The 144,179-nt window shown below is 41.6% G+C and overlaps 5 protein-coding genes, 2 long non-coding RNA genes, 6 other non-coding genes and 1 pseudogene across 17 annotated transcripts; 1 reads left to right on the top strand and 13 right to left on the bottom strand.

The window, feature by feature from the left end:
- Positions 1-632: 632 nt before the first annotated feature.
- LOC120111058 (uncharacterized) lies at positions 633-10,733 on the bottom strand. Its single transcript, XR_005512187.3, has 2 exons — positions 6,908-10,733; positions 633-6,855 (listed from the first exon to the last, which is right to left on the bottom strand). It is a non-coding gene; the product is annotated as an uncharacterized LOC120111058 (long non-coding RNA).
- On the bottom strand, positions 9,671-9,752 carry LOC120111251 (small nucleolar RNA R16). The gene has a single exon (XR_005512327.3). It is a non-coding gene; the product is annotated as a small nucleolar RNA R16 (small nucleolar RNA).
- LOC120111249 (small nucleolar RNA R16) lies at positions 9,857-9,942 on the bottom strand. The gene has a single exon (XR_005512326.2). It is a non-coding gene; the product is annotated as a small nucleolar RNA R16 (small nucleolar RNA).
- Positions 10,734-15,897: 5,164 nt separating the features above from the next.
- LOC148714152 (thioredoxin domain-containing protein PLP3A-like) lies at positions 15,898-17,199 on the bottom strand. Its single transcript, XM_089924117.1, has 6 exons — positions 17,182-17,199; positions 16,967-17,062; positions 16,652-16,693; positions 16,514-16,575; positions 16,258-16,355; positions 15,898-16,170 (listed from the first exon to the last, which is right to left on the bottom strand). The coding sequence occupies exons 1-6, from the start codon at positions 17,197-17,199 to the stop codon at positions 16,055-16,057; spliced, it is 432 nt and encodes a 143-aa protein (XP_089780243.1). The 3' UTR covers positions 15,898-16,054.
- Positions 17,200-17,381: 182 nt separating this feature from the next.
- On the bottom strand, positions 17,382-20,976 carry LOC148714151 (zinc finger BED domain-containing protein RICESLEEPER 2-like). Of its 4 annotated transcripts, none has more exons than XM_089924249.1 (6): positions 20,650-20,976; positions 19,641-20,541; positions 18,078-19,430; positions 17,737-17,986; positions 17,556-17,638; positions 17,382-17,467 (listed from the first exon to the last, which is right to left on the bottom strand). In XM_089924249.1, exons 2-5 carry the CDS (start codon positions 19,800-19,802, stop codon positions 17,565-17,567), a joined length of 1,839 nt encoding a protein of 612 aa, XP_089780375.1. In that variant the 5' UTR covers positions 19,803-20,541; positions 20,650-20,976; the 3' UTR covers positions 17,382-17,467; positions 17,556-17,564. The 4 variants fall into 4 exon arrangements, with proteins under 4 accessions (XP_089780375.1, XP_089780374.1, XP_089780373.1 ...); XM_089924248.1 differs by having other exon boundaries at positions 18,078-19,791; positions 20,416-20,541; XM_089924247.1 differs by having other exon boundaries at positions 18,078-20,541.
- A 3,872-nt stretch (positions 20,977-24,848) lies between these two features.
- Positions 24,849-26,881, bottom strand: LOC103714788 (polyol transporter 5-like). Its single transcript, XM_008802196.6, has 2 exons — positions 26,630-26,881; positions 24,849-26,525 (listed from the first exon to the last, which is right to left on the bottom strand). Exons 1-2 carry the CDS (start codon positions 26,778-26,780, stop codon positions 25,090-25,092), a joined length of 1,587 nt encoding a protein of 528 aa, XP_008800418.4. The 5' UTR covers positions 26,781-26,881; the 3' UTR covers positions 24,849-25,089.
- Positions 26,882-54,798: 27,917 nt separating this feature from the next.
- On the bottom strand, positions 54,799-54,878 carry LOC113463230 (small nucleolar RNA R16). Its single transcript, XR_003387104.1, has one exon. It is a non-coding gene; the product is annotated as a small nucleolar RNA R16 (small nucleolar RNA).
- Positions 54,879-54,982: 104 nt separating this feature from the next.
- On the bottom strand, positions 54,983-55,068 carry LOC113463229 (small nucleolar RNA R16). The gene has a single exon (XR_003387103.1). It is a non-coding gene; the product is annotated as a small nucleolar RNA R16 (small nucleolar RNA).
- A 4,110-nt stretch (positions 55,069-59,178) lies between these two features.
- On the top strand, positions 59,179-60,353 carry LOC148702882 (uncharacterized). Its single transcript, XM_089924116.1, has 2 exons — positions 59,179-59,975; positions 60,180-60,353. The coding sequence occupies exons 1-2, from the start codon at positions 59,523-59,525 to the stop codon at positions 60,351-60,353; spliced, it is 627 nt and encodes a 208-aa protein (XP_089780242.1). The 5' UTR covers positions 59,179-59,522.
- A 17,651-nt stretch (positions 60,354-78,004) lies between these two features.
- LOC103714789 (putative polyol transporter 1) lies at positions 78,005-80,089 on the bottom strand. The gene is made up of 2 exons (XM_008802198.6): positions 79,669-80,089; positions 78,005-79,564 (listed from the first exon to the last, which is right to left on the bottom strand). The coding sequence occupies exons 1-2, from the start codon at positions 79,817-79,819 to the stop codon at positions 78,111-78,113; spliced, it is 1,605 nt and encodes a 534-aa protein (XP_008800420.3). The 5' UTR covers positions 79,820-80,089; the 3' UTR covers positions 78,005-78,110.
- Positions 80,090-94,829: 14,740 nt separating this feature from the next.
- LOC148702881 (uncharacterized) lies at positions 94,830-112,320 on the bottom strand. Its single transcript, XR_015967265.2, has 2 exons — positions 97,078-112,320; positions 94,830-96,976 (listed from the first exon to the last, which is right to left on the bottom strand). It is a non-coding gene; the product is annotated as an uncharacterized LOC148702881 (long non-coding RNA).
- LOC113461037 (small nucleolar RNA R16) lies at positions 111,262-111,343 on the bottom strand. The gene has a single exon (XR_003382984.1). It is a non-coding gene; the product is annotated as a small nucleolar RNA R16 (small nucleolar RNA).
- Positions 111,448-111,534, bottom strand: LOC113461038 (small nucleolar RNA R16). The gene has a single exon (XR_003382985.1). It is a non-coding gene; the product is annotated as a small nucleolar RNA R16 (small nucleolar RNA).
- A 12,423-nt stretch (positions 112,321-124,743) lies between the features above and the next one.
- LOC103723637 (polyol transporter 5-like) lies at positions 124,744-126,538 on the bottom strand (annotated as a pseudogene). Its single transcript, XR_016395892.1, has 2 exons — positions 126,354-126,538; positions 124,744-126,249 (listed from the first exon to the last, which is right to left on the bottom strand). The product of XR_016395892.1 is annotated as a polyol transporter 5-like (transcript).
- Positions 126,539-144,179: the final 17,641 nt, after the last annotated feature.

Below are 144,179 nucleotides of genomic sequence, written 5' to 3'. Positions count from 1 at the left end.
AGAAATTTGAAAGGTACACTCCCTCACTGCCCTAGAGGCTCAGATCATTATGGAGATCGATGGCTGAGGCTATCTGCACCCTCCGCATCAGATAAAGACCCCGATGTTCAAGAGGGACTAGAAGTACTATTGCTTCTATCGGGACCATGACTATGACACTAAGGAGTGTCTCCAGCTTAAGGATGAGATTGAGACGCTCATCCGACATGGATGGTTGGACCAATACGTCCATGCCTGGCATGACCAAGAAGCGCCTGCCTCGGCCTCTAATCTACAACCCCCGATAACCGCCCGATTGCTGGAGTCATCAACACTATCGTTGGTAGTCTTGCCGAGGTCCCAAGCACCTCGGGCAACCTAGCTCTTCATGCTGGGCCCGCTCCTCAACAGCCTCACACCTCACCTTGATCTTCGAGCTACGCTTCGAGAGCATCGTGATAAACTCATACACATAGCTGATCTTATGGGCATGTTGAAAAGAATAATAAGGATTAGTAGCTGAAGTGAACAACTTAATGAAGGTTTGCAGGTCAGAAGCTTAACCGGATGACAGTGGTGAGGCCTCGTTGAAGACACTGGTGCCACCGAAGCGCACTATCTCTTTGTCAGTCGAGAATAGCATAGCTCAAACCATCTCCTTCACCACCCAAGGGGTCACCAAAGCTGAATTGGACTCTTGATTGCCCACCTCAGGAAGTAGGTTTTAGAGGAGTGGGCCGGAGATGAAGGGTCTTCCTTGGGAGCTGAAGAGCTCGAACCTGACCATGCAAAGCCACGAGCCTCGGGGGCGATCGGCGTGGAGATGTAACAATAGCAGATAGTTGGGTGAGGACGACCCCCTCCGGAGGAGCCGACCTGATCAGCGATACAATCTCGACCTCGAGGTCGAGCTCCACAGTTCCCTCATAGTATAGGGATGTCGAGGGAGACATCAGGAACCGAGGCATCGCCAGTGACCTTGATGGTCGCTTTGGTAGTGGGGGCTAAGGAGGACTCCCCCTTCAACCCTTTCCCTCGGGGGGGCTTACTCTCGACAGGCATAGCTAATCTCTTATTCATCTTCCTCTTTTGACAGATTAACACGAGGTCGATCTTGATGGCAGCAAGAGCTGAAAAAATGAAGATAAGATTAGAAAGGAATGAAATGCTAGGCTTGAGGGAGGTCCATTTCCTCTTATGCGAGGATAGACACCTTGCAGTTTGGGTTCGATCGGACCTCGAGCTCAGTCTTCATGCAATGTGCTAACCATCTTGGTTTGAGTCGGAGGATTGAGAAGCGCATCCTCACCTAGGGCTAACCTTCTTGCCAATTCGCGGAAAGGGAGGGCGCCTTACTAAATAGGGGCACTTTGCTTTCCCACAGAGGTCGGTGGAGAATGCCAGATCTTCAAATTATTCAGCCGAAAGATTTAATTAGAGATATCCCAATACCCATGATATAATAATAGTTAGAACTCTCTTCAACCGGCTCTTTTTAAGCTAGATAAACAGGCTGAACTTAATTGTTACATTGAGCTAGATAAACAGGCTGAACCTCCTGTTCTTCCTACCCTGTTGAAAAAGAGACAACTCCCTGCTCCTCTTCTTCGTATGAAATAGTAGTGCCTACCTTTCATTTCGTCGAATTGGAATTACCAAGCCTGCGAAGAATGACCTAACAACAAGTCCCCTTTGAGGCGATAACCTCATCTCTGTTCATGGTGGTAGAGAAAATAAAGAGAGAGACAAGGAAGTGAAGAAGAAGACAAAAGAAGAAGGTCAAGCAGCCAGAAAATAGATAACTACTAGAAATCAGAGAATGAGAAGGATGCTCAAGCCGAAGATAAGAAACTTCGCCAGAGTACCACACGGGAAGCTTTGACACTTCAGGGTTTGAGCGGAGAAACAAATGAAGCAGAAAGTATAAATTAAAGGAAGATGCCACCCACATATAGAGGTGTGAACGGTGCTAATCAAAGCATCAGTTTAGCTACCTAAGCAAATTGAGGCATGTGTCAGCTTGGGATACGGTGCGACCGATTCACCAAATCACCAGAGTAATGGCGTCTCAAAATAGCCCTGCATTAATTGCACTCCAAAATAGTCTATATCCTGTGACGCTTTAAGAAGGCCAATCGATACATTTATTGCCTCATGATAACAGCCCTATCCTCGATCATGATAACAACTTGACCTCCATCGCCCGAACTAGAATGTAACTCGACCTCAAAAGTGAGTGGGAGGGAGTGATGGAAGAAATATTAGACACTTCACCCTCGGACTAGACAATCTCAACAACCTTGATACTAACCGAGATAGGTGACTTCTATCCCAACCAAAGAGCCAACCAATCGTGGTGAGCAATTTCGCTTCTGACCAAGGAGCTAATCGATATGTGCCAACAAAGATTATCAGTCCTGACAGCAACAGGATGTTGCAACAGTTTTACATTCGATGCACGATCAATGCCGTAGGCCATCAACGCAAGGCCATACTACTTACCACCACTTGACCACTAGTGAAGGGTCCTATGCTGGACACTCTCCGACAAACGAACTTTTTGCAAGCCAATCTAAAGGAGTCCAACTCCAACACATCTCTTTGTCCAGCTCGGTTTCAACCAACCCTATCATTTCAAGCTACGCTCCAACCCCGATTCGAATTCTACGGCAACAGAAAAACATATTGCTAAAAATGCCATCTTCGAGTAAAAACTTGTCATTACCTATCCGATTAAATTTTCCATACATCAATTTATTAAGCAACATTGAAGCATCTTAAAATAATGGAAAGCATATTGCTAAAAAGGCTTGCGATTCTCGCCTATAATCTTGAAATATTTTATCTTGTGATATGAGTTTTTTTTTAATTTTGTTTTGTGGGTAAGTGAGGGCTGGGATTAGCGCCAAAACCCATAGCACTGGCAACAAAATACTTGGAACTCGCTGATAGGAAAAGAAACGAGATCCACACACCTTCATCGTTCTTCAAATCCACCATGGGGTTGCAACAGGGATGTCCTTTATCCCCATATTTGTTTATTATCTGTGCTGATATTTTGTCACGTGCTTTGCAGAGAGTCTGCGCCAGCCGAAAGCTGGAGGCCTATATTCCAGCACCAGGGGCTCGACCTCTCTCCCACTTATTTTTTGCTGATGATTGCTTTCTCCTGACCAGGGCACGAGTTGCTGAGGCACGGGTTCTTCGCAGGGTGGTGGCGGACTACTGCGCGACGTCTGGCCAGAGAGTGAACTTTCTGAAGTCAGCTATCACTTTCAGCCCCAGCATGAAGACCAGAGTTCGACAGGAAATTCGAGGGATACTGCAGATACCGGAGCAGGAGGGGACGCTGACCTACCTGAGATTTCCCATCATTGGCCAGCGGCTACGAGTGGCAGAGTATTCGGGCCTGGTGTAGCAGGTCCAGAGTAGGTTGGAGGGATGAAGGGCGTCTTCCTTATCCATGATGGGGAGATTGACTTTGATCAGATCAGTGTTGGGATCCATACCAATATATCTCATGGCCAATACTGTGGTGCCGAAGATGATCTTGTTGAAAATCGAGTGTCTTCTTCGGAGCTTCTTATGGAGGACACACAGTGGAGGCCACGGAGTGCATCTGGTGGCTTGGGAGTAGGTTTGCTTTCCTACCAGCGAGAGTGGTCTGGGGGTGCAGTCTATTCTGGAGAGGCACGAGGCTTTCATCGCTCGGCATGCGGTTTAGTTTATGCTTGAGCCACATAGTCTTTGGAGTCAGATGATGGCAGCTAGATATGGTCGAGGGATCCTAGAGGTGGCACGAAGGGGTCGCCTAGTTTCTTTCATATGGTGCGAGATTGAAAGGTACCTGCTGACCGCATCGGCAACACCAGGTAGTTGATAGGTGACGGTCGAAGCATTGATGTAACCAGCGAGCCATGGATGGACACCCTTTCTCTGAGGTGTTGACCGATCATGGTTGATACAGAGGCAGTAGAGGAGCTATGAGTTTGCGACCTCCTAGTAGCAAATGGAGCAGAGTGGGATGAGGCTAGACTTCGGTAGCTTTTGGGGTACACCTAGCTGCGAGGATCCGGTCACTTCTGTTACCAGGATGTGCAGGGCTGGATGTTAGGGTATGGGGTACCTCGAGCTGGGCCAGTGTCAGGCTAGAAGACCTCTCTCGTGTTATCCAGCCAGAGCATGAGCGGGGGCCGGATTGTACTTGGATCTGGAAGTCTGGACTCCACCCGCGGGTAGCCCTCTTCTTATGGAAGATGTTTTGGGACCACCTTCCGACGAGAGCAGTGCCGAGCAGGCGTGGTTGGAGGATCCCCACAGAGTGTGGGACGTGTGCAGCTGAGAAGTCGGTGGACCATGTGCTTTTCTAGTGTACATGGGTGAGGTCAACATGGCAGTGGACCGGAATCCTGCAGGAGGCTTGGACGCGAGGCTACAGTTCTTTTAGGTGATACGACAGTGGCTGGCCAGTTCGAGGACTTGTCAGGAGGCTATTAGAGCGACTTGCATAACTAATTAGATTTGGCTGGCAAGGAACACTCGTACTCTTGGTGAGCGCAGGGTGTCACCGAAGTTTCTTGCGGAGCTTACTCGAGCACAGGCCACGAAGCTCAGGCCCATCCTTTCTACAGATAGACCTTTGACAGCTCGGAACACCTCCTCAGATGGTGTTTTTCACCTGAGAGTGCCCACCCCCAAGTTTCCTCAAGGTTAATTTCGACAGATCGATGTTGGATAGCAATACGCAGGACGATGTAGGTTTTGTCATATGAGGCCCGCACTCCAGGATGGTGGTAACTAGGGGTGTCAAAATATGACCCGACCCACCAACCCGACCCGCGTTCGACCCGCCATAAACAGGTTCGGATTTGGCCAAAACAGGTTCGGGTCGTAAATAGGTTGACCCGTTTAACCTGTTTATTAATTGGGTCGGATACGGGTTTTAAATGTCTTGACCCGTTTAACCCGTTTAGATTGTAATTGAGCTGCTGCCGTCCATATAAGATCAGGTGGTTTATAATCACTAGGAATCCTCACAAATCCTAGGTCCCTAACCCTTTTCTATTCCCCGTGCGCTGTGCAGCCATGCGGCCGTGTCGTGCGAGGGCTTGGAGTTGGAAGCACCGAGCACGCGAGTCCGAGAGGAGGGGAAGATCGCCGCGGTTAGGAGGAGGGGAAGATCGTCGTGGTTAGTATTTTAATGTTCTCATAATTTCGCTACTGCCCTAATTTTTTATTTTCCTTTTCTTTTGTTTTTGGTTTCAATCGATCTAGGTTAAGTAAGTTTCGCAAGGATTTCTCACTTGATTTAGATTTTTATTCACAAGGTTTTAAAGATTTTCTTTTGGATCAGCAGTTCTTCCGATGAAGTGAGAGCTTCGTTACCTTTTTTCCTTCTTTGTGAAGTTGTTGCTCTTCTGGTCCTCGGTGTTCTCCGATTCCGACTTCTTTCTTCGGTAGAGTGAGAGCTTGGAACCCTAGGATCGTCAGATCGGATGGGGGATCGGCCCAGAAAATAGAGTTGAGAACCGTTTCTTGGATAGGAGAGGTGATTTCATCCATCCATTTTCCGGAGTTAAATCTTCGATTTTCTTTCTCTCTCTTTTTATATGCAATATTGCAATGTTACTTATTTTTTTACCCAGGTTTAAAATCCATATAGTAGCATTCAGAAAAGATTTAAGAAGATCGACTATTTGCTTTTTTTTTTTTTGACAACTTGATAAAATGACCAAGATACTGTTTTTTTTTTTAAAAATGCTGATCCTATTCATCGACTTCTTTTTATTAAATTAATAATATATTTGCTGGCTTTCAGATGGAAGCTCCTGGAATTAGCTGGATCTCTCTTATTGCCGAAAACAAGTCCATTTACTTGGATCTTAAATAAGCTTATCATCTACCTCATGTTTGTGAATGTCCGCACTGTAATACTAATTTGGTAAAAGGTGTGCTTTTTGCCTGGCACTGTTTGGAATTTTCAGAGATTTGGTAGCATAAGAACAAGACGGGGTTTTAATTTCCATTTGATATTATTTAAGTGTCATACGGGATTTTCTTGAGCATATTGCTATCCCAAGGATAGCACTAAATCCTTTAGCTGACCTATCAACCATGTGAGAACATTATCTGTTGTTTGATTTGAAGTACTGCTTTGTTTATTCCTTGAGAGCAGAGATCAATGAAATTCCATACCGCCTTGTGGTTGCTGGTCGATTTTTCTTCAACATGCGTGGTCTTTGAAACTTGTATTTGTGGAGGTTGGTTTTGTTGGTTGTTGTTAAATTTGGCTCCTTTTTCCGCCGAGAAAGTTCTTAAGTTTGGCCTTTGGTTTATTCTTTGTGTCTTGCAGATAATATTATAATAGTAATTCCTTCTGTGAAATCTTTTCTTTTTCTGTCTTTTGGACCTCTTCCATGCATAGATTTTGCTGAAGGATTGCTCCTTATTGCATTAACAGAGACCATCTCAATTTTATGGATAAGTGTCGCCTTAGTTATTGTTGTGTCTTGTTGTTTTCATTTTTTATCTTTGTTGTTTTCTTGATTCATTGTGGTTATACTATTGTAATTTAGGCTTGTTATGCTGTTTGTTTGTTAGGCCATTTGTGTCCCTCGGTCAAATCAATTTAACTTGTTATGTTTGGTCACTTTGTTTCTAAGATTCTGGTGTGGATTACATGCTATGTGCTAGTGTCACTGGGGTAGGTTCTGTATATTACTGGTCCACTACATTTCTTTCTTCTATCATATTATGTGAGTTGCTTCTGCTCATAAAGCAAACTAAACTGTGTTCCATGGGTCTCTACTGCATATTGTTGTTTCAGCACTTTCTGTGCCTCTAAATCTTATGATTTACATTTGTTGCTTCACTAACCTCTCATGTATCTCAGATGCTTTTCATGATTTACATTTGTTGCTTCACTAACCTCTCATGTATCTCAGATGCCTTTCATGATTTTCAAAAGCTTTGGATTATATTGACAAAATTGTCCTTGTCTTTTCTCCAGGATGCTTACGGGTACCATTTATGGATTACCGATGTTTGTCTGTGCTTGTTAAATTAGATAGAGATTGTACCAATAAGCTGCAACCTTACTTCAGTGAAGCATGTCCTTTGCTGGCAAAAATTCTCAAGGTGAAATTGTTGTTAACATTGAAAGACTACTCAAGTGCTATTTCAGAGACTGGATACATACTTAAACAAGATGAAGATAATTTGGAGGCACTACTGCTTCGTGGCCATTCTTATTATTATCTCTCAGACCATGATGTTGCTACATGGTTTGACTTATGAAAATTCCTATACAGAATTACAGATATATGTAAAAGGTTTCAAACCTTGTGTCATATGTGCACTCTTTTGCACTTTGCTGCAATGATGTTCTCCTTTTATTTAAGCTGCAGTTACTAACTCAACTCTGCAGATTATCACTTCCAAACATTTGCAATGTCTAATGTCTGCACATGTTTAACATTCTGTTGCATGCTAGAGCTAATTTATTCTAGTGCTTTTGGTATGCCAAGAAAAAGTGAACAAAAAAGACATAGAAGTTTAGAAGAAAGTTTAAGATGCAGGCAGTCCTATATCTATGTTGGTAACCATGCATATTGTTCAGATGTGATATACTTTGCTAAAGGAAACAAAAATTAAAGCCTAAAGGCAACAAAAAGGGGCAAGCAATCTTTTTTCAACTAATTTTCTTAATTACTGCAAACAGGTTAAACAGGTCGGGTCGGATTGGACAAACAGGTTAAACAGATCAGGTTAGGATGGGTTGGGCAAACAGGTTAACTGTTTATTAAACAAGTTAAACGGGTCGGGTCGGGTTACCTGTTTAATAAACAAGTTAGGTTCAGGTTGTAATTTCTGACCTGTTTAATAAACAGGTCAAGTTCAAGTTTATGATTTTCTGATCCGATCTGTATCTGACCCGACCTGTTTATGTCTGACCCGACCCGATTGCCACCCCTAGTGGCAACATGTGGCTGTTGTTTGACACATCGATTCCAAGGGCAAAGCTGCGAGCTGTCTGGGCAGGTCTGCATCATGCACCAGTTCGATCATTCTAGAGGGCGACTCAGCCACGGTTATCAGGTGGATTCAGAGGGGGTCGAGGGGTGACAATACAAACCACCCCTTGATTCATGACATTGGGATGATGATGAAAGATGGAAGGGCCTTATGCCTTTGTTTCCCTTATGAAACACCTGCTTTCAAATGACCGGTGTTGGAAGAGCACATTAATAATAACTGAAAAACCCACCCTTATGCTTTGAGTGCTCAGCTTCGTCCCTGGAGAATCGGCATGCCAAGAGAGATCTCCCTCATCATAGGAGTGAAGAAAGGACCACAAAAAGACAGGTAGAGTGACAGAAAAATGGTACCAGTCGTGGAAGAGAAAGTTGTGAATTGGTCTCAATAAGAGACCTAGCGCGCCTCATGCGCAGATGCGTGGAATAACATGCGCCCAAGGAAAATACTAAGACAGGAGTTTCTAGTAACAATTAGTAATCTTTGGTCTGCTAATGGTCCATGGACTCGCATTCAGTAATTAGTCTTTTTAAGCTATGTAATTAGTTTTCAGCACATGCTATGTGCGAGTGCAGGGGGCTGGAGTAGAACAGATAAACAGAAACAAAAAAAAAAAGAAACCGACTCAGACAAAATGTGGCTCAAACAAAAATTCAACTGCAGTTAGAAGGCGAGCAAGTATTTTCAATTCTTTAGTTTACCTTTGTTTCCCTATACAAAGACAACATCATAAACCAAAACCAAGTGAAATAAAACTAACGACAATAAAACAACACTCTAAGCACAAGGGCACTAGTCCTTTTTCCATTTTTCAGCACCCTAAATAAAAGTACACAAACAAATACAAAAGTATAATCAAATGCAAAAGCATAAGTGTGCTCAGAAGAAATAATCAAATCATAGAGCAGCCTCATATGCCAAGACCTATAATTCAGCTTCGTCATCACAGTTGAAAAATCAAACCTCAAAGAATGGCAAAGAATGGTTACTTTGTTAAAACAAAGCACGCGCACAAAAAAGAAGTGCAACGTAAATATTAAGGATAGATCCCTCAAGCTTTTCATAATCCATATGCAGTAACCTAATTATTAACCAGAAAAATATATAAATGTTATACAAACTCATGAGGGAGATTGCTACCAATCCATCACAACCATCAAGATTCAATGGCTGATAACTGCCCACCAACAATGTAGTTTCCAATAAAAATGTTTGGAGAGAAAGCAGAGAAAGGAGTGTCTAATTTAGATGGTTAAACAAGGGGAGGAGAAATGATGCCAAGAGGTACCTGCTAACCAATTTTTCTTCAAATCTCTCTCTATCTTAAGATAGAGATTTCCAACTTAAAAAATAAACTTTTTGTAGAATTTTACCCAAAAAAAAATCCGGACATGAAAAGAGCTTTTCTTGCGGCTAGGATCTGCCAACTAAGAGATGACTATAAACTAATAACTAAACAGCAAGTGTGCATTAATGAACAATTTAATAATCGGAGATTGTTTCTGGAGAAACACAGTTCTGAAACACTTAACAAGACTCAAATGATGAAGACAAGGCTAAAATCGATAAAAAGTTAAAAAAAAATAGAAGAATAATCCGTTGCAAAAACAACTATAGAAGAGAACTTTTGATCCAATATTCCAAATGGACAATCATATATGGCATCAGATAATAAGCGGAGCGTAAGTCCACACAACCACTTCAGTGTGTAGGATAAGATATTTGCATGAATTGCCATCCCTCCAGAATCCTAAACAAATTCCAAAGCTTGCAATCTTGTAAAAATGTTAGCATACCGAGTAAAACTAATGAAAACATGACTCAAAAGTGCGGTAGTTAGAAAAGGGGCATCAGATAATAAGCGGAGTTTTAGTCCACACGACATTTCGGTGTGTAGGATAAGATTTCGCAATCACATCACTTGCCAACTTAACAAATTTTTGTTCTTAATACATGAATTTTTTGCTGCAAAAAATAGGAATTTCGAGTGGACCATTTGACACCAGAGCAACCAAGTATTATGCATTGGGCTGGTAAGCCAACCATTTAGCTCTCTGCACCCGTTATATCTTCCCAGACAAAGAATAAACCATCTGAGAAGAGAGTAACTGGTGCAATTCCTTTGCTACAAAGCTTATATAACCAAAAAAAAAAAAAAACTATTACAAGATTAAAAAGTGGTGTCAATCGATAGCTCAGAAGATGCGTATTTAATCAAAGACACAAAATAGATCTCAGATGTCCAGACATAGAAAATTTTCGGCATCCTCATCATAGCATATCAACAAACACTTTATATGAAATTAAATAAGAAAAGTTAAGAGAAAAAAAAGAAGGAAATACCGATCTCTCAGCTGCGCTCCTTGAAACAACAAGGAAGGCAGAGATTGCAGACATTCAACATGGCATCAGTTTCTGACCGCCCGTCTGCTTCGAATCTCGTCATCGAGAGTGCAAAAGATTAGAAGGAGAAGAAGAAGAAGAAAGAGAAATAGATACACGAAAGAAGAATCGAGATTTTTGATGGAGAAAAAGAAACACAGGAAGAAGGAGAGGGAGAGGAATGGGAGGCTGCGGCGTTCGGCAGGGGTTTAAAAAGGGCTCCCCCCTTGGAGGCCTAAAACACGAACTAGGGTTTCGATGCAAGGGTATCCAGCAGCATTCTGAAGACCAGGAAGTACTGGGCTGTGGTATGATGCTCCAAATTTTTGGGCTCAAAACGGGCCAGATTGTGTTGCCTTATCGACACCCAAAGGCGCACATGATCCTTCTCCCATTGGGCAGAAGTCAATTTTGTTTTGTTTTGTTTTTTTTTCCAAATTTTGTTGGCTAGGGTTGGTTTTAGTTTAGCTTTTTATTTTTTTTAAAAAAAAAACTTTTACACTTCTAAATAACCTATACTAAAATATTTCAAGCAAAATAATAGAATAAGACATTTTGAATAAGAATAGTAACTAGAAAAATCGTTCAAGATGGCCCAATCTAGTTATTTATTATTTTTTTATTTTTTCTTATGAGACAAGATTATACTTTGCACATCTTAGCAAGCTAGTTTTGCCTTTTCGTAGGTACCATTCTGTCTCTGCAGCATATATTGCTTGACGAATAAAATTTATGTATCTGTGTTAACTCTCTTAATAAAAAGAATAAAGACTCAATTCGAGCCATTTATGATATTTATTATTATATTTGACACACTACTTTAAAAATTGGAACGACTAGTAACTTGAAAAAGATGCTTGGTCAAGGATCATTAAATCATCCGTTGGATCAATCTAAGTCAACCCATTCCATCTAATATATTAATTATTAATTATTTATATTTTAAATTTAAAAATCATATATATATATATATTTAGAAAAGTATGAAATAAAATATGCATGCATTGTTGAAATAGTTTTAGGTTGTTTAACAAATGAATTTTGGAAAATTGATATTTCATGGAATGTAAAAAGTTTCATGAGGAACCTTCTCAAGCTTTTCATAAAACTTGCTTACATAAATTGAAATTTGTTAGTATCATTTTTAAAAATACTTAGTTGCTCATAGACAACTCATGTCTCTAAAAGTTCTAGGATTCCTCTTTTTCTCAATTTTTTATAGAGTAAAATTGGACCTTTTTAGGCAACCATAATGTTCGATGAGACACAATAAAACTGCAGTCCTATTGCAATAAATCAAACAGAAGATTAGTAGCAAGTGGACGGAAGAAGCTTTTGGCATTTGATGAGGAAAGGTACGACCAAGGAGGGGAGGCCTATTGCAGTGAAGAGTGGTGGGAGATGACGTCGCCGCCGTCATTGGCAAGGGAGTTCAGGAAGGGGAGGGCATTAAGAGTGTGAGAATTAGACTTTCATATTGATGTAAAAAATTTTGAAAGTAAAGGGTGGGGAGAGGGATAGCGGACCGCATCGTTATAGTTATCAGGTTGTTACTACTATGATTGTGAGGAACTGAAGGCTTAGAAGAGACTTAGGGTGGCCAGTGGGGAAGGGAAAAGGTGGGAAGGTGGGGGGAGGGAGAGAGAGAAAGAAAAGGGGAGGGAAGGGACAAATTGTTGGCAATTGTTGGTCTGGTACCATGATCTAGTAAACATGGTGGAGTTAGAGAGGGTGACAGAGAGAGAGAGATATAGAGAGAGAGAGAGCAAGAAGAACCTACTTGTTGATGCTTGCCGACATACCACGATGTTTGGCGTGGGTGACTAAGGCGAGGGGGAAGAGAGAAAGGGAGGGTTCCTTGCTGCTATCTTTTGCCTATCACCAAGCTTCAAGGTGAGAATGATGAAGGGAGCGAAAGAGAGAAAACAAGGGAGTGGCTACTAGAGAGAAGAAAGAAAAAGAGGGAGAGGGCTCAAGCCTTAGCTCGAGGTGTGATGCTTATTGAGGAAGGTTCTTGCTGCTTTCCATCGACCATCCAAAAATTCATGTCGATACTAGAGAGAAGAGTCTTGTTCAAAGAGGGAAGAAGCAAAGCAAAGTGACAAACATAAAGTATTCAATCAAATCCTAATTACCTAAATGATAAAGTTTTATTCGGTTTGAAAATTGGTTGGTTCCCTTGAACCCAGATGATTTGAACAAGATGGTGGTTCAATGGTTGTCTAAAATAAATCTTATAAAATGCACCAATTTTTGTGGCAATCCAGGTTTAAGCGGTTATCTAGCTCAGATGCCAATCAGTTGACAATTCCACCGGTTCAACCCGATTGGTCTAGTTTTTAAAATATTGGACAACGATGGGATTTGATTCTCTTCATGTTGAAAGAGAGTTTGTAGATGCATATTTAAAAAGATAAGTACAAAATGGAATTGCTCGTGCAATCTGCATGTGGTTAAAATGGAAACACAATGAGCAGACATTTTTACAATAAGCAGAACAACAAAAAAAGAAGTTGTTGGCATAGGCCACACGGTTGAGATAAACCCTAACTAGGTCAATACGCTCTTACAAGTTAATGGGCCAACTCACGAACCATGAGCTTGGATAAAAAAGAAGTGAAGCGTTAAGCGGAGAGACCCTTTGTAATGATCTGCATAGGAAATAAAACAAATTCGAAGTTGTTGGCGAGCCACATGTTTACGAACAAAATGAAAATCAATCTCAGCATGTTTGGTGCAGGCATAGAATGTTGGATTAGTGGTGAGAAAGACAACGCTAAGATTGTCACACTGGAGAACTGGTGAATCATGGAGGTAGACACCAAGTTAATGAAGCAAATGTTGGATCCAGATGAGATCGATGGTAGCATTGGCTAACCCTTTATATTTAGATTCAATATTGGAGCGAACAACAATGCATTATTTCTTGGCACTCTGAAAAATGAGATTAGGACCAAGAAACATAGAAAATCCGCTGATAGAGTGACAATCATCTGGGTTCCTAGCCTAATTGGGATCAAAGGAGGCATGAAGTTGTAGGAAAGAAGACCTAGTCGTCAAGAGGCCATGGTGAATAGTGTGTTTCAAGTAACGATGAATATGTTTGACCGTTTGCCACTAGGGAATAGTAGGGCAATGCATAAACTGACAAATATGATTAACAACAAAGGTAATATTAGGTCGTGTTAAGGTAAGATACTAAAGTGCTCTGACAATGCTACAATATCGAGTAGGATTACCTATAGGATCACCAAAATGGAGGGACAAATGGGAGCTTGTAGCAATAGGAATAGACACAGGCTTAAAGCCAACCATGAGTTTTTATTGGCATGTGTATAGCATGTTGGTTTATTCAAAAAAAAAATATTTTTTCCATTGACATCATATAGAACGATACACTATCTGAAGTAGGTCGGCCATGCCGACCTAAGAACTAGAACAAATACTAAAAAAATCAAGCAACAATAGTGAAAAAAGGTTATAGAGAGAAAAAATAAATTTATTTAAAAAGAAATAAATGCCAAAACAATCAGTTTGGCTCCTCTCGCAAAGAACCCTCAAGCCTTTGATCTCATAACCTCTTTCTTACCACAAAAGATATCTCACTAAACTCTCTCTCAACTACGTCACCATCTCCCACTAGATCTTGAAAACATCACTATCCCACTTCAACTTAAAAACAAACTCAAAAATATTATGCCTAAGGCTCAACTTAACTAAAATAGGCCAACAATAAAAGATAAACTATTCTAACAAAAAAATTAGAATAAGAGATAAATACAAACTAGAAATAGATTTCTAGTATAGGTAGGACAAGCAATGGACTTCCAATATTATTTATCTAGTCTAAGAAGCTGATGCACCATTTTGGAGAAGAAGTCGAAGTCACAGCAGAGCACGAGAAGCAAATGCAGTAGTCTACAAAAGTAGTAGAACATGTAGAATATGCAAACACAACAAAGAATGAAAATATTGAGGAGAAAAGAGAAAAGAATAGATGCAAAAGAGCCATAGGATCAAAATAGGATCAGTCATGCTTCTGATACTATGTCAGCGACAGGATTTAAATCTCTCCATGCCGAAGGAGAATTTATAGATGCCTTATATAAAAAGATAAGCACAAAACAGAATTGCTCATGCAATCCGCATGTGGTTAAAATGGAAGTACAACAAGCAGATAGTTTTACATCAAGTGAACTATTTTCCAACAAAAAATAGTTATAGATATAGGCTAGGCAGTTTGGATAAACTTTGACTAGATCAATAACATTGATTAGAACTAAAGAATCAATTCTCTCGGTCTCCCACATCCTTCTAGTGATCTTGCAACTGTGATCCATGTCTCTAAAATCTCCACATTGGAGAGATACCCATGTTGTCTCTTCCTCCATAATCTCCTTGTCCTCATCGCTCATCTTTGCGGAAATATTTCCACATATTATAATGATGAAGATTAGTGTGACTCGAAAGGAAGGTTAGTCAAAGAGGAGGAGGAAATAAGGCTCACAAGGCCAGTCCAGCCTAAAAGTAGGCAATCGGGGCAAATCAAATTGCAATCTCCAATTTGTAGCAAATCAGCCATTCAAAAAATGATGCAGACCACACATCCATTGAACCACATTTGAATTTGGTTTGGATAGTGCAAGTGCACCAAATGTTTCAATTTTTCTTGTGGTGTTTGGCTCGTGGTCATCTAGCTACAGCTTTGAGTAGTAGTAGTACATAACTGTGTCACCTCACTTGCACTTGATGTCATGCATTGTCTAAAGATTTGCAAGTTCTTTTCTTTAACTATCCTTCCTCTGCACCATTGCGGGTTTATGCAAGGGAGGCAATGAGTGTGGCTGCAAGCCATTGATAGTAATAGTTTCCCTCTTTACTATTACAAATTGGTTTCCCTCAAGGCTCATTATGCTGTAACTAGGGCTGCAAATGGGTCGGGTCGGGTCGGGTCCTGAGTGACCCCGACCCGACCCGGTTTTTTGTTCGGGTCCTAATTTTGGACCCAGACCCGACCCGGTTGAAATTCGGGTCGGGTCGGGTCGGGTCGATGCCGACCCCGTCAGGTCATTCGGGTCGGGTCGGATCCGGATCCAATCGGGTCCGGTCGGGTCCATGAGATGTTTTCTCTTGAACAACACATCAAGCTAAAAACAGCCAAGAAAATAGGTTGGCAATCTTAAGTCTGGACAGAAGAACAGGAAGGACACCTGGATGGAGATAAAATAAGAAAGGTTGTGCAACCAAAACGTAACCCATCCTCGTGAGCAAATGGAATGGGTTATCAAGAACATAAATTGTGTTAAATTGACTGTGGCGAAAAATGTGCAAGACTTCTAAGTTATTCCGTTCTTCATCTGGATTTAACGAGCAGAAGCAGCTCTGGACTTCCAAATCAGCTAAAAACCGAGCAGTAAAAGAATATAGTTTCAATAACCAACCAGAAATGTGGCACCATGAACAAGAAAAAACAACAATCTTTAGAAAGATAAAATAAGAAAGGTTGTGCATCAGTACATATCATAGATGATCTGAAGCCCTGCTTGTTTGCTGGAATTTGTGGGTTCAAGAACCCCTAGCGGATGTGCAAAAGTACTTTTCTCAGAGTATATGGTCAAGATAGACATTAAGATAAGAAAATTGTGGTATTGCTGTCTGCTCAGTCTGAATCAGAATCCTGAATTGTAGAAGACCTGATGTTCCTGTGTTTGTAACTGTCAGTATCATCGTCTGCATCTTCATCATTGTCACCTCCTTTCCTTTCATCTATGATGCCTGAAATTTTTTTGGGGGGCTTTTTATTATTTTTATGTATCTCACAAGATAAGTCATACAAAAGATCATCAAAGGAAGGATAGTTACCTTTTCTTTTCAGAAGATTCTCCAAGGCACTCATGGTAAAATCATCTTTGCTGCCAAGATCTTGAAACCCAATCAGCCTGTCGAAGGCAACACCATTTCTGGGATAATTGCCGTTAGATGTGTCAGAGCACAGTCAACCATATGAAGCGATAATAAAATGCAGAAAGTTTGGCCCTCAAGAGAGATGATAGTGATTTATCCAACATTATAAAATGTACTAAGTGAAGATGCGAAGTGAAAGACAAGGAGCCCTCACTTGAACAATATGATGCAAGGCAGAGTTTTGACTGCTAATTTTGTCACAAAGAAGGGCGCATTCTGCATCAAGTACCCAAGCAATTAGTCTCTTGTTTGCAAATTTCAACACAAATGCAAAGGGTTAGTGTAGACTAACTTCAGCATCCAGCTTGATGAACTTTGTATCAATGTGGGTGTTCTAATCAGTTTCAGAATACAAGATACTATAGAACCATCAAGCACAGTCCACTATTTTAGAATGGCATGTTACATCCCCAGTCAAGTCTGCATAGAGAAGTCCAAAAATCTTGAATGTGTGTTTCATTTTGTTACGGTTGATGAAATCTGTTAATAACGGTAAATATGTCGAGCAACAAGATAAAAACTAGGCTGAAGGGTACATAAACAAGCACAAAGCACAGGTTCAGCACAAGAAATTGATAGCTTTGAAACAGAGAGAAGATATAAGTACAATAATGCAGTTATCGCACTGAGTCGTTTGTATGTTGAACTCATCTTGCAGCAAGAAGCGGGTTGAGGCAACTGAGTTACCAAAGCATACGAAAACCTGAAACAAAAATGTCAAGTGAAACAGAATTCAATGATATGAAGTAGGTGTGAGACGCAGTTATTGGATGACATTTCATAGATAAAGTTTTAGCTATATGCAGCAAACACAGAATATACACATTCAATTTTTTCCATCTAAGATTGTAATACTGAGCCATTCTAAAGGATGAAGAATACCAATCACAGCCTTGAGTTCATCATCTGATAAAAATCTAAAATAGAAAGCAGACCCACCTAAAGGATGCATCATAGCATCAACATCATATTCAGTGAATTGTAGAATTACATAACTAAGAACATGTATAATGAACCACAATTTTCTTTATCCATTCGACCACAGCTAAAGGATCACCCGCACGGCAGAAACAATCAAGAACATCAGTTAAGATAGATTACCACCATCCTGCATAACTCAAAGAAGCAACGTGAGATGATGCAAATTAGAGAATTCAAATGTCAACATAATAATAAAGATGATTGTTACTACTTACCAGCATAAGCTAATCATCGGTATTAATATCAACAACAGTTTCGTAATCTTCAACCTTGTATTTTGTATGAGGAGGTGGAATATCTACAAATGAAAAAAATACGAAATTAAAAATCTCAAAGTTTCTAAGCACTAGTACAGCTGGTACATGATAAAATTTATGAATGTTGTAGAAATTGAACCTGCAAGATGAGGCAAGCTATCTCGAAGCCAATCTTGTGCGCATATCAATACCTCAACCGTATTCGGAGATAGACTGCTACGAAAATCATCCAAAACCCTGCCAGCAGTGCTGAAGGCAGACTCAGATGCAACGGTAGAAACGGGAATTGCCAAGATATCACGTACCATCCTAGACAATATTGGATATTTTGATTCATTGAATTTCCAATACTGTAGAATGTCAAAATTTTGATCTTCTAATGGATGAACCTGCTCCAAAAAATTAAATAGCAAGTCATTTTTATTAGAATTATTGACTAATAATTTAATGTAAGCATCCAAATTAGAGATCGTAAAATACCTTCTCTTCCAAATAGGTCTCTAATTCTGACTTCGATGGTTGGGTAACTTGTACTCCGTGGATGAATTCTTTATAGCCATGCATAAAACGATTCTCATCTCTTCCACCTTGGGATGTAGACACCCTCTCATCCACTTGAACAAGAGAGACATTTGTGCCATATAAAATTGCATAATTATCATAAAAAGTTTGAAGAACTTCACGCACTTTGTTGATCTCAAATGAAGCACGATCACCATTACCATGGATTGTGTGAAAGCAATAAATAATAAGATTCATCTTATGTCTTGGATCAAGAACAACCCCTACAGCAAGAATGTGAGAGCATTCCTTCCAATACTTGTCAAATTTTTCTTGCATCTTTAAAGCCATCATCATCACAACTGCATTTGAACTTCTAGATTCTTCAATCAAGAGCATATTGATTCTCCAAATTTCATAGAAATACAAATTTGCAGTTGGATTTTTTGTTTGTGAAAAAACTTCAGTTATAAGATGAAAAACCTTTAAGAAGTTACAAATAATAATGCCTTGAGACCAATCTTCCTCAGTTGGCGCATTATCAAAATTAGGATCCCGGGCCACAAGTCGCATAAATACATCCTTGAATTCTATAGCATCATTTAACATGAGATATGTAGAATTCCAACGAGTAGGTACATCTATGCATATCCTTTTCTTACCATTCATCTTGAACTGTTTCACAATTCCCATAAACAATTCCAACCTTCCTTGAGATGATTTTATATATTTAACAGCCTCACGGATCCTATGAATAGCACCCTCCACTACCTTCAACCCATCCTTCACAATCAAATTAAGAATATGTGCACAACAACGCACATGAAAGAATTTACCATCCAAAAGTAAATCTTTTCTAAATTGTTTTTGAAGTTCTGTTGCTACAACTGTATTTGCTGACAAATTATCAAGAGTGATTGAACCCAACCTTTTCTCAATATTCCAAGATAAAATACAGTTAGCTATAGCATCACTAATGACTAAGCCTGTGTGTGGTGAAGGAACCAACTTAAAATTGATAATATGCTTTTTCAGTTTCCAATCATTAGTGATGTAATGTGCAGTCAGACACATATATCCCAATGTTTGATTTGATGTCCACATGTCCGATGTTAAGCTGATTCTTCCACAGTTCGTCTTGAACAAATCTTCAAGTCTTCGTTTTTCCTTTTCATAAGTTTTAAAGCAATCAGAAGACAATGTTGTCCTTGAAACAATATGAAATTCTGGTCTAAGGTTCCTAATAAACATCTGAAAGGCTGGATGTTCAACTGTTGTAAATGGCATCTCTTGTAGAATTACCATCCTTGCAAGGTCCTCACGACTTCTTTCCTGATCAAATGAATAGGGAACTAATTCGTTCAACGGAACACCATCTTTCGAAGTCACAGTGCCTATTAATATTTTCTGTTTCTTATCATGAAATTTTTTTGCCTTACAAATATTAGTATGCTTGTGAAGATGACTTGTCCCATTTTTTGGATCAGCTGAAAAAATAAAACGACAATAATTGCATTTAGCCTTGTCCTTTTGGTTTTGTACCTCACAATAGTGATTCCATATCTCCGATCTCTTTCTTTTGTTCGTTTTAGAGCTATCTGTATTAGAAGGCTCTATAGCTTGAGAACTACCACAACGAAGTACACTTGAAACTTCAGCCATATTTTCATTGCTATCCATCGTAGACATTAACCTATTTTGCATAGAAATCAATAAAAATGTATGAGCATAAAATGCAACTTTATAGATGCATATAATCTAAGCTTTATAATGTCTATCATGTTATTGCATGCATAAAAAAATCATGATCAGTTTATTTACAAAATTTAAGCTATGAACAACATTTCAGTATTCCTAAAAGCTGAAGTAAATGCCATGTCATGTAGTTAACTATTCAAAATTACTGACAAAGTGACACTACAGACTTCATATAACTAAAGCGTACTTCATATAACTAAAGCATCTTTTAAATAGTTATAAAATGGAGGTAAATATGATTACTAAAGCACTAAGAAACTTAAAATATAGTGCACATAAAAATGAAGACCAGGTGAGAACCAAAATGATATTCGGCCAGCCCATGCAGTAACAGACTAACAGTCATCCTGATTCTTTCAATTAAATCAATAAATCATTATCTTTCCTCAAAGATACTCGTACTGTTTTCTTGAGATAATCCCATATTCAGCGCTGCTGCACTAGTTCGGTCCCAAGTCCCAACATCAAGTCCAGCCTCGTTGCCCTGTTACAAGACAAGCCCCCCTCGCCGGAACCTCCTCCCGGCCTATGCTAAAAAAAATACATAGGAGGGACATACCTTGGGACGACGAAGAATGGGGAGAGGGAGATCCGCGGAATGGGGAGCCGGAAGTCGGGAGATCTAGGGCACCGCCGCACCGGGCACAGAAGCTGTCTTCTCTTCTCCGCCGCCGCAGCTCAAGATCTACTTATCCATTATCATAATAGAACAAGAATAGCATTAGCAAAATATTTTGGAAACGATTTGCAAGATATCAGGATGAAAAATATAGAGGACAAAGGCGACTAGCACCTGGTACAGGCGTACAGCAAGGTCCTTGGGACGCTGAAGAATGGGGAGAGGCCAAGGGGGAGATCCGCGGACTGGAGACTGGAGAGCCGGAAGTCGGGCACGGCCACACGGAAGCGGTCTACTCTTCTCCGCCGCCGCAGCTCAAGATCTAGGGCACGGGGCACCTGGGCACGATCGCACGGGATCGAAAAAGAGAGGAAGGCGCTCAAGATCCAGGGCACCTGGGCTGCTGGGCAGTGGGCACGGCCGCACGGGATCGAAAAGGAGAGGAAGGCTGGAAGGCGATCGAGATCTAGGGCACGGCCGTCGGCCACACCACACGGAAATACGGGATCGAAAAGAGAGGAAGGCCGAAGGGTTTACCGGTTTAGGGATTTAGCTTTAAGCCTTTATATAGTAACGGGTCGGGTCGGGTCTCGGATCAAGATTGGGTGGACCCGATCCGACCCGAAAAATAGTTCGGGTCTAAATTTAGGACCCGACCCGGCCCCGCGGGTCCTAAAATTCGGGTCGGGTCGGGTCTAAAGCGGGTCGGGTCGGGTCGGGTCCCGGGTCGACCCGACCCATTTGCAGCCTTAGCTGTAACCCCTCTCATGGCACCACTCTGACCCAATCTTAAAGACTTGCTTCTTTAGTAAGATGGTATCCCTCTCATATTGGTGTGCTTGAGGAGAAATTTGATAGGGCTAGAGGGTACATTTGTTGTTCATTACCATCAAGGTCGACTGCAAGACATGGATGCTTACTTGGCAACATCTCTAAGCATGTCGTTGTAGGAAAGTAAAATGCATTAGCCATTCAGAATCTATAGGCGAATGCTATTTAACTAGAAGGCGACTCAACACAATTTCTTGTATAAATAAGAGGCAGTCTTCCACTAGCTAGCCATGCATATATGATTGTATCTTTAGTGTTTGCCTATATCTTTAATCTATGTTTAGTTGTACATATATTTGCTGAAAAGGGAGTCAAGCAGCAGTGTGAGCTGCAAAACTTGCTACACGAGGTGAATTAACATAGGTTGGAAAGATGATTTTCCTTTGCCTGTTGCTTTATCGACTTTAACTTGCTAGTATTTTGGGTTGTAGCTATTCATGCATGTAACTAAGTGATTCCTCTCTAATTACCTCATTAGAAAGGGGGAAGAAAATGCAAACTGTTAAAATATTTGCAGAAGAAGAGAAAAACAAAAGACAACGAGCGAGATCTCTATTCTGTCATATTTGGTGCATCTCGGGGTTATATATATTTGTATACAAATTCCATACAAAAAAATAATATAAAATGATATAGATTCACACTAACAATGGTAAATATTACTCACTGATACAAGTTGTTATATGATCCCTAAAATCACACTAACAAGATCATGTTAATAAAAAAAAATAATATAGGTTAATACAGAATCATGCTAATAAAGAAAAATATTACGGGCAATGTAGGTTGTTACGTGACTCCTAAAATTATACTAACATTCTCCCTCAAACTCAAGATGGTACTATAGGCGCCAACTTAAGTTTGAAAACTGGATCACGAATGTAACAAAATACTGACATACTAGATAAAGAGCTAGAGTAGTAGCTCAAAAGTTGACATGATAAACTAGAAGCTGACATAGTAACTCAAAGACTGACATAATAGTAGATCAAAAGCTAACATGGCAGCATAAAGCCTGATTTGATAGAACACAAGCTACTATAGTAGCTTGGAGGCTAATGTAGCGGATTAGAAATTGACATAACCACTCAAAAGCTGATATGACAGGCTGATATGTCTAATCGATGTGACAAATTGACATGTTTGTCGATGTGGTTAATTGACTTGTTTGATGAGTTGGCAGTGATAAAATATATAGAAGATGATAGTTGCAGCAAGGATAAAGCTTGAAAAGAAGGCAACCGAAGGTCAATGATTCTCGTATACGAAAGCACCATGGAAGAGAAGCAAGAGACCTCTAACTGGATGGTGAAGGTGCTAGAAGCAGCAAATAAAATCGAAGATAGAGAGAAAGAAGCCGAGCGACGGTGAGGAGAGACAACTGAAGATCTGATATTGAAGAGAAAAGCGGTGGAGAGGAGATACGGACCCATAGAAAACAAAGGATCTTTGGGTATTAATCTAATAGAAATAGAGGATATGCAGATCTACTAATTAAATCAATATTGATTTATTGGAAAATAGAGGATCTGCAGATCCATCAAAAAATAGAAAATTTTTGGATGTTGATTCATCCGAAAACAGAGATCAATAGATCGGCAATAGGGATCTTCAAAACTTCTAGACATAGTAATGATAGCCATAACAAAGGCGGAATAGATGGTGGAGATAGATTAGGTGATCAGTGGCTCTGATACCATGTTAAAATATTTTTTTAAAAAAAAATGAGAGAGAAAAATAATTTTATTTTTCTGTTCCATCATATTCGGTACATCTCGGAGTTATATATATTTGTGTATAGACTTCATGCAAGAAAAATAATATAAATAGATATAGAATCATATTAACAATGAAAAATATTATCGACTGATACAAATTGTTATGTGATTCCTAAAATCACTCTAGCAAGATCATGCTAATAAAAAAAAAATAGTATGAGTCGATACAGAATCACGCTAATAAAAAAAAATATTATGAATGATGCAAATTGTTACGTGATCCCTAAAATTATACTATTACAGACCTTACTAGAGCTTAGAAATCCTAACTAGAAAAGTTTTCACTAAAGCAAAATTTGGTAAACCAAGGAATCCTTGGAAAAAAAAGGATAGATCGATACGTAGCCATTCGAGGAAGGGAAGTAGAAGAAGATAGAGAGGGGTTTGGGAATGGGCGTAGGTGAGAAGGAATAATGTGAGAATAAGATTAGATAAAGAAGGGAAAGGTCGAGGTTAATAACCATGGCCGGCTAGATTGAGAAAGAAATAAGGAATGGATATCGAAGTGTTAAGAGTCTTTTTTTTTTTTTTTTAATGTCTTCTTGTAGATATAGAGGCCTAGTCTTTTGATACTTTCAGGAGTGCGAAAAAATCACATGAAAACTAAATGTTACTCTGCAAAAAGGGCAAATAGTCTTGCAACAGAAAAAAAAAAAGAAAAAAAATTATATTTTGACCCCTTAAGTTTGGAAGATTCTCACATACATGTTGTCATCTTTAATAATTTTCAAAATAATCCTTCAAATTTTCAAATCATTCCAAAATATTAGAATACCAAGTATGTATTAAAACTTCACAGTACTTAACGAATATAGTTACCAAATAATAAATAACTTTTTATTAAATGCTCCACTATCTAAAATTCTAGAGACAAAAGCTCTACTACTTATACTAATGCCAAACAAAATCTTAGTCCGCACACATGCATTACATAAAAAAGGATGACTCTCCTCCAGCCTAAACATAAGTTAAACAATCTCGTTCTGCTCCATCCATACAAATTACTTAATATCTTAAGCGTCCATCAAATTTCTCAAACTCAATATTTCCCACAGATAATTAGCTTAAAATCATCGAAATATACACTAATATCCGGTAAAGATATGTTATTAAGCCAACATTATTAATCAGGTTTGGGGGTTGCACATGGGCTGGCTCTTGGACAATATCTGATCCCATCTGGGTCAGGCCATGGGCCAATATTCGAAGACAAAGAATCTGACGGACTTGGATGACACTCACTAGGATCCACCGGCCACATGATTTACTCTAGAGAAGGGGGCATTCTTTTATTATTTTTTCAACTTTTTTGATATGAAAAAAGCGACCCCTATGGTTAGGAAAACGTCCAAGGACGTGAAAAAAAGGGGACCACAATGGTTAGGAAAATGTTCGACAACAGCAATGATGCAATGCTCCACCTTTTTTGATTTTTTGGTGAGCCCCAGTTCTCTAAATGATTAACGAGTCTCCGTCCAGAAATCACATCAACTTGCCAGCCCAACCAAGCCAGCCTAAACCTTCCCATCGACCGCTGTCCTCTTTCTTGGCTGGCTCCTTACTAATCTGTTCTTCACACGATTTAACCTACTCAGGATTGCTTGGCTCCTTTGCCAGACCACCGTCAAACAGAGGAAGCCACTCGTGAACTAGCTCATCTTCACCATGAGATATGGCTCACGTTTATCTCGATCAATTAACAAATGACCCAAGTTGGAACTAGCTAGATTTAACTTAACACAGATTCAGCTTAATATGTATGTATGCATGTATAATTATATCATTTTAATTATCATAATTATATGAGTTGCTGTGAGCTCGGCTGGACAACAAACAAGCCGAACTTGATGAGCTAATTACAATCATTTTCTAGCATCAGCTGAAAGGAAACTAATAAAATGGAACATAAAGCACCCTGCATCAAGTGCTTTACGGTTTTATTTTTCTTTAATCATGATTCTTGTTCGCAATGTTCAAGTAACAAAGTAATTAGAGAGTAATTGCGTTAAACCTCAGTCTTCGCATTGCTATCTTCTCCACCTCGGTGCACTACTTCCGCCTCACCCTTCTTCTTCTCTTCTTCTCCACCCTCCGGCTTCTTACCGAAGAGCACCTCCATGTCCTCCAGACTCCTTCCCCTCGTCTCCGGCAAGAAGAAATAAAAGAAGATCCACCCGGCCGCCGCAATCCCGGCATAAAGAAAGAAGCTCCCAGCTATGGTAATCGTCTTGTAGAGCGATATAAACGTCATGGTGATCACCCCGCTCACAATCCTGTTGGTGGCCGTCCCCAAGCTCGCTCCCTGCGCCCTCAGCCTCAGCGGAAAGATCTCCGAGGTGTACACCCACGCGATCGGCCCGAGGCCAATGGAGAACGAGCCGACGAAGGTCAGCACCGACGCGATCGACATCGCCGCCGCCCATGTCAGCTTCTCGTGAGGATGGTGTTCGATAACTGACAAACTGGAAGCAAGAATCACGAGAGAAATAACCATTCCTCCGGCGCTGCTTAGGAGCAACGGCCGCCGCCCGACACGGTCCAGCAAGAACGTCGCCACCAAGATCGCCGCCGTCTTCATGAACCCGACGGCCACCGTGGCGCCTAAGGAATTGGTATCCGACTTCAGCCCGGCCATCTCAAACACTCGAGGACTGTACAACACCACCGAGTCGATGCCTGAAGCCTGCTGGAAGAACTGCAGTCCGATGGCGGCGATCAGTATACGGCGCACCGACGGTGTCGGTCGGAGAAGCAGGTCTTTCCACACGCCCTCGCCATGGTTTTTCTTCGATACTGCGACGACTTCGTCGTTACAGTTTTCGGGTATTCCAGCGGCCTCTTTGATCTCCAGGAGCCGGAGTTGGGCTTCCTCCGGCGTGTCCGAGGTCTTGGCGAGGACCCGTTTGGCCTCGCCAAGCCGGCCCTGCATGACGAGCCACCGGGGCGACTCGGGCATGGCGAGGACAGCAATGGCTAGGAAGATCGGCGGCACCGCACCCACGCAGAACATAATGCGCCAGTTGAGGCGATCCGGCAGCTTGGCAAAGGCGAAGTTGGAGACGTAGCCGAGGAGGACGCCGGTGTTGATGAATACCTCCGGGAAGGACGTGAGGAAGCCGCGGGACGAGGTGGGGGCGATCTCGGCGGTGTAGACGGGGGCGATCATGAGAGCGTAGCCGACGCCAACGCCGGCAACAAGGCGGCCGACCATGAGGATGGCGTAGTTTGGGGCGAGGCCCATTAGAAGGGCCCCGGCGAAGAAGATGGCAGCCGCGAAGATAATTGTGTAGCGGCGGCCAATCCAGTCGGAGGTCCGGCCTGCGGCGATGGAGCCGACGAGGGCGAACGGGCTGATGATGCCGGCGAGGATTTCGACCTGGGTATCATTTATTTTCAGGTATTTTTGAATGAAAACAGAAGCACCACTCATCACCGCTCCATCTGTAGACAAGTAGTAGAAGAATTAGAAAAGACTAGTAATAGAAACGGCAAAATACTGCTGCTGACTTCATAACCGTCACACTTAAGAGAGCTAGTATTCTTGCCATAACCCAAGAGGATTGAGGTCATCGAAGCAAGCGTGGCACAGGCCAAAGCGTATTTGTTTCTTGGAGGCTTCTTTGGCTTCTCCAAGGCTAAAGTTTGATTGGGAGGAGGATCAGAAATTGCTGGTGCCTTGGCTTTCTGGTCATCCATTTCTCTGCTGTAGAGATGCGTTTCTTTTGAGGGAGGAGAAGAGATACTGCGCTAGTAGAGCGAGGGACTGGACTGGACTTGTTGTCAAGAGTATGATGGCTTAAATAATTGGATATGGAGGCCATGTGAGTTTGAGAGTCTTGAGGACTTGTCTTAGTTGTCGTGTCCGCGTGCAAAATGACAGCAAGATGACGACAAGAGTGCCGCCGGTGCTTGACTTTCTGGCGCAAGGTTGGAACTTAGCAGCACGGGTTATAAAACCATATTAGTATTCAAATGGCATTCCCTGAATTAAAATCTCACCTAACCAAGACGAAGTATGACGCTCGTATATGGGATTTGTTTGTCCAACATAGTGTTTCTCTAAATAGAAGATCAAAAAGTTCATTCTTTTAAAAAGAGCATGACAATATAAATCATAAAAGAATTTGTTGTTGTTGAGAATTGACTGCCCTAGGCACAATGGCAAGAAGCATAATGTTGCTAGAGAGCTCGGTGGTCGGCTGCTCTGATCGAAGATGGAGAAGGCGAGCGACGCTCAGTCGTTGTAACCGAAATTCTTCTCGGATAAAACAACACAAAGCAAAGAAGCCCTCTAGCCGAAAGATATCCAACGGAAGACCATCCGATACATAAATCAGTGTGGTAATCAGGAAATAGGAGGAGGTTATCTTTCGGTCTATTAGGGTGTTCTTCTTACTTACCTCCTCTGCCCTACCTTTTGTATATGTCAGGCGGAGGAGCCTACCTACCATCAAAGAATGAGGGCATGTAGGCGACCAAAAGTGACTGGCTTGAGTACAACTTGTATATCGAGCGTGAATACTTCGCCTACGGTTGACGTCCTACTTATCATATTGGTGGGATCTCCATGATCACTGGGTCCCTCGGTTAGGATAAGGCTAATTATGGGGAGCCCTTGATATGTAAGCTCGGCGGTATGGCATTGGGCCCACCCAGTGGCTACTCCCGATCAACCACGTGTTGGTGTCGTGGCGTGTTTTAATTCGTTGGTCTTTCTGGTGAGTTGTAGCCGGTTTGTAAGCATTCATTTTTTCCCTACTTCCACAACTGAGCCGAGCTATCCTGCTCGGGCTGCGGAAGTAGTTTTTCCAGAAGTGCAGCTTTAATAAAAGTCATTAAGGAGGATGCAGCTTAATAAAAATCGCCAAGGAGGATGCAGCCTTAATAAAATGCCTTCTCAAGCGAGTGCTCGGACGAGAGATGAATAATTGTATTTGCCATTGTTGGTCTCCTTTTTTTCTTCTTCTCTTTTTCTTTTTGTGTTGGCTCGGTTGTGAGCCATTGTTTTGTACTTCTCTTCTTTTTTCCGATGAAAGAAATGAAAGTCTGCTCACTTTTTATTTACTTGATGACTCGATTTGAACTGATGCACTTTTCATCTGAAGGGTTGTTTGGTCAGATGCAAGGCTACTCAGTAATCTTGCTATTAGACTATTTGTTTCTCGGGATGGTTGTCGAAGTTCCCATCTTGGTGATGCACGGTTTCTGCTCGACAGTTGCCTTTCATTTCTTAAGATGGTTGCCAAGGTTCCTACCTCGGTGATGTGATGGTTCCTACTTGGCAGTTGTCGCAGGATAGGATCCAGTCGTTCCCTTGAAAGTTGCATGCGTCCTCATGCTGACCTGTGGCTAGGGCCGATGCGCCTTTCCTCAGTAAGGCTCAAACTTCAGTAAGGAGGTAATCTCAAAAATGTTGCCGACGCAGGTGGGGCTCTTAAGATTTCCCAAAATTGAATGTAGCCCGGCTGGGGTTAGACACGCATCCTTTAATCGAAGCTTGGGTGCTTCGATTCTTATGGTGGATCTTCGCCTATAAATGAAATGAGATTCGCCTTTTAATGGGATCGAAAAGGCATCATAAGCCCATTGGGTCAGCAGTGGGATCAGAAAGCATGTCTCCATGTGCCATGGAGGACAAGGGCAAGGATGCTTGTTCCTTAGGATACGAGTCTTCTACTGTCACGGGATTTGAAGTGGTTGAGTCCTCGCTGAAGGACCTAGGTTAGGGACCATCGTGTCGTCCTTCGAGGAAGCTGTGGCAGGAAACAACAGTGGGACTCCTAGATGTTGTAGTCTACAGAAAGTTCGGTCACCATCAGATTGCCCATGCTCTTGTATGGATAACTCGATTTTTCATTCTTGGGTAAAAATGCATTGAGTCGGTTTATAGCTACTGTAGCTAAGAATTGACTGGCCCTAGGCACCGCGGCGAGAAACATGACGACGCTAGAGAGCTCGGTGGTTGGCTTCTTTGGTTTAAATTAGAGAAGGCAAGTGGTGCTCAGTCGCTGCAGTCGAGATCCTCGTCAGATGGCAGCACTCCGACCTAAAATAGCACATACCAAAGAAGTCCTCTGGCTCATACGTATCCGATGGAAGACCCTCCAATGCTTAAGTTAGTAAGGTAATCAAGGGACAGGAGGAGGTTTTTTTTTAGACTATTAGGGTGTTCTTCTTGCTTACCTCCTTTGCCCCCTTTTTGTGTATGTCCGGTGGAGGAGCCTACCTACCACTGAAGAATTAGAACATGTGGGTCGACTAGAAGTGACTGGCTTAAGTACGACTTAGACATCGAGCGTAAATACTTTGCACGTGGATGACGTCCTGCTTGTCACATTGGTGAGATCTTGATGTTCACTGGGTCCTCTAATTAGGATGCGGCTGACTGTGGCGAGCTCTTGATATGCAAGCTCAACAGTATGGCGCTGGGCTCGCCTAGTAGCCGCTTTCGATCCACCACGTATTGGCATCGTTGTGTGTTTTAATTAGTTGGACCTTCTGGTGAGCTGTAGCCAGTTTGGAGGAGTATCAATAGCCTCCACTATAACTTGAATAATGAATATAGACTATCTCTTTCACTTCGTCCTCTTTTTTTTTTGTTTCCGTTCCTGTTTGTGCTTATAGTGCTTCTGTGTATGGCAATTATGCTCACTGTTGATTGGTTCCTAGCCACTTTGATGCGCCTCCCTTGTCAATGAGGACATCAGGTTGGCTAGATAGGAGACCAGTCGTGGGATTGGTGTTGCAATTTTAACAACTTCTCAAGATTTCTCCCATTTTTGACCTTCGGTGCACGAGGCAGCCTTCTGCTTGGGCCGTTTTCGACCTAAAGAGGTCGGTTGGTAGGCCGATCCTTCGGTGCTAGGGTGGATTTTTTGCTTGGGATAATTTTGAACTTGAGAGGTCAGTTGGCACGCCGAGCCTTCGGCGTGGGGGTTACCTTCTGCTCAAACTATTTTCGACTTATTGAGGTCACTTGGCATGCGGAGCCTTCGATGCAGGGGTCGGCCTTCTGGTTCAGCCATTTTCTACCTAAAGAGGTGGTTGGCATGTCGAGCTTTTGGTGCTGGGGCCAGTCTTCTACTTGGGCCACTTTTGATCTAAAGAGGTTAGTTGACACGTCAAGCCTTCAGGGTAGGAGCCAACCTTCTGCTTGGACCGTTTTCGACCTAGCGAGGTCGGTTGGCACGTCAAACCTTTAGCGTAGGGACCAATCTTCTAGCAACCACCATAGAATGCTTTCTTCAAGAGGGACAGAGCAGGAGATCTTATTAGATAATTTCAACTTATAACATCGCTCTGTCGAGCTTTATTCATGGTACATCTGGAGGTGGCATAATTTTACATCCGAGGAATGGTTGTCCTATCTAAATATTTGAGGTGATAAGCTCGAGGTCGGACAACACTGAATATTTTGTATGTCCCTCCAATTAGGTGAGATTTTGCCTCACTCGGTTGGCTGGGAGACTTCAGCCTTCCTTAATACCAGGTTTCTAGGCCGGAAGAGCTTAACTTTCATCCGAGAATTGTAATGTTGGGCTACTCGGTGCTGGTAGGTAGCCAGGTAGATCCAAGCTCATTTCCTAGTTCCTTCAACATGTCAAGGTTGACTTGTAGATGCTCTGAGTTCTCCTGCTCCTCCAGAAAGTCTACCCAGTGCGATGGTAGTCCGATCTCCACTGGGATCATAGCCTTGACCCCACACGTGAGAGCAAAAGGCGTCTCTCCCATCAGAGTTCGAGGTGTGGTTCGGTAGGCCTAGAGGATATTGTAGAGCTCGTCAGCCTAGAGTCTTTTAGCCCTGTCCAGTTGCATCTTCAATCCCTGCAAAAATGTTTGATTGGTTACTTCAGCCTCTCCATTTGATTGGAGATATTCCATCAAGGTGAAGTGGTGCTCAATGTGTAGGTCGGTGCAGAATGCTCTAAAGCGGGTGTTGTTGAATTGCTTCTCGTTGTCAGTGATGATAGCATGGGGAAGACCAAAGCGGCATATGACTTGCTTCCATACAAAGCCCCGAGCCTTCTCCTCGGTGATGTGAGCTAGAGGCTTGGCCTCGACCCATTTGGTGAAGCAGTCGATGGCCACTATCAGAAACTTTCTCTATCCAGCTGTATGATGGAATGGTCCCCATATTTTCATCCCCCAATGGGTGAACAATTAGGGTGCATTGATTGGGGAGAGGGACACAGACTGTTGTCATTGGATGTTGGCGTGTATCTAGAATCAGTCGCACTTTCTCATAAAGTTCGCAGCATCCTTTTGAACATTTGGCCAATAGTAGCCTTGACGTAGAATCTTGTAGGCCAGTATTCTGCTGCCTAGGTGGCTTCTGTAGATTCCTTCATGAACTTCGCGCAGTGTATAATTGGCTTCTTATAGAGATTTTTCTTTAGCAGGACATAGCATGCAGGCTAACTCTTCAGCTAATGTGCCCCTCGCCGCTCCTGCGGAAGTTTGCCATCTTTGAGGTAGTCCATGATCATGTCCATCCGGTTGGGATCGAGATTGGCTTGCAGCATATAAATTGGTTCTCCTCAATGCTTGGGTGATCGAGCACGTCAAGGTAGGTGGCTTGATGGAGGTCGGAGTAGTCTGAGGTAGCCAACATCGACAACAGGTCGGCCCATGCATTTTCTGACCTTGGGATTTTCAAAATCTCAATCGCTTCGAAGGCCGAGGAGGCTTCTCGAACTTTCTGCAAGTATCTTTCCATAATCGGGGACCTTGCTCCGATATCTCCTCAAACCTATCCCACTACTAGTTGGTAATTGGTGAAGACCTTCAAGTGTTGGACCCGAGGTTGATAGCGTATGTGAAATTCTGTAAGTTCCACCGCCTATTTAGCCAACCTCCCTGATAAATCCATCTGCTTTAGGATTTGCCTCAGCAGTTGGTCGAATAGGACGATGAGTGGATAAGCTTGAAAATATGGACGAAGCTTCCTTGTTGAGATGATGAGTGCATACACTACCTTCTCCAATCAGGGATATCTAGTCTCCATGTCTCGAAGGATTCGACTCATATAATATGTAGGAGTCTAATCACCGGCCTCCTCGCGGATGAGCATTGAACTTATGGCCATCGAGGAAATAGCCAGATAGAGATCGAGTACCTCACCAGGGTTGGTTTGGAGAGGGGCGTTAGGGTGCTGAGATAACTCTATAGTTTTTTAAATGTAGCTTGACATTTGCTCGGCTAATAGAACCCCTATGGTTGCCTCAAAATTTTGAAAAAGGCAGGCTCCTCTTAACTGACCTCATGACAAATCTGCTTAATGCCGCCATTCGTTCGACGAGGCATTGTACCTCCTTGTTCTTTGGGGGCACCATCTGGCATGATCTTCTCAGGATTTGCTTCAATTCCTCGTTGAGACACCATAAACCTGAGGAATTTTTTGGGGGAGACTCTAAATGCACACTTGCTTGGATTGAGCATCATGCGATATCTTCTCAAAGTTAGGAAGGTCTTGTCCAGATCAGCAATATGATATTCGGCCCATCTGCTTTTTACTAGCATATCATCAACATAAACCTCTATGTTGCAACCCACCTGGTGCCTAAATATATTATTGATTAGGTGTTGGTAGGTGGCTCTAGCGGTTTTCAATCAAAAGGGCATAACTTTATAGCAATAAAACCCTTTATCTATGACAAACAAGGTTTTCTCCTCATCCTCTCGTGCCATCTGGATCTAATTATAGCCCGAGAAAGGGTCCATAAAGCTGAGGAGTTGATGGTTTGAGGTGGCATTAACCAGTTGGTCAATTTTTGGTATAGAAAAATTATTCTTCGAGCAGGCTTTATTGAGATCAGTGAAGTCGACGCACATTCACCACATCCTGTTCGGCTTCTTGACTAGCACGACATTGGCCAGGCAGTAGGGGTAGTCTACGTCTCGAATGAAATCGGGGCGGGGAAGCTTTTCTACCTCCTCCTCAATCATCATCTGCCTTTTTAGGGTGAAGCTCATTTTCTTCTGCTGAACCAGCCGGTGAGTAGGGTCCACACTCAGCCTGTAGGTGATAACCTCCAGGTCTATACCTGATATATTAGAAGCTGACCAGGCAAAGACATTAGCATTACCGTGGAGGAATTATAGGAGATGCACTCAGATGACGTCATCAAGATGGGCTCCAATTTGCACTATTTTGCCCGGCACCACCACATCAAGAGGCACAGAACAAAGGTCTTCGAATGGCTCCCAACGTTGTTGCCCTTGGCTATCTCAAGAATGTATGCTTTTGTTCTCCCTCAACTTCTTTTCCTTGAGCGTAGCCATATAGCAACTTCGAGCAAGTGCTTGGTCACCTCGGGCCTATCCTACACCACTTCTAGTTGAGAACTTTATCAGTATGTGGTAGGTGGAGACCACGGCATGCAAGACATTTAAGCCTGATCGTCCCAAAATGGCATTGTAGGCTGATGGAACTTTAATGACCAAAAAATCCATCATGATGTGGTTTATTGTGGGGCTTGTCCCGCTATGACAGGGAGAGTGTTGACCCCTTCCACGAGAACTAAGTCTACAGAAAAGCCAACTAGGAGGAAGGTGATCCTCCAAAGCCTATCAACTGGTTGATTCATTCTAGAAAAGGCCTCGTAAAACAAGATGTCCGTCGAGCTTCTATTATCTACTTGAATTCTTTTTACATCATAATTTGCAATAGTAATGAAAATTATAATGACATCGTCATGAGAGATTTATACCCCTTCTCCATCGGCATCCAAGAAGAAAATGACTTCCTCTGCCCTTGGTCTCTTCATCAACAAGCTCCCCATATAAACAGCTCGTGCGTAGGCTCTTTGGACAGACGAATTAGTTTCACCAGCAGTTGTTCTGCTGGCTATGGTGCTAATGACTCCAGTCGACTGTTGGTTATCGGACTTCACCTCAGGAGAGGGTTACTTCCAACTAAGACATCAATCTCATTTTTTAGTTGGAACCTATCCTCGGTGTTATGCCCATAGTCACAGAGGAACTAGCAGTACCACATCAAATCCTTAGGAGCCATAGACTTTATCTTCCACGGCCACTCACATTATTGCTGTTGTGGATTTCCATGAGAATCTGCTGGCATGGAGTGTTCAGAGGTGTATATCTCCCAAACCTCTGAGTAAGGCTTCTCAATCGGCGGGGGGCATCTTCATCCCCTATGGATTTCTTAGCACGGGGCATAAAGTTGTCCCGGGCCCGCTTATTATTATTCTTTTGGTTGGGTCCGCCCCTAGCTAATTCTCGTAGTGTTGTTATGGCCTCCTCGGTGTTGATGTACTCGTTTGCCTAGGCCAATAGCTTGGCGTAGTCTCTTGGGAATCTTTTTTCTAAAGAAAAAGGAAGTGAGAAGTCCTCAGTCCACTTCTTATGGCAGACATTACGATTGAATAATTTAGGCCCCGTACTTCTAAGGTGGAAGCATTAAAGTGGCTGACGTAATCTCATAATGACTCATCATTTTACTGTTTGATGGCGAAAAGGGTGTTTGAACTCCTCCTTGGCCTCTTGCTATTCATGAAGTGGGCAGTGAACATCCGATCAAATTGCTCAAATGAATGGACCGAGCCTATCTATAGCCCGATGTACCACAACCGAGCCATCTTTTGAAGGGTAGCTGGGAAAGCTATACACAACACGACACCACATTAGAAGAACCCTAGAGTATCATGAGATCTTTGAAGCTTACTAAGAACCCTGGAGCATCTTGAAAAGAGGGGGAACAAGCTCCCCCATTATCTTCATCGATAATAGGGGTTCAGTGGTGAACTCCACATCTTGGTCTTGATTAGCCTGATGCTGCCACAGGTCTTCGAGGTGCTAGCACATCTCCTCGATCTTATGGTTAAGGTTGGCCTCTCTTCTAAAAGCCTTATTAGGTCGGTAAGAGGAGGAATGCCTATTGGTTGACTCCTTCCAAGAGGGAGAGTCAGTGGATCGAGATAGGTCCTCTTGCACATGACTCCATGGCTAGTTATTGGGGGCTGCATGGATCCTTGCCGGAGTTGTAACGACGGGAAGGCTGGTTGGGAGGCACCTATCCCCCACTCTAAGGTGAGGAGCGTCGACTCGAGCATTCTAGGTCCTCTCAGTGATCCTGTTTGTGGGCCTTTTGCAGCTGTGGCCGCTGGGGGATGGTTGGCTACTGCGTGTGCTAAATCACAGTAGTTGGTGCTTGGATCTATTGAAGAAGTGTTTGAAATTGTTCAGATGTCACCACCGGAACTGTCTGTGGCTCTAGCGAGGGTGGAGCCCTCCGCGGGCTCTGTAAGAGCTGTCGGACCCCTCTAGTATGCTTGGCTAGGGATTAAAAAGTGCTGGTTGCGCCCTTCGAGACTTCATAGTGATGGAGCATCCGCACCCGTCCCTGCACCCGCCACAGAAAGAGCTACACAAGCATAGTCACCTTCAACAAGCCTTATGGCAGGCCTAGTGAGACATTATGTAGTCATCGTCAAACTAGTTTCAGTAAGATAGCTGCGTAGTTTCCATCATGCCACTGTAGAAGATTCAAGAAAGTAGCTATAGAGAAAGCAACCGCTATACTATGGCCACTTTTGGATCGATATACAGGCGAGAAAAGAGTGGATTGATCAAGGATGAGATGTGCATATCAATGAATTTTCAGCTTTGCAAACAAAACGGGTTGAAATACTTATTTTCGTGATTGAAAGCTGATACATTCAGCCATAACATATTTATGCATATCTTATGTAAAAGGAAACTAATCCTATCCTAATGGAGAATGAATTGGTTCTACTTGAAAGTACTGTATGAAGAATTAGAATTTGAAGCTTTAGCTCATCAGGAAATAATAGCCGAAGACGATATAATAGAGCCCTGGAATTCATTGACTGAGGCATTATAACAGTGATGCTGGCAAGGTCGCAACAAACTAAATTATCGAGGGATGTTTCAATCGATACCTGGTCGATGTTTGAGATTGTCGATCCGAGCAAGCTAGAGAAATTGTTAGTGAGGTTGGCAAATACTTGCTGATATTAATTCCTGATCATTTTCGCAAGAGTATAGGGTGAAAATATAATAACTTTATAGAACTAGCCGTATTATCACAAGAGTTGGAGGGCAACTTTCTTGAAGCATGCTTTCAAAGTTTTTCTATTTGATTCGTATAGCATATGCCGGGAGACAACATGATAATGCGAGGGCCAATTCAGCTTGGTAACTAGCATTATGAATGATCAAAGATCCTTATGTAGATTATGAATAGAATACGTCTCAATGCTATACAAAAAAAAGGGCTAAAAAATCAAAGAAGTGGTGAATTCAATATAAAAATGAAATAACTAATAATATTATATATTATCTAGTAAGAAGTTCCATATGAGTTTCGACCAATAAGCCCATATAGATAATGATATTTCACTATGATGGATTCCATTCTACCAACCTTTTTATAATTTTTTAGTTTTTTCCACTCTTCTTGGAGAACTTTGGATTCTAGTTCACAGGTTTCTCCAAGAATCGTACCTTTTAGCAAATGTCAGTCAACTCTGTGTCGAAGGACTCGATTAGGTTCCTCTGACTAGCATTGAGGATTGTGAGCCTGATCTGCCAAGGGATAGGTAGAATGATGAAGAATGATGGTGCCGAAGCCATTAATATAAAGATAGTCAGAAAATTCTTTGAGTGATATCGATGCAGAAAATTCTTTGAGTGATATGCGAACCGTTTCAGTACACAGGGGTATTCCATGAAAAGAAACATGGAAGAAGTATCAAGCTTGGAAAAAATAGGAAAGATATGAGTAGATTACCAAAGCGATACTTCAATAAAAAGGGAATAATAATCGATCGGCAAATTGGGATTATGACTCCGCAGATACTGATAGTATGATGACAGACATCTCCTTGGCCTCTTGATTATACACCAACAAGATGTCGAAGGCATTATTTACATCTCATCTCAGCAATCCAGCTAGCAGCTAAGAGCAAGCGTCACAAGGATCATGCAGTGGAGGGTTATGTGACTTTTGCTGAATTGGATAGAGTTCTAGCCGTGATAAATTTCATCTAGTGAGAAAGTATAGTTTGAAGGAAGAGGGTTTGGTCATGGTGTTGATAAGCAGGATGAAAGCATAGGACCCGACCATCACATAAGATGAATAGTTGGCAAGAGTAGGTCAAGTGATTTAATCTGTATCCAAGATATTCCTAAAGTATAGAAGACCATATTATAGGCCGAAGTGAAGAAAGACGACCAATGTAAGATATTTGAAAATCTGAAAAAATATGATTATTAGCCTAACAATTGTCGGGCAACCATGCTGGCAAACATGAATAGTGATGGATAACTAGTGTCATATATTAAAACCATCAGAGTGTGCAATTATTATCTATTAGTATAAATAAATAGAAATTGTACTTTGTAATAGAACTTCGGCAATCAATTTAATGTATTCTATCTTATTTTAGTCTGTCGTATTTTCTACCTTAGGAGTAAGAGTAACTTAACTTTCAATATGGTAGCCCAACACTACATTAATGTATTGTATCTTATTTTAATCTGTCATATTTTCTACCTTAGGAGTAAGAGTAACTTAACTTTCAATATGGTAGCCCAACACTATATCCTTATCGTAGCCCGATGCTATGCCCCTCCATTGTAGCCTAACGCTACATCCCTTATCTATCTCCATTGAATGGTGGTGTGAAGGTGGCAAAAATCTACAAAGGTCAAACATCTGGACCTATGCTACTCTCTAGCATCCTAACTTCGATCAGTTTTCGGCTGATCCGATATTGGTGGTATGCTTGCATGCACTAACTCGCACTACTTAGCTTGTCACCATTCTTCTCTACTATATCTAGATGGGACTTCATCGATGGATCCTGCAACATGTCTAGATAGAACGTAAAGAGCACCAACAGTTATATATATTATATTAACTTTTTGTTATGCATATTATAATAATCAATATGTCAAAATTGTTATTGATTGTATATATAATATAATAACTATTATTTGTCTAACAATGTGTGGCATCAAAGTTTTACTATTAATATAATTTTTACAATGGTAGTCTAATAAAATATGTACATAAAATAATGAAAGAATAATTATGGTAATTTCAAATAACTATTTGTTTAATGTTTTCTCTTTTTTTTCTTAGAAGGTATAAGCTCTAACAGGAAAAAAGTGTTAAAAATTTGAAATTTTAACTAATATTTAATTTAAATATACTATAGCAAAAATGACTTTTTCTCACTCTTAACTTCCGACGCAAAAGAGAAGCGTCAGCAATTTGATCACTGTGCCAAAATTTGCCGACGAATTACACGATACTTTTGAGTGTCGTGGGAATCCTAAGCCTTTGACGATGCTTATAAGCATTGTCAGAAGCCAAAACTAGCCCAGCTAATACGACACTTTTTAAGTGTCGTCGAATGCTTAGGCTATAACGACAACGCTTTCTGAAGCGTTGTTGGTGGCCCGCTAAGCTAAGATGACGCTTTCTAAAGAGTCGTTGGAGGCCATTCCACCAATGTAGGCTAAGACGATGCTTTCTAAAGTGTCGTCGGAGGTACCACAGTCATCTATCTGCCCACGGAAGTGCGACGACACTTTAGAAAGCATCGTCGAAAGCCACTTCCAACCCGTCGTAGAAAGCATCACTAAAAAAGCGTCGCTAAAAATCGACCTCTAGCAATGCTTTACAAAAGTGTCAGCAAATATTTTTTTAACCCCTACTTATCCGACGCTTTTGCGATGCTTTAAAAAACATCGGTGGAAAAATTACCGACGCTTATAAGCATTGGTATAGGATTTAAAAAGTGTCGAAAAAGATAAGATTTTTTATAGTGATAGTATAAATGCAAATAATAAAAGTCGTTTGTGTTATACAAGGACATTGAAATACTAAATATTCCGTTCTACTAGCTATTTTATTTTTCTCTCTTTGAATATGTGATGCAACGGAGGGGGCGAAATCATTGCGGCAGCTTTTTTATTACGGTCATTACTTCAAAACCTTGGTTATTAATAACAGCCAAATAATGCATCGATACTAGTAGCATGTCTGATATTGCCTGTCAAAATTCAGGCCGGGAGTAGTGGACGAGGTGTCAAATAGAATATGGTCAGTAGGACTCGGACGAAAAGATCTATTTGGATCTAGGAGACCGACCTAAAAATAAGAGTGAAAAGATCGAAGGTTGTCTAATTTTATCCGATGAAGAATCTTTCGATATTTAAGTCAGATAAAAATTTAGAGGAACAAGAAAGGCTTAAAAAAAAAAAAAGAAACGGCATAAAATTGCAAAAGCAAGATACTTAAGGTTCCCCAAATATAAATTATATATAACGAGAGTCGTGCCTATTAACTGCTCAATATCCATCTGCAAGTTACGCACGCCATTGGGTTTAACCGCATAGAGGGCCCTATGGCAAGCTGCTATTGGTCAACTTTATTATCTAGCAACCTGGAAATCTTAGGCCTGTCATCTAGAATTGCAAACAACAAACGAATCTCCCGGCGCCTTGTCTAATTCCATGTTGTTAATTGAAGAGCTACCAGTCGTAGTGCTTTCTGTCCTTTTCTTTTCCACTCCCACCATTCGTGGAGAAGATGTGGCTTATTTTTGCTTGGACATAAAGCTTGAATGAAAGGCTACCATGCACAGATACACGACCCGTTTTAGATGTCTATTTACATCCAAGTAGGCTGGCAGCTTAGTTTCCAAGAGAGCATATTTCAAAATTCTTTTTCAGAACAGCATATTTTAAATTTTTGTGCTGCCAAGGGAGCATTTATGAAATTCTTATATTTACAACGAATTTTAGTCATGCAATATAACTACGGCTGATTCTGTATAAATTATGTGTCTTGAGGATTTACATATTAGCAATCACATGTTTAGTCCTTGCATTAACCAAAAAGAAGCTTTAATCGGCATAACAATGTGAACCAATCGAGTGCAATATTGGTGGTCCAAAATAGCAGCAGTGGCGGTCCCGTATATCCATTAATTTGGACAACAATATTTTTTCATGTCTAGGTCCCAACACCAATAATGCCATGAGAGCGAGAAGCATTAGCAATGCAGGACATCATTATCTATTTTACCAAGGAGCAGGATTAGGAAAACACTACAATGCCATGCTTGCACCTAGTTATAATAGTCATTTGTTTCTTCTAGAAAACAAAGATTAGAGATGACGAGTCATATGTTTCATTAAAGACCTCGTACCAATCATTTTAGTTATAAGCCACCCAAATAAATTGAACACTTAGCTAATATTCAAATCACAAAGACATGATAAATAAGTCTTATGAATTTTATCCTAACCGCCCGCACAAGAAAATGCTGAATCATATGTCTATCAGTATATCCTCTCCAAACATGGCTAATGAGCCCTATCTCAGTTAGTTAGCATCAATCTTGTGGTAAATTCAGATAGTAAACTTTCTTATTTTATCTTTCAAAATACAAAACAAAAAATAAATTAAATTTTTTTTTTGAGATTTATGTTTATTACAATTACATCCAATAATTTATAAAATCTATACTAACATCTAGTTAGATTAAGAAAATTAGTAAAACCGTTGACTTATATAAAAAGTCAAAATTGCCATTGGATGAAAAAGGGATGCATGCATTTTTCTTATATCCTTTAGGTGACTGTTATAACATTTAAGGTTATTTTGGTCATTTTAAATCTTTTTCTGATGTGGTATTTGGATCCTATTTAAAATTAACAGTTTGACTAATATTCTATTAAGTTATAAGTTAAAATATTGCATAAAAAAATAGACTTTAAGAGGATAAGCAAATATTTTTTTAAAACTATTAGATGTATGTGTAATTTATCTCTAATCTCAAAAGAATTTTTGTAGTTTATTCAAATAAAAAAAAGTTTATAGTCTTATGCAATGGTATCTAGATGCTAAGTTATGGCCGTCTTGCGTCACTCTCTACTGCTAAATCCAAGTCTATATTGATGCTAAGTTATGGCCGCATGATAACTCACCTTTATCATGCAAGATTAGGAGAGTACAGGTGCAAGGTTCAGGGATGCATGTGACTTCAAGATGAATACCTAATATTGGTTGGGACCTACAAGGCCTTTAACTCACCTAGAATAAGACAATTAGGGATTTAAGCTAACGGCTAAAAAAGATGATTAGTAGCTAAACCTCATGTCTAACGTCTACCAAGATCGCTCTAGAATCTATCGAACCTTACATGCGATCCACCATGCATAGAGATAAATATTCAAAGTGCACCCTTAAGGGATTATGCTTTTACTGATTAATATATGGATTACGATGACTTAAAAGTTATAGGTACATTTAGGATTTGACACCAACTTAGTAGAGGAAACAGAACATTTTGAGTAGTCTTGCATGCTAAAACCAATTTATGTATCTCCAGACTTTTCTAATGGCATTTATGTTGCCAGCCAAACCTAATTATCTGATGGCTATTTAACTCGATATAAGGTGACTCAGAGACAAAAGTAGGAGTTCTAGACCAAATTTCCAACCGACAGCATGCTGACTTCTTGTTAGACTCGGCAGCGCTGCCACCGCTTCAATTTGTTATCTTTTTAATTTGAGTTCCAATTGACATGATTGTGGAAAGTTATTTGATACTCAAAGTCTATCTATGACGACTGCTGTTATGATATCTTTGAAATCGACATACACTAGATTATTTTTCTTTCAGCAACTTGACTCAATAGACAAAGTCTATGGATCGGTTGGTTATCACATAGCTCAAGTCATTTGGATGTCAAATAGGTCTCTCATAAAGCCTGAGATAACACGATTTTCTGTTTGTCCATTACATCATAAATTTTAATTTTTGGTCTTTTGTCTCATTCATTTGAGACCTTTTGTTACAACTTTGATACAAGATGGATCATGTTTCCAAACTAGCGAGTCCCAGAGCAACATCAAGTAGTTTAAGCTTTTTGTTTTGTAATTTTTGTTTGGCTCTTGTTGTACTGGGCATTGGGGATATAAAGGTCCTATTGCTCCAAATCTGACTATACACCTATTTTCTAGAGATCTGACGTGTTTATGACCAATGTAACCAATATGCTCACTAAGAGGGCTCGTTCCTTTTCTTTTTAGAGTATTTTAGGTTCTTTTACGAGGACCCCTCTCATAAAGATATATACTTCAGTTTCCTTTCCTCCGGTCTTCCAAACCTGCCTAACTAGTAATCCCAGAGGATGATATGCGCCCAGCAAAGAAAAAAGCTGCAGGACTTCCCTAGAGGGATTTTTGGTCTCCAGAGATCTTCGTGTCAACTTCATTATATATAGATCAGTCAATATAATAAGTGCTCTGCTGTACACTACTATCCTAACTTTTTTGCTCGTCAATTTGGTCCAGTCCCTCTACTCTCTGAATGCTTCCCTTTCTGATCAGCTTCTTAGATTGCATTAGCGGATTTCTTTTGTGAGTAGTTATGCTTAGACTATCATTTTGTCCCTCTTGACTTTTGGCTTGCTATGATTAGAGAGTTCTCTCTGAATGCTTCGCTTTCTGATCGACTTCTTATCTCTGAATCACATTAAATTGCATTAGCAGAATTCTTTTCTAAGCAGTTTTACTTGGACTATCATTTTGTCTCTCTTGACCTTTGGCCTACTACAACCAAGGAGTTTATGGGTTGCTGGGATACTCAAATTACCAATATTCGGCATGAAAATACCATCTCCATCTTAGACTGCATTGATATTGACTGTCCTCTTGACTCGATACATTATGCTCTCTCTAATTCACAAGAGATTGGCAGTAAATCTCTAGCATTTGTAAGAAAATTATGGTTCTTGCCAAAAGTAAAAGTATTCTTTGGACCAAACTAAGTTGAATTGTTTGAATGGATGGTTGCAATCATTTTTTGATCGATCCCTAACCTTGTAGCCCTAACCTTGTTGCCCTATTGACAGTTTCTTTTGTTTGGTTGGTCTCAAAGACTGAAGTTACCGCCTCCCAAAGAATAAAAGTTGTGGTTCACAAAGGGGCCCATAAAGACAGAAGGGGCCACATATTCCAAGTTTGTACTATTGGATATTAGGAAAAACTTGGAAGATGAATCATTTGACATCACTGCAGACATTATGGACTCGCCGCAGGCCAAATTTTTAGAAGATTGGGCTCTCTCGATCGGATTAACTCCGCGGTCTCCACTGATCTTTTCCTTGAGAGACTCAAGTGTCAAGTACCTTTCGATCTTTGTGATCGATGTTATAGCTGATATTCCAGGGCACGGTGGTGGCCCGTACATCCTCGCTCCCATTCCAAGCTTCGGTTTGTACCCTTGCTGCTCCCATTGAACTCGGTAACACTAGCTCACCACGATCTATATACAGCCTCCGCATGAACAACCTTAATGCTTCAACTTCACCATTCCTCGAGAACCTACTCCAGTTGAAGGGCCAATCACATCAATCACTTGAACATCTGATCAAGGCCATCCAGTGGCTACAAGGTTTAAGATGGGCATTGTGAACCCCAATCCAACAACTATAAACATAACCTTCAAGCTGAAGTTTGTAAAATCAGTATTCAAACATCCTAAAAGAAGAAATCACTGGATTGCATCAAAATAGTGTAAAATGGTTTTTTTTTTTTGTGTAGCTCATTAAAGACAAAACCTACCGAGATATGATCTTGTTCCTATTGAGCCTAAAGCTCAACCTAACTAAAAAACATGAATCAAATGACTCCAACACTTCTCATTGCAAACTTCATGTTAACAATATCAATCTTGCTATGCAAAGCTTCAAACCGCTTTCCCACCCATCCTTAGTAAACATATCTACCAACTAATTATTTATGGAAAGTGGAAACAAATTGATTTCTTCATTTGAGATTGATGAACCTCAATATGATTTGTCCTTGCATGAGATACCGGATCCCTTGCTAATCAGATAGCACTTTCATTATCAAAATAAAGGGGAACAATATAATTGGTCTCTCGACCTAAATCCCTAGACAATTTAGTGAGCCAGGCTGACTCCTTAATTGCTGTCATGAAGGCATAATACTTTGCCTCTACAGAAGATAATGCAAAAGTAGACTGTATCTTACGACACCAAAAAGAATTCATCAGCATAATTAGGGATAGACCTACATGTATCCACTTCATCAGCATGATCTCCAACTGTAAAGCTAGTAAACTTGATTGAAGAGTTATTAGTATATAAAATACTATAACCAACAGGTTTAGCAATATACCTCAAGATTCATAAAACTGTATCAAGATGTAGCCATCTAAGACTTCATAAATATTCGCTAACAATGCCACTAACATAAGAAATATCTAGCCACATGATAATTAAACAAATCAAACTGCCCACAACCTGTTTGTTCATGGTAGGATCATCAAGAAGCCTGCCTTGTTCTTTGCTCAACTTTAAATTTGATTCAGTTGATGTCCATATATACTTGCAATTAACCAATCCATACTTCTTTAATAAATCAAGAGCATATTTTCTATGACAAATAAATAGCAATCCTTGAGCTTGACTATTTCAATTCCAATTCTAAGAAAATATTTTAATTCAGCAAGTTCTTTCATCTCAAATTATACAAATACGTTCATGAACAGTATGGACCTCATCAACATCATCACCCGTGCCAATCAAGTCATCAACATAAAAGTAAACTATCACCACACCCTTATTAGTAAACTTCACATATAAACTAAAATCTGCAGAAAATAGAGAATACCTACAAAATAATAAATATTTTCCAATTTTTTTCATACCTTGAGACTACACAAAGATTTCCTAAGATTGCAAAACAACTCAGGACAAAAGGTGTCAAAACTAACAGGCTACAATATATAAATATCCTTGTCAAAATCACCATATAAGAAAATACTTTGTAGATCTATCTACTATAAAGACCAAATCTTGCAAGCTACTAAGGAAATAAGTACTTTAATCATAGTTAATTTTACAACTAGACTATAGGTTTCATCAAAATCAACTTATAGTTTTGTCAGAATTCGCTTGCTACAAGCCTAAGTTTGTAATATTCAATAGAGCTATTACTCTTCCTTTTCACCTTATAAACCCACATGTAAGAAATAAAAAAAATACCACTAGGTAAAAAAACTAATCCCATGTCTCATTTTTCCTAAGAGTTGAAATCCCTTCGTTTATGCAACCTCCCAAATGCAAACACTTTGGTCTCATCGTATGAAATGCATTCTATTTGATTAACAATAATAGAAGCATAATAATAAGCAACAGAAGCATAATTTCTATCTCCATGCATGTTAACTGGTTTCTTCTTTCTCTTGCTTCGTAGCAATGGTGATGGATTTTCAGAAACTTCATGTTTATCTTCAAGTAATTTCATCTCTTCTTTTTCTCTAACAATATGTTCCTTTTTTTCCCAGAATTTTAGACATTTATACCAAATTTTCATGGAGTTTTATGATATAGCTACTAGAAATAGGCAAAGATAAAAAAGAATCTGCCTATTGAGTTGGAGAAAAAGAAGCTGGAGAAGAAGAAGGAAGTTGACCACCTCATTTTTCTGAAGCAACATCCTTATGAGATACGTGGTCCTCATCAGCAATTACTTCACTATCTCAAGATTAATGTACTACCAACCTTTCCCAGTCTTATCATAACTAAGAAACATACACATGACAAACTTATTATAAAACTTATTTGAGGTTACATCATAATCATGTATAAAGTAAATACATCCAAACACATTAAGATAAGAAATATCAAGGCGCTCCCCGAATAGTTTTTCATAACGGAGTAATATGGTCAATACTTCTTAAAGTTGTCCTATTAATAACATATACTATTGTCTCCATGCACTCCGCTAAAAATTCACATTTTACATTCTTTGCATGAATTATATCAATAGATATATATTCTTCCATTTAGAGTAGTTGGCCAAGTAAACTCTTTACGCATTCCATAACTAAGTAGATAGTTGAAGAATTCTTTTGAAATATATCTACCACCACCATCAGTTCCTAGATAGTCAATTTTTAATTTACAGAGATTTTCAACCATACTTAAATTGACAAAACTTCTCAAACACTTCTAACTTTTCTTCGACAAAAATAGATTTAGGTATATCTAGAGAAATCATCAATAAAGACAATTGCATACCTTATGCTAGTGAAAGATCGAATGCTAATCCTACCAGTGAGATCTGAATGTATCAATTATAGTGGTTGAGATGATCTTATTCCGCTTTTTCTAAAGGGTAGCTTATGCATCTTCCATATTGGCATCAAGTGTAGATAGTGCTAGTATTCACTTTCAGTTTTGGAAGTCTATTTTAACCAGTCCTTTGCTTTGCATATCTTGAAGTCTGTCAAAATTGATGAGCGAATCTAGCATACTATAAATCGGTCATATCATGCTTGAGAGTTTGATCCATATAAGAATTGCCAGTAGATATAACATAAGCTTATTTATTTTCCTGCCTTGAGTAATAAGCTTTCTAAAATCTTTAACATTAGCATAAATCTCCATAATACTAGGCCCAAATAAAATAAATACTTTTGTCTATGGTGTATAAAATAGAAATCATTTTTTTTAATACCAAGCACATAATAAACATTACTTACAAAAAAAAATCCACAAGATTATGTGAGAGATTGATCACCAATACTTTTGATAGGATAAAGTGAATCATCGGTAGTTGCAATAGTCCTATAATCAGTATATTCATATGGAGAATCAAGTATCTCTCTATAGCTAGTAAGATAATTAGAATACCTAAGATCATTAATCCAGTCATTAGCAAAATCAATATCTGTCATATGAGAAGATACAACAATATATACATACTGACTATCAAGACAATTGACATTAACAATAGAAGTACTAAGAACCCAACTATCAGCTCTCTTTTCTCCTTCATGCTCCGATGTTGAGGATTAAACCTTAGATTGTTTGAGCTTCACCTGCAAATCTTGAATATCATTACTAAATTTTCTACATCTATGATAATTCTCCTTGAATTTACACTATTTCTTCTATTTAGGATTTTGTCCTTCTCAAATTCTTCAACTAGTCTTTTTTCTAATTTTTTGAATTTGTCATTTTATATTTTATTTTGATTTATGCTATCAGAAAATAAAATCTCTTCTTTTAGAGGGGATATAGACAAACCATGCATCTGAGTATTAAGTTCTTCCTGATTAATATGTATATTTTTAAGTTATGCTAACGTAGGTTGTTTAGTCCATCAATAAATAGCAAGCATATAAGAACTATATATTTTATTCAAACCATGAACCGATAGTCTATCCCATTTATTTGTTTATCATAGTAAGACTTTTCATCAAGCATTCTAAGCTTATCAAACAATTTCTTCTTTTAAAAAAATACTAGAAGATATTAAGATTACCTTGTTTGAGATCATCAATCTCAATCTCCAAAAACTGAATCCAAACCTCATGAGATATTAAGTGCATAGCTGTAAGAATATTCAATACTTTTTTTGGCACCTCGAAATCTTGAATATGCTGATGATTATTTTTATCCACATTGATTTGGAGAAGATGCATAGCTTTTCTAGCTTAGGCCCTCCACTGTCTCCTTGCTTTTTCATTGCCAAGAGTTTCTAGTGGTATCATTATGTCTTCGTCTTCATGATCTCCTAAAACTCTTGCTCAATCATATAATACTTGATGCAAGACTTTTAATAGTTATAATTAGTGAGTGCTATTCAATTTTTTGATCCTTATGAGAGGCATGATAGTAGCATCAGTCATAATGACTCATCTATTGAATTACACCAACAAGAGTTCACACTAATATTGATGCATAGTGAACCACTAGAAGCCCTTTAACTATATCGAGCTACGAATATCCAAATCACTAGTCATAAAGGATATGGTTCTAATACCATGTAGAATTTCATACTTTTTGATATAAATCAACGTGTCAATCCTAGATCCAAAACAAGGATAAATTAAATCAAGCAACAACGATAGAAGAAAAATATAAAAAATATTGGAGAGAGGAGAAAGACTTTTTTATTCAAGGAAAATATTTGAAAATCTAAATATACTCTCAATTCTCTCTAATACACCTTACACAAGAAACTTTCCTCAACAAAAAGCCTCATATTACTATCCCCTTACAAAAGTCGAATTTAAAAAAGCTGACAACCAAGAGTCTTCCCATTGTATTTGATTGTGTCTATTGAACCTAAGTATCAACCTAACTAACATGAACCAATACGATCATAAGTTAGAATTATTTAATTAATATCTTGGGAGTTCATGATGCCTTTAACATAATTCGCTATAACATGTTAGAAGAAACTTTGAAACTAGATTGTGTTTTTGAAAGGCACCATATGCAATTTTTACTGCACCACAAAAAGTATCAGAAAGCTACAATCCACCAAAGTTTTTCGTATCATTGCACTTGAAATACTATAACAACCCAGAACCTTACTTAGAAAAGCTAGACAAAATATATTATTTTGATTCTTTGGCCTTGCATAAATATCTAAAAATTACCAAATGCATAGCCGTTGTGAGAGTAAATACACGACCGCATGGATCCTCATATACTTGCTCCGTTTAAGCTCCAACAACCTTACCAAGCTAAAAGTCAAATTCTATTCACAAGTATCACAAATTCAATCACAAATACAACGATCAACTTATGGCCAGCTCAAATGGGTAGAAACTGAACTGTCAAGACGACAGTGATACTACTGGCCAACCTCGCGAAAGAACGCGGTTGAGTTCATCAAGAGGTGTGCCGATGTCAACACCATTCAAACACCCAATGGCGACCAACGGTGCCACTGACGCCGATCAGCACCCCTTGCCTGTTCGCGCGATGGGGGATCGACATCCTCGAACTTTTTTCAGTGGCAACTAGGGAGCGCAAGTTTCTCTTTGTACTGGTGGACTATTTCACCAAATGGGCAGAAGTTGAACCAATGGCTTGGCTTACCGAGGCGAAAGCTCGAGACTTCGTCTAGCAAACTATTATTTGCAGATTCGGGCTCTCTTGAGTAATCATCACAAATAATGGGCATCTGTTCGATAATGCCCGATTCAAAAGATTCTGTACCGAGCTCAAAATTGACTACTGTTTCACTTCGGTGGCGCACTCCCAATCTATTGGAGGGGCCGAAGTAACTAACCAAACAATCCTAAAGAGACTGAAGGTGAGACTGGATTGGGCGAAAGGGCCATGGGCTGAAGAGCTCTACAGCGTCTTGTGGGCATACCAGACCGTCTCGAGTCCCTATTAGAGAGACGCCCTTCAACATTGCCTTTGGAACGAAGGTAGTAATCCCACTGGAGTTCAAACCTTCGTCGCTTCAGGTGGAAAGCTTCGACGACCAAATAAATTCAGATCAGCTCCAGGCAAACCTCGATATGCTGGAAGAAACTAGAGAACAAGATTAAATCCACATGATGGCATACCAGCAGAAAGCAGCTCGGTAGTACAACTAAGAATCAAAGGTAAGCTCTTCCAACCTGGTGACCTCGTCTTGACAAAGATTGAAGCATCCCGACCAGAAGAGCTCAGAAAGCTGAGCCCAAATTGGGAAGGCCCATACCGAATAGCCGAAGCTATGCGGCTAGGAGTTTATAGACTGAAGTAGCTCTACAGCATTCTGATCCCATGGACTTGGAAGTCAACATCCTTCACATCTACTATTAGTAAAGTTCATTGCAGTCTGAGCTTATTTCCAATAAAAACCCCCTTGTCTTTTTCTTTCAGATTGAATGACTATGGCAAGCATATTCAACCTGGGACACCCCGGGGATGCTTAGGCCTCGCCAAAGGAGACACCTCGGGGACGTCTAGGGCCTCCTCAAGTCTGAGCCCACTTGAAATTTCTCTAGGACCATAGTCCAGATATGAACTAAAGGGACACCTGGCACCGACTCAGGACGTCCTTCAGCCGAGCCCACTCAAAATTCCTCCAGGACCATAGTCTAGAAATGAGCAACAAAGGAGACACCTTAGGGCGACTTAGGATCTCCTGAAGCCGAGCTCACTCAGAATTCCTTTAAAGCAAGACTCCAGATATGACCAACAAAAGAGCCACCCCGAACCAACTTGGGATCTCTTCAAGTCGAGCTCACTCGGAATCCCTCTGGAGCAAGACTCTAGAGATGACCAACCAAGGAGACACCCCAGGCCGACCTGGGACATCCTCAAGCCAAGCACACTCGAAACTCCTCTAGAGCAAAACTCTAAAGAAGACCAACAAAAGAGACACCTCGAGCTGACTTGAGACCTCAAGCTAAGCTCACTCGGAATCCCTCTGGAGCAAGACTCTAAAGATGACCAAGAAAGAAGACAACCCGGGCCGACCTGGGACCTCCTCAAGCCAAGCTCACTCGAAATTTCTTTGGAATCAAAGTTCAGAGAAGATCAACAGAGGAGACAACCCGAGCCGACCTAGGACCTCCTCAAGTTGGGTTAGCTCGCAATTTCTTGAGAGTCGAACTTTGGGAAGATCAACCGTGAAGCTGAGCTCCACACCGCTCCTTCATAGATGAAATTAAACATAAGGAAAAGAGTTTGGTGCGACGACCCAAACTCAAATCAAGAAATGAACAACAACAAATAAGGGACAAAGTCAGGTACTTTAGAAATTTTCTTTACTTTCATTATCTTTTAGTATATACATTAACCTCGGTAGAAGCCAAGCAAAAAGAGCTACAAGAGAATGTCAAAGCTTGGGGCGACGGCCTAAACTCAAGTAAAGAAAACAAACAACAAGAACAAAAGTCGATGTCAAGTACTTTGGAAAATTCTTTACTTTTTATTAGTTTTGAGTTTTTACACTAACCCCAACAGAGGCCAAACAAAAAGAAAGTACATCAAGCTCGGTTTACCTAAGCGAAAAGAAGAAAGAACAAAAGAAATGGAAAAGTTTCGCTCATGGTGGTAAAGAAGATGAAGAGGAAGACGAGGAAGTGAACAAGAAGACAAAGGGAGGAGGCCGAGTAGCCAGGAAACGGATACCAACTAGAAATCGAAGAATGAGAAGGACGCCGAAGTCGAAGACAAGAAACTTTGCCAGAGTACCACTCAAGAAGCTTGGACACTTGAGCGTTCGGGCAAAGAAACAAATAAAGCAAGAAGTATAAACTGAAGGAAGGGGTCACCCTTATATATAGGCGCAAAAGGTCCTAATCAGAGAACCGATTCGGCTACCTGGGTAGATCAAGCCATGTGTCAGCTTAGGTTACAGTGCGGATGATTTACGAAAATCACCGCATTAATGGCGTCTCGAGATAACCCTACATTAATGGCGCCTCGAGAGAGCCCATATCCGACGATGCTTCGAGAGGGCCAATTGACACATTTATTGCCCCCTAACGAGAGCCCTATCCTCGATTGAGGCAACGACTTGACCTTTGTCACCCAAACTGGAATGTAGCTTGGCTACGAAAGTGGAGAACAAGTGATAAAAAAAAATATTAGGCACCTCAACCGTGGACCAGACTGACCTCGACAACCTCAATACAAACTGAGGTAGGTGGCTACGGTTCCAACCGAGGAAGTAACCGACCGAGGTGAGCAACTTCGCCTCTGACCAAAGAGCTAATCGACATGTGCCAACAGGGACTGACAGTCCTAGCAATCGACTGTCTTAACAGCAACTAGCCTTACAACAGCTCTACATTCGGTGCGCGATCAATACCGTACACCACCAACCGAGGTTGTACTACTAGCCGCCATCTAACCATCGGCGCACGCGGACCCAAGTAATAACAAAACTGAATCCCCTTTATAAAGAGGCAGTCCGGAGGATCTCGAAAATGACATGCAAGAATAGCATAATACGATTCTTCTCCCTTCGATAATGTTGTCTCTCTATTCTAACTTCGATATTGAAGGATCCCGCACCGGATACTTTTCGGCAAACAGACTTCTTGCAGCCCAATCCAGGGGGAGGCCAACTCCAACACACCTCAACCACTTCTTTCAGCTCAATTTTTAGCCGACCCCAAGGTCATTCCAAGCTGGGCTCCAACAACAATCCAAATTCTGCGACAACAAAGAAACATATTGCTAAAAAGGCCATCTTTGAGTAAAAACATTTCATTACATAATTTATTTTTTTGTACATCAATTTATTAAGCAATATTGAAGCATCTTAAAAAAAACAGAAAGCATATTGCTAAAAAGGGTTGTGGTTCTTGCCTATCATCTTGAAATATTTTCTTTTGTGAAATGAGTTTTTTGTTTTGTGGGTTAGCAAGGGTTGGCATTAGCAGCCAAAACCCATAGCACCGGCAACAAAAGACTTCAAACTTGCTTATAGGAAAGGACGAGAGATCCGAACTGATCTCTCGAAAGCTCAAATGATCGGTGCTGGAAGAGCACATTAATAAGAACCAAAAAGCCCACCCTCATGCCTTTTTTTTATTTTGCTGAAGCGGATGTCTCACATAAATCAAGTATGAATATGCCAAAAAAAAAAGTCAATAAATAACAAGTCCCGAAGTGCACCGGGTAATCTCCTCTCCTCTAGCCACAAGGTCTTCCTAGACTGGTTAGCCACATACGAGGCTACCCAATCTGCTACCTCGTTAGCCTCACGATACGCGTGTTTTACATGCAGTGCCATCCCACCACTGATCATAGCCTAGATATCCTTGAGTTGCGGGTGGTGCTCGCGCACCCCCTCCACACCATGCTGAATCTAACCAATAACTATAACCAAATTGCCCTCGAGCATGACAGCACGGGCTCGCAGCTCGCGCCACGTATAGCACACGCCAGTCTAGGCTACTCGCAGTTCCACCCCGAGAACCGATATGTCGAAGATCTGGCAGCCCAGCTGCAATTATCCTAGAATCTGGACCTCTGATGATGAAGCCAGCCCCTCCCCTACTCCCGCCATCCAATACACATCCGTCGAAATTTACCTTGAGAAAATTTATCCTTATATCTTGAGTGCTCAACTTTGCCTCTAAAAAATCGGTATACTTAGAGAGATCTCCCTCATTATAGGAGAGAAGAATGACCGCACCAACGACCACAAGAAGAAAGACAGAGCAGCTGGGCAATGGTACTAGTCATGAAAGACGGTTGTGAATTAGTCTCAATGTGTGTGGAATAACATGTACCCAAGGAAGATACTAAGATAGGAGTTTCTAGTAACAACTAGTAATCTTTGGTCTGGTGATGGTCCAAGGAATCGAGGATATTGGGAACTAACAATTATTTCTTATGGTCTTTTAAAGCTATGTAATTAGTTTTCAGGACATGCCATGTGTGCGTGCAGGGACTGGAGTAGAACACAAAAACAGAAACAAAAAAAAGGGAACCAAATCGGAACAAGTCAATCAAGCTTTCGGCTTTTATTTTCAAAAACTGAAGAAAAATGAAACTATTAAGCAACACATACAATGTTATCCTTCTGTTTTTAAATTTGTTCGTACAAACTTGAGTGCTTTTGTTGACAAAGCTTCATAGCAGAAGTTCTCTGCAAATGCTATCTAAGAACAAATATTTACAGTTTCCTTCATCCATCACACATATGAAATTTTGCTAATAGTTAATAGCCTTAAACTATTAAAAGAATGTCATAAAATAGGAAGCTAGTCAATGAAAATAGCAATTAGATTTGAAAGCGTTTTAACCCTGAGATGTTGCAGCCCGCATATGAATACTGACAGATGCAGACAAAATGAAATTACAGAAACCGCAACCTGTGGGTAAGCCACTATTTCCAAATGTAGCTCAAACAAAAATTCAACTGCATTAGAAGGCAAGCAAGTATTTTCAATTCTTTAGTTTACCTTAGTTTCCCTATACAAAGACAACATCATATACCAAAACCAAGTGAAATAAAACTAACAGCAATAAAACAACACTCTAAGCACAAGGGCACTAGTCCTTTTTCCATTTTTTAGCACCCTAAATAAAAGTACACAAACAAATACAAAAGTATAATCAAATGCAAAAGCATAAGTGTGCTCAGAAGAAATAATCAAATCATAGAGAAGCCTCGTATGCCGAGACCTATAATTCAGCTTCTTCATCACAGCTGAAAAATCATACCTCAAAGAATGGTTACTTTGTTAATACAAAGCCCATACACAAAAAAGAAGTGAAATGTAAATATTAAGGATAGATCTCTCATGTTTTTCATAATCCATATGCAGTAACCTAATTATTAACCAGAAAATATATAAATATTATACAAACTCACGAAGGAGATTGGTACCAATCCATCACAACCATCAAGATTCAATAGCTGCCAACTGGCCACCAACAATGTAGTTTCCCATAAAAATGTTTGGAGAGAAAGCAGAGAAAGTCGGAGTGTCTAATTTAGATTGTTAAACAAGGAGAGGAGAAATGATGCCAAGAGGTATCTGCTAACTAATTTTTCTTCAAATCTCTCTCTATCTTAAGTTAGAGATAATTCCAACTTAAAAAAAAACATTTTGTAGAATTTTACCCAAAAAACATCAGGACATGAATTAATCTCGAACATGGATTGCAGCTAGGATCTGCCAACCAATAGATGACTATCAACAAATAACTAAACCGCAAGTGTGCATTGATGAAAATTTAATCATCTGAGATTGTTTCTGGAGAAACACAGTTCTGCAACACTCAACAAGACTCAAGAGAATGAACACGACAAGGCTAAAATCAATAAAAAATTAAAAAAAATATAAGAATAATCCGTTGCAAAAACAAATATAAAAGAAAATTTTTGATCCAATAGTCCAAATGGACAATCATGTATGGCATCAGATAATAAGCGGAGACTAAGTCCACACAACCCTTCAGTGTGTAGGATAAATAATTGCATCAATTGCCATCCCTCCAGAATTCTATACAAATTCCAAAGCTTGCAATGTTGTAAAAATGTTAGCATATCAAGTAAAACTAATGAACACATAGCTCAAAAGTGCAGTAGTAAAGAAAGAGGCATCAGATAATAAGCGGAGTTTTAGTCCACACAACATTTCGGTGTGTAGGATAAGATTTCGCAATCACATCGCTTGCCAACTTAACAAATTTTTGTTCTTAATACATGAATTTTTTGCTGCAAAAAATAGGAATTTTGAGTGGACCATTTGACACCAGAGCAACCAAGTATTATGCATTGGGCTGGTAAGCCAGCCATTTAGCTCTCTGCACCCGTTATATCTCCCCAGACAAAGAATAAACCATCTGAGAAGAGAGTAACTGGTGCAATTCCTTTGCTACAAAACTTATATAACCAAAAAAAAAACTATCACAAGATCAAAAAGTGGTGTCAGTCGATAGCTCAGTAGATGCGTATTTAATCAAAGACACAAAATAGATCTCAGATGTCCAGAGATAGAAAATTTTCGGCATCTTCATCATAGCATATCAACAAACACTTTATATGAAATTAAATAAGATAAGTTAAGAGAAGAAATAAGGAAATACCGATCTCTCAGATGCTTTCCTTGAAACAACAAGGAAGACAGAGATTGCAGACATTCAACATGGCATCAGTTTCTGACCGCCCGTCTGCTTCGATTCTCGTCATCGAGAGCTCAAAAGATTAGAAGGAGAAGAAGAAGTGGAAAGAGAAATAGATACACGAAAGAAGAAGAGGAAAAAGAAATAGATCCACGAAAGAAGAATAGAGATTTTTGATGGAGAAAAAGAGCCACAGGAAGAACAAGAGGGAGAGGAATGGGAGGCTGCGGCGTCCGGCAGGGGTTTAAAACACGAACTAGGGTTTCGATGCAAGGGTATCCAGCCGCATTCTGAAGACCAGGAAGTACCGGGCTGTGGAATGATGCTCCAAATTTTTGGCTCAAAATGGGCCTTACATGATCCTTCTCCCCTTGGGCAGAAGTCAATTTTTTTATTTATTTATTTGCAAATTTTGTTGGGTAGGGTTGGTTTTAGTTTAGCTTTTTATTTTTTTTTTTATAAAAAAAACTTTTACACTTCTAAATAACCTATACTAAAATATTTCATGCAAAATAATTTTTTAAGTTATAAAATAAATAATTGGTAGTTGTACTGTTTGCGAGGTATGAAAGCTTAAAAATAATAGGATAAGACATTGTGAATAAGAATAGTTACTAGAAAAATGATTCAAGATGCCCGTCTAGTTAGTTATTATTTTTTATTTTTTTCTTATGAGACAAGATCATACTCTGCACATCTTGGCAAGCTAGTTTTGCTTTTTCGTAGGTACCATTCTATCTTTGCAGCATATATTGCTTGACGAATAAAATTTATGTATTTGTGTTAACTCTCTTAATAAAAAGAATAAAGACTCAATTCGAGCCATTTATGATATTTATTATTATATTTGACACACTACTTTAAAAATTGGACCGACCAAGTAACTTGGAAAAGAAGCTTGGTCAAGGATCATTAAATCATCCATTGGATCAATCTAAGCCAACCAATTCCATCTAATATATTAATTATTAATTATTTATATATAAAATATTAAAATCATAAATATATATAGATTTTTTAGAAAAGTGTGAAATAAAATATGCATGCTTTGTTGACATAGTTCTAGGTTGTTTAACAAATGAATTTTGAAAAATTTATATTTCATGGAATGTAAAAAGTAAGTTTTATGAGGAGCCTTCTCAAGCTTTTCATAAAACTTGTCTTACATAAATTGAAATTTATTAATATCATTTTAAAAATACTTAGTTGCTCATAGACAACTTCTGTCTCTAAAAGTCCTAGGATTTCTCTTCTTCTCAATCTCTTATAGAGTAAAGTTGGACCTTTTTAGGCAACCATAATGTTCGATAAGACACAATAAATTTGCAGTCCTATTGCAATAAATCAAATAGAAGATTAGTAGAAAGTGGACGGAAGAAGCTTTTGGAATTTGATGAGGCAAGGTATGAGCAAGGAGGGGAGGCCTATTGTGGTGAAGAGTGGTGGGAGATGATGCCATCGCCGTCATTGGCAAGGGAGTTCAGGGAGAGGAGGGCATTAAGAGTGTGAGAATTAGACATTCATATTGATGTGAGAAATTTTGAAAGCAAGGGGTGGGGAGAGGGATAGCGGATTGCATCGTTACAGTTATCAGGTTGTTACTACTATGATTGTGAGGGATTGAAGGCTTAGAGGAGACTTAGGGTGGCCAGTGGGGAAAGAAAAAAGGTGGGAAGGTGGGGGGAGGGAGAGAGAGAAAGAAAAGGGGAGGGAAGGGACAAATTGTTGGTGATTGTTGGCTTGGTACCATGATCTAGTAAGCATGGTGGAGTGAAAGAGGGTGACAAAGAGATAGAGATAGAGAGAGAGAGCAAGAAGGACCTACTTGTTGATGCTTGCCGACGTACCACAATTTTTGGCGTGGGTGACAAAGGCGAGGGGGAAGAGAGAAAGTGAGGGTTCCTTGTTGCTATCTTTTGCCTATCACCAAGCTTCAAGGTGAGCACGATGAAGGGAGCGAAAGAGAGAAAACAAGGGCGTGGCTACTTGCCATTGGCCATCCTCAAGGATCCAGCAAGGGAGAGGGATGGGAAGAGAAAGATAGAGAGAAGAGAGGATAAGAGGGAGAGGGCTCAAGCCTTAGCTCGAGGTGTGATACTTATTGAGGCGAGGTTCTTGTTGCTTGCCATCGACCATCCAAAAATCCATGTCGATGCTACAGAGAAGAGTCTTGTTCAAAGAGGGAAAAAGCAAAGCGAGTGATAAATAGAAAGTATTCAATCAAATCCTAATTACCTAAATGATATAGTTTTATTCGGTTTGAAAATTGGTTGGTTCCCTTGAACCCAGATGATTTGAACAAGCTGGTGGTTCAATGGTCATTTAAAACGAATCTTATAAAATGCACTGATTTTTGTGGCAATCCAAGTTTAGGCGGTTATCTAGGTCAAATGCCAATCAGTTGACAATTCCACCAGTTCAACCTGATTGGTCTAGTTTTTAAAACATTCGACAACGATGGCATTTGATTCTCTCCATGTTGAAAGAGAGTTTGTAAATGCATATATAAAAAGATAAGTACAAAATGGAATTGCTCGTGCAATCTGCATGTGGTTAAAATAGAAACACAATGAGCAGACGATTTTACAATAAGCAGACTTTGTCACAACAAAAAAGAAGTTGTTGGCATAGGCCACACGGTTGAGATAAACCTTAACTAGGTCAATACACTCTTGCAAGTTAATGGGTTAACTCACGAACCATGAGCTTGGATCAAAGAAAAATGAGGCGTTAAGCAGAGAGACTGTCAACCCTAAAGGATGAATTTTGATGATTACAAAACACTTGAGATAATATTGTGTATTAATGATTGTTGCCTTAATTGTGAAGTTTTATAAGTCAAGAAAAATCAGAAGAAATGAAATACTGCAAAATCATTAGTTTTTCATAAATACTATATTGGATATGTTCTAAAAGAAAATGATCTTAATCCAATCCATGGAGATCAAAGATGAAGTCTAAAGTTTTCTGTTTGAAAAACTTGAGTCGACCCCTAAGCAAAAGAACAAGTTTGAGTTGACTCTGGCATGTTTTCTTCAAGTGGCACAGTCAATGAGTCGACCCCTTCAAAACATAAGTCGACCCTTGTGTAGTTCAAGAAAAAAAAGTTTCCACAAAAGAAAGAAGAAGGAAAAAGCTAAAAAGTTCATCATCCTCACCAGCATTCATCTGAAACTTGCTACTGTGAGGAAATCAGTCGAAGCTTCTCATTGCATCAAGAAGAGCTGGTGTTCCAGCATTGGGACATTCTTCCACAGCCAACTTCTTCATTGGCTTCAGCTTTTATTTTTTATCGATTCATTCTATATATTCTGAAGCTTTAAGTTTTCTGGTTACATCATTTATTTATTTCGATTAATTTTTGATGTAACAGTTTCATTCATCTGAAACTTGTAAAGGCTATTCCAAGCCTTGATTGAAAGTTGTTGAATCGGAAGTATTTAGCAAGAAAAAAAGTTTTTGGTTGGCTTGTCTGAAAACCAACTGGATTATTTGTGAGCCCAAAAAGACAAACGGTGTAAAGCTTTGGTTGGTTTGTCTGAAAACCAATTAGGTTGTTTGTAAGCCCGGAAAATAAACGGTGATAGGTTTTCGATTGGTTGCATGGAAAAACCAACTGGGTTTTTGATTGTGAGCCCGAAAAACAATCAGGCTGTAATCTGCTGGGTTATAGTGAAATCTCAAGCTAGGCTTGGGAAGTGGATGTAGGTGCTGGGAGTGCACCGAACCACTATAAATTCTGTTGTTTGTGTGTGTGGTTTATCTCTCTTCTTCCACTGCATATTTCTAACTGCTTTCCTCATCTTATTCACTGCTTTATTTGTGCGACTTTAATTCCGTTGCTAAATCTATAAGTTAATAGAGGATAATTGTAACTCATTCACTTCACGCTATTAATTTTAAAAGATCCAATTCATCCCTCCCTCTTGGGCTGCACCGTTGGGCAACAAGTGGTATCAAAGCCTGGTACTCACAGTAACTTTTCGATCTAACAATCAAGAGTTAAAGGTCATGGCAGCCATCATGGGATCCTCTATTACCGAAGGGCAATCTACCAACAGACCACCTCTTTTTAATGGTACAAACTTTACCTATTGGAAAGCTCGTATGCGTATTTTTATTCAAGCAATTGACTATGATTTATGGATTGTTATTATCAATGGACCTCACACACCAACTAAGATTATAGATGGCATCACCTTATTCAAACCTGAAATTGAATGGGATGACCATGATAAAAGAATGGCTCAGCTGAATGCGAAAGCCATGAATGTTCTTTACTGTTCTTTAGATGCAAATGAGTTTAATCGCATATCTATTTGCATGAGTGCTAAAGAAATCTGGGATAGGCTAGAAGTTACACATGAAGGCACTAACCAGGTCAAAGAATTTAAAATCAGTATGCTAGTGCATAAATATGAATTATTTAAAATGAAAAACAGTGAGTCTATAACTGAAATGTTTACTAGATTCACTGATATTATAAATGGCTTGAAAAGCCTTGGTAGATCTTACTCTAACAGTGATTTTGTTCGAAAAATTCTTAGTTCTCTTTCTAGAGCATGGGAAGCAAATGTCACTACCATCCAAGAAGCCAAAGATCTCAACTCTCTTCAACTGAAAGAACTGCTGGGTTCCTTAATGACTCATGAGCTTTCAATGAAACAGAACCTTGAGGAGGACGAACCCAAGAAGCGCAGAACCATTGCTCTTAAGTCCATTCTACATGAAGATGAGAGCGAGGATTCTGAATCTAATAACAATGAAGAAATGGCCCTGATTATAAGAAGGTTCAAAAAGTTTTTCAGAAGAAATAGAGAAAACTTCAAGAAAGGCATGTAATCAAAGGGGAGCAAAGCAAGAAAAATAATAAGGAGAAATATGTTTGCTATGAATGCAAAAAGCCAGGACACTTCAGAACAGACTGTCCCTTATTAAAAAAAGGCTCCAACAAGGTTAAGGAAGAAAGCTATGCTGGCTACTTGGAGTGACAGTGATGACTCCAACTCTGGAGAAGAAGAACAGCAACAAGAAGCTGCAAATCTGTGTCTAATGGCACATGAAAATAAGGTATATTTGAATACTGAATATGATTTCACTTTTGATGAACTTCAAGATGCTTTTTCTAAGCTAATGATTGAATATAAAAAACTTAGCTTAAAAAATAAGGAACTGAAATTAAGAACCAATCATTGGAAAAAGAAAAATATTCTGCTTCTAAAAAATGAAAAGGAACTGCATGAAGAAAATCAGAAGTTAGCTAAAGAAGTTAGAAAACTGAAATCTATAGTAGACAAATTCACCCTAAGTTCTGAGAAATTAAATCTAATTCTTGAAAGTCAGAAAGCTGTCAATGATAAAGCTGGTTTAGGATATAATCTTTGGAGAAAACAGAAATCAATAAAAAACATATTTGTAAAGCCAACTTATGTTCAACCGAAATCTGCACTATTTAAGTTAGACAAACTGAAACAGAAATACACTGCATGCAATTCTATAAGCCAAAATCTTATGAGCAATGTTTCAATTAAGAAGATATGGATTCCAAAGGGAACCATCATTGCTAACATTCAAGGACCCAAGAAAGCTTGGGTACCAAAGATAAAGAATTAAATTTCTGTTTTGCAGGTATGTCTAGCATCCCAAGCATCAAACAGAAAATGATATTTAGACAGTGGGTGCTCTAGACACATGACAGGGGATGAATCCTAATTCAGTCCCTCAAAAAGAAAGATGGAGGAATGGTTACCTTTGGTGATAATGAAAAAGGCAAAATCATTGGTATTGGTAACATTCAGATCACTCCAACAATTTTTATTGAAAATATTTTATTGGTAGATAGATTAAAATATAATTTACTAAGCATTAGTCAATTCTGTGATAAAGGATATGGTGTGACTTTTGAATCATCTATGTGCTTAGTTTCTAGTACTAATGACAGTGGTGTAATATTTACTGGACATAGACATAAAAATGTGTATTTGGTTGATTTAGAGCAAATACTCATGAAAAACATGGATTGTTTGGTAGCTATGAAAACCAAAAATAGTGAGGCTAGCTGGTTATGGCATCGAAAATTAGCTCATGCAAGCATGGACTTAATTTCAAAGCTTATTCGAAAAGAACTTGTTTTTGGATTGCCTAAACTGATTTTTGAAAAAGACAAAATTTGCACTGTATGTCAATTAGGAAAACAAACCAGAACTTCTTTCAAATTCAAAAATGTTGTCTCCACAACTAGACCTTTAGAGCTTGTGCACATGGACTTATTTGGACCAACTAGAACTGCAAGCCTAGGTGGAAAACTTTATGGCTTTGTTATTGTGGATGATTTTTCTAGATATACATGGGTTTTATTTTTGACGCACAAAAATGAAGCATTTTCAACATTTACTAAACTGTATAAAAAGATTTCAAATGAACATGGACTGCAAACCATCAAGATTAGAAGTGATTATGGAACTGAATTTGAAAATCATGACTTTGAAAATTTTTGCACTGAAAATGGTATTGATCATAACTTTTCTGCACCAAGAACACCACAACAAAATGAAGTTGTAGAGAGAAAGAATAGAACTCTTACTGAAATGGCTAGAACAATGTTATGTGAAAGTAACTTACCTAAGTACTTTTGGGCTGAAGCTATAAATACAGCCTGTCATGTCCTTAATAGAGTTACTATTAGATCTATTCTAAAGAAAACCCCTTATGAGCTTTTGAAGAACAAGAAACCAAATTTTTCATATTTTCATGTTTTTGGTTGCAATTGTTTTGTTTTAAATAATGGTAAAGACAACTTGGGAAAGTTTTGGTTCTAAATCAGATGAAGCTATTTTTCTTGGATATTCTTCATCAAGCAAAGCATATAGAATATTCAACAAGAGAACTTTAGTTGTAGAAGAATCAATACATGTTATTTTTGATGAATCTAATGACCTTTCTTCAAGAAAGAATGTAGATCTCGATGATAATGCAGGAGAACTCAATAAAGAAATCAAAGAATTAACCCTAAGGGATGTCTCTGCATCTGAAAATTCAAAACATGATGAAAATTAAGAAGAAGAAGATCAAATGCTTAAAGGTAAAACTAGTCTACCAAAAGAATGGAGGTATGCGCATAGTCATCCTAGAGACTTAATTATTGGTGATCCTTCACATGACATTAGAACTAGATCTTCTATTAGAGATGTTTGTAATCTCCTTGCATTTGTTTCTCAAATAGAACCAAAATCTTTTGAAGAAGCTGAAAAAGATAACAATTGGTTAATGGCTATGCAAGAAGAACTAAATCAATTTGAAAGAAACAATGTTTGGAATTTAGTTAGAAGGTCTGAAAATATTTCTGTAATTAGGACAAAATGGATTTTCAGAAATAAATTAAATGAAGATGGAATTGTAATTAGAAATAAAGCTAGATTAGTTGCTAAATGATATAATCAAGAAGAAGGAATTGATTTTGATGAAACTTTTGCACCTGTAGCTAGACTTGAAGCTATTAGGCTATTACTTGCATTTGCATGCTTTATGAATTTTAAATTATTTCAAATGGATATCAAAAGTGCATTTCTAAATGGTTTCATAACTAAAGAAGTTTATGTAGAACAGCCTTCCAGATTTGAAAATCATAAACTTCTAGATCATGTTTTTAAATTGAACAAATCACTTTATGGCTTGAAGTAAGCTCCTAGAGCTTGGTATGATAGATTAAGCAACTTTTTAATAAAGAGTAATTTTTCAAGAGAAAATGTTGATAAAACTCTGTTTATTAAAAAGAAAAATGCTGATATTCTGATTGTTCAAATATATGTTGATGATATTATATTTGGTGCTACTAATGAAAGTTTATGTGAAGAATTTGCTAAGCTCATGCAAAGTAAGTTCGAGATGAGTTTGATGGGTGAACTCAACTTCTTCCTTGGACTTCAAATCAAGCAAACAAGAAATGGAATCTTCATTTGCCAAAGCAAATACATAAAGAAAATCTTAAAGAAGTTTGGTATGAAAGATTCAAAATCATTAGGTACTCCTATGAGCCTCTCTTGTAAATTAGAAAAAGATGAGCATGGTAAATTCTTTGATTCAAAGCTGTATAGAGGAATGATTGGATCTTTACTTTATCTTACAGCAAGTAGACCTGATATAATGCATAGTGTTTGTATGTGTGTAAGATATCAAGTAAATCCTAAAGAATCACACTTAATTGCTGTTAAAAGGATATTAAGATACTTAAAAGGAACTCAACATTTAGGTTTATGATATTCTAAGACATCTATAATTGACTTTTGGATATTCAGATGCTGATTTTGCTGGTTGTAGATTAGATAGAAAAAGTACAAGTGGAACTTGTCAATTTTTTGTAACAAACTTAATCTCTTGGTTTAGCAAAAAGCAAAATTTCGTAGCACTATCTACAGCTGAGGCTGAATATATTGCTGCAGGAAGTTGCTGTGCCCAAATCCTATGGATTAAGCAACAACTCGAGGACTATGGCATAAAACAAAATAAAATTTCTATAAGATGTGACAACACTAGCGCCATAAATCTAACTAAAAATTTTATACAACACTCAAGATCTAAACATATAGAAATCAGACATTATTTCATAAGAGATCATGCTCAAAATGGGGATATAAAAATGAAATTTATAAATACTGATAAACAAATTGCAGATATTTTCACTAAACCTCTTAATGAAAAAGTCTTTTATAAATTTAGAGATGAATTATGCATTTATGATCCATTTTGATGACTGATTATGAATGTTAAATTGCATATTTTGACTGACTATTATTGGTTGAATTTTAGTTGATTTGATATGTGGTTTGCAATTGATTTTTAAATTTTATTTAAAAAATATTTTGTCTCTTGAACTGTTTGAGGAGACGACTCATGTGAATGAGGAGTCGACTCATATAGTAAGGGACGACTTTTAAGTTAAAAGAGTCGACCCCTAACCTACAGGAGACGACTCTTAAGTTAAAAGAGTCGACCCCTAACCTATAGGAGACGACTCATAAGTTGAATGAGTCGACTAAAGTGGAACTATTTGAAACGGATTCTAAGAACGCACTCTCTCTGAAACGTTAAACCTGAAACGTTTCATTCCCCTTAGAACGTTTTCAGTCTTCAAACACTCTTTCAAACAAAAACCTCCAAAAACCCTAGAAAACCTTTCCGAGGTTCTGATTGATCTTCCAATGGTGAGAAGAAAGCAACTCACATCCGGACCAAAGCGAAAAAATACCACTCCGCAAAATGAGAGGAGAACGAAGGCTAGGGCAGAGAAAGCCGTGAATCCACAAAGACAAAAAACGCCGCCACCTCAGCTCGATTCGGCCCCTCTGTCACCTCCGTCTTCCGTTTCAAAGCAAGGTCCCCTCTCCATAAGAAATGTCTCCACCGGAAGAAGAGTGGATTTCGAGTTTTTGGAGAAGGAGAACTTCCCATTATGTCAAAATCTAAAGGAGATGGGTTGGGAATATCTGTATTCACTGAATGTGCCAACCTATCCAGACTTGGTACGAGAGTTCTACAACAATGCCAGATTTGGACAAGGTCAGATCTCGTCCAAGGTTAAAGATGTTCCTATCTTGATTTCAGAAGAAATTCTTAGGGATGCTCTTCGGATTTCCAATGATGGAGAGAATGAAGATCATTTAGAGAATAGGAACGAAGGGATAAGCACCATTCTGAATAGAGAAGTCACAGAAGATTGGACTAAAGTCAGTGCCAATCAACTGAATGCAGAGATGCGTTTGTTGCATCACATGATTAACAAGATTCTATTCCCAAAGATAGAAAAATTTGATCATGTCTTAGAAAGAGACATACTGGTAATGCATCATGTTATTCAAGGACTACCACTGAACCTACCCTACTTAATGATTAGATACATGGAAGCTCAAGGACAGAGAAAAGGAGCTTCACTTCCCTATGGTATGGTTCTGAATTAGTTTTCACTTACTTCAATTTGAACTTAGAAGGGAAGACCAAGAAGGAATTACTGTATTCAGATGTCTACAATGACAAATCACTGAAGAGAATGGAATTTGTCAAAACTAAGGGCAAATGGATTCATAAAAGAAAAGAAATTCAGGATGAAAGTGGTCAAGATACTCCAACACCACTTAAAGGCAAAAGAATCCCTACTCAAGCACCTCCAAAAGAACCTCCAGTCAGTCAACCTCCACCAATACAAAAACCATCAGATCCTCCACTACGACTTGAGAAGTGGCAGTTAAAAGCTATTGGTGACAACATCATTAAAGCACTGATTAATTCTGGAGTCTATTTTAGCAAAGTACATGATCTCACTAACTTGACCCAAGAAGTAAAGGCTGAACTGCAAGGATTAAGGCAATTGGCAGCTAATCAGCAAAGAAGAATTACTGAAATTGAAGAACAACTGAGGACTCAAGAAAATTCTGTTCAAGGTTCTATACAAGAACTGAAAGAAGAACACACTCAGCTTACTGGTTCTATCTCTACACTAAACAACAAGATGGATAAGCTGATGGAAAAGCAAAAGGAAGATCAGTCTGGACCTTCATCTTCAAAACCTTAAACCTAGACTGAACCTAGACTGAACCCCCATGTTTTCAAAACATAACTTTGTATTGAGCTTTGTTTCATATCTTTTTGGCACACTTGTATGCTGACTGATACCAATTGATACCAATTGTATCTTTTTGATTTATCAAGTGTACTTCATTTATTAATTGCAATGAATACTCACCTTTCTTGAAATATACGTTTTCTTGAATTGTATGTTGCTCTGATACAATAAAAATATATTGAGTCTGTTACCCTCTCTCCTTAACACAACTGTTAATTAATCCCTAATGTTTAGGCTCACAAAAAGAAAAAAATTGAAATTATTTTTTTTCTTTCCTTTTGTTGATGACAAAAAGGGAGAGAAATGTGAAAAGAATTCCAATCTTTACACTAATGGTAATATATAGGGGAAGATTTAAATGGTAATATATATATATATATATATATATATATATATATATATATATATATATATATATATATATATATATATATATATATATATATATATATATGGAATGGTAATGGTACTGCACAACCAAGAAAAATCTTAAGAAAAGAAAAAGAAAAAGAACTCTGCATAATTTAAATGTTTGTAACTGATAGGGGAAGATTTTCTCCTCAACTTGTTGAAATTATGCATATATCTCTGAATGTCATATTTGCTTTAAACTTCATTATAAAATTCTTATAATTGATCTGAAATTTATTACAAAATTTTTTTAGACTCAATGGTTTTGTCATCATCAAAAAGGGGAAGATTGTCAACCCTAAAGGATGAATTTTAATGATTACAAAACACTTGAGATAATGTTGTGTACTAATGCTTGTTGGCTTAATTGTGAAGTTTTATAAGTCAAGAAAAATCAGAAGAAATGAAGCACTGCAAAATCATTAGTTCTTCACAAATACTTTATTGGATATGTTCTAAAAGAAAATGATCTTAATCCAATCCATGGAGATCAAAGATGAAATCTAAAGTTTTCTGTTTGAAAACTTGAGTCGACCGCTAAGTAAAAAGGACAAATTTGAGTTGACTCTGGAATGTTTTCTTCAAGTGGCACAGTCAATGAGTCGACCTCCTCAAAACATGAGTCGACCCTTGTGTAGTTCAAATCATAATTGCTCGTGCAATTCACATGTGGTTAAAATGGAAGTACAATAAGCAGACAGTCTTACATCAAGTGAACTATTTTTCAACAAAAAATAGTTATAGATATAGACTAGGTAGTTTGGATAAACTTTGACTAGGCTAATAACATTGATTAGAACTAAAGAATCAATTTTCTCGGTCTCCCACATCCTTCTAGTGATCTTGCAACTGTGATCCATGTTCTAAAATCTTCACATTGGAGAGATACCCATGTTGTCTCTTCCTCCATGATCTCCTTATCCTCATCGCTCATCTTTGCGGAAATAGTTTCCACATATTATAACGATGAAGATTAGCATGACTCAAAAGAAAGGTTAGTTGAAGAGGAGGAGGTCAAGGGAGGAGGAATTAAGGCTCACAAGGCCAATCCAGCCTAAAGGTAGGCAATCTGGGTAAATCAAATTGCAATCTCCAATTTGTAGCAAATCAGCCATTCAAAAAATGATGCAGACCGCACATCCATTGAACCACATTTGAATTTGGTTTGGATAGTGCAAGTGCACCAAGTGTTTCAGTTGTTCTTGTGGTGTTTGGCTCGTGGCCATCTACCTACAGCTTTGAGTAGTAGTAGTACATAACTTTGTCACCTCGCTTGCACTCAATGTCATGCATTGTTTAAAGATCTGCAAGATCTTTTCTTTAATTGTCCTCCCTCAGCACCATTGTGGGTTTATGCAAGGGAGGCAATGAGTGTGGCTGCAAGCCATTGATAGTAACAGTTCCCCTCTTTACTATTACAATTTGGTTTCCCTCAAGGTTCACTATGCTATAACCCCTCCCATGGCACCTCTCTGACCCACTCTCAAAGACTTGCTTCTTTAGTAAGATGGTATCTCCCTCATGTTGGTGTGCTTAAGGAGAAATTTGATAGGGCTAGAGGGTGCAATTGTTGTTCATTACCATCAAGGTCGACTGCAGGACATGGGTGCTTAATTGGCAACACCTCTAAGCATGTCATTTTAGGAAAGTAAATTGCATTAGCCGTTCAGATTCTACAGGCAAATGCTATTTAACTAGAATATGACTCAACACAATTTCTTATGTAAATAAGAGGCAGTCTTCCACTAGCTAGCCATGTATATATGATTGTATCTTTAGTGCTTGCCTATCTCTTTAATCTATGTTTAGTTGTACATATATTTGTTGAAAAGGGAGTCAAGCAGTAGTGTGAGCTGCAAAACTTGCTACACGAGGTGAATTAACATAGGTTGGAATGATGATTTTTCTTTAACTGTTGCTTTATCGACTTTAACTTGCTAATATTTTGGATTGTAGCTATTCATGCATGTAACTAAGTGATTCCTCTCTAATTACCAAATTAGAAAGGGGGAAGAAAATGTAAACTATTAAAATATTTGCAGAAGAAGAGAAAAATAAGAGAAAATGAGAGAGAAAAGTGATTTTATTTTTCTCTTCTGTCATATTTGGTACATCTTGGGGTTATATATATTTGTGTACAGACTCCATACAAAAAAATAATATAAACTAATATAGAATCACACTAACAATTGTAAATATTACTCACTGATACAAATTGTTATATGATCATTAAAATCACTCTAATAAGATTATGTTAATAAAGAAAAATAATATAGGTTGATACAGAATCACGCTAATAAAGAAAAATATTATGGGCGATGCAGGTTATTACGTGATCCCTAAAATTATACTAACATTGTGGAGCGATTGAGTATTTCCTAATTGATTTTGATGAGCTCAAAGCATTTGAGTATGTCTTATGTTGTTCTAATGAATTCAATCTAGTGTTTCAGGTAAATCTTTATGAATTTCTATCTAAGTGCCTTGAGCTTTGGTTTAGAGTATTGTGGTTAAGTATTGAACTCTATTTGAACCAAAGTCTGCATCACGAGTCGACTCCGGAACTGTGCGAGTCGACTCCGGGACACTTGAAGTTTCCGGCACAAGCTCGAGTCGACTCCGGAACTCTCCGAGTCGACTTCGACTGAGAACAGACAGAAAGACAGAACGATGGATTTTAAGACTCTGTTAGCGAGTCGACTCCAAAAGGTTACGAGTCGACTCCGATGGTCCCGAGTCGACTCCAGATGGTCCCGAGTCGACTCCAAAGGGTAACAGACAGAAAGACAGAATGATGGATTTTAGACACTGTTAGCGAGTCGACTTCGATGCTTGGCGAGTCGACTTCGATGCTTGGCGAGTCGACTCCCAGAGGAAAGCAATTTGAAAGGTAGAGAATCAGTTTCGGAGACCCTGTGAACGAGTCGACTCTAGGTGTTCCAGAGTCGTCTCCCAAGTTAGCCGAGTCGACTCCTAGTTTGGCCAAGTCGACTCGTGAGAGAAATACAGAAAGTTGGATTTCTAGAACCTTGAGAACGAGCCGACCCCTAAGTGCCCGAGTCGTCTCCAGCTATTGGCGAGTCGACTCCAGTTTGGTCCGAGTCGACCCCAGGATAAGGCATGCACTTTAATTCAAATTTGGAACAGTGGCCGAGTCGTCTCCAGTAAAGCGCGAGTCGACTCCAGTAATAGCCGAGTCGACTCCAGATCGCACGAGTCGACTCCGATCCTAAGGAGATGAGCATGATAGGAGAGCTGAACTACTTCCTTGGACTTCAAATCAAACAATCTAGGAAGGAATTTTCATCAATCAAGCTAAGTACATCAAGAAGATGCTAAAGAAATTTGATATGGATGAAAACAAGTCAATCAGCACCCCCATGAGCTCATCATGCAAACTAGATAGAGATGAATCAGGTAAAAGTATAGATCAAAAGCTGTATAGAGGTATGATCGGTTCATTATTATATCTTACAGCAAGTAGATCTGATATCATGTTTAGTGTATGCATGTGTGCTAGGTATCAATCTAATCCTAAGGAATCACACCTAATTGCAGTTAAAAGAATTTTTAAGTATCTAATAGGAATAAAAAACATAGATTTATGGTACTCTAAAGAATCAAGCATAAACTTAATAGGGTACATTGATTTCGAGTTTGCTGGTTGTAAACTTGATAGAAAAAGCACCAGCGGGTGATGTCAATTCTTAGGAGAGAACTTAATCTCATGGTTTAGCAAGAAATAAAACTCGGTTGCACTATCTACAGCGGAAGCCGAATATGTTGCTGTCGGAAGTTGTTGTACACAAATTCTATGGATCAAACAACAATTGGAAGATTATAGCATTAAACAAGATAAGATTCTCATAAATTGTGATAATACAAGTGCCATAAATCTAACTAAAAATTTAATTCAGCACTCAAGAACTAAACACATTGAGATAAGACATCACTTCATAAGAGATCATGTATTAAATGGTGATGTGATGCTTGAGTTTCTTTGTACTGATGATCAACTTGCTGATATCTTCATAAAATCCTTGAGTGAAGATCGATTTTGTATTCTTAGAAGAGGGTTAGGAGTGATTGATCCATTTCTTTGATTCTTTTCTCTCATTTATTGATTTTGATCATTAATTTATATTTTATATAGTATCCCACGCCAATGATCATCAAATCATTTCTTAAGCTCTAAAGATTACCTTCTCTCTCTCCTCTAGCACGGTTCTGACTGAGACTTTGGTGTGTGCCAGAGCTCGAGTCGACTCGTGCGCGAGTTGACTCGCGAATTACCAGGAGTCAACTCGAGGTCGGAAATCCGTCTTTTAACCCTAAACACGAGTCGACTCGTGAATTACCAGGAGTCGACTCGAGGTCGGAAATCCATCTTTTAACCCTAAATGAACCGACTTTTCTCCAAACTTTTCTTTTCGGCCGTCATTGTCCCAAAACCCCAGAGTTGTCTCCCACGGTCGTATCGGCCTCCTCCCTTCATTTTTCCTCCTATTTCTCTCCCATTTCACGTCTTTTCCTCCTTGGGTAGGTCAGGATGTGTCCAAAGAAAGCCACCGTGTCTCGCCGGAAGAGACTTCTCGTTGCGAGCGGTGCCTAGAGACGATCCAAGGCGAGGAACGAACTGGTAAGATCACCTCCTTCAGTTCCCTCTCCGCCTCGGTTGGTCCCTCACGCTCGTGTGCCGGAAAAGTTGCCTCAACCGGGAGGAAAGTTGATTTTGACTTCCTCTCCCAAAAAGGGTTTACCATAGGGCATCATCTTAGGGCTCAAGGTCTAGATTTGTTTTGTTCTCTTGATCTTTCCACATACCCTGAGTTAGTCCGAAAATTTTATGGCACCGTCACACAGGATGGCGGCGGTCTTCAAGGGAGGGTAGCCAATGTTTCCGTTTGCATCTCGGAGGACCTCATTGCCCAAGTCCTCCACCTCTCTCGTGAGGGTATAGCTCCCACTCACCCCTCTGATAGATCCGAGGCCCTTACGGCCATTCTAGGGAGAGTACCCCTATCCTCTATTGAAGAGGTCTTCGCAAATCAGCTCTCCGCTGAGATGCGCCTTCTACTTAGCATTATTTCTCGCACCCTTTTTCCTAAAACGGGTAGGTTTCATTTTATTTCTGAGAGAGACCTTGCTATTATGTTCCACATCCTACATGACGTCCCTCTCAACTTTCCTAAACTCATTTACAATTATATTTGTGATCCTTTAGAAAAATCTAGACTGAGTCTTCCTTATGGTATGCTCTTCACTCTGATCTTTAGGAAGTTTGAGGTTCCTATCCCTGAGAGGGGACCCTCCCGTTTACTTCGTTACACTGACTATATGGACGAGGGGACTCTCCACCGAATGGGATTCCATAAAGTTGAGGGTACATTGGTTAGAAAGAATTATTCTGACATACCATCTGACCCCGTTGCTCCTCACTCTCCCACTTCTGACCGTGATCCGGATACCTCCACTAATCCCTCTACCTTCCCATTCACTGATCATGCTGGCCCTTCATCCACTATGCCACAGTCTGCTCCCACCTGTGGTCCTTCCGTACCACAGCTGAGTACAGAGCTGCTTGATTCCTTGGTAAGGAGGATTGCTGGTGAGGTGACTGCCCAGTGTGCGTCAGCTTTTGAAAGGCTGCACCACTGGATTGACGCTCTTGAGGAGAGTGTCAAGTCAGTTGAAAGGAGCTAACTCAGACATCAGGAGAGCATCGCTGAGCGTTTCGAGAGCATCCTCGCCCGTGTGTCAGGACTGGGGCAGCCTGAGCAACTCGACATCTCCGAGTTTGCAAAGGAGGCCTCAATTCTAAAGGGGAGGATGGAGGCTTCCACAGCTGAAATTTGCTCTCAGCTGGCAACTTTTTATGAGCTGCAGCGGTCAAAGTTCGGTACTTTGATCGATGCAATGGTGAGGCTCCTACCTGGCTTGGAGGTCCGTTTTGGTGTGGGCGAGCCAGCGCCTCAGCCTTCTCCTCCCAGGCCTTCTGCTCCTCCGGCCAGAGCCTCCTCACCTGATCAGTCACAGCCTTCATCATCGAGGCCGAGCTCGACTTCATTTGCCACTTAGGCACGACCATCATCATCTCGGCCGTCGTCTTCTACTCAGCCGGATCAGCGTGGACGACGTACTGCGCAGAGGAGTGCTCGCCCTTGTCCTCCCTCCCCTAGAGGATGATTTTGTATTTGCTGCATAGTGTATTTTGTGTTGATTGTATGCATTTTGTGTTTTTAACACTATGTATCTCTTTATTGTAGATGTACTTTCTGAACATCTCTTATATATTCAAATTTACAGTGAATGAAAATGCATATCCTTTTGTCTCATTTACTATGCTTCTTGTATGTTTTGACTTCTTGATACTTCACCTTTTTGCTACGATGACAAAAAGGAGGAGAAAATATGATATATTGTATGTAAAGGGAATCACTAAACAAGAAAATATTTAAGCAAAATCGTCAGTTTTTTTCCTTCTATAATTAAGAACCTAAGTTCAAGTTTAGAACACTAAAAGAAAATTCAGAAAACTTGAACAAAGCTCAAACAAAATTGAATGCACATGTTGAGGAGGAGAATCTGAAATTCTAAGAAAGCAAACTCATTAAAGACATATAAGCCAAACAATTGATTGTATGATTTGAAGGCTTATACAATTCCAAATGAAAGGGGGAGCTTTAATTTCAGAGTTTACTGACTCATACCTTTCAATTTTGGATATACTAAATGACTAAATATTTGAATTCATTTCAAAACTTTATCTTGAATCATTCCTTGAATGAGTAATTCACTTTACAAATACTCAATGTTTTGTCATCATCAAAAAGAAAAAGATTGTGGAGTGATTGAGTATTCCCTAATTGATTTTGATGAGCTCAAAGCATTTGAGTATGTCTTATGTTGTTCTAATGAATTCAATCTAGTGTTTCAGGTAAATCTTTATGAATTTATGTCTAAGTGCCTTGAGCTTTGGTTCGAAGTATTGTGGTTAAGTATTGAACTCTATTTAAACCAAAGTCTGCATCACGAGTCGGCTCCGGAACTGTGCGAGTCAACTCCGGGACACTTGAAGTTTCCGGCACAAGCTCGAGTCGATTTCGGGACTCTCCGAGTCGGCTTCGACTGAGAACAGACAGAAAGACAGAACGATGGATTTTAGACCCTGTTAGTGAGTCGACTCCAAAAGGTTGCGAGTCGACTCCGATGCTTGGCGAGTCGACTCCAGATGGTCCCGAGTCGACTCCAAAGGGTAACAGACAGAATGATGGATTTTAGACCCTGTTAGCGAGTCGACTCGAAAAGGTTGCGAGTCGACTCCGATGCTTGGCGAGTCGACTCCCAGAGGAAAGCAATCTGAAAGGTAGAGAATCAGTTTCGGAGACCCTGTGAACGAGTTGACTCTAGGTGTTCCAGAGTCGTCTCCTAAGTCAGCCGAGTCGACTCCTAGTTTGGCTGAGTCGACTCGTGAGAGAAATACAGAAAGTTGGATTTCTGGAACCCCGGGAACGAGCCGACCCCTAAGTGCCCGAGTCGTCTCCAGCTGTTGGCGAGTCGACTCCAGTTTGGTCCGAGTCGACCCCAGGACAAGGCATGCACTTTAATTCAAATTTGGAACAGTGGTCGAGTCGTCTCCAGTAAAGTGCGAGTCGACTCCAGTAACAGCCGAGTCGACTCTAAATTGCGTGAGTCGACTCCGATCCCAACGGATACATTGTCAGAATATGCAGACGGGTCAGAACGGCTCTAATCTCCTCTCTAACGGCTATTTTTCGAAGAAAATCACTTAAATAGCTAGAGTGAACAGTAGTAGACAAGAAGAGAGTTACTCCATTTGAGCATTAAAGGTTTTCAATCACCAAGAGCATCTCAAGAGTGAATCCAAGCAAGAGAAGGAAGAAGTGCATTCAACTCAAACCAAAAAGGCTTCCTTCGCATTCAAAGCTCTACCGACTGTTCCCCATCCTCCGACTCATTCAAGAGGAGACTCAGAAATCGAGAAGCCCCACTTCCTCATCTTAAATCTGTCTGAGGGCTTCTAACTTAATCTTATTTATATTGTTTAATATTTGCTTTTCAGAAGCTCTACTTGTGAACTTTAAACTCTTCCCTTTTATACTTGGTTCAATCAGAGGATTGAATCAAGGGTTGCAAGGTTTGTTGGTGAGTCAAAGATAAAACCAACAGTGTAAGGTTGTGGTTGGTGAACCGGAAAAAATCAACTGGATTTGATTGTCACCCCGGAAAAACAATCGTTTGGTTCTAGTTGGTGAGCCTGTCAAAACCGACCGAGTTTGTTGTGATCTCGTGAAAACAACAAGTTTGGTTGTGAGCTTGCAAAACAACCGGCTGTAATTCTAGGAATTATAGTGAACTTCCAAGTGCGGCTTGGAAAGTGGACGTAGGAGCAAGTGTTGGCTCCGAACCACTATAAACCTCTCTGTGTTTGTATTGTTCTTTGCTTCTTTCTCTCTCTTCGTTCATTGCATCTAGTGATATAACTAATCCACTTGCAATAGATTTAGTTAATCACTCACTTTATTTTTGATTGGTCAATAATTAATTAAAATCCATTTCACCCCCCCTCTTGGGTTGTCTCCTTGGGCAACAAACATCCCCCCTCAAACTCAAGATGGTACTACATGTGCCAACTTGAGTTTGAAAACTAGATCACAAATGTACCAAAATACTGGCAAACTAGATGAAGAGCTAGAGTAGTAGCTCAGAAGCTGATATGGTAAACTAGGAGCTGACATAGTAACTCAAAGACTGACATGATAGTAGATCAAAAGCTAACGTGGTAGCATAAAGCCTGATTTGATAAAACATGAGCTATGATAGTAGCTCGGAAGCTGATATAGCAGATTAGGAGTTGACATAACAACTCAAAAGCCGATATGGTAGGCTGATATGTCTAATTGATGTAACAGATTGACATGTCTGTCGATGTGGCTGATTGACTTGTCTGATGATGTGGTAGTGATAAGATATATAGAAAATGACAGTTGCAGCAAGGACAGAGCTCAGAGAGAAGGCAACCGAAGGTCAATGATTCTCGTAGACGGAGGCGCCATGAAAAATAAGCAAGAGATCTTGAACTAGATGGTGAAGGTGCCAGAGGCAGCAAATAAAATCGAAGATGGAGAGAAAGGAGCCGAATGACAGTGAGGATAGATAACTGAAGATCTGATGTTGAGGAGAAAAGCGGTGGAGAGGAGCTGCGGATCTATAGAAAACAAAGAATCTTTGGGTATTAATTTAACAGAAATAGAGGATATGCAGATTTACTAATTATATCAATATAATTTATTAGAAAATAAAGGATCTATAGATCCACCAAAAAATAGAAAATTTTTGGGTGTTGATTCATTCGAGAATAGAGATCGATAAATCAGCAAGAGGGGTCTTCAAAGCTTCTAGACATGGTAACGACAGCTCCAACAAAGGCGGAAGAGTGGTGGAGATAGATTAGGTAATCGGTGGCTCTAGTACCATGTTAAAATATTTGCAAAAAACGAGAAAAACAAGAAAAAATGAGAGAGAAAAGTGATTTTATTTTTCTATTCCATCATATTCGGTCATCTCGGAGTTATATATATGTGTGTATAGATTTCATACATGAGAAATAATATAAACTAATATAGGATCACACTAACAATGAAAAATATTACTGACTGATACAAGTTATTATGTGATCCCTAAAATCATTCTAGCAAAATCATGCTAATAAAGAAATATAATATATGTCAATACAGAATCACGCTAATAAAGAAAAATATTATGGATGATGCAGGTTGTTACATGATCTCTAAAATTATGCTATCACAGACCTTACTAGAGCTTAGAAATCCTAGCTAGAAAAGTTTTTACTAAAGCAAACTTGATAAACCAAGGAATCCTAGGAAAAAAAGGATAGATCGATACGCAGCCATTCGAGGAAGGGAAGTAGAAGAAGATAGTGTAGGGGTTTGGGAATGTGAGTAGGTGAGAAGGAATAACGTAAGAATAAGATTAGATAACGAAGAGAATGGTCGAGGTTAATAACAATGGCCGGCCAGATTGAGAAAGAAATAAGGAATGGATATCGAAGTGTTAGGAGTCTTTTATTTTTTTAATATCTTCTTGTCGATATGCAGGCCTAGTCTTTTGATACTTTTAGGAGCATGGAAAAATCACATGAAAACCAAATGTTACTCTGCAAAAAGGGCAAATAGTCTTGCAACAGAAAAAAAGAAAAAAAAATATTTTGACCCCTTAAGTTTGGAAGATTCTCACATAGATCCTGTCATCTTTAATAATTTTCAAAGTAATCCTTCAAATTTTCAAATCATTCCAAAATATTAGAATACCAAGTATGTATTAAAATTTCACAGTACTTAACGAATATAGTTGCCAAATAATAAATAACTTTTTATTAAATGCTCCGCTATCTAAAATATATATAGAGACAAAGCTCTACTACTTATAGTAATGCCAAACAAGATTTTAGTCCGCACACATGTATTATATGAAAAAAAGATAACTCTACTCCGGCCTAAACATAAGTCAAACAATCTCGTTCCGCTCCATCCATACAAATTACTTAATATCTTAAGCGTCCATCAAATTACTCAAACTCAATATTTCCCGCTGATAATTAGCTTAAAATCATCGAAATATACACTAATATGCGGTAAAGATATGTTATTTAAGCCAATATTATTAATAGGTTTGGGGGTTGCACATGGGCTGGCTCATCGACAATATCTAATACCATCTGGGGTCAGGCCATGGGCCAATACTCGAAAAACAAAGATCAGACGGACTTACACTGCACTACCTAGAAGGCTAGAATCCACCAGCCACATGATTTACTCTAGAGAAGGGGGCATTCTTTTATTATTTTTCCAACGTTTTTGATAAGAAAAAAGCGACCCCTATGGTTAGGAAAACGCCCAAGGACGTGAAAAAAAAGGGACCACAATGGTTAGGAAAATGTCCAGGAACAGCAATGATCCAATTTGCTCCCACTTTTTTTTATTTTTATTTTTGGTGAGTCCAATACTCAACTTGCCAGCCCAACCAAGCCAGCCAAAACGTTCCCATCGACCACTGTACTCGTTCTTGGCTGACTCCTTAATGACTAATCTCTCCTTCACATGATTTAACCTACTCAGGATTGCTTGGCTCCTTTGCTAGACGACCGTCAAACAGAGGAAGCCACTCGTGAACTAGCTCATCTTCACGTACCATGAGATATGGCTCACGTTTATCTCGATCAATTAACAAATGACCCAAGCTGGAACTAGCTAGATTTAACTTACATAGATTCAGCTTAATATGTATGTATGTATGTATGTATAATTATATCATTTTAATTATCATAAGTATATGAGTTGCTGTGAGCTCGGCTGGATAACAAACAAGCCGAACTTGATGAGCTAATTACAATCATTTTCTAGCATCAGCTGAAAGGAAACTAATAAAAGAGAACATAAAGCACCCTGCATCAAGTGCTTTACGATTTTATTTTTCTTTAATGATTCTTGTTCGCAATGTTCAAATAACAAAGTAATTAGAGAGTAATTGCGTTAAACCTCAGTCTTCGCATTGCTATCTTCTCCACCTCGGTGCACTACTTCCGCCTCACCCTTCTCTTCTTCTCCACCCTCCGGCTTCTTGCCGAAGAGCACCTCCATGTCCTCCAGACTCCTTCCCCTCGTCTCCGGCAAGAAGAAATAAAAGAAGAGCCACCCGGCCGCCGCAATCCCGGCATAAAAAAAGTAGCTCCCAGCTATGGTAATCGTCTTGTAGAGCGATATAAACGTCATGCTGATCACCCCGCTCACAATCCTGTTGGTGGCTGTCCCCAAGCTCGCTCCCTGCGCCCTCAGCCTCAGTGGAAAGATCTCCGAGGTGTACACCCACGCGATCGGCCCGAGGCCGATGGAGAACGAGCCGACGAAGGTCAGCACCGTCGAGATCGACATCGCAGCCGCCCATGTCAGCTTCTCGTGAGGAATGTGTTCGATAACTGACAAACTGGAAGCAAGAATCACGAGAGAAATAACCATTCCTCCGGCGCTGCTTAGGAGCAACGGCCGCCGCCCGACACGGTCCAGCAAGAACGTCGCCACCAAGATCGCCGCCGTCTTCATGAACCCGACGGCCACCGTGGCGCCTAAGGAATTGGAATCCGACTTGAGCCCGGCCTTCTCAAACACTCGAGGACTGTACAACACCACCGAGTCGATGCCCGAAGCCTGCTGGAAGAACTGTAGTCCGATGGCGGCGATCAGTATACGGCGCACCGACGGTGTCGGTCGGAGAAGCAGGTCTTTCCACACGCCCTCGCCATGGTTTTTCTTCGTCGACGACTTCGTCGAGTATTCCGGCGCTGCGACGACTTCGTCGTTACAGTTTTCGGGTATTCCAGCGGCCTCTTTGATCTCCAAGAGCCGGAGTTGGGCTTCCTCCGGCGTGTCCGAGGTCTTGGCGAGGACCCGTTCGGCCTCACCAAGCCGGCCCTGCATGACGAGCCACCGAGGCGACTCGGGCATGGCGAGGACAGCGACGGCTACGAAGATCGGCGGCACCGCACCGACGCAGAACATAATGCGCCAGTTGAGGTGATCCGGCAGCTTGGCGAAGGCTAAGTTGGAGACGTAGCCGAGGAGGATGCCGACGTTGATGAATACCTCCGGGAAGGACGTGAGGAAGCCGCGGGACGAGGTGGGGGCGATCTCGGCGGTGTAGACGGGGGCGATCATGAGAGCGTAGCCGATGCCGACGCCGGCAACAAGGCGGCCGACCATGAGGATGGCGTAGTTTGGGGCGAGGCCCATCAGGTGGGCCCCGGCCAAGAAGATGGCAGCCGCGAAGATAATTGTGTAGCGGCGGCCAATCCAGTCGGAGGTCCGGCCTGCGGCGATGGAGCCGACGAGGGCGAACGGGTTGATGATGCCGGCGAGGATTTCGACCTGGGTATCATTTATTTTCAGGTATTTTTGAATGAAAACAGAGGCACCACTCATCACCGCTCCATCTGTAGACAAGTAGTAGAAGAATTAGAAAAGACTAGCAATAGAAACAGCAAAATACTGCTGCTGACTTCATAACCGTCACACTTAAGAGAGCTAGTGTTCTTGCCATAACCCGAGAGGATTGAGATCATCGAAGCAAGCGTGGCACAGGCCAAAGCGTATTTGTTTCTTGGAGGCTTCTTTGGCTTCTCCAAGGCTAAAGTTTGATTGGGAGGAGGATCAGAAATTGCTGGTGCCTTGGCTTTCTGGTCATCCATTTCTCTGCTGTAGAGATGCGTTTCTTTGAGGGAGGAGAAGAGATACTGCGCTAGTAGAGCGAGGGACTGGACTGACTTGTTTTCAAGAATGGGATGGCTTAAATAATTGGATATGGAGGCCGTGTGAGTTTGAGAGTCTTGAAGACTTGTCTTAGTTGTCGTATCCGCGTGTAAAATGACAGCAAGATGGCCACAAAAGTCGTCGCAGGTGCTTGACCTTTTGGCGCAAGGTTAGAACTCAGTAACATAGGCGATAAAACCATATTAGTATTCAAATGGCATTCCCTGAATTAATATCTCACGTAACGAAGACGAAGTATGACGCTCGTATATGGGATTTGTTTGTCCAACATAGTGCTTCTCTAAATAGATGATCAAAAAGATCATTCTTTAAAAAAGAGCATGACAATATAAATCATAAAAGAATTTGTTGCTGTTGAGAACTGACTCCCTTGGCACAGTGGCCAGAAGTATAATGTTGCTAGAGAGCTCGATAGTCAGCCGCTCTGATCGGAGATGGAGAAGGCGAGCGGCGCTCGATTGTTGCAGCCGAGATCCTTGTTGGATAAAACAACACAGAGCAAAAAAGTCCTTTGGCCGAAAGGTATTTGACGGAAGATCCTCCAATACCTAAATCAGTGTAGTAATCAGGAAATAGGAGAAGGTTGTCTTTCGGTCTATTAGGGCGCTCTTCTTACTTACCTCCTCTATCCTACTTTTTGTATCTCAGGCGAAGGAGCCTACCTACCATCAAAGAATTAGGGCATGTAGGCAACCAAAAGTGATTGGTTTGTGTACGACCTGGATATCGAGCATGAATACTTCGCATGTGGTTGATGTCCTGCTTATCATATTGATAGGATCTCCATGATCATTGGGTCTCTCGGTTAGGATGAGGCTAATTGTGGAGAGCCCTTGATATGTAAGTTCGACGGTATGGCGCTGGTCCCACCCAGTGACCGCTCCCGATCTATCACGTATTGGCGTCATAGCGTGTTTTAATTGGTTGGACTTTTTGGTGAGTTGTAGCTAGTTTGTAGGCATCTCATTTTTTTTCCTACTTCCACAACTCAGCCGAGCTATCTTGCTCGGGCTGCAAAAGTAGTTTTTCTAGAAGTACAGCTTTAATGAAAATCGTCGAGGAGGATGCAGCTTTAATAAAAATCGTCGAGGAGGATGCAGCTTTAACAAAATGCCTTCTCAAGCAAGTGCTCGGATGAGAGATAAATGATTATATTTGTCATTGGTGGTCTCTTTTTTCTTCTTCTCTTGCTTTTTTTTGTGTTGGCTCGGTTGTGAGCCATTGTTTTATACTTCTCTTCTTTTTCCTAATGAGAGAAATGAAAGTCTGCTCACTTTTTATTTACTTGATGGCTCGATTTGTGCACTTTTCATCTGAAGGGTTGTTTGGTTAGGTACAAGGCTGCTCGTAATCTTGCTATTACACCATTTGTTTTTCGAGATGGTTGTCGAGGTTCCCATCTTGGTGATGCATTGGTTCCTGCTTGGCAGTTGCCCTTCATTTCTCAAGATGGTTGCCAACGTTGCCACCTCGATGATGAGATGGTTCCTAGTTGGCAGTTGTCACGGGGTAGGATCTAGTTGTTCCCTCGAAAAGCTGCATGTGTCCTCATGCTGACTTGTGGCCAAGGCCAATGCACCTTTCCTCAATAAGGCCCAAACTTTAGTAAGGAGGAAATCTCAAAAATGTTGCCGAGGCAGGTAAGGTCTCTTAGGATTTTCCAAAATTGAATGTAGCTCGGCTGGGGTTAGACACGCATCCTTTAATCGAAGCTTGGGCGCTTCGATTCCCGCGGTAGATCTTTGCCTATAAATGAAACGAGATTCGCCTTTTAATGGGATCGGAAATGCATCATAAGCTTGTCGGGTCAGCAGTTGGATCGAAAAACATGTCTCCATATGCCCTGGAGGACGAGGGTAAGGCTGCTTGTTTCTTAGGATACGAGTCTTCTACTGTCACGGGATGTGAAGTGGTTGAGTCCTCGCTAAAGGACTTAGGTTGGGGACCATCGTGCCGCCCTTCGAGGAAGCTGTGGTGGGAAGCAACTGTTGGACTCCTTCTAGATGTTGTATTCTACAGAAAGTTCGGTCACCATCAGATTGCCCATGCTCTTGTATGGATAACTCGATTTTTTACTCTTGGGTAAAAATGCATTGAGTTGGTTTATAGCTACTGCAGCTGAGAACTGACTGGCTCTAGGCAGCGCGGCGAGAAACACAACGATGTTAGAGAGCTCGATGGTTGGCTGCTTTGGTCGAAATTGGAGAAGGCAAGTGGCGCTCAGTTGCTGCAGCCGAGATTCTCGTCAGATGGCAGCACTCCGACCTAAAATAGCACAAAACAAAAAAGTCATCTGGCTCGAACGTATCCGGCGGGGGACCCTCCGATGCCTAAGTTAGTGTGGTAATCCAGGGACAGGAGGAGGTTTTCTTTCAGACTATTAGGGTGCTCTTCTTGCTTACCTCCTCTGCCCGCTTTTTGTGTATGTCCGATGGAGGAGCCTACCTACCACTAGAGAATTAGAACATATGGGTCGACTAGAAGTGACTGGCTTGAGTACGACTTGGACATCGAGCATGAATGCTTTGCATGTGGATGATATCCTTCTTGTCACATTGGTGGGATCTTGATGTTCACTGGGTCCTCTAATTAGGATGTGGCTAACTGTGGAGAGCTCTTGATATGCAAGTTCAACGGTATGGCGCTGGGCTCGCCTAGTGGCCACTTTCAATCCACCACGTATTGGCATCATTGTGTGTTTTAATTAGTTGGACCTTCTGGTGAGCTGTAGCCAGTTTGGAGGAGTATCAATAGTCTCCACTATAACTTGAACATTGAATAAAGACTATCTCTTTCACTTCGTCCTCTTTTTTTTTTGTTTCCATTCTTGTTTGTGCTTATAGTGCTTCTGTGTATACCAATGTTGAATGGTTCCTATCCACTTTGATGCGCCGCCCTTGTCAATGAGGACATCAGGCTGGCTAGATAGGAGACCGATCGTGGGATTGGTGTTGCAATTTTAACAACTTCTCCAGATTTCTCCCAATTTTGACCTTCGGTGCACGAGGCGGTCTTCTACTCGGGCCGTTTTCGACCTAGAGAGGTCGGTTGGTAGGCTAATCCTTCGGTGCAGGGGCGGATTTTCTGCTTGGGACAATTTCGACCTTGAGAGGTCAGTTGGCATGCCAAGCCTTTGATGCGGGGGTCAGCCTTCTGCTCAGACCATTTTCGACTTATTGAGGTCACTTGGCATGCGGAGCCTTCGACGCAGGGGCTAGCCTTTTGGTTTGGCCATTTTCGACCTAAAGAGGTGGTTGGCATGTTGAACCTTCGGTGCAGGAGCCGGTCTTTTACTTGGGCCACTTTTGATCTAGAGAGGTCAGTTGACACGTCAAGCCTTTGGGGCAAGAGCCGACCTTCTGCTCGGACCATTTTTGACCTAGCGAGGTCGATTGACATGCTAAACCTTTAACACAAGGCCAACCTTCTGGCAACCACCATAGAATGATTTCTTCTAGAGGGACAGAGCATGAGATCTTATTAGATAATTTCAACTTATAAGATCGCTCCGTCGAGCTTTACTCATCATACATCCAGAGATTGGCAAAATTCTACGTCTGAGGAATGGTCGTTCCATCTAAATATTTGAGGTGATAAGCTCGAGGTTGGACGACACTGGATATTTTGTATGTCCCTCCCAATTAGGTGAGATTTTGCATCACTCGGTTAGCTGGGAGACTTCAGCCTTCCTTAATGCCAGGTCCCTAGGCCGGAAGGGCATAGCTTTTATCCGAGAATTGTAATGTCGGGCTACTTGATGCTGGTAGGCAGCCATGTAGATCCAAGCTCACTCCCTAGTTCCTCCAACAGGTCAAGGTTGACTCGTAGATGCTCTGAGTTCTCTTGCTCCTCCAGAAAGTCGACTCGGTGCGATGGTAGTCCGATCTCCACTGGGATCACAGCCTCGACCCCATATGTGAGAACAAAAGGCGTCCCTCCAGTCAGAGTTCGAGGTGTGGTTCAGTAGGCCTAGAGGACGCTATAGAGCTCGTCAGCCTAGAGTCTTTTAGCCCCGTCCGGCCACATTTTCAGGCCCCACAAAATTATTTGATTGGTTACTTTGGCCTCTCCATTTGATTGGAGATGTTCCATCAAAGTGAAGTGGTGCTCAATGTGCAGGTCGGTGCAGAATGATCTAAAGCGGGTGTTGTTGAATTGCTTCTCGTTGTCAGTGATGATAGCATGGGGAGGACCAAAGCGGCGTATGACTTGCTTCCATACAAAGCCCCGAGCCTTCTCCTCAGTGATGTGAGCTAGAGGCTTGGGCTCGACCCATTTGGTGAAGTAGTTGATGGCTATTATCAGAAACTTTCTTTATCTAGTTGTATGACAGAATGGTCCCCATATGTCCATCCCCCAATGGGTGAACAATCAGGGTGCATTGATTGGGGAGAGGGACACAGACGGTTGTCATTGGACGTTGGCGTGTATCTAGAATCAGTCATACTTTCTCATAAAGTCAGCGGCATCCTTTTGAATGCTTGGCCAATAGTAGCCTTAACGAAGTATCTTGTAGGCCAGTATTCTGCTGCCTAGGTGGCTTTCTGCAGATTCTTTCGTGAACTTTGCGTAGTGCATAATTGGCTTTTTATAGAGATTTTCCTCTAGCAGGATATAGCGTGCAGCCTAACTCTTCAACCGATGTGCCTCTCGCCACTCCTATGGAAGTTTTCCATCTTTGAGGTAGTCCATGATCATGTCCATCTAGTTGGGCTTGAGCTTGGCTTGCAACATATAAATTGGTTCTCCTCAATGCTCGGGTGATCGAACACGTCAAGGTAGGTGGCTTGATGGAGGTCGGAGTAGTCTGAGGTAGCCAACATCGACAACGGTTAGCCCATGCATTTTCTAACCTTGGGATTTGCAAAATCTCAACTGCTTTGAAGGCCGAGGAGGCTTCTCGAACTTTCCGCAAGTATCTTTCCATAATCAAAGACCTTGCTCAAAAATCTCTTCAAACCTATCCCACTACTAGTCGGTAATCAGTGAAGACCTTCAAGTGTTGGACCCGAGGTTGATAACATATGTCAAATTCAGTGAGCATCACCACCCATTTAGCCAACCTCCCTGGTGAACCCATCTGCTGTAGGATTTGTCTCAGCAGTTGGTCGGACGGGACGATGAGTGGATGAGCTTGAAAATATGGGCAAAGCTTCGTTGTTGAGATGACAAGTGCATACGCTACTTTCTCCAATTAGGGATATTGAGTCTCCATGTCTCGAAGGACTTGGCTCTTATAATATCTAGAATTCTAAACACCGGCCTCCTTATGGATGAGCATTGAACTTATGGCCGTCGAGGAAATAGCCAGATTGAGATAGAGTACCTCATCGGGGTTGGTTTGGAGAGGAGCATTAGGGTGTTGAGATAACTCTGTAGTTTAGGTTGACATTTGCTCGTCCAATAGAACCTGTGTGGTTGCCTCAAATTTTTGAAAAAGGAAGGCTGCTCTCAACTGACGTCATGACGAATCTACTTAATGCCGCTATTAGACGAGGCATTGTACCTCCTTATTCTTTGGGAGCACCATCTCCAATATGGCATGGATCTTCTCAAAATTTATTTCAATTCCTCGTTGACTCACAATAAACCTGAAGAATTTTTTGGGGAGACTCTAAATGCATACTTGCTTGGATTGAGCTTCATGCAATATCTTCTCAACCCCCACCCCAATAAATCCCTAACCTCTCCCAATCCCTAACCCCACTCTCCCCCTCCCCAGCAAAGCATCCCAGCGAGCAGTGCTCGGCAATGGCGGCCACTGAGGCAACGCTGGCGCCCGAGAAGCGCATCCCAAATCCGAATCCCTTCTCCAATTCCTCAACCGCACCGAGCTCCCCCTCCTCCTACGCCGCCGGGAACCCCACCCCTTCTTCTCCAAGTCGGAGCTGACAGTATTGAAGGGGGTGCGCTCGGAGACGGCTCCGGCGTTCTGGCCGCTTATGCGCCGGATCTCGCGCCATTAATGTCCGATGAGGTATGGTTTGGGGTTGGTTCTTTCTCTGTTTTGAATGCTCAACCCTGCTTCCCAGAAATACAACTGCCAGATATGCCTCTCTCCTTCCTTTTCTTCTTCCACCGCTCTCCCTGCTTTCCAGGTTCACGCCGTCTTCGGCTTTTCTTGACTTGGATCTTGAGCTTGATGAGCTCTCCAACCCCTCCATCGGCTCTGTCTTCCTCCCCCTCGAGCATTCCGGCAACACGCGTCGAGGACCGGCGCTTGGTGGATCCGACCGCCGCGATAAGAAGGCAGCGAAGAAGGATGCCGTGCCCTCCTAGGTCTCAGGTTGGGTCTTGTGCCCCTTTTCCTTTTCCTTTTGTTTTTCCTGTTCTTGGATCTGTTATAGATGAAGTTTTGCTTGAGATCGGCTTAGCATTGCTTTTAGGTTTTCATGTATGTTTCCTGCTGTTTGGCTGCCAAGATAAGGGTTTGGAGAAAAGGGGGATGAATAGCCTCATCAGCCTCACCTCCAAAGCCGAGATCCACTACGAGGGCGTCCTCGTCTCCATCAACCTCGAGGAGTCCACCATTGCCCTCCGGAACGGTACGCCACTTTTGATTCTCATAATACAGTGGATGTAATTAAATGGAGTTGGATTAACTTTTAATTTTTTTTTTTTTTTTAGGATTCAGTACCTCATGGATCCAAATTTATGAGTTTTTTTTTTTTTTTTTTTTTTTTTTTTTTTTTTTTGCTGAAAACGGATATTTCATACAATACGTGTACGAATACATCCAAGAAAATCAAAATAAAGCAACTCGCGGAGCGCATGTGGCAGCTCCTCCTCCCCCGACCAAAGGGTATACCCTGAGTGATGAGCCGCATGGGCCGCCACCCAATCGGCTGCCCCATTAGCTTCTCTAAATACATGTTGAGCCTGAAAGGCTCGCTCATCTCCCATCATGCTCCCTATGTCGCGGATCAAAGGGTGGTCTGTACCATCACCCGTCGCCCCTCTCCGAATCCATCCGATGACCGTGGTGGAGTCGCCCTCCAAAATGATCGACCTGGCTCGCAGGATCATCCTCGCATGGCGCACGCCCGCCCAGGCTGCTCGAAGCTCTGCCTCCGGAACCGACGTATCGAACAGCTGGCAGCCACCTGCTGCAACTACCCTGGAGTGCGGGCCTCGTATAACAAAGCCCGCACCACCCCGCGCACCGCCGTCCAACACCGACCCGTCAAAATTGACCTTGAGGAAACTCGGGGGTGGGGGCTCCCAGGTGAAAAATACCATATGGTGGGCTGCCGAAGCAGAGGGGGGGCCCCAGGTGTCCCGAGCTGTCAAAGGTTTGTCTGAAGAGGTGGTGGGTACAAACTCAAGGGCCTGAACACGAGCAAGCTCCGCAGCAAACCTCGGTGACACCCTGCGGTCGCCGAGAGTACGAGCATTTCTTGCCAGCCAAATCTGGTGCGCTGTGCAAGTCGCTCTAATAGCCTCCTGACACGTCCCGGAACTGGGTAGCCCCTGTCGTATCATGTGAAGGAACTGTGGCCTGTCACTCCGGGCCTCCTGCGAGATCCCGGCCCACTGCCATGTCAATCTCGCCCATACACACTGAAAGAGCACATGGTCTACCGACTCCACAGCCCCACACGCTCCACACTCTGCAGGGATCCCCCAACCACGCCTACTCAGCGCAGCTCTCGTCGGAAGGCGATCCCAGAACACCTTCCATAAGAAGAGGGCTACCCGCGGGTGGAGACCGTGCCTCCAGATCCATGTGCAATCCGGCCCCCTCTCCCGTTCTGACTGGATGACACGGGAGAGGTCTCCTAGCCTAACACTGGCCTGGCTCGATGTGCCCCATACCCTGACATCCCGCCCTCCACATCCTGGTAACGGAAGAGACCGGATCCTCGCTGCGAGGTGTACCCCAAATAGCTGTCGAAGTCTAGTATCATCCCACTCTACTCCACCTCCTGCCAAAAGGTCGCTAACCCGTAGTCCCTCTACTGCCTCTACATCGACCATGGTCGGCCAACGCCTCAATGGCACGGTGTCCACCCATGGCTCGCTGGTCACATCAATGCTCTGCCCGTCGCCGATCAGCCACCTGGTGCTCGCTAATGCAGTCGGTAAGTGCCTCACAATCTCACGCCACATGAAAGAGACTCGGCGGCCCCTCCATGCCCCCCCTAGGCCCCCTCGTCCATATCGGGCTGCCATCACCTGACTCCATAGGCTATGTGGCTCAAGTATAAACCGAACTGCATGCCGAGCGATGAGCGCCTCGCGCCTCTCCATCAGGGACTGCACCCCAAGACCGCCCTCACTAATAGGACGGCAGACCTGCTCCCAAGCCACCAAATGCACTCCATGGCCTCCACCGTGTGAGCCCCACAAAAAACTCCGAAGAAGACGCTCAATCCTCAACAAGGTCGTCTTTGGCATAACAGTGTTGGCCATGAGATACATCGGTATGGATCCCAACACTGATCTGACCAAAGTCAATCTCCCCATCATGGATAGGGAAGATGCTCTCCATCCCTCAAGCCTGCTCTGTACCCGCTGCACCAGGCCCGAGCACTCTGCCACTCGCGGTCGTCGGCCGGTGATGGTAACTCCCAGGTAGGTCAGCGTCCCCTCCTGCTCTGGTATCTGCAGTAACCCCCGGATCTCCTGTCGAACTCTGGACTCCGTACTGGGGCTGAAGGTAATAGCTGACTTCCGGAAGTTCACTCTCTGGCCAGACGCTATGCAATAGTCCGTCACCACCCTGCGAAGAACCCGTGCCTCAGCCACTCGTGCCCTGGTCAAAAGAAGACAATCATCAGCGAAAAATAAGTGGGAAAGGGGTCGGGCCCCTGGTGCCGGACTATACGGCACCAGCTCCCGGCTAGCGCAAACTCTCTGCAAAGCTCGTGACAAAGTATCAGCACAAATAATAAACAAGTATGGAGATAAAGGACATCCCTGCCGTAGCCCCAATGTGGACTCGAAGAAATGTGAGGGCGTGCCGTTGACCAAGAGGGAGAACTTTGGTCCCCGTACGCACCCCATGACCCATCCGATCCACTGTCTGTGAAAACCATATGCCTCCAGCGCCTGCTCCAGAAAGCTCCACCTGACCCTATCATAGGCCCTCTCCATATCCAGCTTGATGGCCATCAAGCTGCGCCGCTTCGGTGCTCTCTGAAGATCCCACATCATCTCCTGAGCCAACAAAACATTATGTGAGATATTTCTACCAGCTACAAACGCCCCCTGCTCCTGGCTAATGATGCCTGGCAAAAGGGGCTTCATTCTGCCCACCATTATTCTTGCCACGACCTTATATAAAGTCGTGCACAAGCTAATAGGCCTGAAATGACTAGGCTCAACCGCATCCGGACGCTTCGGTATAAGCGTAACGAAAGTGGCTTTCCAGTCCTCCGGCATAGCAGCCCGGGAGAAGAAACACTGGATAGCCTCCACCACACCTCGGCGGAGAATGCCCCAGTACTGACGAAAGAAAAAAGGCGGAAAACCATCGGGCCCTGGGGCTTTGTCTGCTGCCAGTGCCCAAACTGCCTCCTGCACCTCCTGTGCCAGCACCGGTCGGATCAGGGATGCCCTCTCGACATCACCAATACCCGTCTCCACCCTCAAAGGGCGGAGCCCATCACTGACCTCCTCATCCTCCGTCCATCTGGCGCGGAAAAAGTCAAATAAGGTCTGTCGGACCGCCTGCTCGCCCTCCACTCGGTGGCCCGAGTCATCCCGCAAGGAATGGATCATGCTCCGCTGCCTCCGAATAACCGTCGACCGATGGAAGAAGCTGGTATTACGGTCGCCCTCACTCACCCACTGCACACGGGATTTCTGACGCCAGAAAATTTCATGCTGCCGTAGCAGGGAGTGGTGAGTAGCTAATAATCCCCGAAGGTCGGACATATCGTCCTCCGGGAGTACACCCCCCAGGTCTTCTCTCCTCTGCAACTCCGCAATCGAGGACTCTACCCCCTCCAAACGTCGGAATATGTTGCCCACAACCTCACGATTCCAACGGCGGAGACGCCTCTTCGTCAGCTCCAGGCGGCGCGACACCTGCTGCATGGCATCACCACGCACCGGAGTACGCCACGCGTCACGAACTACGTCCCACGACTGGGGGTATGATAGCCAAACCTTCTCAAAACGGAAGGGGCTATGGTGGACATGTACCGATGAGGTGGATAGCAGCAGGGGGCAGTGGTCTGAGGCTATCCGGGGCAGATGCCTGACCTGGGAAGTAGGGAACCGGAGGACCCAATCAGGGGATGCTAAGGCCCTATCCAGACGCTCCCAGACTCTAGCATTACCTGACTGGTTGTTGCACCAGGTAAACTTTTGTCCGGAAAAACCTAGGTCTACCAGGCCGTTCCGCAATATAAAATCGCGAAACTCCCTCCTGTCCAGCCTATCTGCAAAGGCTGCACCCCCCCGCTTCTCATCCTCACCCTGGATACAATTGAAGTCACCAACCACCACTACCGGAACACCCTGAGTGGTGATGTTGGTGATCTCCTGCCAAAGGACTCTCCGAACTCTGTGATCCGTACTCGCATACACACCACACAGTACCCACGGAGCTGCTCCCGGTTCTGAAACTATCATGACTACCTGTTGAGGGCAATTGTGGAAAGCATCAATTGTCGCCACTCCTCGCCGCCAGAGGACCAGAATGCCTCCCGACAGCCCCCGAGAGTCAACTGCGTAGGTCTCCCAATCCCTCTCCAAACGTCGCCTCAAACGTCCAAGTCCCTCTCCAGATAATCGAGTCTCGCATAGGAAACAGATCTCCGGACAGTGAACCTGTACTAGTCGCTTAAAAGATGACATGAAGGACGGCTTGGCCGCCCCCCTACAATTCCATGCTAGAATCATCATGGATCACAGTCCACATAGTCGGCCTCTGATCCATCCTCCCCTAGGGTCGCAGGGACGTCCACAGGCTCAACGCCCTGGCTGCCCCCCCTCCTCCTCCCCCCCGTGCGCAGAGAGAGCAGCACCCATGACTGCTGCCCTAACGCGCTGCACAACAGTGGGTATGTCCGTACCCCCTCCCAGCTGTAGTGGCTCAACCTCCGCGGAAGGGACGGAGCGGCCCCCCGCCTCGCGTCCGGCTAAGGCCGCATCCACTCGCTGACCCGAGTCCAAAGGCAGAGGCCCAAACCGGAAGACTGGTATCGTCTCGCCGCCGGCCTGCTGTTCTGGCGCAATCTGAACCCCCACCCCCAAATCAGACTGAGACTGATCGCCCACCAGAACCTGGACCTCTGGCCCCGCACTGAGAAGCACCCGTGGACCCCCCGTGCCCTGGACGTGTGGGCCCTGGCCCCATAGGCCGTCCTCAGCCCCCTCAGCTTGGACAGCCTGGCCCATCAGTTCCCGGGCCCGCTCCCCCATCGCTGGGGAAGCCCGCAGGCCCGGGGCTGAGCGGGCACGGGGCGCGCCCCGCGCTGCAAGCGCGCCCCGCGTACCCGCCGGCCCGCGACCCCGGCGCCCCGTCCCCTGGGCCCGGGCGCGCTGGGCCGGCACTAAGTCAGCCCGCTGGCCCGCCGCGGGATGCGCGCGGGCCGACAGGCCCATCAGTCCTGGGCCACGCTGCACGCCCTGGTCCGCTATCGGCCTGGGCCTTTTCTGTGACTGGGCCCGGGCCGCAGCGGATCCGCTAGCCTCCGGATCAGCCCGCGGCTGGGCGAGCTCCCGACTCAGCCCCGAGTCAACTCGCAGATGAGTGGCCCCCTGACTCGGTGCCGAGTCTACTGGCTCGAGCAGGTCATCGTCCCCAAGCCAGTCAGCCGGGTCGACCTGAGGAAGACCGGGAGGAGGAGCCAAAGCTAGCCCTTCCCCCTCCGCCGCCGGTGGCGACCGGCGGCGCGCAACCTTGGCTGGCTTTTGCCAGCCCTCCGTGTCCGCCGGGGACACAGGAGCAGTCGGCGCAGGCGACTGGTGCGGCGGAGATGGCGATCGTCTCGAGGATGACCCAGCCCCAGGGTCGGGTCCGGTCATCACCCCCGGCCGCGGCGGCAAATCCCCCCGTGGGATCTTCTGCCGCGTCGCCACCATCCACGGGCCATAGACTGGCCCCTGGACCTCCTCCCCGCCGCCCGAGGACGGTGGAGCAGCCTCTCCCCCCTTCTCCGTTGCCACCGGGGGCGTCTCCCTGTGTACGTTGGGCTCCATCGGAAAGCGGCACGCCGCTTCCGCGTGCCCCATCCGCCCACAACGGTGACAGATGACCGGGACGTTCTCGAAGACGAAGGGCTGCCACCGCACCTTCGTCTTCCCCTGTATCAGGACACCGGGCCGCAGCGGTTCAGAGGTGTCGATTGCCACCTTTACTCGGGCAAAACCCATCGCCGCCTGCTGCTCGGTGACCCCGTCTACCGCCACCGGCTGGCCGGCCCGCGCCGCTATATGAAGTATGGTCGAAGTCGACCAGTACTCCGGGGGCAATCGCGGCAACCGGAGCCACACCAGCGCCCTCTTCACCGTATCATCCCCGGGCTCAAAATCAGGGACCCACGGGCACATAGCGAGGAGTTGCCCCGCCACCACCCACGGCCCCTCACTGAGAGCCCGATCCCGGTCCTCCGTCGACCGGAATCTCAAAGCAATGAACTCGTCCGCAAGCGGGACGGCCACCACTTCTTTAAGTTTAGTGCGAGCGGCCACATCCTTGGCCACCCATTCCGCCGGAATCCGGCGGCCAAAGCTGCGGGCGATCAAAGCCCGGCCCTCCCACACCTGCCGAGCCGCCTCTATCGGCTCCTCCGGAAGCTGCAAGACGTCCGGGAAGCGGCGGCTCAGGCGATCTACTTCCTCGGCCGTGGGCCAATGGGTAACCCACGGTCCTGGCCTCGACCAAGCCGCAGGGCGTACCCCGCGACCGGATGGCTTACCGTTGCCTCTCGCTTCCTTCGTCTCCTTCGCCGCCGGCTGCTTCCCCTTAGAATCCATGCTTGGGCCGTTCACCTGCAAAACAGTGTTTAAGCAAAACCAAGAAGATAGGGGTTACCGATTGTCCCTCCCGGCTATGGCCAGCCGTGGGTCTGCACTCACAGCCAGAAAGTTCAGTAGCAGGAAAAACACAGATCAATCCCCTCAGGCGCCGGCGATCTCCCTCGAGCTTCACCTGCAAAACAAAGTTTAAAACCAATCCAGGAAGAGACGGGTTACCGAGGGTCCCTCCCGGCTGTGGCCAGCCGCAGATCTGCACTCACAGCCAGAACGCAGGCCAATCCCCTCCTCAGGCGCCGGCGATCTCCCTCGCGGCTTCACCCGGAGACAGGCCCCTCGAGCTTCACCTGCAAAACAAAGCTTAAAACCAATCCAGGAAGAGACAGGTTACCGAGGGCCCCTCCCGGCTGTGGCCAGCCGCAGATCTGCACTCACAGCCAGAACGCAGGCCAATCCCCTCCTCAGGCGCCGGCGATCTCCCTCGCGGCTTCACCCGGAGACAGGCCCCTCTGCCGCTCGGCCCCTTGTTGACCACCGCCTCCCCGATCTAGGTAAGGAAGTCGAAGCCGCTCGATGGGATACGGAGGCCCCGATCTCGCAACCCCGGCCGTCGCGTGGACCACGCCGACCTGCCGAAGAGTTACCGGCCGAGTGCCTCACGAACACCGCCAGTTACCGCACGGCCCCTTGTTGACCACCGCCTCCCGGATCTAGCCGCTCAACGGGATTCAGAAGCCCCGATGTTGCAGCCCCGGCCGTCGTGTGGACCACGCCGACCTGCCGGAGCGTCCCCCGGCCGAGTGCCTCACGAACACCGCCGGTTAAAACTAGCCGTTTGGGCTTTCTCTCTCTACTCCAGAACTTCTCTCTCTACTGGTTCTGTATGGACACCGTTATTCTCTGCTACTTTTTCTTTTTCCAAATTTATGAGTTTGAGAGAAAGGATCAGCAGAAGCAAATAATTTTTTTGCAGAACTATCCAATAGAAAATGTGTATACATTTCAAAAAATATTTATTTATTTTTTTAAAAAAATAATTATAATAATGTTTCAAAATGTTGTTATAAAAAATATCAGCTATTAAAAATACCGGATAGGTAAATTTTTAAAAAAAGCCGCTATTGGGTGGCTTTTAGCGGCGCTTTCAAGCTTTTTATTCTTACCTACCTGATGTTTTTTGCGATATTTTCAAAAGCATCGGCGGAAAATTTACCAAGGCTTTAAAAAATGCTGGAAAGGATAACATTTTTTACAGTAATAGTATAAATACAAATAATAAAAATCATTTGTGTTATACAAGGACATTGAAATACTAAATATTCCATTCTACTAGCTATTTTCTTTTTCTCTCTTTGAATATGTGATGCAATGGAGGGGGCGAATTCATTGCGGCAGCTTTTTTATTACGGCCATTACTTCAAAACCTTGGTTGCTAATAACAGCCAAATAATGCATCGATACTAGTAGCATGTCTGATATTGCCTGTCAAAATCCAGGCCGGGAGCGGTGGACAAGCTGGCGAATAGAATATGGTCAGTAGTACTCGGACGAAAAGATCTATTTGGATCTAGGAGACTGACCTAAAAATAAGAGTGAAAAAATCGAAGCTCGTCAAATTTTATCCGATGAAAAATCTTTCAATATCTAAGTCAGGTAGAGATTTAGAGAAACAACGAAGGCTTCAAAAAATAAAAAAAATAAAAATAACAGCATAAAATTGTAAAAGCAAGCATACTTGAAGGTTCCCAAATATAAATTATATAGAACGAAAGTCGTGCCTATTAGCTTCTCAATATCCATCTGCAAGTTATGCACGTCATCGGGTTTAACTGCATAGTGGGGCCCTATGGCAAGCTGCTATTGGTCAGCTTTATTATCTAGCACCCGTGAAATCTTAGGCATATCATCTAGAATTGCAAACAACAAACGAATCTCCCGTTGCCTTGTCTGATTCCATGTTGTTAATTAAAGAGCTACCAGTCGTAGTGCTCTCTGTCCTTTTCTTTTCCACTCCCACTATTCGTGGAGAAGATGTGGCTTATTTTTGCTTGGACATAAAGCTTGAATGAAAGGCTACCATGCACCGATACACGACCCGTTTTAGATATCTATTTACATCCAAGTAGGCTGGCAGCTTAGTTTCCAAGAGAGCATATTTCAAAATTCTTTTTCAGAACAGCATATTCTAATTTTTTGTGCTGCCAAGGGAGCATTTATGAAATTTTTATATTCACTACGAATTTTAGTCATGCAATATAACTACAGCTGATTCTGTATAAATTATGTGTCTTGAGGATTTGCATATCAGCAATCACATGTTTAGTCCTTTCATTAACCAAAAAGAAGCTTTAATCGGCATAACAATGTGAACCAATCAAGTGCAATATTGGTGGTCCAAAATAGCAGCACTGGCGGTCCCGTATAGCCATTAATTTGGACAACAATTTTTTTTCATGTCTAGGTCCTAACATCAATAATGCCATAAGAGCGCGAAGCATTAGTAATGCAGGACATCATTATCTATTTTACCAAGGAGTAGGATTAGGAAAACACTACAATGCCATGTTTCTTCTAGATAGCAAATATTATAGATGACGAGTCTAATATATGTTTCATTGAAAACCTCGTACCAATCATTTTAGTTATAAGCCACCCAAATAAATTGAAGACTTAGCTAATATTCTGATCACATAGACGTGATAATAAGTCTTATGAATTTTATCGTCATCGCAGTAACCTCCCGCACAAGAAAATGCTGAATCATATGTCTATCAGCATATCCTTTCCAAACATGGTTAATGAGCCCTACCTCAGTTAGTTAGCATCAATCTTGTGGTAAATTCAGATAGCAAACTTTTTTATTTTATCTTTCAAAATACAAAATAAAAAATAAATTACAAAAATCTCATTGAGATTTATATTTATTACAATTACATCCAATAATTTATAAAATCTACACTTACATCTAGTTAAATTAAGAAAATTAGTGAAACTATTTACCTCATATAAAAAAATTGAAATTGCCCTTGGATGGAAAGAGTATGCATGCATTTTTCTTATACCCTTTAGGTGGCTGTTATGTCATTTAAGATCATTTTGGTCATTTTAAACTTTTTTCTGTTGTGGTATCACTACAAGAAAAACAAGGTTTGGCGACGCTTTTTAAGGTCTTTACCGATGCTTATAAGCGTCGGTCTCTTTCCTTTTGACGTTTTTAAAAGCGTCACCAAAGGGTCGGCTATGTCAGAGTGGAAAAAAGAATTGCCGACGCTTCTAGAAAGCGTCGCTAAGGTGGTTTTTAGCGACGTTTATTGCGCCGCTTTTAAGCGTCGGTAAAAACCCATTTAGCGACGCTTTAAAGCGTCGTTATAAATATTTTTTTTAAAAAAATTTAAAAAAATATTTTGAATCAGAGCCTCGATTCCTCCCCAATTTTCTCTCCGCCTCCTTCATCGCATCCCTTAGATCCCACAGATGCCCCATGCTCGCTCTCAGATCCAGCGGCTCCATCTGCACCACGTCGACCCCCTCGACGCCGGCGATCGCCTCGATCTCCGCCAGCCCCACCGCCGTCTCCACCTGGCACATCACCAGTAGCTCCTCGTCAACCCACGCCAGGTAGCCATCGTCGATGTCGTAGGCGGAGGCGCGCACCACTGTTTCGGCGGACCCACGGACGCCGCACGGCGGGAAACGGTAGAATGAGACGGCGACCTCGGCGGCGCCGGGGGACTCGATCACGGGGAACATGAGGCCCTGGGGGCCGGATGGCTAGGGTGCGATCGCCTCTCGTTGCCATTGAAGCGGGCTCCGAAGAAGAAGGCGACAGAAAGGAGCCACAAGTCGCTGTGCACCGGCTCCTTTCTGTCGTTGTGTCCCTCGCGAAGTTGATCCCGAGCGCCGGCTCGGGCAGCTCCGGCGGCACCTCCTCCGCCGGCAACGTCACCTCCCACATCCCTCCAGGATGCCCATATAAGCACAAGTTCTCCTTCTCTGCATCAAATCAACCCACACCCAAATCCCTCGATTCCAAGAACCAGATCCAACACCAAAACAACCCTGATCTCAAACTTCTACCGATCTTTACCAAAAAAAAACAAAAAAAAACTCACCCGGATCGCACATCGCATAGAACTCATCGACATCTGAGGGTAGAACAGATCCCAAGAAAATATGAGAAAACAACCAAAAAAAGGTCGAAAAGATCGAGCAAAAGAGGGATTGGAGAAGGGTTTGGTCTCTGTACCTCCATCTCTATGAAGCACTGGTGACCGATGTTTCTGGAGAGAGAGAGAGAAGACGAGGAATGGGCGAGAGAGATGTGGGTAATACTACTGGTTAAATAGATGCTTTCCGATCTCTGGAATGGGTTAAGGGAGGAGGGCTGAGAGAGAGGAGGGCGGTGGCCGGGTAGAGAGAGAGAGAGAGGCGTGTGAGGATGGCTTCTGATAGGGGGTTGTTTGGAGGGGGGTTGTTGGCTTCCGACGATGCTTTTTAGCGTCGTCTTAGGCCTGAGACTACACCGACGCGTATTAGCGTCGTCTTTTGCCGACGCTTTTTACAAGCGTCGCCAACTTTAGACGTTAGACCGAAAATTGCCGACGCTTGTAAAAAGCGTCGGCAAAAAAGCGTCGGTAAAACCGACTTTTTCTGTAGTGTATGTTGATCCTATTTAAGATTAGCAGTTTGACTATTGTTCTATTAAGTTATAAGTTAAAGTGTTGTATAAAAAAATAAACTTTAAGAGGATAAGCATGTATTTTTTTTAAACTATTAGATGTAAGTGTAATTTATCTCTAATTTAGAAAGAATTTTTGTAATTTATTCAATTAAAAAAAAATTTATAGTCTTATTCAATGCTATTTAGATGCCAAGTCATGACCGTCTTGTGTCACTCTCTAGTGCCAAATCCAACTCCAAATTGATTTCAAATTCGTCTTGTGTCACTCTCTAGTGCCAAATCCAACTCCAAATTGATTTCAAATTGGACCAGCTGCACAAATTTAGTTGACTCAAGCGTCCATATAATTGGAACCTAGTGTCCATGCCATTGTCGAATGGCTCGTGGTTTCCTTCACTGACGGGAACGTGCCCGATAAAAACAGCCACGCCTGGCGCCGAAAGATCCACATAAGCGCGATTGTTGAATAAAGATGGTCCCCCTCTTGAATTTTCCCGGCAAAAGGAGCTCGACGTCAGATACTTGGGTTGGGAGCTACGGTTCCTTTGGGCAGTCCGGTTAGGTTTGGTTAATTTGGCAGGTTTTCTTATAGCTACTACTTTGATAAAGGTAAAGCCTCAAATAGGCCACAGATTCAGACACCCCTTAGTTAGGAATCAAAGAAATTATACCTTACACTGAACATACCATATGGTCGCGGTGTACCGTTACATTTCTATGGGCTTCATTTATCAATTGCTCATGAGCAATTATATTTAGACTACCATTTTGTCCCTCTTGACCTTCGGCCTACTATGACCGAAGAGTTTATGGATTGGTGGGATTTTCAAATTACCAATATTCGACATGAAAATACCATCTCCATCTTTGACTGTATTGATATCAATTGTCCTCTTGACTCGGTACCTTATGCTCTCTCTAATTCATAGCCGATTGGCAGTAAATCTTTAGCATTTGAAAGAAAATTGTGGTTCTTGTCAAAGGCAAGAGTATTCTTTTGACGAAACTAAGTTGATTTATTTCAATGCATGGTTCTGATCATTTTTTGATCGATCCTTAATCTTGTAGCTCTATTGATGGTTTCTTCTATTCGATTGGTCTCAAAGACTAAAGTTTCTGCCTCTAAAAGAATAAACGTTATGGTTCACAAGTCCAAACCTGCTCCTTTTAGACAGTGGTAGAGTGAGGGAGCCCATAAAGACAAAGGGGCACATGTTCCAAGTTTGTAGTATTGGGCATTAGCAAAAATTTGGAAGATGAATCACTTGACATCACTGCTGACATTATAGACTCGCCGCAGGCCAAATTTTTAGAAGATCGGGCTCTTTTGATCGGATTCACTCCTCGGTCAAAATTGATCTTCCTCGAGAGACTCAAAGGGCGGGTACCTATCGATCTTTGAGATCGATGTTGCCGCTGATATTCCAGGACCATACATCCTCTCCACCATTCCAAGCCCCGGTTTGTACTCTTGTTGTTCCCATTGAACTTGGTAATACTAGCTCACCACGATCTATATACGGGCTCTGCATGAACAAACTTCATGCTTCAGCTTCACCATTCCTTCGGAACCTACTCCAGTTGAAGGGCTAATCATATCAATCACTTGAAATGCAAACTCCAACTCAATTGAAGCACCAATGTTATGCATCTGATCAAGGCAATCCAATGGCTACAAGGCTTAAGATGGGCATTGTGAAGCCCAATCCAACATACAAACATAACCTTTAAGCCGAAGTTTGTGAAATTAGTATTCAAACATCCTAAAAGAAGAAATCACTAGGCTGCATCAAAATATTGTACATGGTTTTTTTTTTTTTTTTTTCTGTGTGTAGCACATTAAAGACAAAACCTATCGATATATGATCTTGTTTCTATTAAGCCTAAGGCTCAACCTAACTAAAAAACATGGACCAAATAACTCCAACGCTTCTCATTGCAAACTTTATGTTAACAATATCAAGCTCTGTAAGCAAAGTTTCAAAACGCTTGCCCACCCATCCTTTAGTAAACATATCTACCAACTAATTCTTTATGGAAAGTGGAAACAAATTAACTTCTTCATTTGAGATTGATGAACCTCAATATGCTTTGTCCTTGCATGAAATACCGATCCCTTGCTAATTAGATAGCACTTTCATTATCAAAATAAAAGGGAACAATATAATTGGTCTCCCAACCTAAATCCCTAGACAATTTAGTGAGCCAGGCTGACTCCTCAATTGCTGTCATGAAGGCATAATACTCTGCCTTTACAGAAGATAATGCAAAAGTAGATTGTATCTTACGACATCAAAAATAACACTAAATCCCAAGCTGAAAGCATAATTAGTGATAAACTTAGATATACCCACCTCATCAGCATAGTCTCCACCTATAAAGCTAGTAAACTTGATTGAAGAGTTATTAGTATATAAAATACTTTAAGCAACAGACTTAGCAATATACCTCAAGATTCATAAAACTGCATCAAGATGTGGCTGTCTAAGACTTTATATATATTGGCTAACAATGCCAGTAACATAAGAAATATCTAGGTCCATGATAATTAAATAAATCAAACTGCCTACAACCTATTTATTCATGGTAGGATCATCAAGAAGCCTGCCTTGTTCTATGCTTGCAACTAGCCAATCCATACTTCTTCAATAAATCAAGAGCATATTTTCTATGACAAATAAAATAGCAATCCTTGAGCTTAGCTATTTCAATTCCAAAAAAATATTTTAATTCACCAAGTTCTTTCATCTCAAATTATACAAATAGCTGTTCATGAACAGTATGGACCTCATCAACATCATCACCAGTGCCAATCAAGTCATCAACATAAAGATTAACTATCACCACACCCTTATTAGTGAACTTCACATATAAACTAAAATCTGCAGAAAATAGAGAATAGATACAAAATAATAAATATTTTCCAATTTTTTCATACCTTGCTTTGGATGCTTACTTGAGACTATACAAAGCTTTCCTAAGATTGCAAACAAACTCAGGATAAGAGGTGTCAACAAAACCAAGAGGCTACAATATATAAATATCCTTGTCAAAATCACCATATAAAAAAAATACTTTTTAGATCTATCTACTATAATGACCCAATCTTGCAAGCTACTAAAGAAATAAGTACTTTAATCATAGTTAATTTTACAACTAGACTGTAGGTTTCATCAAAATCAACTTATAGTTTTGTCAGAATTTCCTTGCTACAAGCCTAACTTTGTACTATTCAATAGAGCTATTACTCTTCCTTTTCACCTTATAAACCCACTTGTAAGAAATAAAAGAAACACCACTAGGTAAAGAAACTAAATCCCATGTCTCATTTTTCTTAAGAGTTGAAATCCCTTCTTTTATGGCAACCTACCAAATTCAAACACTTTGGTCTCATCATATGAAATGCATTCTAATTGATTAACAATAATAGAAGCATAATAATAAGCAACAAAAGCATAATTTCTATCTCCATGCATGTTAACTGGTTTCTTTTTTCTCTTGCTTCGTAGCAATAGTGATGGATTTTCAGAAGCTTCATGTTCATCTTCAAGTAATTTCATCTCTTCTTCTCTAACAATATGCTCCTTTTTTCTTAGAATTTTATACATTTATACCAAATTTTCATGGAGTTTTATGATATAGCTACTAGAAGTAGGCAAAGATAAAAAGGAGAAAAAGAAGCAGGAGAAAAAGAAGAAAGTTGGCCACCTTGTTTTTCTGAAGCAACATCCTCATGAGATATGTGGTCCTCATCATTAACTGATTTAAAATCACCAATTGAGAAATAGGACCAATCAAAGGACCACCAAAAAGAGCATTCATCAAAAAACCATGTTTAGAGATATCAAACTTCATTGTCTAAAGATTAATGTACAACCAACCTTTCCTAGTCTTATCATAACTAAGAAACATACACATGACAAAATTTTTATATAACCTATTTGAGATTTCATCATAATCACGTATAAAGTAAATATATCTAAACACATTAAGATGAGAAATATCAAGGCGCTTCCCAAATAGTTTTTCATAACGGAGTAATATGGTCAAGACTTCTTAAAGTTGTCCTGTTAATAACATATATTGTTGTCTCCATGCACTCTACTAAAAATTCACATTTTACATTCTTTGCATGAATTATATCAATAGATATACATTCTTCCTCTCTGCTACATCATTCTATTTAGAGTAGTTGGGCAAGCAAACTCTTTACATATACCATAACTAAGTAGATAGTTGAAGAATTCTTTTGAAATATATCTACCACTGCCATCATTTCATAGATAGTCAATTTTTAATTTACAGAGATTTTCAACTATATTTAAATTGATAAAACTTCTCAAACACTTCTAACTTTTCTGCGACAAAATAGATTTAGGTATATCTAGAGAAATCATCACTAAATACAATTTCATACCTTATACTAGGAAAGATGGAATGCTAATCCTCCCAGTGAGATCTGAATGTATCAAATATAGTGGTTGAGATGACCTTATTCAGATTTTTCTAAAGGGTAGCTTATGCATCTTCCATATTGGCATCTAGTGTAGATAATGCCAATATGGAAGATGCATAAGCTACCCTTTAGAAAAATCTGAATAAGGTGTAGATAATGCCAATATTCACTTTCATTTTAGGAAGTCTATTTTAACCAGTCCTTTGCTTTGCATATCTTGAAGTCTGTCAAAATTCATGAGCAAATCTAGCATACTATAAATCGGTCATATCATTCTTGAGAGTTTGATCCATATAAGAATTGCCAGTAGATATAATATAAGCTTGTTTATTGAGTAATAAGCTTTTCAAAAGTTTTAACATTAGCATAAATATCCACATATCAAACCCAAATAAAATAAAACATTTTTGTCTATGATTTATAAAATAGAAATCAATTTTTTTAATACCAAGCACATAATAAATAATATTTATAAAAAAAATCCATAAGATTATGTGAGAGATTGTTCACCAATACTTTTGAGAGGATAAAGTGAAGTTGCAATTATCTCAGAATCAGTATAATCATATAGAGAATAAAATATCTCTCTATAGCCAATAAGATGATTAGAACACCCAAGATCATTAATCCAGTTATTAGCAAAATCAATATTTGACATACAAGAAGAAACATAAATATATGCATACTAATCATCAAGACAATTGACATTAACAATAGAAGTACTAAGAACCCAACTATTAGCCCCCTTCTCTCCATGCTTCGATGTAGAGGATAAAACCTTAGATTGTTTGATCTTCACCTGCAAATCTTGAATTTTGTTACCAAATTTTCTACATCTATGACAATTCTCCTTGAATTTATACTAATTCTTCTATTTAGGATTTTTTCCTTCTCGAATTCTTCAACTAGTCTTTTTTCTAATTTTTTGAATTTGTTATTTTATATTTTATTTTGATTTATATTATTAGAAAATAAAATCTCTTCTTTTAGAGAGGACATAGTCCAACCATGCATCTGAGTATTAAGTTCTTCCGGATTAATACGTGTATTTTTAAGTTATGCTAATTTAAGTTGTTTAGTCCATCCATAAATAGCAAACATATAAGAACTATACTTTTTATTCAAACCATGAACTGACAGTCTATCCCATTTATTTGTTTATCATAGCAAGAGTTTTCATCAAGCATGCTACGCTTATCAAACAATTTCTTTCTTCTAAAAAAATACTGAAAGATATTAAGATTACCTTGATTGAGATCATCAATCTCAATATCCAAAAAATTGAATCCAAACCTCATTAGATATTCAGTGCATAGCTGTAAGAATATTCAATACTTTTTTTGGCTCCTCTAAATCTTGAATATGCTGATCATTATTTTTATCCACATTGATTTGGAGAAGATGCATAGATTTTCTAGCTTTGACCCTCCACTTTCTCTGCTAAGAGTTTCTAGTGGTATCACTATGTCTTCCTGTTCATGATCTCCTAAAAATCTTCCTCAATCGTACAATACTTGATGCAAGACTTTTAATAGATATAATTCGTGCTATTCAATTTTTCGATCCTAATGAGAGACATGATAGTACACACTAACATTGATGTATAGTGAACTACTAGAAGCTCTTTAACTATATCGAGCTACGAATATACGAATCACTAGTCATAAAGGATATGGCTCTAATACCATACAGAATTGCATACTTTTTGATATAAATCGACATGTTGGCCCTAGATCCAAAACAAGGATAAATTAAATGAACCAACAACAATAGAAGAAAAATATAAAAAATATTGGAGAGAGGAGAAAGAATTTTTTATTCAAAGAAAATATTTGAAAACCAAAATATAGATTCCCGCTAATATACCTCACACAAGAAATTTTCCTCAACAAAAAGCCTCACATTACTATCCCCTTACAAAAGTTGAATTAAAAAAAGCTGACATCCAAGAGTCTTCCCATTGTAGTTTGATTGTCTATTGAACCTAAGGCTCAACCTAACTAACATGAACCAATACGATCATTAGTTAGAATTATTTAATTAATATCTTGGGAGTTCATGATGCTTTTAACATAATCCTCTATAATAGGTTAGAAGAAACTTTGAAACTAGATTGTGTTTTTGAAAGGCACTGGATGCAATTTTTATTGTACCACAAAAAGTATCAAAAAGTTACAATCCAACAAAGTTTTTCGTATCATTGCCCTTGAAATGCTGTAACAGCATAGGGCCTTACTAAAAAAAGCTAGTCAAAATATATTATTTGGGTTCTTTGGCCCCAATATAAATATTCAAAATTTACCAAATGCATAGCCAATGAGAGAGTAAATACACGATCGCATAGATCCTCACATACTTCCCCCATTTAAGCCAATAACCTTACCAAGCTAAAAGTCCAAATCTATTCACAAGTACGACAAATCCAATCACAAACACCACTATCAACTCATGGCCAACTCAAATGGGCAGAAGTTGAACTGTTAAGAAAACAGGAATACTATTGGCCGACCTTGCGAAAGGACGCGGTCGAGTTCATCAAGTGGTGTGACCGATGTCAACGCCAAATACCCAACAATGACCAGCGGTGCCACTGACGCCGATCAACGCCCCTTGCCTGTTCGTGCAATGGGGGATCAACATCCTTAAACTTGTTTTGGTGGCAACTGGGCAGCACAAGTTCCTCTTTGTAACGGTAGACTACTTCACCAAATGGAAAGAAGCTAAACTAGTGGCTCAAACTACCTAGGTGAAAGCACGAGACTTCATCTGGCAAACCATTATTTGCAGGTTCGGGCTCCCCTGGGCAATCATCACAAATAACAGACATTGGTTCGACAATGCTAAATTCAAAAAGTAATGTACCAAGCTCGAAATCAACCACCGATTCACTTTGGTGGCGCACCCCCAGTCTAATGGAGAGGCCGAAGTGACTAACCGAACAATCCTACAGGAACTAAAGGTGAGGCTGGATCGAGCGAAAGGGTTGTGGGCTGAAGAGCTCTACAATATTTTGTTGGCATACCGAACAACGTCTCAAGTCCATACTAGGGAGATGCCCTTTAACCTTGCCATTGGAACAAAGGCAGTAATCACACTTGAGATCGGACTTTCGTCGTTTCGGACGGAAAGTTTCGACGACTAGACAAATTTAGATCAGCTCCGGGTCAACCTCGACATGTTGGAAGAAACTAGAGAATAAGCTCAAATCCATGTGGGGGTGTACTAGCAAAAAGCAGCTCAGTACTACAACTCAAGGCTCAAAGGCAAGCTATTCCAACCTAATGATCTCGTCTTGAGAAAGACGGAAGTGTTCCAACCAGGAGAGCTCGAAAAGTTGTGCCCAAATTGGGAAGACCCATACTGAATAGCCGAAGCTATGCGACCGGGAACGTATAGACTAGAGCAGCTCAACAGCATTCTGATCCCATAGACTTGGAACTCGACAACCTTTACATCTATTATCAGTAAGGTTCATTGTAGTCTAAGCTTATTTCTAATAAAAATCCACTTATTGTCTGTCTTTCAAATCGGACGACTATTGCAACTGTACTCGACTTGGGACACCCCGGGGATGCTTGGGCCCCACCAAAGGAGACACCCCGGGGACGCCTGGGACCTTCTTAAGACCAAGCCTACTCAAAATTCCTTTAGGCTCATAGTCTAGAGATGAACAACTAAGGGGCCACCCGGAGCTAACTCGGAACTTTTTTCAGCTGAGCCCACTCGAAATTCCTCTAGGACCATAGTCTAGAGATGAACAACAAAGGAGACAACCCAGGCCAACCTAGGACCTCCTCAAGCCGAGTTCATTCGGAATCTCTCTCTTGCTCCATATATGACCAACAAAAGAGACACCCTGAGTCAACCTAGGACCTCCTCAAGTCAAGCTCACTCAGAATCTCTCCAGAGCAAAACTCCACAGATGACCAATGAAGGAGACACCCTTGGCCGACCTGGGACCTCCTCAAGCCGAACTCACTCAGAATCCCTTTGGAGCAAGACTCTAGAAATGACCAATAAAGGAGACACCTCGGGACAACCTGGGACGTCCTCAAGCCGAGCTCACTCAGAATCCCTCTGAAGCAAGACTCTAGGGATGACCAACAAAAAAACAATCCAGGCCGACCTGAAACCTCCTCAAGCCGAGCTCACTCAGAATTCCTTTGGAACCTAAGTCCGGAGAATATCAATAGAGGAGACTATCTGAGCCGACCTGGGACCTCCTCAAACTGAGTTAACTCGCAATTTCTTGGGAGCCGAACTCCAGGAAGATCAACTGAGAAGCTGAGCTCTACATCGCTCCTTCTTAGATGAAATTAAACGTAAGGGAAAAGAAGGGGAAAAAGTATGGTCAACGGGAAAGTAATGAGATGCCTCTTGTTTGGTTGGAGTTTTCAAAGGAGAGAGAAGGAAAAATTGTATTTCCATGGGAATATGATTTCCATATTTCATGGAAAAGTCTTTCCCATGAGAAACATGGGAAAGTTACTTTCCTATGAGGTGGGAATCACTCCATTTTTACTTTTTCCCAAAAAGTCCCTTCAGCATTAAAGAAGCATTAAAGAGGCATTGAAAACCTAATTTTTATTAAGGGCATAATAGGAATTATACATAACTTTTCTAGAAAAGTGGATGGCCAACCAAACATAAACACTTTGAAAATTTGTCACTTTCCCATGGTCAACCAAACATGCCAAAAGTACTTTTATAGGCATCATCTTTTTAGAAATTTGTTTTCCAGGAATCATATTCCTAGAAGAAAAATGCTTTCCGCGAACCAAACGAGCCCTAAACGTAAGGGAAAGAGTTCAGTGCAACAACCCGAACTAAAACCAAGAAATGAACAAGTAAGGATAGTTAGGTACTTTGAAAATTTTCTTTACTTTTATTGTCTTTTGGTATATATATTTACCTCATTAGAAAGCGAGCAAAAAGAGCTACAAGAAAAGATCGAAGCTTGGGGCGATGACGTAAACTCAAGTAAAGAAAACAAACAACAAGAACAAAAACTGAAGTCAGGTACTTTAAAAAATTCTTTACTTTCATTAATTTTGAATTTTTACACTTATTTCAATAAAGGTCGAAAAAGAGAGTACATTAAGCTTTGTTTACCTAAGCAAAAAGAAGAAAAAACAAAAGAGATGGAAAGGCGGGATTTCACTCCTCACCTTCCCCACCTTCTCCGCTGTCGAGGTTGCCATCGCCACCGCCGATCTCACTCTCCTCAAGGTCGTCGCCATCTCCATAGCTATTGTTGCCGTTGCTGTCAGCCCTGCCTTCTTCACTGCCTTCCCCGCCCCCGCCTTTGCTGACGACGTCGTCGTCGAGGCTAGAGAAATCCATCCTCGAGACGAGCCGTTGAGTTCGAGCTCAGCATTTGTTGAAGCCCTTCTTGAAGGCATCGGTCACGTTCTACAAGATCTCCCAAGGGTCGTCAGAGCTGAATCGGACTCTTGGACTGACCATCCTGGAAAGTAGGTCTTAGAGGAGCGAGCAGGAGTTGAAGGGCCCTACTCGGGAGCTGACAAGCTCGGACTTGACCAAGCCAAGCCACGAGCCTTGGGGGGAGACCGACGTGGAGACATAGCAGTAGCAGAAGGTTGGGTGAGGACAACCCTCTCCGGAGGAGCCGATCTCATCGGCGACACAACCTCAACCTCAGGGTCGAGCTCCATAGTCCCCCCAAGGTACCTCAAGAAAGACTTCAAGAACCAAAGCCTCAGCAACGACCTCGATGGTAGCTTCGCCATCGAGGGTCGAGGAGGACTCCCTCTTCAACATTTTTCCTAAGGGTGGCTTGCCCTTGGCAACCGCAGCTGACCTCTTCTTTATCTACCTCCTCTGACGATCAACACGAGATCAGTCTTTATGGCAGCGAGAGTTGCAAAAATAAAAATAAGATCAAAAAAGAATGAAATGCTAAACTTGGATGGGATCCATTTTTCCTTGTGCGAGGACGAACACCTCGTAGTTCGAGCCCGGTCAGACCTCGGGCTCAACTGAAGGCTACCAAGTCTAGGGAGCATGGCCTAATGACACGGTTCCCTCTGAGGCACTAACCTCGGCTCTGCTCATGGTGGTAGAGAAGATGAAGAGAAAGACAAGGAAGCGAAGAACAAGACAAAGGGATGAGGCCGAGCAGCCAGAAACAAATACAAAAAAGCTTGCATGTTCTCTTATTGAGACAAATTCAAAACTTTCTCTTTCACGACTGGTACCATTGCCTTCCACTCTGCCTTTCTTGTGGTTCTTGGTGGGGTCCTTCTTCACTCCTATAATGAGGGAGATCTCTCTTGGCATACTGATTCTTAGTTCTGCTTCCGAGGCATAGCTGAGCGCTCAAGGCATAAGGGTGGGCTTTTCAGTTCTTATTAATGTGCTCTTAGAGCACCGATTTCCTTTCCTATCAGCGAGTTCCAAAATCTGTGCTATAGGCTTTGGCTGCTAACACCCACCCTTCCTAACCGACAAAAAAAAAACTCATATTACAAAATAAAATATTTCAAGATCATCGGCGAGAACTGCAGCCCTTTTTAGCAATATGCTTTTAATTTTTTTTAAGATGCATTAATATTGCTTAATAAATTGTTGTATGAAAAATTTAATTGAACATATGATGGCAAGCTTTTACTCGAAGGTGGCATTTTTAGCAGTATGCTTTTCTGTTAGCGAGGGTTGGCATTAGCGGCCAACCATAGCACCGGCAACAGAAGACTTGGAACTCGCTGATAGGAAAGGGAAAGAAATCAAGACCGAACTCTTGAAAGCTCAAATGATCGGTGCTGGAAAAGCGCGTTATAAGAACCGAAAAGCCCACCCTTATGCCTTGAGTGCTCAGCTACGCCTCGGAAGTGGAACTAGCTGAAGAATCAGTATGCCGAGAGTAGATCTCCCTGGAGTGAAGAATGACCCCACCAAGCACCACAAGAAGATAGGCAGAGTGGCGAGGCAATGGTACCAAATGTGAAAGAGAGTTGTGAATTTGTCTGAATAAGAGGCGAGCATCATGCGCAAAATTGCATGGAATAACATGTGCCCAAGGAAGATACTAAGACCCTATTTGGGGGAGCTTTTGGAGGGCCAGAAAGCACCAAAAGTACTTTTAGATAAAAAACTGTGTTTGGTAAATTTTTCAAAAAGCTGTTCAGCTTTTGCGGGAAGCTGAAAACAACTTTTAGGAGAAAGCTCTAATTTGGAGCTTTTGGAATGAAGCTGTTTCAGCTTTTTCGGAAAGCTGTATTTTTGACAAAAATACCCATATTAAAATATAATAATTACATAGCTTGTCCCTTTATAAACCTAAAAATTTGTTGGAGCCAAGAACCCTAGCCGTCAGACTCCCTTCCGTAAGAAAAGGTACTTTTTTTTTTCAATTTTTGTATGCATCTTTTGAACCACATTTTAGAAGAAAAAATTTTTAATCCTTCTCCGTACCTTCCAAAATCAATTATTTTTTTTTTTAATCATCAACCTCGCGGCCCACGCTGAGGTCCTCCTCGAGCGTGGACCACGAAGAAGAGCCCCTAGACCGCGAGAAATATTAATATGTTATTTTAAATAATTTAATATTATGTTATATTATAAAAAATAATTTATACTAATAATTATAAAATTTTATACCTTTATTATTATATTATACTATAAATATTATATTATATTACATTACATTATAATACATTAATATGTTATTTTAAATAATTTAATATTATGTTATATTATGAGAAATTAATTTATATTAATAATTATAATATTTTATACTTTTATTATTGTATTATACTATAAATATAATATATATTACATTATATCATAATACATTAATATGTTATGATAAATAATTTAATATTATGTTATATTACCAAATATTAATTTACTCTAATAATTATATTACTATTATGCTATATTAACATAATATTAATTTATATTACAATAATATTATACTATATCGTATATTTATATATTAATTTATGTTATGTTTTATTATGTTCTGTTGTATAATACTATGCAATGTCCTTTATGGTAATTTTGTCATAAAAAAGTGCTTTCTCAGTTTGTTTACCAAATATAAAACAAAGTACCACAGCACTTTAAGAATGTAGTTACCAAACAGTAAACAGCTTTTTATAACAGCTCTATTTCAGACAACTCTACTTTCAACAGCTCTACTGCCAACAGCTCCCCCAAACAGGGCCTAAGGAGTTTCTAGTAACAACCAGTAATTTTTGGTCTGCTAATGGTGCAAGGACTCGCATTCGGAGGATATTGGGAACTAACAGTTATTTCTTATGGTCTTTTTCAGCTATGTAATTAGTTTTCAGCACATGCTATGTGCGAGTGCAGGGACTGGAGTAGAACACAAAAACAGAAACAAAAAAAAAGGAACCGACTCGGAAGAAGTCATTCAGGCTTTCTGCTTTTATTTTCAAAAACTCAAGAAAAGTGAAACTATTAAGCAACACATACAATGATATCCTTCTGTTTTTAAATTTGTTTGTACAAACTTGAGAGCTTTAGGAAGCAAAGCTTAATTGCAGAAGTTTTCAGCAAATGCTATCTTAGAACAAATATTTACAGCTTCCCTCATCCATCACACGTACGAAATTTTGCTAATAGTTACTAGCCTTCAACTATTAAAAGAGTGTCATATAATAGGAAGCTAGTCAATGAACTTTCTTGATTGACAACATAGCAATTAGATTTGAAAGCGTTTTAACCCTGAGATGTTGCAGAAAACGTAACCTGTTGCTGGGCCACTTTTTCCAAATGCGGCTCAAACAAAAATTCAACTGCAGTTAGAAGGCGAGCAAGTATTTTTAATTCCTAGTATTTTCAATTCTTTAGTTTACTTTGTTTAGAACAAAGACAACATCATATACCAAAACCAAGTGAAATAAAACTAACAGCAATAAAACAACACTCTAAGCACAAGGGCACAAGACATTTTTTCCATTTTTCAGCACCCTAAAAGTACGCAAACAAAAAGAAAAGTATAATCGAATACAAAAGCATAAGTGTGCTCAGAAGAAATAATCAAATCATAGAGCAGCCTCATATGCCGAGACCTATAATTCAGGTTCTTCATCACAGCTGAAAAATCAAACCTCAAAGAATGGTTACTTTGTTAAAACAAAGCACACACAAAAAAAGAAGTGAAATGTAAATATTAAGGATAGACTCAAGAGAATGAACAAGACAAGGCTAAAATCGATAAAAAATTAAAAAAAATAAGAATAATCCGTTGCAGAAACAAATATAGAAGAGAACTTTTGATCCAATAGTCCAAATGGACAATCATGTATGGCATCAGATAATAAGCGGAGTGTAAATCCACACAACCACTTCAGTGTGTAGGATAAGATAATTGCATCAATTGCCATTCCTCCAGAATTCTAAACAAATTCCAAAGCTTGCAATCTTGTAAAAATGTTAGCATATCGAGTAAAACTAATGAAAACATGACTCAAAAGTGCAGTAATAAGAAGAGGGGCATCAGTTAATAAGCGGAGTTTTAGTCCACACAAAATTTCGGTGTGTAGGATTAAGATTTCACAATCACATCACTTGCCAACTTAACAAATTTTTGTTCTTAATACATGAATTTTTTGCTGCAAAAATAGGAATTTCGAGTGGACCATTTGACACCAGAGCAACCAAGTATTATGCATTGGGCTGGTAAGCCAACCATTTAGCTCTCTGCACCCGTTATATCTCCCCAGACAAAGAATAAACCATCTGAGAAGAGAGTAACTGGTGCAATTCCTTTGCTACAAAGATTATATAACAAAAAAAAAAACTATTACAAGATTAAAAAGTAGTGTCAATCGATAGCTCAGAAGATGCGTATTTAATCAAAGACAAAAAATAGATCTCAGATGTCCAGACATAGAAAATTTTCGGCATCCTCATCATAGCATATCAACAAACACTTTATATGAAATTAAATAAGAAAAGTTAAGAGAAAAAAAAAGAAGGAAATACCGATCTCTCAGCTGCGCTCCTTGAAACAACAAGGAAGGCAGAGATTGCAGACATTCAACATGGCATCAGTTTCTGACCGCCCGTCTGCTTCGAATCTCGTCATCGAGAGTGCAAAAGATTAGAAGGAGAAGAAGAAGAAGAAAGAGAAATAGATACACGAAAGAAGAATCGAGATTTTTGATGGAGAAAAAGAAACACAGGAAGAAGGAGAGGGAGAGGAATGGGAGGCTGCGGCGTTCGGCAGGGGTTTAAAAAGGGCTCCCCCCTTGGAGGCCTAAAACACGAACTAGGGTTTCGATGCAAGGGTATCCAGCAGCATTCTGAAGACCAGGAAGTACTGGGCTGTGGTATGATGCTCCAAATTTTTGGGCTCAAAACGGGCCAGATTGTGTTGCCTTATCGACACCCAAAGGCGCACATGATCCTTCTCCCCTTGGGCAGAAGTCAATTTTTTTTTTTTATTTCCAAATTTTGTTGGGTAGGGTTGGTTTTAGATTAGCTTTTTATTTTTTTTTAAAAAAAATTTACACTTCTAAATAACCTATACTAAAATATTTCAAGCAAAACAATAGAATAAGACATTTTGAATAAGAATAGTTACTAGAAAAATCGTTCAAGATGGCCCCATCTAGTTAGTTTTTATTTTTTTATTTTTTCTTATAAGACAAGATTATACTCTGCACATCTTGGCAAGATAGTTTTGCCTTTTCGTAGGTACCATTCTGTCTCTACAACATATATTGCTTGACGAATAAAATTTATGTATTTGTGTTAACTCTCTTAATAAAAAGAATAAAGACTCAATTCGAGCCATTTATGATATTTATTATTATATTTGACACACTATTTTAAAAATTGGACCAACCAAGTAACTTGGAAAAGAAGCTTCGTCATGGATCATTAAATCATCCGTTGGATCAATCTAAGCCAACCAATTCCATCTAATATATTAATTATTAATTATTTATATGTAAAATATTAAAATCATAAATATATATAGATTTTTTAGAAAAATGTGAAATAAAATATGCGTGCTTTGTTGATATAGTTTTAGGTTGTTTAACAAATGAATTTTGGAAAATTGAGATTTCATGGAATGCAAAAAAGTAAGTTTCATGAGGAGCCTTCTCAAGCTTTTCATAAAACTTGTCTTACATAAATTGAAATTTATTAGTATCATTTTTAAGGATACTTAGTTGCTCATAGACAACTCATGTCTCTAAAAGTCCTAGGATTTCTCTTCTTCTCAATCTCTTATAGAGTAAAATTGGACCTTTTTAGGCAACCATAATGTTTGATGAGACACAATAAAACTGCAGTCCTATTGCAATAAATCAAATAGAAGATTAGTAGAAAGTGGACGGAAGAAGCTTTTGGCATTTGATGAGGAAAGGTATGAGCAAGGAGGGGAGGCCCATTGTGGTGAAGAGTGGTGGGAGATTATGCCATCGCCGTCATTGGCCAGGGAGTTCAGGGAGAGGAGGGCATTAAGAGTGTGAGAATTAGACATTTATATTGATGTGAGAAATTTTGAAAGCAAAGGGTGGGGAGAGGCATAGCGGATTGCATCGTTACAGTTATCAGGTTATTACTACTATGATTGTGAGGGACTGAAGGCTCAGAGGAGACTTAGGGTGGCCAGTGAGGAAGGAAAAAGATGGGAAGGTGGGGGGAGGGAGAGAGAGAAAGAAAAGGGGAGGGAAGGGACAAATTGTTGGTGATTGTTGGCCTGGTACCATAATCTAGTAAGCATGGTGGAGTGAAAGAGGGTGACAAAGAGATAGAAAGAGAGAGAGCAAGAAGGACCTACTTGTTGATGCTTGCCGACGTACCACAATGTTTGGCGTAGGTGACTAAGGCGAGGGGGAAGAGAGAAAGGGAGGGTTCCTTGCTGCTATCTTTTGCCTATCACCAAGCTTCAAGGTGAGCACGATGAAGGGAGCGAAAGAGAGAAAACAAGGGCGTGGCTACTTGCCATCAGCCATCCTCAAGGATCCAGCAAGGGAGAGGGATGGGAAGAGAAAGATAGAGAGAAGAGAGGATAAGAGGGAGAGGGCTCAAGCCTTAGCTCGAGGTGTGATCCTTATTGAGGCGAGGTTCTTGTTGCTTGCCATCGACCATCCAAAAATCCATGTCGATGCTAGAGAGAAGAGTCTTGTTCAAAGAGGGAAGAAGCAAAGCGAAGTGATAAATAGAAAGTATTCAATCAAATTCTAATAACCTAAATGATAAAGTTTTATTCGGTTTGAAAATTGGTTGGTTCCCTTGAACCTAGATGATTTGAACAAGCTGGTGGTTCAATGGTCGTTTAAAACAAATGTTATAAAATGCACCGATTTTTGTGGCAATCCAAGTTTAGGCAGTTATCTAGGTTAGATGCCAGTCAGTTGACAATTCCACTGGTTTAACCAGATTGGTTTAGTTTTTAAAACATTCGACAATGATGGCATTTGATTCTCTCCATGTTGAAAGAGAGTTTGTAAATGCATATATAAAAAGATAAGTATTGTTGCCCAATAGATACAACCCAAGAGGAGGGGTGAATTGGGTCTTTTTAATACTTTTCGACTACTTCTAAACTTTTCAATTAATTAAGCTAAGTTGTATAGATACACAGTGGAATTTAAACTTAGCAACAGTTTGATTCTAATCTGATCAAGATTAAAACTGTTAAACAGCGGACTCAATAAACAATTAGTCAAGATTTTCCCAAGCAAGCATTTCAATACAATGAATCTTAATGCTGTTTTATTAAATTAAACTTGATTAAACAATTTGAATATACTTGCAACTAAAGGATGCGCGGATAAGAGTTAAGCAAGCAATTCAATTAGATATTTATCTAAGAAAGTAAGTGAGGAAATTAAACAATGAAAGAAAGCATCACAAACACAACAAACGTATAGTGGTTCGGTGCACCCTAGCACCTACATCCACTCCCCAAGACCTCTTGGGAATTTCACAATAATCCCTCAGATTATAGCCGGTTGTTTTACAAGCTCACAACCTAACTTGTTGTTTTCACGAGATCACAACGAACTCGGTCGGTTTTCACAGGCTCACCGACTAGAACCAACCGATTGTTTTTCTAGGTTCACAATCAAACCCAGTTGGTTTTTCCCGGTTCACTAACCACAACCTTACACCGTTGGTTTTATCTTTGGTTCACCAACAAACCTTAACCCCTTGATTCAATCCCTTGATTGAATCAAGTTACAAGATATTAGAACAAGAGTTTAAAGCAAATACAAGCTTCTTAAACAAGCAGACATAGCAAATATAAATAAATAGAGTAAAGAGAAGAAGCCCTCAACCAAGTTTTGCAAATGAAGGAACTCGACTTCTTCTTTACTTGACCCTCTTCTGATTTCGCACAAGGTAGAGGATCACTGAGGCAGCACATAGTTAGAGAGGAAGCCTTGGGATTCACTCGGATGCTCTTCTTCTCTCTCTTTTGCTTTGAATGGCCTTTTTGTACTTTTGGGAGGTTTCTCTTAAAATCTCTTTGAAATTTCTTCCCTATGTGTTCTCTCCCACTTTCTTACTGTCTTTCCTTGCTCTCCCCTTGATTTTATAGCTTTGGATGGCGTGGGAGCAAAGATCTAGCCGTTAGAGACAAGAGTAGAGCCGTTATGACCCGTTTGCACATTCTGACAGTGTATCCATTGGGATCGAAGTTGACTCGTGCGATCTGGAGTCGACTCGGCTGTTACTGGAGTCGACTCACGCTTTACTGGAGACGACTCGCCCGCTGTTCCAGATTTGAATTAAAGTGTATGCCTCATCCTGGGGTCGACTTGGACCAAACTGGAGTCGACTCGCCAACAGCTGGAGATGACTCGGGTACTTAGGGGTCGGCTCATTCTCAGAAATCTAGAGAACCCATTTTTTGATTTTCTTCCTCGAGTCGACTCGGGTTAACTTGGAGTCGACTCGGCTGACTTGAGAGACGACTCGAGGTCTTCAGAAGACGTCTCGCTCTCAGAGACTGAAAAACTGATTCTCTATCTTTTAAACTGATTTCCTCTAGGAGTCGACTCGGCTGATATGGGAGATGGCTCGTAGTCTTCGTGAGTCGGCTCGCTGACAGGGTCTCAAAAACTAACGTTCTGTCTTTTTGTCAGCTTTTTCCTGGAGTCGGCTCGTGAACAGTAGGAGTCGATTCGAGCACTGTTCCTTGAAACTCCAGAGTGCCAGAGTCGACTCTGAACTTTCAGGAGTCGACTCGAGGACTGTTCTTTTGAATTTTTCTTGGAGTTTGCTCTTCTAACTTGAATCCTTTAAACTTGAACCTTGGGCCAATGAAGTGTGGCTTTCTTTCAACTTTTCTTGAGAACTTTTGATGCCTTCTTTTATTCTTCCAACTTGCTATGTTCCTTGCAAAATAAATTATCTTTCTTCTTGCAACACAACCATTAGTAATTATACTTCAAGGTTTTGTGATCATCAAAATCAATCTTTAAATCAATCTTTGGGTCAGCAAGTACAAAATGGAATTGCTCGTGCAATCTGCATGTGGTTAAAATGGAAACACAATGAGCAGACAGTTTTACAATAACCAGACTTTGTCACAACAAAAAAGAAGTTGTTGGCATAGGCCACATGGTTGAGATAAACCTTAACTAGGTCAATACGCTCTTGCAAGTTAATGGGCCAACTCACAAACCATGCTTGGATCAAAGAAAAGTGAAGCGTTAAGCGGAGAGACCCTTAGTAATGATCTGCATAGGAAATAAAACAAATTCAAAGTTGTTGGCGAGCCACATGTTCCTGAACAAAATGAAAATCAGTCTCAGTATACTTGGTGCAGGCATAGAATGTTGGATTAGTGGTGAGAAAGACAGCACTAAGATTGTCACACTGGAGAACTGGTGAATCATGGAGGTAGACACCAAGTTAATGAAGCAAATGTTGGATCCAGATGAGATCGATGGTAGCATTGGCTAACCCTTTGTATTTAGATTCAATACTGGAGCGAGCAACAATGCATTATTTCTTGGCACTCCAAAAAATGAGATTAGGACCAAGAAACATAGAAAATCCGCTGATAGAGTGATGATCATCTGGGCTCCTAGCCCAATTGGGATCAAAGGAGGCATGAAGTTGTAGGAAAGAAGACTTAGTGGTCAAGAGGCCATGGTGAATAGTGCGTTTCAAGTAACGACGAATATGTTTGACAACTTTCCAGTGGAGAGTAGTAGGGCAATGCATAAACTGACAGATATGATTAACAGCAAAGGTAATATTACGTTGCGTTAAGGTAAGATACTAAAGTGCTCTGACAATGCTACAATGTCGAATAGGATTACCTATAGGATCACCATCATAGAGGGCCAAATGGGAGCTTGTAGCAATAGGAGTGGACACAGGCTTAAAGCCAGCTATGGGTTTTTATTGGCATTTGTAAAGCATGTTGGTTTATTCAAAAAAATCATATTCTTTCTATTGATACCATATAGAACGGTATGCTATCCGAAGTAGGTCGGCCATGCCGAGTTAAGAACTAGAACAAATACTAAAAAAATCAAGCAACAATAGTGAAAAAGATTACAGAAGAAAAAATAAATTTATTCAAAAAGAAATAAATGCCGAAACAATGAGTTTGGCTCCTTTCGCAAAGAACCCTCAAGCCTATGTTCTCATAACCTCTTTCTTACCACAAAAGATGTCTCACTAAACTTTCTCTCAACTATGTCACCATCTCCCACTAGATCTCGAAAACATCACTATCCCACTTCAACTAAAAAACAAACTCAAAAATATTATGCCTAAGGTTCAACTTAACTAAAATAGGCCAGCACTAAACGACAAACTATTATAACTAAAATGTTAGAATAAGAAATAAATACAAATTAGAAATAGAATTCTAGTGTAGGTAGGACAAGTAATGGACTTCCAACATTATTTATCTAGTCAAAGAAGCTGATGCACCATTTTGGAGAAGAAGTCGAAGTCACAGCAGAGCACGAGATGCAAATGCAGTAGTATACAAAAGTAGCAGAACATGCAGAATATGCAAATGCAACAAAGCATGAAAATATTGAGGAGAAAGAGAAAAGAATAGACATAAAAGAGCCACAGGATCAAAATAGGATCAGTCGTGCTTCTGATACTATGTCAGTGATCGGATTTAAATCTCTCCATGTTGAAGGAGAATTTATAGATGCCTTATATAAAAAAGATAAGAACAAAACATAATTGCTCATGCAATCCACATGTGGTTAAAATGGAAATACAATAAGCAGATAGTTTTACATCAAGTGAACTATTTTCCACCAAAAAATGGTTATAGATATAGTCTAGGTAGTTTGGATAAAATTTGACTAGGCCAATAACATTGATTAGAACCAAAGAATCAATTCTCTCGGTCTCCCACATCCTTCTAGTGATCTTGCAACTGTGATCCATGTTCTAAAATCTCCACATTGGAGAGACACCCATGTTGTCTCTTCCTCCATAATCTCTTTGTCCTCATCGCTCATCTTTGCGGAAATGGTTTCCACATATTATAACGATGAAGATTAGCATGACTCAAAAGGAAGGTTAGTCGAAGAGGAGGAGGTCAAGAGAGGAGGAATTAAGGCTCACAAGGCCAATCCAGCCTAAAGGTAGGCAATCTGGGCAAATCAAATTGCAATCTCCAATTTGTGGCAAATCAGCCATTCAAAAAATGATGCAGACCGCACATCCATTGAACCACATTTGAATTTGATTTGGATAGTGCAAGCGCACCAAGTGTTTTGGTTGTTCTTGTGGTGTTTGGCTCATGGACATCTATCTACAGCTTTGAGTAGTAGTAGTTCATAACTGTGTCACCTCACTTGCACTCGATGTCATGCATTGTCTAAAGATTTGCAAGATCTTTTCTTTAATTGTCCTCCCTCCGCACCATTGCAGGTTTATGTAAGGGAGGCAATGAGTGTGGCTGCAAGCCATTGATAGTAACAGTTTCCTTCTTTACTATTACAAATTGGTTTCCTTCAAGGCTCACTATGTTGTAACCCCTCTCATGGCACCTCTTCAACCCAATCTCAAAAACTTGCTTCTTTAGTAAGATGGTATCCCCCTCATGTTGGTGTGCTTAAGGAGAAATTTGATAGGGCTAGAGGGTGCATTTGTTGTTCATTACCATCAAGGTCGACTGCAATACATGGGTGCTTACTTGGCAACACCTCTAAGCATGTCATTGTAAGAAAGTAAAATTCATTAGCCATTCAAAATCTACAGGAAAATGCTATTTAACTAGAAGGCGACTCAACACAATTTCTTGTATAAATAAGAGGCAGTCTTCCACTAGCTAGCCATGCATATATGATTGTATCTTTAGTGTTTGCCTATCTCTTTAATCTATGTTTAGTTGTCCATATATTTGCTAAAAAGGGAGTCAAGCAGCAGTGTGAGCTGCAAAACTTGCTACACGAGGTGAATTAACATAGGTTGGAAAGATGATTTTTCTTTGCTTGTTGCTTTATCGACTTTAACTTGCCAGTATTTTGGGTTGTAGCTATTCATGCATGTAACTAAGTGATTCCTCTCTAATTACCTAATTAGAAAGGGGGAAGAAAATGCAAACTATTAAAATATTTGCAGAATGAGAAAAATATAAGAGAAAACGAGAGAGAAAAGTGATTTTATTTTTCTCTTCTGTCATATTTGGTACATCTCGGGGTTATATATATTTGTGTATAGACTTCATACAAAAAAAATAATATAAACTAATATAGAATCACACTAACAATGGTAAATATTACTCACTGATATAAGTTGTTATATGATCCTTAAAATCACTCTAATAAGATCATGTTAATAAAGAAAAATAATATGGTTGATACAAAATCACGCTAATAAAGAAAAATATTATGGGCAATACAGGTTGTTACGTGATCCCTAAAATTATACTAACATCCTTCCTCAAATTCGAGATAGTACTATAGGTGCCAACTTGAGTGAAAACTAAATCACAAATGTACCAAAATACTGGCAAACTAGATGAAGAGTTAGAATAGTAGCTCAGAAGCTGACATGATAAATTAGGAGCTGATATAGTAACTCAAAGACTGACATGATAGTAGATCAAAAGCTAACATGGCAACATAAAGCCTAATTTGATAGAACACGAGCTATTATAGTAGCTCGGAGGTTGATATAGCAGATTAGGAGTTGACATAACAACTCAAAAGCTGATATGGCAGGCTGATATGTCTGATTGATGTAATGGATTGACATGTCTGTCGATGTGGTTGATTGACTTGTCTGATGATGTGGTAGTGATAAGATATATAGAAAATGACAGTTACAACGAGTACAGGTGCTCAAAGAGAAGGCAACCGAAGGTCAATAATTCTCGTAGACGGAGGCCCCATGAAAAAGGAGCAAGAGATCTCGAACTAGATGGTGAAGGCATCGGAGGCAGCAAATAAAATTGAAGATGGAGAGAAAGGAGCCGAACGACGGTGAGAAGAGACAATTGAAGATCTGATGTTGAGGAGAAAAGCAGTGGAGAGGAGCTGTAGATCTATAGAAAACAAAGGATCTTTGGATATTAATATAATAGAAATAGAGGATATGCAGATCTACTAATTAGATCAATATTGATTCATTAGAAAATAGAGGATCTATGGACCCACCAAAAATAGAAAATTTTTGGGTGTTGATTCGTTCGAGAATAGAGATCGATAAATCGACAATAGGGTCTTCAAAGGTTCTAGACATGGTAATAACAGCTCCAACAAAGGCGAAAGATTGGTGGAGATAGATTAGGTGATCGGTGGCTCTAGTACCATGTTAAAATATTTGCAAAAGAAGAGAAAAACAAGAAAAAATGAGAGAGAAAAGTGATTTTATTTTTCTATTCCATCATATTCGGTACATCTCGGAGTTATATATATTTGTGTATACATTTCATACAAGAAAAATAATATAAACTGATATAGGATTACACTAACAATAAAAAATATTACTGACTGATACAAGTTATTATGTGATCCCTAAAATCATTCTAGTAAGATCATGCTAATAAAAAAATATAATATAGGTTAATACAGAATCACGCTAATAAAGAAAAATATTATGGGCGATGCAGGTTGTTACGTGATCTCTAAAGCAAACTTGATAAATCAAGGAATCCTAGGAAAAAAAGGATAGATCGATACACGGCCATTCGAGGAAGGGAAGTAGAAGAAGATAGAGTAGGGGTTTGGGAACGGGAGTAGGTGAGAAGGAATAACGTGAGAATAAGATTAGATAACGAAGAGAATGGTCAAGGTTAATAACCATGGCCGGCCAGATTGAGAAAGAAATAAGGAATGGATATCGAAGTGTTAGGAGTCTTTTGTTTTTTTAATATCTTCTTGTCAATATGGAGGCCTAGTCTTTTGATACTTTCAGGAGCAAGAAAAAATCACATGAAAACCAAATGTTACTGATGTGGGGTCGGAACCCCGACACCAGCCCGCACACCGGACGAGCAGGGAAAGCATCCGCGTCCTCCCCGAGGTATTGTCCGCTCTGGGATTGCCGCTTCGGGTCTGCGGGAGGTCGCCCAGGGCCGGAGCCCAATGACAGTCCCAATGACAGTCCCGAGCCCTGCCGGCGCGGGGGTCCGCGGAGGTTGCCCCCTACCCTCACGGTTTTGTCCCGCAAAAGGGCCCTCGGTGAGAAGAGGTGTTTGCACCCCCCATTTAAGGCACAGACCTTTCCGCTGATTATCCGATGTGGGACTAAACTGGGAACCCCATCCCACAACACAGCCCCCCCAGCGGGAAGGTCTGTGCGTGGCCGGGGCCCTTCCTCTAGCGCCATCTGATGTGGGGTCGGAACCCCGACACCAGCCCGCACACCGGACGAGCAGGGAAAGCATCCGCGTCCTCCTCGAGGTATTGTCCGCTCTGGGATTGCCGCTTCGGGTCTGCGGGAGGTCGCCCAGGGCCGGAGCCCAATGACAGTCCCGAGCCCTGCCGGCGCGGGGGTCCGCGGAGGTTGCCCCCTACCCTCACGGTTTTGTCCCGCAAAAGGGCCCTCGGTCTGAACGAGAGAGTGCTGGAGCAGCTCAGCTCGGCAGAGCGATATGGTATTGTCCGCTTTGGGAACCGTGGGCGCTTTGGCTCGCACGGTGAAGGACCCACCTGCAGGCGCGTGGCTGCTGGACAGGTGTCCCTCACGGTTTTGTCCCCCCTTAGGGGGGCCCTCTTTTACCTCCAGCCCGTGGGCCTTTGGTGAGAACGAGAGAGTGCTGGAGCAGCTCAGCTCGGCAGAGCGATATGGTATTGTCCGCTTTGGGAACCGTGGGCGCTTTGGCTCGCACGGTGGCGGACCCACCTGCAGGCGCGTGGCTGCTGGACAGGTGTCCCTCACGGTTTTGTCCCCCCGTAGGGGGGCCCTCTTTACCTCCAGCCCGTGGGCCTTCGGTCTGAACGAGAGAGTGCTGGAGCAGCTCAGCTCGGCAGAGCGATATGGTATTGTCCGCTTTGGGAACCGTGGGCGCTTTGGCTCGCACGGTGGCGGACCCACCTGCAGGCGCGTGGCTGCTGGACAGGTGTCCCTCACGGTTTTGTCCCCCCGTAGGGGGGCCCTCTTTACCTCCAGCCCGTGGGCCTTCGGTGAGAACGAGAGAGTGCTGGAGCAGCTCAGCTCGGCAGAGCGATATGGTATTGTCCGCTTTGGGAACCGTGGGCGCTTTGGCTCGCACGGTGGCGGACCCACCTGCAGGCGCGTGGCTGCTGGACAGGTGTCCCTCACGGTTTTGTCCCCCCGTAGGGGGGCCCTCTTTACCTCCAGCCCGTGGGCCTTCGGTCTGAACGAGAGAGTGCTGGAGCAGCTCAGCTCGGCAGAGCGATATGGTATTGTCCGCTTTGGGAACCGTGGGCGCTTTGGCTCGCACGGTGGCGGACCCACCTGCAGGCGCGTGGCTGCTGGACAGGTGTCCCTCACGGTTTTGTCCCCCCTTAGGGGGGCCCTCTTTTACCTCCAGCCCGTGGGCCTTCGGTGAGAAGAGGTGTTTGCACCCCCCATTTAAGGCACAGACCTTTCCGCTGATTATCCGATGTGGGACTAAACTGGGAACCCCATCCCACAACACAGCCCCCCCAGCGGGAAGGTCTGTGCGTGGCCGGGTCCCTTCCTCTAGCGCCATCTGATGTGGGGTCGGAACCCCGACACCAGCCCGCACACCGGACGAGCAGGGAAAGCATCCGCGTCCTCCCCGAGGTATTGTCCGCTCTGGGATTGCCGCTTCGGGTCTGCGGGAGGTCGCCCAGGGAGGTCGCCCAGGGCCGGAGCCCAATGACAGTCCCAATGACAGTCCCGAGCCCTGCCGGCGCGGGGGTCCGCGGAGGTTGCCCCCTACCCTCACGGTTTTGTCCCGCAAAAGGGCCCTCGGTGAGAAGAGGTGTTTGCACCCCCCATTTAAGGCACAGACCTTTCCGCTGATTATCCGATGTGGGACTAAACTGGGAACCCCATCCCACAACAGTTACTATGCAAAAAGGGCAAATAGTCTTGCAATAGAAAAAAAAAGAAAAAAAAATATTTTGACCCCTTATATTTGGAAGATTCTCACATACATCTTGTCATCTTTAATAATTTTTAAAATAATCCTTCAAATTTTCAAATCATTCCAAAATATTAGAATACCAAGTATGTATTAAAATTTTATAGTACTTAACGAATATAGTTTTCAAATAATAAATAACTTTTTTATTAAATGCTCCGCTATCTAAAATATAGAGACAAAAGCTCTACTACTTATAGTAATGCCAAACAAGATCTTAGTCCGCACACATGCATTATATGAAAAAAGATGACTCTCCTCCGGCCTAAACATAAGTCAAACAATCTCGCTCCGCTCCATCCATACAAATTACTTAATATCTTAAGCATCCATCAAATTACTCAAACTCAATATTTCCCGTAGATAATTAGCTTAAAATCATTGAAATATACACTAATATGCGGTAAAAATATGTTATTTAAGCCAATATTATTAATCAGGTTTGGGGGTTGCACATGGGCTGGCTCATCGACAATATCTAATACCATCTGGGGTCAGGCCATGGGCCAATACTCGAAAAACAAAGATCAGACGGACTTACACTGCACTGCCTAGAATCCACCAGCCACATGATTTACTCTAGAGAAGGGGGCATTCTTTTATTATTTTTTCAACGTTTTTGATAAGAAAAAAGCGACCCCTATGGCCCTATGGTTAGGAAAACGCCCAAGGACGTGAAAAAAAAGGGACCACAATGGTTAGGAAAATGTCCAGGAACATCAATGATCCAATTTGCTCCCACTTTTTTTTTTAAATTTTTGGTGAGCCCAATACTCTAAATGATTAACAGAGTCCCTGTCCAGAAATCACATCAACTTGCCTGCCCAAGCGAGCCAAAACGTTCCCATCGACCACTGTCCTCTTTCTTGGCTGACTCCTTACTAATATCTCCTTCACATGATTTAACCTACTCAGGATTGCTCGGCTCCTTTGCTAGACGACCGTCAAACAGAGGAAGCCACTCGTGAACTAGCTCATCTTCACGTACCATGAGATATGGCTCACGTTTATCTCGATCAATTAACAAATGACCCAAGCTGGAACTAGCTAGATTTAACTTACATAGATTCAGCTTAATATGTATGTATGTATGTATGTATAATTATATCATTTTAATTATCATAATTATATGAGTTGCTGTGAGCTCGGCTGGATAACAAACAAGCCGAACTTGATGAGCTAATTACAATCATTTTCTAGCATCAGCTGAAAGGAAACTAATAAAAGAGAACATAAAGCACCCTGCATCAAGTGCTTTACGATTTTATTTTTCTTTAATGATTCTTGTTCGCAATGTTCAAATAACAAAGTAATTAGAGAGTAATTGCGTTAAACCTCAGTCTTCGCATTGCTATCTTCTCCACCTCGGTGCACTACTTCCGCCTCACCCTTCTCTTCTTCTCCACCCTCCGGCTTCTTGCCGAAGAGCACCTCCATGTCCTCCAGACTCCTTCCCCTCGTCTCCGGCAAGAAGAAATAAAAGAAGAGCCACCCGGCCGCCGCAATCCCGGCATAAAAAAAGTAGCTCCCAGCTATGGTAATCGCCTTGTAGAGCGATATAAACGTCATGCTGATCACCCCGCTCACAATCCTGTTGGTGCCTGTCCCCAAGCTCGCTCCCTGCGCCCTCAGCCTCAGTGGAAAGATCTCCGAGGTGTACACCCACGCGATCGGCCCGAGGCCGATGGAGAACGAGCCGACGAAGGTCAGCACCGTCGCGATCGACATCGCAGCCGCCCATGTCAGCTTCTCGTGAGGATGGTGTTCGATAACTGACAAACTGGAAGCAAGAATCACGAGAGAAATAACCATTCCTCCGGCGCTGCTTAGGAGCAACGGCCGCCGCCCGATACGGTCCAGCAAGAACGTCGCCACCAAGATCGCCGCCGTCTTCATGAACCCGACGGCCACCGTGGCGCCTAAGGAATTGGAATCCGACTTGAGCCCGGCCTTCTCAAACACTCGAGGACTGTACAACACCACCGAGTCGATGCCCGAAGCCTGCTGGAAGAACTGTAGTCCGATGGCGGCGATCAGTATACGGCGCACCGACGGTGTCGGTCGGAGAAGCAGGTCTTTCCATACGCCCTCGCCATGGTTTTTCTTCGATACTGCGACGACTTCGTCGTTACAGTTTTCGGGTATTCCAGCGGCCTCTTTGATCTCCAAGAGCCGGAGTTGGGCTTCCTCCGGCGTGTCCGAGGTCTTGGCGAGGACCCGTTCGGCCTCACCAAGCCGGCCCTGCATGACGAGCCACCGAGGCGACTCGGGCATGGCGAGGACAGCGATGGCTACGAAGATCGGCGGCACCGCACCGACGCAGAACATAATGCGCCAGTTGAGGTGATCCGGCAGCTTGGCGAAGGCTAAGTTGGAGACGTAGCCGAGGAGGATGCCGGCGTTGATGAATAACGCCGGGAAGGACGTGAGGAAGCCGCGGGACGAGGTGGGGGCGATCTCGGCGGTGTAGACGGGGGCGATCATGAGAGCGTAGCCGATGCCGACGCCGGCAACAAGGCGGCCGACCATGAGGATGGCGTAGTTTGGGGCGAGGCCCATCAGGAGGGCCCCGGCCAAGAAGATGGCAGCCGCGAAGATAATTGTGTAGCGGCGGCCAATCCAGTCGGAGGTCCGGCCTGCGGCGATGGAGCCGACGAGGGCGAACGGGTTGATGATGCCGGCGAGGATTTCGACCGGGTATCATTTATTTTCAGGTATTTTTGAATGAAAACAGAGGCACCACTCATCACCGCTCCATCTGTAGACAAGTAGTAGAAGAATTAGAAAAGACTAGCAATAGAAACAGCAAAATACTGCTGCTGACTTCATAACCGTCACACTTAAGAGAGCTAGTGTTCTTGCCATAACCCGAGAGGATTGAGATCATCGAAGCAAGCGTGGCACAGGCCAAAGCGTATTTGTTTCTTGGAGGCTTCTTTGGCTTCTCCAAGGCTAAAGTTTGATTGGGAGGAGGATCAGAAATTGCTGGTGCCTTGGCTTTCTGGTCATCCATTTCTCTGCTGTAGAGATGCGTTTCTTTGAGGGAGGAGAAGAGATACTAGAGCGAGGGACTGGACTGACTTGTTTTCAAGAATATGATGGCTTAAAATAATTGGATATGGAGGCCGTGTGAGTTTGAGAGCCTTGAAGACTTGTCTTAGTTGTCGTATCCGCGTGTAAAATGACAGCAAGATGACCACAAAAGTCGTCGCAGGTGCTTGACCTTTTGGCGCAAGGTTAGAACTCAGTAACATGGGCGATAAAACCATACTAGTATTCAAATGGCATTCCCTGAATTAATATCTCACGTAACCAAGACGAAGTATGACGCTCGTATATGGGATTTGTTTGTCCAACACAGTGTTTCTCTAAATAGATGATCAAAAAGATCATTCTTTAAAAAAGAGCATGACAATATAAATCATAAAAGAATTTGTTGCTGTTGAGAACTGACTGCCCTAGGCACAGTGGCCAGAAGTATAATGTTGCTAGAGAGCTCGATAGTCGGCCGCTCTGATCAGAGATGGAGAAGGCGAGCGGCGCTCGGTTATTGCAGCTGAGATCCTTGTTGGATAAAACAACACAGAGCAAAAAGGTCCTTTGGCCAAAAGGTATCCGACGGAAGATCCTCCGATACCTAAATTAGTGTGGTAAGCAGGAAATAGAAGGAGGTTTCTTTCGGTCTGTTAGGGTGGTCTTCTTACTTACCTCCTCTGTCCTACTTTTTGTATGTCAGGCGGAGGAGCCTACCTACCATCAAAGAATTAGAGCATGTAGACGACCAAAAGTGACTGGCTTGAGTACGACCTGGATATCAGGCTTGAATACTTCGCATGCAGTTGATGTCCTGTTTATCATATTGGTGGGATCTCCATGATCACTGGGTCCCTCGATTAGGATGAGGCTAATTATGGAGAGCCCTTGATATGTAAGCTCGACGGTATGGTGCTGGTCCCACCCAGTGGCCGCTCCCGATCTACCACGTGTTGGCATCATAGCATGTTTTAATTAGTTGGACTTTTTGGTGAGTTGTAGCTAGTTTGTAGGCATCTCATTTTTTTCCTACTTTCACAACTGAGCCGAGCTATCCTGCTCGGGCTGCAGAAGTAGTTTTTCTAGAAGTACAGCTTTCATAAAAATCGCCGAGGAGGATGCAGCTTTAATAAAAATCGCCGAGGAGGATGCAGCTTTAACAAAATGCCTTCTCAAGCAAGTGCTCAGACAAGAGACAAATGATTGTATTTGTCATTGTTGGTCTCTTTTTTTCTTCTTTTCTTCTTTTTTTTGTGTTGGCTTGGTTGTGAGCCATTGTTTTGTACTTCTCTTTTGTTTCCTGATGAGAGAAATGAAAATCTGCTCACTTTTTATTTACTTGATGGCTCGATTTGAACTGATGCACTTTTCATCTGAAGGGTTGTTTGGTCAGGTACAAGGCTGCTCGGTAATCTTGCTATTATACCATTTGTTTCTCGAGATGGTTGTCGAGGTTCCCATCTTGGTGATGCACCGGTTCCTGCTTGGCAGTTGCCCTTCATCTCTCAAGATGGTTGCTAAGGTTCCCACCTCGGTGATGAGATGGTTCCTAGTTGGCAGTTGTCACGGGGTAGGATCCAGTTGTTCCCTCGAAAAGCTGCATGTGTCCTCATGCTGACCTGTGGCCAGGGCCGATGCGCCTTTCATCAATAAGGCTCAAACTTCAGTAAGGAGGAAATCTCAAAAATGTTGCCAAGGCAGGTAAGGTCTCTTAGGATTTTCCAAAATTGAATGTAACCCGGCTGGGGTTAGACACGCATCCTTTAATCGAAGCTTAGGCGCTTCAATTTCCGCAGTGGATCTTTGTCTATAAATGAAATAAGATTCGCCTTTTAATGGGATTGGAAAGGCATCATAAGCCCATCGGGTCAGCAGTAGGATCGAAAAGCAGGTCTCCATGTGCTATGGAGGACGAGGGTAAGGCTGCTTGTTTCTTAGGATACGAGTCTTCTACTGTCACGGGATGTGAAGTGGTTGAGTCCTTGCTAAAGGACTTAGGTTGGGGATCATCGTGCCATCCTTTGAGGAAGCTGTGGCGGGAAGCAACTGTTGAACTCCTTCTGGATGTTGTATTCTACAGAAAGTTCGGTCACCATCAGGTTGCCCATGCTCTTGTATGGATAACTCGATTTTTTATTCTTGGTTAAAAATGCATTGAGTTGGTTTATAGCTACTGCAGTTGAGAACTGACTGGTCCTAGGCACCACGGCGAGAAACACGACGACGTTAGAGAGCTCGGTGGTTGGTTGCTTTGGTCGAAATTGGAGAAGGCAAGCGACGCTCAGTTGCTGCAGCCGAGATCCTCGTCAGATAGTAGCACTGTCGGATTACCTCTGCACGTGTTGCAACGATCGCAGCGGAAAGACACACGCGAGGTCTTTCATCTCAAGAACGTTTTAGGGAACGTAGATTTCAAAAATTTTCTAGAGTTCTCTAACTCAGATTTATGAAATCTAAAGAAAAGATTAAAATTAGAAGACTAGATTAATTTCAGATCTACTACAATTTCTAATTGTATAGAATTTATAAAGATCTAATCTTTACCTTTGAGCGAGTAGAACTTCACCGCTATCTGATGATCGTAGGATTTCTGGTTCTCTTGAAGCCGCACAAGCATCCGACCTCTACAGGTATCCACACGAGATATAGATCGCTCCAAAATCTCATCGGGGTGCTAGGTCCCTTGTAGAGATCACCTTCGATGGCTGAATTCCTCTCCTTTTAATCAACTTCTTGATTACTTTGAGAGGAAGAAGAAAGAGGACGACGAACGTCGAAGAGGAGGAAGAAGAGGATGGCGACTCTTCTTCTTTTTCTTTTCCTCATGCCAAGGAGGGAGAAGGGAGAGAGGGTGGCGGCAGCAGGAGTGCTTGAATACATCTATGCCTCACGCCTGTTCCCTTTAAATAGAGATCTCATGCCCATACAAACAAGGAATAATTTCAAAGATCAATCATTCCTTGATTCATCCCTCCAAAATCTGCAACATCCCTTACTTAATTCTATCACAACCCTTATTTAAAAGAGTTTGGAGAGAATCCAAGGGATAAGCTTATGCCATGTCGCAATCCGCGTGAACGAGGAGGAAGAGGAGGGGCATCCGCCCCTCCACATGGCATGGGGACCATGAAAGGAAAGGAGGGGCAGACGCCTCTCCTTTCTTTGTGCGTGTGAGAAGGAGGAGGGGCGGATGCCCCTCCTTTCCTTATTTGCTCCACACGCATGAAGGAAGGGCTCTCTCCCTTCTTTCCATGCATGGGTTACCTAATCCAATTAGGATTTACATGGTCCCACTTGATCAATTGAATTCTAACCCAATTAGAACCCAATGTGTTCTCCAAATTGATTTATATGAATCCTAATCCAACTAGGACTTGAATTGGACTTCATGATTTAAGTTTCTTATTTAATAAGAAGTTCTAATTAATTAGGCCTTCCCATCCTTATCCAATAAGGTTAAGCCTAATTTAATTAGGTCCAATTATATCAATTAAATTGTAATCTAATTGCAAATCCTTCATCTTTAACTCACTAACTCTTAGCGGGTTAATCCAATTGACAATCAATTTTAATGCGATTCTAAATCGCTATCCAACCTCGGAACGATCAAAACCTCTAATATGTGTGATCCCATAGGTTATGTTCTAACTGGTAGTGAGATATATTATGATCTCTATCATAATATCATCGGAACTCCTTTCAATGGGTTGAAACGATTTCAACTCTACTCTTAGGGTTCACTGATCACTAAGTGAATGTCTTTGAGTCTTACAATCCACTAATGACACCTAGCAGCATATAGTGACAACCCAGTAGAACGGAAGGGATGAACCTCTAGGTGCAGTTAGCGTATGATATAGTACCTCTATCATGGATTCCGACATGATGGAGGTTACGGATAACTCGTCAAATCCCATCGTCTGTCTTATGTCATATTTATTTGGCTCAAGTTCGAGATTGAAAAACTCTTTTTTCAGAACTGCCCTGGCCAAGGTCTTTCGAACTTAGTCTCATAAATCACATAGGATCATTCCTAATCTATCAAGGTCGATAGATCCCATCTAGATGCAATCCTAATCCAACAGTGAACCTATTGCAACCAATCTGCACCACAAGAACCCTTGGGGCCCATGTTTATGTGCTAGTCAAACTACAGCAATCTCACCGTGATTAGCTGAGGCATCGCAGATCTAGGTACTAGTCATACAACTGCAGCATCAAGTAAGTTACTGACGAGTCGATAGACATCCAAGTGACATTTTGCTTTGGTCAGGCTCAATACCCTTGTTCTATAACAAGCACTTGCACAATCATCCTAGTATCTCCACACTATGGACTTAAGACTCGTCCATCAAGAAAAGTGATCTACGCGCTAATCTCCTCGGATCGATCACCGTCCTTCGTGATGATCCATCTATCAGAAGCTATTCAGAAATTAACTATTAATCACACATGCCTTAAATTCTCAACTCTTGAGAATATATGTTATTATTTTATTAATTTCTAGGACGATTCATAGACACATAATAGCATGAATGAACAAAATGCCTGATTTTATTAATTAATAAAAGATCAAGTACAAATTTCATGCCTCCAGAATAATTACAATGCGTCTGCTAAATTGGCTTCTAGGGCATACTCCTAACAATCTTCCACTTGCACTAAAGCTAACCAGACATATATCTAAGCCCCATCTTCTCAAGATGTGCTTCTGTCTTTTGCTGACTCAGCTGCTTAGTTAATGCGTCCGCCATGTTATTTGTGGAGTCTACTCTCTATACCTCTACATACTTCTTTTCAAGGTCCTTGCGTATCAGGTGATATCGCCGCTCTATATGCTTAGACTTCTGGTGAGACCTTGTAGGCTCAAGTGTGGTGTATCCAAAGAAAAACAACAAGTTTCTGGGCTGTGAACAGTATTGGAGTCGACTCCAAGTCAGGAGTCGACTCCGGCACGCTGTGAAGACTTGGCATAGTGTAGGGGTCGACCCTAGGACTTCAGGGATCGACTCCTTAAGAGCGACAAGAAAAAGTCCGAGAGCTGTTTTCTGGGACAGCTTCAGGGGTCGACCCCAAGACAGCAGGGGTCGACCCCAAGACTGCAGGGGTCGACCCCAGGACTGTTTTCACAGGATTTTCAGGTGTGAAGTGGGCCCAGTCAAGATTTTTCAAGTCTCAAAGGGTCTAAGTCATTCTTGGGCTAGGTTTAGGCTCAAAGGGGGAGAGCATGTAAGTCATGGATTTGGGTTGAGTGCTTTCTAATATGGCTTAGGGGGAGATTGAGTTGGTGTATGATTAAACTAAAATTGGGTACCTATATAAAGGCTTGATGTAATCAGTTTTAGGGTTATCACTTGGATTATTACTTGAGCAATAAAGGAGCCGCCAGAAAACTTTCTCCCACATTCTCTCTTCTCTTCCTCTTCTTCTCCACGAAAACCCTAGTTTGTGATTGTGATTCTTCATCTCTTCTTCCTTCTTTCCCCACGCGGCTTGACGCCCTAGGGGACGCCCTAGGTTAGCGGATATTAGGGATCCACATGCTTCCGCACAGCGCCAACAATTGGTATCAAAGCGAGGTTTTGGCGTGGGAAAGAAGAAACGAAGGAAAGACATTAAGAGGAAAGCAGTCTGCTCATCTCCCTTCAAGGTAATTTCTCAAATCAGATTTGTGTTTATTTGTGATTGTGGTCTGGCCAACCATGAACAATAACATGAAGGTGGAGTTTGAGAAGTTTAATGGAAAGGGAAGCTTCTCTATGTGGAAGGTTCGGATGGAGGATCTCTTGGTGCAGAACTATTTGGATTCGGCCTTGGAAGACAGGCCGGAGGGTATGACAGATAAGGAATGATTTTTTTTGGAGAAAAGGGCTTGCGCTGCCATCAAAGAATGCTTGGCGGATTCAGCCTTGTACAGCGTCCTAGAGGAGAAGACACCCAAGGAATTATGGACAAAGTTGCATACCATGTATATGGGGAAGAATATGTGCAAGAAGTTGATGTTGAAGAAACAATTGTACAGCCTTCGGATGCATGTAGGTGGAGATATTATTCTTCATATTCAAAGGTTTGACCAGGTTTGCAATGACTTGCAGACCCTTGGGGCGAAGATGGAAGAGGAGGATAGTTCTCTACTCTTGCTTTGCTCGCTGCCAGGTTCTTATGATCCTTTGGTTACTACTTTGCTGTATGGGAAGGAGACGCTGAATTATGAAGACATAATTTCTGTGTTAAGGTCCAATGAGTAAAGAGAAAGATTGACAAAGGATGGAGTTCCTCAGGAAGGTCTTACTGTCGGAGAGAGGCTTGGGAGAGGAAAGGAACGGAGCAAGCAAAGGGGACGATCAAAGTCCAAGAAAGGCAAGAAAGAGTTCAGATGCTACAAGTGCAATGAAGCAGGACACTTGAAGCGGAATTGTCCGCTTTGGAAGAAGCTTCAGGGAGGGAAGAATGGCAAGGATTCAATCGGTGTCGTGGCTGATCTTAAAGTGGAGGATGACCTTTTGGTAGTTTCGGATGATCATAGGAACAACACGGATATCTGGACAATGGATTCAGCCTGCTTTTATCACTACACACCAAATCGGTCTTGGTTTGCTACATACACCAAAATCGATGAGGGAAGTGTGACATTAGGAGATGATCATCCTTGCAAGGTGGCCGGCATTGGGACCATCAAGGTGAGGATGTTTGATGGGATGGTGCGGACTCTTATCAATGTAAAGCATGTCCCGGATCTGAAAAAGAATCTAGTGTCACTTGGCTACTTGGAGAAGAACGGTTACAGCTTTAGTTGCCGTTCCAGGAGTGGTATTTTGAATATATCCATAGGAGCCATAGTTGTGATGAAGAGGAGGAGGTTGGAGAATAATTTGTATAGGATGGAAGGGTCCGTGGTGTGAGGGGGATCCGAAACAGCAGCAGTGGCACAGGGCCAGCAGGAAGCATATCGTTTGTGGCATTACCGCTTGGGCCACATGGGAGATCGTGGTATGAAAATGCTGAGCAAAGATGAACTGATATCAGATCTGGATGGAGGAGTTCCAGAGGTGTGTGAGCCTTGCCAGTTGGCAAAACAACATAGGGTGAAGTTTGCTACCAGTACTACACGCAGCGGTGGTCCCCTGGAGCTAGTGCACACGGATGTTTGGGGACCGGTCCCGGTCACAGCCAGAAATGGGGCAAGGTATTTTCTAACCCTTATTGATGACATTTCAAGAAGAGTTTGGATGTACTTCTTGAGGAAAAAGTCAGAGGTCTTCTCTAAGTTCAAAGCCTGGAGGGCAGAGGTAGAGAAGGAGAAGGGTTGCTGCGTGAAGTGTGTGCGGTCCGACAATGGTAGAGAATTCACAAGTAAGGAGTTTCTGAAATTTTGCGAAGATTGTGGGATCAAGAGGCAATTTTCAGTAAGGAAGACTCCTCAATAGAATGGGGTGGCCGAAAGGATGAATAGGACTCTCATGGAGAAAGCTAGATGTATGAGATTGCAGGCAGGGCTTCCCAAGGTGTTTTGGGTGGATACAGTAGACACGGCCTGCTACTTGATGAATCGATCTCCTCATACAAAGCTAGATGGGAGGATTCCAGAGGAGCTATGGTCTAGAAAGAAGGTGGAGGTTGGCCATCTTAGAGTATTTGGGTGCACAACATTTGTGCATATTGATCCCAGTGAGGGAAGCAAGTTGGATGCCAAGTCACGAAAGATGGTGTTCATAGGATATCCGCGTGGAGTCAAGGGTTATCGGCTGTGGGATCCCTTGGAGAAGAAGACTACTATCAGTAGGGATGTGGTCTTTGATGAGAATTCAGTCCTAAAGATGCAAAGGGTGGAAGAAGAGCGGGGGGAGAGCCAACCGGATAGGGTTCGACAGCTAACTTCTTATTCAGTTTTACCTTTTGCAGGTGCACCAGAAGGACATGAAATTCAGGTAGAGCACCAGTCAGAGGTGCCTCCACATGTGGAGAGGAGCGAGATGCTAACTCGAAGACGAGATGTGCAAAGAGAGGAACAAGATCCCAGCAGAAGCATTGGAGTCGCACTACACAAGCCTAAGCGGATTGTTAGGCAGTCGGAGAGGTATGGTTTTGGCGAAACCATGTCTTATGCATTGGTTGCTGTGAATGGAGATCTGGAGACCTATGAGGAGGCATTGGCACGCCTAGATAGTGATAGGTGGGTCCAAGCTATGGCAGAGGAGATGCAGTCTCTCCAGATAAATCAGACTTGGCGGTTGGTGCAGTTGCCAAGTGGAAAGAAGCCCATTGGATGCAAGTGGGTGTTCCAATGCAAGGAAGGACTTTCAGATAGAGAAGGCATCAGATACAAGGCCAGGTTAGTAGCTAAGGGATACTCCCAGAAGGAGGGCATTGATTATAATGAAGTATTCTCCCTAGTTGTTCGACATACTTCTATTCGGATGCTGTTGAGCATTGTTACCATTCAGAATTTGAAGTTGGAGCAAATGGATGTTAAAATAGCCTTCCTCCATGAGAATTTGGAGGAGAAGATTTATATGGAGCAGCCAAAGGCATTTGGTGAGCCAGGGTTAGAAGGAAAGGTTTGTTTGCTGTAGAGATCACTCTATAAGTTGAAGCAATCATCAAGGCAATGGTACTTACGGTTCGACACATATGTGAGGAGCATTGGATGTGAGTATGACCCTTGTGTCTATGTGAAGACTCTTGAGGATGAGTCTAGATTATATGTACTCTTGTATGTAGATGACATTCTGATTGCTTGCAAGAGTAGAGGAATTGTGGAAGACTTGAAAGTAACCTTATCTCGGGAATTTGAGATAAAGGATTTGGGTCCAGCCATGAAGATTCTAGGCATGGAGATTCTCAGGGACAGAACCAAGAAGGTGCCGCATTTATCTCAGGAAGGTTACATCAGAAAGGTCTTGCGGAGATATGGCATGGATGGAGCGAAACCGGCGGCATTACCAATAGCTGGTCATGTCAGTCTTTCGAAGACAATATCACCACAGACTGAGGTGGAGGCCGAGGATATGAAGAGAATTCCATATGCTTCAGGAGTTTGGAGTATGATATATGCCATGGTTTGTTGTAGACTAGATCTTGCACATGCAGTTAGCCAAGTCAGCATGTTCATGGCTAACCCGGGCAAGGAGCATTGGAGAGCACTGAAAGGTGTTTTCAGATACTTGGTGGGCACAGTTGGAGTTGGCATTTGCTATGGACTGGAAGGTAGCAACGAGAAGAATTCCAACATGACCAAGGAGAACCAGAGCCGAATGATTGGTTTTGTGGATGCTGATTACGAAGGAGACATGGACACACGGCGTTCTAACACAGGTTATGTGTTTTGCTTTAACGGAGGTCAGTGTCATGGAGATCAAGCTTGCAACCAATCACGACATTGTCTACAACGGAAGCGGAGTATATTGGCATCACAGAAGCTGCCAAGGAAGCTCTATGACTGAAAGGATTGGCATTGAAAATGGAATTTGCATCGGGGGCTGTTAGGGTGCATTGTGATAGCCAGAGTGCATTATGTTTGGTTCAAAACTCGGTCTATCATGAAAGGACCAAACACATTGACATCAGGTACCACAGAATTAGGAAGTTGGTGGAAGAACGTGAAGTGGAGCTTGCCAAAGTTCATACGAAGGAGAACCTGGCAGATGCACTGACCAAGTCTCTTCCAAGGGATGGCTTCCTCAGGTGTGTGGCGCTGATGGGATTGATGGACGAGGAGAAGCTTGCGGAGGCTTTGGAGCACCAAGGTGGAGATTGTAGGCTCAAGTGTGGCGCATCCAAAGGAAAACAACAAGTTTCTGGGCTGTGAACAGTATTGGAATCAACTCCTGGAGACTTGTAGTCGACTCCGGAATGCTGTAAAGACTTGGCACAGTGCAGGGGTCGACCCCAGGACTTTAGGGGTCGACTCCTTAAAAGCGACAGGAAAAAGTTCGAGAGCTATTTTCTGGGACAGCTTCAGGGGTCGACCCCAGGATAGCAGGGGTCGACCCCAGCACTGCAGGAGTCCACCTGAGCACTGTTTTCATGGGATTTTCAGGCGTGAAGCGGGCCAAGTCAAGGTTTTTCAAGTCTCAAAGGGTCTAAGTCATTCTTGGGCTAGGTTTAGGCTCAAAGGGGGAGAGCATGTAAGTCATGGACTTGGGTTGAGTGCTTTCTAATGTGGCTTAGGGGGAGATTGAGTTGGTGTATGATTAGACTAAAATTGGGTGCTGATAAGTGCTAAATAATGCATAAATTAATATCTTACTCATAGCACTTATCATTATTTTTATGTACACATCTTAATTTTTAAACATAAGAAAATGCGTTCCCCTTCATTATGGCATTATTAAAAATAATTCGAGTTTGCCTAATTTTATTGGTCGAGTCTAATGCATGCAGGTCAAGTCGAACTAATTGGGATAATGTTTGAACTAATGTGTGTAGGTCGCATTTGCAGCTGAACCCGTGTCCACATCACCCTCTAAGTGCTTAGCGATTAATGCTCCAAGTTTGATCTCAGCCGTCCCATGTTGATCTCCCAATATCCCAACTCACATATCCGTTTCATTACTTTCCCACATTACAACATCTTTCCGGATTATTTCCTAGCCGACCCAAATTCTATCTCTTCCGAATTCCAAGTCCCCTTAAATCTAGTGTCTTCCCTCTTCCGAACCAACCCAAATGGACATGTTCCCGGCGACCATTTGTGATCCCCCGCACCTCACGAATCCAGAATCTCTCCCATGTCCAAAGAATAAAATAAAGACTTCTCAGCCTCCGCCATATTCTCTTCTTCCATATCATCCCCAACTAAAAATCTTTCCTCTCACAAATCCAAACTAGCAAGATCTTCTTCCCAGCCGCATCTCAGCCGGATCAACCCCATCCTGATTTACTCCCAGCTCATCTTTCCTTCTCCAAATATCCCACGAATCATTTCTTCTTCCCATGACTTCCGAATCCCCTGCATCCCAGTTCATCTCCTCCATCTTCACGGGATAAACTCAAACGTCGCATCCGCAGATCAGGCTCCTCAGCTTAGCAAAACAGATTATCTCCTCCATCTTCATCCTATTCTCTGGATCACACCACTGAATTTTTCGAATCACCCGCGAGCAAGTTCATCTTTCCAACGTCTCCCCTATTCCACGCTTCCTCCCAACGTTCCGGATTAACTTCACCATCTACGGTTAAGTCCCGAACTCCCTTTAATTCGTAGTCATCCGCACATATGTCTTCCAGCAAATCCCTGTCATCCAGAAGCGAGTCCATCCCAGCATCTCCCGCTAGATCCCCTCCACGGATAAACTCTCAACAACGTCACCAGATCATCATCCCCCTTGCTTACCATCCACGATCGCATCCATCGTTCAGCTGCTCAACCGCAATCATCCCATGATTCCGGATCATCCTTCCAGCGGAACAGAGGCCGAGTTTTCTTATCCTTATCCCGTGCCCAGCCGTTCCTAAGCTTCCATTCCCACGGATAAGTTCCAGCTCCTCCCAAGCTTCACACAATCCACATCCTCCCCTGTTTTGGAAACAGAACAGAGTTCATCCTCCTTCCCGAGCTTCCTCTCGTTCCGGATTGCTCCCATCATCATCTTCTCCGGATCACGTCCACAAATCAAATCCCCTGCATCTCGGATTACAAGCTTATTCCCTGTTTCGGAACCAACTCTCATCCCCTGCACCTACCAATCGGATCAAACAAAATCCTCCCACGTCCGCCCCTTCGCATGAGATTCTCCCAACGTCCACGGTCTTCCATTGCTTCAGAACAGAGCCGGGATCTTCTCAACGTCCGTGATCAGCTCCCAGCTCAACCTCAAATCCCAGCGTCCACATCCTTCCATCATCCAAGATACAACCGAGTTCAAGCTTCCCAGCAGTCACCGATAGACTCAAATCTTCATCCACCACGTCCAGGGATCAAGGAGGAGAAGTTATCACTTTATCTCGCTGCCTTCCATCCTTATCTTGCACTCGGAAGAGGGGAGGAAAGAGGGCTGGTGAAGGCTATAAAAGGAGGAGGAGACGGATCCCATGGTAATATCTCTCGGAGGCCAAATCCCACGGGATGAAGAAGAAACAGAGGAGAGAGAGAAGTTTGGGTATTTTGGGAATGATTTCCTAAAGAAAAAAAAAGAAATGATAAGAAGGGAGTCGCCGAAGGAAGAGAAGGAAGAGAAGGGAGCCCGCTGCTGTGCCACCGCTGCTATCGCCCACGACTCCATGGAAGGTTGATCTTCTCTCTAGGGCCGGATGCAGCCCTAACAAAGGGACACGAGTTTTATATTTTATTTTATATTCTTGGGGTTGTATGAACTTATTGTTTTCAATGGATATCTTCTTTTGAATCATATTTAATTTCTGTGATTTTAAGTATGATATTCGTACAACTGTTCTTCATGATCACTAAGTAAATATAAGATAGTCCATGCTTAGGGAAGATGCAGTGTCTTACCACATTAGTTTAGGGTAGACATTTCATGCCAACTGAAGATGGATTATTCCCAAATTACTTTTGTAAATTTCTATTTAAATGCTTATTAGGCTTGTAGCCAATTTGTATATTAATCCAAGAATTAATTAAAATACAAATAACCCTTGTTCCGATGTTAGTGATGAATTCCCTGCCCTAGGTTTCTCCCAACTGATATCCTTTTAATTGCATTTTTTTAATTAAATTCCTTAGTTTAATTTTCTTCACAAATTCCATCCTTTTAAATATTTTTTTTAAGAAAACAACTGTACCCCAATCCCTGTGGATCGATACCCGTAATCACTATCCTACCAGATACGTGCTATTGCGTGGTCTTTAAAGTTGACTATCAATTTTTGGCACCGTTGCCGGGGATTGCTAGTATAGTTGTTTTTCTTTTCATAAATATTTTTTTTCAAATAATAATAATAATAATAATAATAATATATATCTAAAATAAAATAAAAAATATTTTCTATTTTTGTTACTTTCCTTATCCCCTTTCTTCTCTCTTACTAATTTTTGGTTTTTCTTTTGGGTATTATTTGATCAGAAATCGAAGAGGAAGACAGGGACAATCAAAAAGGGAACTGCTAGAGAAGGAATGCTGTAAAGGTTTGCCTAAAAATTAAAAAAAAATTTGCTGGGGAAATTTCCTTTGGTAACCTCTAAACCTTTCTTATTTAAATTGATTCCCAGTTTGCTTGAAATATTGTGGTGATTGTTTAATTTTAATTTCAGTAAAAGTGTGAATGCATGCCTGATACACATACACTAATTAATCTGCACATAATAAGGGCAATCACCCCATCAAGATAAGAACTGGATTTTATCACCAGATTCTTGCCCAAATTAGGTGAACCAATTCGTACATAGCTATCACTTTAATTAAAATCAATTAGACGTTGGCTCCTAGGGACATTCGAGCTCAATAGGACGAAGATCACCGAAAGTTGCACCAATTTCGCTCTGTGGCTCAGTTGATGTCTAGGCAAGCTTTGTCCCAAGGGAGATAGTTCATCTGTTCGAGGCAAGTGGTTTTTAAGTGGGACCTTTGCAATGCATCGTGACCCCCCCACTTACCTGGGAGCTTACCTGGTCAACTCAGTTCATTAGACCGGATTGGAGGCTTAGGTGCCCTCTTCAAACCAGTTAGGAGCTGTCTAGTGATTTTAGGGCAAACATACGGATTTGAAGTGTTTTTCTTTTAATGCATGCTTGACCGCACTTGACTGATTAGAAAAGTAATAGTGTATGCTAGGGTGTCGTTCCAGATCTCCTGAATTAGTACCTTTTGATTCTGAGATAGAGCGTTCTATTAGGGCCCTTCGAGCTGAAATCCGCACCTATAGAACTATAGGATCTGCTCCACCTGTCGAGATGGCTGAAGAACAACCCAAACTCCTGAGGGAGTACTTTACTCCCACCATTTACACTTCCCCATCTTGCATTCGATTACCTGAGGTAGCAGCTGTACAATATGAAATAAAGTCTAGTGTGATCCAAATGCTCCCATCTTTTTATGGGCTCACCAACGAAGACCCATATAAACACCTAGATGAATTCCTTGAGATTTGCACCACTGTCAAGATTCAGAACTTCACTGATGATGCTCTGAAACTTAGATTATTTCCCTTCTCCCTTAAAGACAGAGCCAAGCAATGGCTGAATTCTTTAGAAACCGATTCGATTCGTTCCTGGGATCAAATGCAACAAGAATTTCTTAAAAAATACTTTTCCATAGGAAGAACGAACCAGTTTAGACGTGCCATCACAAGCTTCTCCCAAACTGAGGGAGAAGAATTTCATGAAACCTGGGAGAGATTTCGGGACCTAATCCGTAAATACCCGCATCATCAGATACCCAAGTGGCAATTAGTGCAATGCTTTTATGACGGATTGTCTGATCGAAACCGTCAGATGATTGATGCTTCGTGTGGGGGAAATTTCATGCTTAAGAGTGAGCATGAGGCATGGCAGTTGTTTGAAAACCTCAATGAAAACTCCCTCCACCATGCTTCCTGTTCTCGTCAAGCACCCCGGAGTTCTCAAAGAAAAGGGATCATTTGTGAAATAAGTCATTCTATGGACCTGTCTAGCAAGGTAGATGCATTGTCCCATAAGATTGACCAACTGATGATAGGAGGACATGTCGTTAGCTCTTTCCAAGCACAAGTGTGTGCTATCTGTTCTAGCCCATCCCACCCTATCCATGAGTGCCCCTCAGCACCTCAATTCCCTGAACTCGTGCAAGAATACATCAATGCTGCTCAAACATAGCCTAGACCGGGTAATGATCCGTATTCTAATACTTATAACCCGGGATGGCGCAACCACCCGAATTTCTCTTGGAAGCAGCAGACTCCCAATACTTCCCAACCTTATTTCCAAAACTTTCAACCATTCCAGAATGTTAATCCCTACCGTCCTTCGACTCAATTTCAACACACTCCTCCTCCACATCAAAGAAACACAGCCTTTGAGGAGAAAGTGTTGACCGCCCTTCAAGGTTTGGAAACCATTACACAATTGGTGCACTCTCACACGCAATCCATCGCCAAGCTAGAATCCCAAATGGGGCAACTAGCTAATGCACTGAACAAGCGAGAGGAAGAAAAGCTTCCAAGCCAACTAGTGAGTAATCCTAGGGGACAATACATGGCTCAAAAAAATCAACTAAATACAATTCATCATGAACAAGCCAATGCTTTGACTACCCTAAGGAGTGGACGTGTAGTAGACAATAAGATTGGGGGGGATAACAATAAGGAAGGTGGAGAAGAGGATAGAAATGTGTCAAATGGAAATCTAAAACCTTCTTCTTCTTCTTCAGCTAGTCCACCTTCTGCCAAATCTCACATTCCAAAGGCCCCATTTCCTGAAGCACTTAATGCACCCACTCCCTTTGGCAAGAAAGGAACTTCACTAGAGGAGATGATGGAGGTTTTTAAACAAGTCAAAATCAACCTCCTGCTTCTTGATGCTATTAGACAAGTTCCCTCCTATGCCAAATTTCTCAAAGACCTTTGTACCCAAAAACGAAAATCTAGGACGCATGTGCCTAAAAAGGTCTTCCTAACTGAGCAAGTGAGTTCTATTCTCCAACACAACACCCCTCCGAAATTCAAAGATCCTGGTGCTCCCACCATCTTCTGTGTCTTAGGAAATAATTTTATTGATCGAGCACTCTTAGATCTAGGGGCAAGTGTCAACCTTTTACCTTACTCAGTTTATGAGAAACTTGGGTTAGGTGAGTTAAAACCAACCTCGGTATCCCTTCAATTGGCTGATCGATCTGTAAAAACACCACGTGGGATAATTGAAGATGTTCTTGCCAAGGTAGACAAATTCTATTTTTCAGTAGATTTTATCGTCCTTGATATGGAACATGAGCCTAATCCTAAGAAACAAATCTCCGTGATCCTTGGGCGCCCCTTTTTAGCAACAGCCAACGCATGCATTAACTGTAGAACTGGGGTGATGGATATATCCTTTGGAAACATGAAAGTCAAACTAAATATATTTCGTGTCTCTGATCAACCCGCGAGGAAAGTTGAGTGCTTCCTAATAAACAAAATGGATGATCTTGTAGAAAAAGCCCTTCCATATATTTTAAAAGATGACCCTCTGAAAACATGCTTGATCCATTTTGACGTTGCTATAGAAAAGGCCATAGAAGCTGCCAACTCTGTGCCCGACAATCAGTTTCCCACAAATTTTTTTCCTTGGAGAACTCGGCATGAACCCGGTATGATTTGATAAGGATGCACTACGTCTGGCTGAAGACGTTAAACTTAGCGCTTGTTGGGAGGCAACCCAATTCTCGTAGGTTATTTTTACATATTTTCTTGTCACATTTTTTTTATTTTCTTAACAGGATCCCTCATATTACTGATGCAACTACGGTACAATGCTTCTATCCTCCATCTGCATCATATTTTCGTCCAAAATAAAATAAAATAAAATAAAAAAATAATAATATAATATCTCATATTTAATTTTAAAAAAAAACAACAAAACAAAACATTGAGGACAATGTCTGATCTAGGTTGGAGGGTATAGGATTCGAATTTTATCGCATTTTCGCATTTTTTGAATAAGTTTTTCGAAAAAAAAACCTAATTTCTATAACTTAGTGCTGAAATGATAAACACACGAAGTATATAAAATCTAAAAAGCCCAATGACTAGTCAGGAGTAAGTCAATTTGAGTTCTTGTTATTAAAAGTTCTTTTAGTGAGTTGTAAGATAATTTTTTTACTTTGGAATTTCACAACACACATGGCCTGCACTTCTAAGGGTTAGGTTCAACATTATGTTGTTAAGTCTGGTAGCAACCTTGAGTCCTGATGAATCATACTTATCTAATTCACTTTTATCTCAAAAAAAAAAGTGAATTTAGTCAGGTACATCGAAAAGGGCTACCTATTGTCAAAGATCAGAAGGCTAGTGATGATGAACCCGAGCATAGGTCTGTAGGGGAGTCTTGATGCCCAACACCTTATGCCATCTGGTGTGGGAGTGTTGACTGAATGCTCGTTACACGGAGGAATCATTACAAGAGTAAAAGTGCATAATTTATTTATTATTAAAAAAAAATAGAGAAAGAGAAAATAATATTTGATCTTGAAAAAGATGATAGTGTAAAAGCCGTCGTTGTAAAAATTCGAGTAAACTGGAATATTACAGATAAAGCCCATGAGGTATTAAAGTAAATATCCACAACTCTCGAAATCCTGCAAGATAAAATGATTTTGAATCAGTGATTAGGTCTTATTTGACCAATTCTTGGAAACTACTAGCTTTAGCAGTATTTCGGGGGATCTAAAGTCTTAGCTTGTGTATGGCCCAGATTTCACCGAGCACCCAAGTATAAAAAGTCTTACAACTTCCTAATGAAAACTTAATAACTTCAACTTAAGTTGCATACTGACTTAGGATTCGGGCTGACTTAGTAATTAAAACTTTGTGTGTTTTTGAAATTCTTGGCACTTATGCATTTGAAATTAGATTTTATAAAACAATAAAATAAATTCTTTGGATAGAGACAGCAGTTTGTGGGTACCTGAGTCGGAAACCCTCACGAGACAAAACTCGTCCACTAGGGCCACCTAGGGGTTTAAAGCCTTATTGCATACGGTAAATGCAATCGCGATTCCTGCGAAAGTGAGTTAGTTTTTATTT

The sequence above is a fragment of the Phoenix dactylifera genome, chromosome 7, assembly GCF_051530095.1.
Source record: "Phoenix dactylifera cultivar Ajwa chromosome 7, Ajwa_hap1_PhDact_Kaust_v1.1, whole genome shotgun sequence".
In the NCBI taxonomy this organism is placed as follows: domain Eukaryota; kingdom Viridiplantae; phylum Streptophyta; class Magnoliopsida; order Arecales; family Arecaceae; genus Phoenix; species Phoenix dactylifera.
The sequence above is the reverse complement of the archived record's forward strand: the minus strand, read 5'-3'. Positions and strand labels throughout refer to the sequence as shown.

Bases quoted from the DNA above. Each gene is read 5' to 3' on its own strand.
- LOC148702882 (XM_089924116.1), top strand. From the start codon at position 59,523: ATGGCAGCCATCATGGGATCCTCTATTACCGAAGGGCAATCTACCAAC. The intron at 59,976-60,179 runs ACTAGATTCACT...TCAATGAAACAG, and splicing joins AGTCTATAACTGAAATGTTT to AACCTTGAGGAGGACGAACC.
- LOC103714788 (XM_008802196.6), bottom strand. From the start codon at position 26,780: ATGGATGACCAGAAAGCCAAGGCACCAGCAATTTCTGATCCTCCTCCC. The intron at 26,526-26,629 runs GCAAGAATACTA...ACTTGTCTACAG, and splicing joins CTCAATCCTCTTGGGTTATG to ATGGAGCGGTGATGAGTGGT.
- LOC148714152 (XM_089924117.1), bottom strand. The intron at 16,694-16,966 runs GTACTTATATCT...GAAACTGATTAG, and splicing joins AGTGCGATAACTGCATTATT to AACACCCACATTGATACAAA. The intron at 16,576-16,651 runs GTTAGTCTACAC...TACTTGATGCAG, and splicing joins TCATCAAGCTGGATGCTGAA to AATGCGCCCTTCTTTGTGAC.
- LOC103714789 (XM_008802198.6), bottom strand. From the start codon at position 79,819: ATGGATGACCAGAAAGCCAAGGCACCAGCAATTTCTGATCCTCCTCCC. The intron at 79,565-79,668 runs GCAAGAACACTA...ACTTGTCTACAG, and splicing joins CTCAATCCTCTCGGGTTATG to ATGGAGCGGTGATGAGTGGT.
- LOC148714151 (XM_089924247.1), bottom strand. From the start codon at position 19,802: ATGCAAAATAGGTTAATGTCTACGATGGATAGCAATGAAAATATGGCT. The intron at 17,987-18,077 runs GTATTTTACGAT...TTTTTGGAGCAG, and splicing joins AGACCTATTTGGAAGAGAAG to GTTCATCCATTAGAAGATCA. The intron at 17,639-17,736 runs GTTCAATTTCTA...TTTCATTTGTAG, and splicing joins TAGCTTGCCTCATCTTGCAG to ATATTCCACCTCCTCATACA.